General features: G+C 40.8%; 1 protein-coding gene across 2 annotated transcripts; it reads right to left on the reverse strand.

The window, feature by feature from the left end:
* Nucleotides 1-16,880: 16,880 nt before the first annotated feature.
* Nucleotides 16,881-90,472, reverse strand: OTC (ornithine transcarbamylase). 2 transcript variants are annotated; one of them, XM_068962140.1, is made up of 10 exons: nt 90,290-90,472; nt 75,421-75,559; nt 73,261-73,342; nt 61,579-61,666; nt 40,021-40,174; nt 37,906-38,028; nt 31,013-31,066; nt 30,783-30,932; nt 28,085-28,222; nt 16,882-18,918 (listed from the first exon to the last, which is right to left on the reverse strand). In XM_068962140.1, the coding sequence occupies exons 1-10, from the start codon at nt 90,364-90,366 to the stop codon at nt 18,859-18,861; spliced, it is 1,065 nt and encodes a 354-aa protein (XP_068818241.1). In that variant the 5' UTR covers nt 90,367-90,472; the 3' UTR covers nt 16,882-18,858. The 2 variants fall into 2 exon arrangements, with proteins under 2 accessions (XP_068818242.1, XP_068818241.1); XM_068962141.1 differs by lacking the exon at nt 37,906-38,028 and having other exon boundaries at nt 16,881-18,918.
* Nucleotides 90,473-109,963: the final 19,491 nt, after the last annotated feature.

Genomic DNA, 109,963 nt, shown 5'->3' on the forward strand with positions numbered 1-109,963 from the left:
GCAAGAATGTGCCCTCTTTGAGAACCATGACCACCAGCTCTGTCATGTCCAGAGTTGATGGGACTGGAAGCATGGAGACCTCCAGTGGTAAGTGGGGCCACTCATGCTTCTACCCCTTGATCTCTGGATCCATGTATTCTTTGGATGTAGAGCCAGATAGAGGTCTCTGATTTTAAATATAGACACTGTATCCTGAAGGGCACTCCCTTCTTTCAGAGTGTTGTCCCCAAACTACAATTTAGGTATTCCTTGGAGTGTTCTATGAGGCTGAGTGCCTCTAGATAGTGTCATGTGTGATACAACTAGTGGATCCCATGGTCATGGGCCCACTCCTACCCCCTCCTTTGCTGTAAAATGGGTCCCCTGGTCAGATGCCATGTTGCATGGGATTCCATATTTGTAGGTTAAGCCTTCCATAATCCCCTGGATAGTGGTACTTGCTAAGGCTCTACAGGCAGGAAAGGTAAACCCAAGTCTAGAATAAGGATCTATACCTGTGAGGACAAAAGATGGAAGGGACTCAATGCTGTTTACTTGATACCAAATGACCAAGAGATAGTGCCAGATATGGGAGCTCAGTTTAGGTCTCTAATGCCAATATGTTGGACATTTGGAGGCACCAATAAGCTAGTTGGATATTGGAGGCACCAATAAGATCATTTTTAGTCAGTGGGATTCCACGTTATTGTGGCCATCTTGGCAACCATGGCCACTACATGAATGTGCCCATCATGCCAATTCTGGGGTGAGTGGCCATAAAAGGCTAGCTGATGTCAACTGTCTGAGCCATTTTGTCTCCTCAGTTGTCAGGTGCCTTGTCTGTGGTGGATGATTTCTGGTGGACATTTATGTGTGATACAAAGACCTTCATATTTTATAACCACTCCCATCCTTGGATCTGATCTGATTCCCTGATTCCCTTCCAGGCCATTGGCCACTTCCATGAGTGCAAATATTCTCACCTCACACTGCTGTTCCTTCTACACAAACTGGATGGCTAGATGTATCACTTTGGCTCTACCCATTGGAAAATCATCCCTCCCGTTTTCATTTAGGGCTGTTGTCGAATGTGATATAATGTGGCCACCATTCATTTTTAGCTTTTCTTCACATACTGAGCAAGAGCTTTAGGCTCTTCCTTCAGCTGTGTGTATGAGAACCCTCCCCCTGGGTCTATAAGGTTCAATCCTTGCTGGGGCACTGGTATAACTCTTGTAGATGACATGCAGATCTAGGCTACCTGCTCATTCAATTAACTTAAGTCCTGTGGTCTTACTCAAGCCCTATCCGGGATGTAACATTTCCATGTTGTTATAGACTGATGCAAGGCCTGTCTTACTTTATGACTTAACAGTTCAGAAAGAACCCAACTCATAATGTGTGGTTCCAGCTGCATGTTGGTGTCCTTAGTCAAATGTTGTGTCCCTACCAGGGCCCGCTAACATACCAGGACCTGTTTCTCAAAAGGCAGATTATTTTTATGCTGTGAATGGCATACCCTTGCTCCAGACTCCAAGGACTTACATTTTTTTTCTCCCACTGGAGCCTGCCATAAATTCCACACTGGATCATTTTCCACCACTGACACTTGGAGCACCCTAAGGTCTGCTGGATTGTATGGCCCACATGGCCATGTTGCTTGCATCATAACCTGAACCTCCTGTAGAACACTTTCCTCCTCTGGTCCCTACTTAAAGCTGGAAGCCTTCTCTACCAGAGTAATATTGCTAAGAGTAGAATGTCCTGCCTCCAGGACCGAAAGAGGCTGACCAGATGCTATGCTTCTTCTCTGTGGTAGGGGATATAAGATTCAGCACTGTTTTTCACTTTAGAGTCGGTATTCCACCACACCCCTGAACCCTGGACTCCTCCACTGGGATCACCACCAGTGAAACCTTTGGCAAGTAAGTTACTATGGCTTTGAGCCAGAGACTCAGCATGTCTCACCTACCAACCAGAACAGTGTCATCTTTACCTGCAGGCAAGTGAGTGACCAAGTTCCAACTCCACATCTTAGTGCCTATATTCTGAGACCACTCCAGTACCGCTTATATAGTCCAGGTCCTACAGGAAGTAGATGCCACAACAGAACTAGGCATGCAAGAGATTTCTTAGAGACAGTGCCTAAGACCGAAAATGGGGAAGGAACCAAGGGATGCTGGATGCAGACCTCAAAGCAGACTCACCTCTGTGTGAAGGGAAGGGAGAAGGGAGGAAGAAAGGAGGAAGGTTGGGTGGAAGCATCTTAGATGGCAATGCAGCTCTGAAGGAGTTCTGCAAGGCTGTCAGAAAGTCCCAAGCCAGAGATTTTATCTGAAAAGTCTTGCATCCAACATAGATGGACCTAGAGAATACTATGCTCAGTGAAATAAGTCAGAGAAAGACAAATACTTTATGTTATCACTTATATGTGGAATCTAAAAAATAAAAGTAATGAATATAATGAAACAAGAGAAAAGTCTTGCATCATTGGCTTCGAACAGGCTGTGGAAAGCGTGACCTTGGCATCTATACGATGATACATTTCACTGCAGCAGCTGGGACCATCAGTCACTTATGGTCCTTGCACTAGAGGATCTGAGGGTTTTATTTTCATGGCTGCCACAAAAGCTTTGTTTCCCTTCACAGAAAAGAATACTAATACGCACATGTAAAAATGTGTGCAATTTCATGGGGTTCATGGACCATCTCAAGTCCATTCATTGGATTGCATGGGTGGTTAAGAACACCTGTTTTCAGAATTTACTGCTGATGTCATTTAATGAGAATAGACTGCTGTGGGTTTTTATCTGAGAAACAAGCAGCATATCTTCAAAAGACACAGATTCCTTAACAATGTATTGTATCCTCTTCATTAAAATGAATGCCTATAGCCTCTTAATACATACAGTACTCTATAATTGGATAATCTGAATATCTTGACTGGATATAAGGATCCAAGCCAAAATAGTCCCATTTTGGGGAGAGTTTTAACAGTAGGACTGGGAAGCCATGAAGGCTTTTCAATCTTGAAACCCTCTCCTGTCTCATAGTTTAGCAGAGCAGAAGTTTGGTGAATCTACCAGTACCAGTTCCAGACCTTTGCTCTAATAAACAAGATGCCCAATTTCTTTAATCAAATAAAATGTTTTCAATATGGTACTCATTCTTGGTAAGCAGTGCAGTTGAAAGAGTGTAGTGGAATACATTTACAAATCCTGGCAAAGAATGAGCCTGCACAACTCATTTGATCCCTGTGTATTAAGTTCCTCTAGAGTTGCAAAGAATAGCAAGGAGAGATAAGAAAGCCTTCCTCAGCCATCAATGCAAAGAAATAGAGGAAAACAACACAATAGGAAAGACTAGAGATCTCTTCAAGAAAATGAGAGATACCAAGGGAACATTTCATGCAAAGATGGGCTCGATATAGGACAGAAATGGTATGGACCTAACAGAAGCAGAAGATATTAACAGGTGGCAGGAATACACAGAAAAACTGTACAAAAAAGATCTTCACGACCCAGATAATCACGATGGTGTGATCACTCACCTAGAGCCAGACATCCTGGAATGTGAAGTCAAATGGGCCTTAGAAAGCATCACTATGAACAAAGCTAGTGGAGGTGATGGCATTCCAGTTGAGCTCTTTCAAATCCTGAAAGATGATGCTGTGAAAGTGCTGCACACACTATGCCAGCAAATTTGGAAAACTGAGCAGTGGCCACAGGACTGGAAAAGGTCAGTTTTCATTCCAATCCCAAAGAAAGGCAATGCCAAAGAATGCTCAAACTACCGCACAATTGCACTTATCTCACACGCTAGTAAAGTAATGCTCAACATTCTCCAAGCCAGGTTTCAGCAATACGTGAACCATGAACTTCCAGATGTTCAAGCTGGTTTTAGAAAAGGCAGAGGAACCAGAGATCAAATTGCCAACATCTGCTGGATCATCAAAAAAGCAATAGAGTTCCAGAAAAACATCTATTTCTGCTTTATTGACTATGCCAAAGCCTTTGTCTATGTGGATCACAATAAACAGTGGAAAATTCTGAAAGAGATGGGAATACCAGGCCACCTGACCTGTCTCTTGAGAAACCTGTATCCAGGTCAGGAAGCAACAGTTAGAACTGGACATGGAACAACAGACTGGTTCCAAATAGGAAAAGGAGTATGTCAAGGCTGTATATTGTCACTCTGCTTATTGAACTTATATGCAGAGTACATCATGAGAAATGCTGGGCTGGAAGAAGCACAAGCTGGAGTCAAGATTGCTGGGAGAAATATCAATAACCTCAGATATGCAGATGACACCACCCTTATGGCAGAAAGTGAAGAGGAACTAAAAAGCTTCTTGATGAAAGTGAAAGAAGAGAGTGAAAAAGTTGGCTTAAAGCTCAACATTCAGAAAACGAAGATCATGGCATCTGGTCCCACCGCTCCATGGGATATAGATGGGGTAACAGTGGAAGCAGTGTCAGACTTTATTTTTGGGGGCTCCAAAATCACTGCAGATGGTGATTGCAGCCATGAAATTAAAAGACGCTTACTCCTTGGAAGGAAAGTTATGACCAAGCTAGATAGCATATTGAAAAGCAGAGACATTACTTTGCCAACAAAGGTCCGTCTAGTCAAGGCTATGGTTTTTCCAGTGGTCATGTATGGATGTGAGAGTTGGACTGTGAAGAAAGCTGAGCGCTGAAGAATCGATGCTTTTGAACTGTGGTGTTGGAGAAGACTCTTGAGAGTCCCTTGGACTTCAAGAAGATCCAACCAGTCTATTCTGAAGGAGATCAGCCCTGGGTGTTCATTGAAAGGACTGATGCTGAGGCTGAAACTCCAATACTTTGGCCACCTGATATGAAGAGCTGACTTATTGAAGAAGACCCTGATGCTGGGAAAGATTGAGGGCAGGAGGAGAAGGGGATGACAGAGGATGAGATAGTTGGGTAGCATCACCAACCCAATGGACATGGGTTTTGGTGGACTCCAGGAGTTGGTGATGGACAGGGAGGCCTGGCGTGCTGTGATTCATGGGGTTGCAAAGAGTCAGACATGACTGAGTGACTGAACTTACTGACCTGTTTTAATGTTTACCAATACTTTTATTTATTTATCACTTTAATTGAGGTGAAATTTACATAATTCACAATGAACAGATTTTAAAAGAACAGTTCAATTAATTTTTACACACCTATGTATGTAACCACCAATCAGGTCAAGATACAGAACATTTTCTAGGGCTTCCAGAATGCTCCTTCATACTCCTTCCCATTCAGCATCCCCCACACACATAAAAGTAACCACTTTTCTGACTTCTGCAAACATAGATTAATTTTTCCTGTCCTTAAACTTCATGAACTCCTTTGTTTCTGGTTTTTTCCATTATACATTATATCTGAGATCCATCCATGCTTTTGTGGGTGACTGTACTTTATTTATTTTCATTGTTGTGTAGTATTCCACTGCAGTCATCATTTACTAGCCCATTCTACTATTGATGGATATTAGCATTGTTGCCAATTTGAAACTATTATGGAAAAAACTGCTATGGATTCTTTTTTTTGTTTGGTTTGTTTATTTGGTTTTCTTATAAAATTTTTAAAATTGAAGTTTAGTTCATTTATAATGTTGTGTTAGTACAGCAAAGTGATTCAGTTTTATATCTCTCTCTCTATATATATATATGTATATTCTTTATCAGATTCTTTTCCATTACAGGTTATTATAACATACTGAATATAGTTCCCTGTGATATACAGTATGCCCTTGTTGGTTATCTGTTTTATTTACAGTGGTGTGTGCTTGGATTCTTGAAGATGGTTTTTGATGGACACGAGTGCTCATTTCTCTTAAGTGCACATCCAGAAGTGAAATGTCTGGGTCAGTGAAATATGTGTGTTCAGCTCTGCTAAATGTTACCCAATAGCTCTATAATGTGGTTGTACTACCAGTTTTCACTCCCATCAGTAAGGTGTCAAAGTTTTAGCTGTTTGCTATCCTATCCTGGCCTAACAGATGGTAGATACTGTAATTCCTTTAAACTTGGGCCATTCTGGTGGAGACTTTCCACTTTTAAGTAAGATTAACTGAGCCATTATCAGTCAGACAAAGGCATGTCAGTGCTCTCAGAACCTCGTAAAGAGCTTGGGATGGTTTTACTCCACTGGATACACAAGGTTGTGATATATATATTTTTTTTTATTGACTATTTATTATAATATTCTTGGTTCTTTGTAAGCAGACCTATGGAAGTAACGAAAGAAACAGTTCTATAAATTCAGACACCTTTGGAAAAGCCACTGGAAATGATTCCTGAAAACTAAAAGTTGAGACTGTGCCCCAAGCTGAAGTGGTACAAGGAGGGAAATGGCCACTTCAGGGACCAGAGAAGTTGTTGGCTCCAGAGGAAGGAATGGATCATGCATTTTATTACTTAGAACAACTGTCTATTCTTGCTTAAATGTGCATAACTTCTTCTCAGTGGCATTTAAAGGATTAATAATTTAATCATCAAAGGACTTGGACTTTCTTAGGTCAGAGAAAGAGAGATGTTCACATTGATAAGGTTCTACTGTTATTGAGCTTTTACTGATGAAAGAGGAAGGACAAGGAAGCCGTGAATAGTTATAACTAAGTATTTTCCATACTTCATTCTATTCTGCTCTCAGATCCTTGAGCAGGAAATATGTCTGTTTGATCTATTAATCTGTAAACCAAGATTTGAAGACAAGAAATAGAGATCCATCATCTCCTTTAATCCTTTTCCTTAATTATTCTTACCCTCTAAAATGGCCTTGATATGTCTGTGGGGCTCTATTCCTAAATTATTTTGATTTAAAATAATTAAAAGTGAGCAAATGTTTATTAATTACTTTCTTTGTGCTAGGTAAATGGCTTGGGATTCCTGCATCTATTATCACATTTACACTTCACGCCAAGTATCTTGCTTCAGTTCTTCTCAACCCTGTGAAGCTAAGAGATTATATTTTATATTATATTTATGTTATATTTTATTAACATTGCTTTAAAGATAGAACTATTAAGACAAAGAGGCGAAATGACCTGCTTTTGTACTTTTCCTTATAATTTCAAGTTCAAAGTGTTTATTCTCTTCCTTTGACTTTTAGATTCAAGTTGTCAAGCCCTGTCGGTTTTCTCTTGGATCAAGGCTTCCATTTCCACAGCTGCTACTCTTGTTCATGGAACACAATAGCCACAAGACTTGTTTCCCAAATAAATCTACGCAGTATCACCATACCAATCTTGATGAAACATGCTTTCATTATGTCCCTCTCTCCTGCCACACTATTCATTGGCTTCCCAAAGCCTGCAGGAAAAATTCCACACTTAGTAGCTTTTGGATGAAGACACTCCTCAGTCTTGTATCAACAAACTTTTTCCAAACACTGCTATATACAAATCCTCCATTTCAAACAATATAAACTACTTACTGATCATCATATAAGAATTCTCTCTCACACATTTTCTCACAGACCTGCCAACCTGAATTCCCTTTCCTTTTCCTTTGTCTAAGCAAATGTTGCCAGGTCTTCAGTGATGAAGTCATATCCATCCACTGACCTTATCAGGTATTTTCTCCTTCTCTGAACTCCTGCGACATGTCTCAGTTGTATTAAGGAGACAGCAAATTACTTACAGAGTAACAACAGGATGAAAGTGGCATGGTAGATTTGAAAATACATTTTATGCTCCTTAAACTGAAAGATGGAGAAGGCAATGGCACCCCACTCCAGTACTCTTGCCTGGAAAATCCCATGGATGGAGGAGCCTGGCGGGCTGCAGTCCATGGGGTCGCTAAGAGTCGGACACAACTGAGCGACTTCACTTTCACTTTTCACTTTCATGCATTGGAGAAGGAAATGGCAACCCACTCACTCCAGTGTTCTTGCCTGGAGAATCCCAGGGACGGGGGAGCCTGGTGGGCTGCTGTCTATGGGGTCGCACAGAGTCGGACACGACTGAAGCGACTTAGCAGCAGAAGCAGCAGCAGTAAACTGAAAGAACTCAAAATGTGAGATGACAATAGAAGTGGAAAATTTAATTAGGAAATGAAATACATGTTAGTAACATTTTGAGCATTTTCTATACAGCAGTCCATGCATTGTTTTCCTGGACTTGCATATTTATTTCTATAAATAGGCAGTATTATTAGCCTCTGTTTCCAGGTTAGAAATCTGAGGCTTAGATGTATTATAGGATATAGCCAAGATCATCCAACCAGTAAGAGGAGAGGGGCATCTGAATAGCCCATATTCTTATCCCTTAGGGTATAGTGCACTTAAGATGTGATCCCAAGTTGCAGTTCCTCCAGGAAGAAGAGAGGGAGATTAAAGGGATATAATACAATGGAAGACTACAATGAAGGTGAATACAGAGAAACAGAGGAGGGCAAGAATTAACAAAAGAGCAATGAAAAGATGGATTGAAGCATAAGCCAATACAATGGAGCTTAGGATTTTGCTAGCTTTGTCAACATTTGTCTTCCAGGGTCCTCCTTTTATAAAAAAAAAAAAAAAAACTGTAAATTTGTAGATTCTTAACTGGCTCAAATTTAGTCACCTATTTGGTTCTCAGCTTTAAAGCTGTACAAATGCCATTTTCCAGGTTTATCAGCAGTTGTGTAGACTTTGAGGGCTAACTCATACCAAACAAATGTCTGAGATTGATGGATAAACCAGATAGCATATATTAATGTTGTTGTTGTTGTTGTTACTTAGTTGCTCAGTCATGTCTGACTCTTTTTAGTGACCCCCATGAACTGTAACCCACCAGGCTCCTCTGTCCATGAGATTCCCCAGGCAAGAATGCTGGTGCGGATTGCCATTTCCTTCAGGGGATCTTCCCAACCCAAGGATCAAACCCACATCTCCTGTGTCTCTTGCATTGGCAGGCAGATTCTTTACCACTGAGCCACCCGGGAAGCCCATCTTCATGCACAATGACACTATTTTACAATACAATCAACTCATAGCTGTCTTCATAAAACACTTCTAATGGATACATCCTATCAGTGGCTTCCCATTGCACTTAGAATAAAAACCAAAATTCTTACTTTGACCTCAAAGGCCTGTGTGAACTAATCCCTGTTGAACTTTCTGGACTTGCTCCTCTCTCCCTTGCTCACTAAACTCTAGCTCTGCTCACCTTCTTCCAGTTCCTTCAAGAAGTCAAGCCCCTTTTTACCTCAGGACCAACCTGTACACTATTCCCTCTAGCTGGAATACTCTTTTCCATTCTTCACTTAATTCTGTGAGGATCAGAAATTAAATACCTTAATTTCTTTTACTGACCTTAGTTAAAGAAATGTAATTTTTACAATCATATTTAATGAAAAGTCTTGAGGGGAGCTAATCTTATTAGCATAAGTACTTTGAGAATTAATTCAAAATGTCAAATGGTTGGTACAACTCTCAGGAAGATAATTGAGAGAACTCGGAGGACATTTAAATTCTGGTGACCATGTAAAAAGGCACTGTTGGAAAAATAGCCAATAAGAACATAAGTTTTTAAATATAAAGATACATGCTATGTTCCTTGTTAATGAGATGAGATGTTCTCTGATATGACTTGTAAATACAAGTCTGCTTATAAAACATGTTTGTTATAGGAACTTTTAGTTATTTACTTTGGTGATAAAATAATTTTGTAATAATAAATGGAAGGGGCTCACTTAAGCAGTAAATGAACTCACCAGCCTGATGGCTCAACCTATAGCTGTAGATCTGGCATCACCTCAGAAAGACTGGATCCAAATCCAGTTAAAAGCCTGGGCCCTGCCATTATTCTCAGCACTAAGGATTCCATTTTAAGGTCACCTTCTCTGAGAGGCTTTCTCTGAGTACTGTATTTAAAGCAGCACTACTCAAAATTTGGTAAAACTACAGAAGCCCAGGCCCTCCCTATTTCAATCAACCAAGGCCCTCCATATGTCAAAAAGCCAAGGTCTCTGTAATCTTTATTAGCTCTCCAAGTGATTCTGATACTCACTGTAGTTTGAGAACTACTGATCCAAATGTGTGCTTTTTTCTTCCGTCCCTTTATTCTGTATTAGAGCATTCTGTTTGTTTCTCTCCCAGCTCCTATCACACTATCTATTTCCATGTGGTTGTCTGTCTGCCCTACTAGACTATAAACACCATGAGGGCAAGGATCATGTCTTTCTTGTCAGTTGCTATATTCCCAACATATAACAAGTGCTGGGCGCAAAGCTAGGACTCTAAACAATAGGCTCAGTATGCATAGTGACAAGTTACAAGCTTGAACGACAAGCTTGCTATGAGCCTTGAACAATGCCGGGATTTGTGGCCTCCGTAGGAGAGGAGTTTGATCCAGGGCCAGTGATGAGGCTTGATCGCTCAGAGCTTTTTGTGTAATAAAGTTTTATTAAAGTATAAAAGAGATAGAAAAAGCTTCTGACATAGACATCAGAAGGGGACAGAATGAGTGCCGCCTTGCTAGTTTTTAGCAAAGAGTTAAAACCTGCTAATTAGAGAAAGGAAATGCCTCAGAACTGAGGGAGTGGCACCAGGTCCCTCACCCACAACATGCATCTTGAGATAGCATTGGCACAAGGTGAGTCATCCTGGCCATAAAACAGTTGACATGAATCTTGAAGAAAGGCAGATTTCCAAGCAAATACTTGGTTCATTAACATAGCTTAAGGAAAACATTTCCATGAGAAAAATGCATTGGTTAGCTCAAGGTTTGAAATAAAGTTAAGTTCTGGTGGAACCAGGTGTTGCCATGACAACACAGGATTAGAAGAGAAAAGAAAAAAAAAGAGAAAAGAAAAAAATGTTTGAAACTTGGAGTTTTATTTCCTCCTGGTGCTTGGGGACCTCCCTACCAAGGCTATTAACACTCTCAATAGGATGAATAAAATGGATTTTTATTCATAATGAACCCAAGACTCACTTTATAAAAGTGAGTCACAAACTTTATTTTTCACAAGAATCCTTTTGGGGAATTCTGAAGTGAAAGTGAAAGTCACTCGGTGTGTCCGACTCTTTGTGACCTCATGGACTATACAGTCCATAGAATTCTGTAGGCCAGAATACTAGAGTGGGTAGGGGAGCCTTTCCCTTCTCCAGGGGATCTTCCCACCCCAGGGATCGAACCCAGGTCTTCTGCACTGCAGGCAAATTTTTTACCAGCTGAGCCACAAGGGAAGCCCAAGAATACTCGAGTGGGTAGCCTATCCCTTCTCCAGCAGATCTTCCTGACTCAGGAATTGAACCAGGGCCTCCTACATTGCAGGCAGATTCTTTAGCAACTGAGCTATCAGGGAAGCCCTTTGGGGAATGCTGCTAAATATTAAATTAGATAAAATTAGACTTGAGTCAGCTGTTCTGGTTTAATCAGAAATGGATGTTCTAGAGCTCTTTCCACTTGGCCTTCCATGGTTCTCTGAAGGCAGTACATGACCTTGCTTCACAGTGGGTGGTCCCTGCACTAGCAGCATCAGCAGATGGTACAGAAGGAAGGGTAGGCAAGACTGCTGACACCTTAGCACAAATGAAGGCAATAGAATCAAAAGTCATTTTACTCTTTGTTATCACATCCAAGAATTTTTTTAAAAGGTTCACTTATTAATGCCCTTGATGAATCAGTAAAAATTATTAATATTAAATTTTTAATACATGTTTCTTTAATATTCTGTGTGATGACATAAGAAGTAAGCACTAAGTCTGTTGCATAACAAAATGTGATGATTGTCTTGAAGAAAATAACATGTGCAGTTCTTTGAGATGTATGTTAAACTAGCTGCCTTTTGTATGATACACAAGTTCTAATTAAAAAAAAAAAACTCACAAACGATAGTCATTTGGCAGACATCTTGAAAATGAACGAGGTGAACCTGTCAAGCAAAGTAACTGAAGGTATTTGTTGCCAAAGATAAAATTTGAGCCTTCAGGAGAAAATCAGAATTGTGTAAAATTTTTATCCCCTTTGCAATACTTAAATATTTTTCTAATGAGATAGGTCATTGTTTTAGCCTGTTCAGGCGGCTGTAGACATTTACTTCCCATGGTTCTGGAGGTTGGGAAGTCCAAGATAAATGTACCCAGTATGATTATGCTCTGGTGAGGACCCTATACCTGGTTCATAGTCAGTGCCTTCTGTGTCCTAGCCTGGCAGAAGGAGCTAGGGAACTCTGGATAGTCCCTTTTACAAGGGCATTTATCTCATTCATGAGGGCCCCATCCTCATGACCTAAGTATTTCCCAAAGGCCCCACGTACTAATACCATAATCTTTAGGGGCTAGGATTTTAACATATGAATTTTGGGGGCACACAAACATTCAGACCAAAGCAGTGGTGGTGTGAACAAATGCAATTTTTTTATTTTCCATAATGTAATACAGCATTATTTGGAAGATCTGCATGAATCAGTGACCTAATATTTTCCAAATGACTGATGTGGAATCACACATGTGCAAAAGATTTATTCAAAGTGAAGTTTCACCTAACAGTGTAGAAAAGTTCACTGATGTGGTCAGATCCCACATTGCAACTCATCTCTAAGGAGCTATCACTTGCAGAGTTTCAGTGTAACATCCAAGAATATTGATGATTATTTGAAAAGCTACTTCCTGTTTTAACTGCTTATATCTGTGAGGTTGGATCATCTCACTTTACTTCAAACCAACATAGTACCATGGGTGGAAAGCAGAAACAGATATGAGAATACAGATGTCTTCTATTAAGGCAGGCAGCAAAGATGCGAAAAACAAATCAATGTCATCCACTCTATTCATGAACTTTGTTATTTTCATAAACTATTATAGGTCTAGTATTGTTAACTGTAAATTAATCAATATATAAATATTTCTGAAATTTCTCAGCTTTAATTTCTAATGTGACATATACCACATAAAGGAATATCTTCGAGATCTTTCTAATTTATGAGAGCATAAAGAGGTCCTAAGAACAAAACATTTAAGAGCTGCTGCCTTAAGAACAGTTTGAAAATTTCTTCCTCTGAGCCCTTCTAGCCTCAAACAAAGATAAATAAACCCTGATGAGTGCTCCCTAATCCCTTTCCCCTTTTATCAGCTAGCCCCAAAGCCAAATGCCTCACATTTATTTCACATAAATGTACATTCCTGTCATGCTTCCCTAAGCAAAAGAGTTGTCAGTTGGATTAGATTTGGGGACTTATTGGCTTCTATGATTCAGCTGGGCAAAGAGCCAAGCCACTCACCTGGGTAGCATATGTATTCACAAACCAGCTTCTAGAAAGGTATAGCTCTACTGAAGCATTAACTGCTGGGTTCTGCCAACTTCAGAGGACAAACTCATTCTTTGCCCTTTTTTGGACACCAGCTGTTCAACTCAATGTTGCGGATGGTGGGATATAATTTCGTTATAAAGGTAAAAGAAAAAATATAAAAGTATTAGAAACAAGCAATCAAATGAAAGGAGGCTGGTGTTTATTTAGCACTGGCTTTAAGCCAAATACCCTTATATGTGTTACTTCATTTAAATATTTCAGCAACACTATGAGATGGGCATTATAATTCTCATTTTACAGATAAGGAAAGTGGGATTAGATGGCTGTTGTGTAGCAGAGAAGGGATAAAATCCAGGCCTCAGTGGCTCCAAAGACAGATTAATAGTCAGAGGATCTGGGTTATGTCAAATGCTTTATGATGGTGCTTTATGCATGTGGAGATAAAGATACCTCCAATAATTCTTTAGCAGTACCTCATACCAATGGTTCTCAAAGTGTGGTCCCTGGACTGGCAGCATTGAAATCCCTGGGGACATGTTAAAAATGCAGATTCTCAGGCCCTGGTCCAGACCTGCTGAATAAGTAGCTTTGAAGGGAAGTGGGGAAGGAAGGACCAAGGACAGATGAGGTGCCAGAGGCACCAACCTCTAAAAGTGTTAAACTATCACATAAATAAACCTGCAATATTGTGTCAGTTAATTCAGAGGTACTCCTCTCTGGGGAAAGAAAATAGGTCTATTCCACACAGCTAATAAATCCCTCATTATGAATTTGAACATGTGACAGGAAAATATTTGTTATTTATAATGGTCTGCTTCCTTCTTAAGGAAGACTGATCCTGGTAACCGGAAACATTTTTGCTTGCTGAAGTTTGAGCTCTTCACCATTTGTCTAATGGCCACTTAACTTCCTACTCCTCCCTTGATGCCTGAAGGATCAGCAGAGCAGTGCAAACCTCTGAAAAATCTTATTCACGTATCAGATCAGATTCCTGAGAAGCAGAGCCTGAGATGGGGACTCTTGTGCAAATGATTTATTGAAGGAGCACTCTTAGAAACGAGGGAAGAAGGTTAAGCATCAGCTTGGGCTTCCCGGGTGGCTCAATGGTAAAGAAGCCTCCTGCCAAAGCAGGAGAAACAAGTTCCATCCCTAGGTTGGGAAGATCCTCTGGAGAAGCAAACGGCAACCCACTCCAGTATTCTTGCCTGAGAAATCCCATGGACAGAATAGCCTGGCAGGTTACATACAGTCCATGGGGTTGAAAAAAAGGGTCGGACACGACTGAGCAACGAAACAGCAAAAATAACAACGACCAAGGATGTGGTCTCCAACAGATACTGACTTCAGCCTGGGGCATGAATTTCACCACTGGGTTCGTCTTGCCTGGAGGGAAGAGATCCTCTCTGTCAGTTACTCATTGGCTGTGAACTGCCAGTAGTGGGATGACGGATGTCGGCGAGAGTCTAACATCCTGGGCTAAGTGGTTCTTGGTTGGTTGAGGATAGTGTTTCAGAAAAACGAGCAGCTGTGAGCCATCAGTATCTAGCCCTGATGGCAGCTGAGGGATGGGTGAGGCCAGATAACAGACATCTGGATGGGACACCAACAGCATCGACTCCATGAATGCTTTTTGGATCTCTGTTTACACCTCTAAATGTCTGTATCTATCTCGGCTTAGGTGTGAGCTCTCCTCTCATCTGCTGGCCTCACAGAGTCACAGTCCAGGACCAGCCAGTTCCCTATTCCCCACTCAGCCTTTGAAGGATCCCAGATAGTTTGTGGAGGGGTGCTGAACACATGCATAATCCCTCCCTGTAGAATATCTTTCTCTCCTAGGAATATTTTGTTGCTGTTTCCTGTTTCCTTCTTTTGTAAACTGAAGGGATGATCTGGATTATTTCTAAGCCTCATTTCAGTTCAAAAATTTTTTTACCTAATGATTTTGTTCCAGAAGGCAGCTGTTGTGCTTGCCTTGCCTCTGGGAATGAGCTCCAGAAGAACATCAGTTAGAAACTAAGTCTAGTGTCATTGATACAAGTCAGGCATTCCTCAGTCTGTGAAAAGATTTAATTCATATAAAGGAATGCACTTCCCTTTGCTCTGACCAAGATTCTTTTCTCAATAATTGATGCTAAATTTTCGGGACAATTATTAGGGATTAATTTTTTTTTAATTAAAGAACTTCAGAGTTGACTGCAGATTCCTGCCTCCATGATGTGTCATGTATCTGCCACACAAAAATGGACAGATGCTATCATTTCCATTCTGGAATTTTGAAACTGTGACAGAAACAGGCAAAATGCCTAAATCCTCACTAAAGTGTCCCTATATGTCTCACTTTAACAAGTACAAGGTGATATTGAAAAAAATTCCTGATGTAAATAATTGAAAGTAGGGTTAACCCTACCAGATACTTCTGTGTGACTTTTGGGTGCCTTTTTTGTGACTTAAAGCACCTATTCAGGCTTATAAAATACTGAAAAGTATACCCTCTGGGTGGGCAACTTTAAAAAAGTCATTCCTTCCTCCTGGCTGTAAAGCTCTAAGGAGGCACAAGCCTTGATATTTGAAGTGTAGACCAGGTTTTAGCCCTTACCTTTGAAAAAGTAAAAGTGTTAGTTGCTCAGTCATGTCTGACTCTGCAACCCCATGAACCGTAGCCCGCCAGGCTCCTCTTTTTGTGGGATTTTCCAGGCAAGAATACTGGAGTGGGTTGCCATTCCCTCCAGGGGATCTTCCCAACCCAGGGATCAAAACCAGGTCTCTTGCATTTCAGGCAGATTCTTCAGACACACCTTTACCTGAGACGTTGGCACAGAGTACATCTTGGATGTCAGTATATGGTGCTCCCAGTTGTAGGTGTCCAATCATTGTAACCAGACTGGTTTTCCATTCTTTGGTGTGACCTTTCATGTTTGTCATCAAGCCTACAAAATTGCTGAGTGATGCCATGTCTCAAGACATCCTGCAGCTCATCTTCATTGATGAGAATGTCCAAGACAAAAAGGCCCAAAGAAAGACTGTTCTGGACACCCTGTCTGTATGTATTCTTTATACCTTTTTATTATGTGGCAAGGTTTGCCTTAGGTCTTTAGCATTGATCAAGAGGCTCTCACCATTTTAACTGAAGTTCTAGAGTCACTTATTTATGTAGGAGATCAAATGTGGCATTACCATGTTAATCTAGGCAGATCTTTCTGCTTGGGGACATTATAATAGTCAAATCGTTAGCACAATATTCATTCAAAATGTCTGTTGTAGAATTATTTTTCCAAAGTTCCTAGAAACTCATCACTGCGAAAATACAGGAGTGGGTTGCCATGGCTCCTCCAGGGGATCTTCCTGACTCAGGGATTGAACCAGCATCTCTTAAATCTCCTGCATTGGCCTGGGGGTTCTTTACCACTAGTACCACCTGGGAAGCCCCCATTGCAGTATAATCATATGATATTTTTTATTTCCAGTGTTACAGTGGAGAAAGCCTGGAAGAAAGGCACTCTTTGACTAGTTATATTAATTAAGTTGATAGGATCTACTGCACCAGTGACCCAAAGGTCATTGCTGGAGTTTTTGTTAATCTCTGTCATTGCAGTAGTTACACAGGAAAGGGAATGAAGGAGGAAAAGATAAAATGAAACAGGAGATAAAATAGCTTTGGAAAAAAAATAGTACTAAGTCTTCCTTCCCTAGTTTTCTTTATAAATTGACAATATAAATAGTGTCTTCTTAAGAGGAAAAGTTAAGAAAGCAAATAAATTCCTATAGGCTTATAGGTTTGGGTCGAGAACCATGTTAAATGGTGTGTTCAGAAAAAAGAAAGCTTTGGGACATTTTGAGGTAGTGAGTACATTTTGACAAGGGAATGATAAAAGTTCTTTCCCTTTGAGGAAAGAAGATTGTACCTCCTCTTTGGTTCTAAGAATAACCAATAAAGAGATGAGAGTTCATTGTCATAGGGCAGCAGTCCCCAACCTTTTGGGCACCAGGGATGGGTTTCGTGGGAGACAGTTTTTCCATAGACTGGCGGTGGGGGGTGGTTGTAGGATGCTTCAGGTGCATTACGTTTATTATGCACTTTATTTCTATTATTATCACATCAGCTCCACCTCAGATCACCAGGCATTAGATCTCCAAGGTTAAGGGACTCCTGCTATAGGGGACCATTTAGAAAGTGGAATATTACTCAGGATCATGTCCTTTGTATGGAGGCAGTTTGAGGGAAAGCCCCTACAACCCACACAGCACCTCTTGGTTAAATTGTCCTTATACTCTCTGCTGAAAGAAGACAGCTTACAAAACTCCACTCTTTCTTTCTCAAGTGCTCCCAATAAATCGCCATCAATGTGAAAGTCACCTTTGTTATTTACTAGAAAAATTGAATTTTTCCCCTGTAATATTATGCGCTTCCCCCTCTCCCTACTAAATATGTTTTACTGTATCTTCATTGCAGATCTAATTTGTAATTCATCTCATACTCACTTATTTAACTCAGCTATCCGCTGAAGAATATCAGTCAACTAGGCTGGAAACATTCTTCCAATAGTAGAAATGGAATGTCAAGTTAATTACTCTTCTTGTCCTCTATAAAATACATTACTTTTGAAAAGTTTCACTTATTTAACATTTGAACTAAAGATTTTAAATTATATCATAATAATTCAATACTACATGTTTCGTTCACCCACAAGAGACATCTAGCTTTAATTACATAATAATCCAGTGGTGCAAATTGTTCTTAGCTTGAAGAAAAATTAGAGGAAAATATAAACTAAAATGTGGCAAGTAGTGGACTTATGGAAATATCCAGTATGCTATGATGAGCTGCATGACAAACACAAACATGAAAAAAATTAAATTGCTCCTGCTAGAGAATTTGAACCTATGAAAACGTCACTAATGGACATTATATTCCTACTTAGGTATCCGTGGTTTTACCACTTGTTCACAAAGGCTTCTTTAGGCTTGTAGCATTAAGTATTCATTACAGAGGAGAGATGTGTGCTCTCGAAGGACCCTCCTTCCACAAATGACTAGAAAAAACTCCAGAGTTTGGACACAATTATAGCTGTTTTTCTAAGAATTTCATCATTTTGCCTCCCTAACTGAATGTGTGTCTACCCCATTTGCCTGCAAATTGGTTACATCAGCAAGATGGATCATTTGGCTTCCTTGTTGGTCCTAGGGGATATGAGCACAGCCCATAGGTCTGCCAGCAGCTACTTCCTGGTAAATGTTTACTTATAAATTAGCACGGGTGATAATTTATTAGAGCAATAAGCATAGATTACTTGTAATGGCATAGGCATTATGTGTTATGAACACAGTATTTTATGTTTAGTTGAAGCAAGTGTGTATGGTTATTAATATCGTACCCAAATGTAACTCAGAAATTGTGAATTAGAAAGTTTAAACCAAGTTAAGCCACATGTTACAGTGCATCAGCACTGAAATTAGGAGCTTCAGGAAGGTTTCATAGTGGCAAAGCAATATCATACCATTCACCTATACCATGTGTTAGAATTTGCTTATTTCTGTGATTTGTTCTCTTCTCTTCTCCTTCCCTCATAAACTGACTCATTCTGTTCCTGAAGAACATGGTTTCTCTCTTGAGAAGCGTCAGTGCATCAAAACTTTGGCTTCTGGAGCTGAGGCGAATAATCTGTCAGCAGGGATACCATGACAGCCTGGAATGACACACAGAGAAAGAGAAAGAAAGAAATGGGTAAATATTAGCAAGATCCTGCTTAGGGACCTATGGAAGAGGATCTGGGTTACAGCTTTGAAGGTCTATGGCAGACATGTGTTTTCCTAAGGAAATGATCAAGGGTCGCTTCCAAACTAATACTTATTTTTAGTAAGGGAGCTCATGAGGGATCATGATGACCCAAATATATACACAAACACCATGCTTTTTTAGGCCTCATTCCAGGATCAGTGCAGGTGAGAGCCGAATGGAGGTACCAGGGCGGTAGCCATGACTGGCTTTTCTAGTCTTAAGTGAAGCCTACTCACTGAAATTGAAGAAAGTGGAGAAAACCGCTAGACCATTCAGGTATGACCTAAATCAAATCCCTTATGACTATACAGTGGAAGTGAGAAATAGATTTAAGGGACTAGATCTGATAGACAGAGTACCTGATGAACTATGGATGGAGGTTTGTGACATTGTACAGGAGACAGGAATCAAGACCATCCCCAAGAAAAAGAAATGCAAAAAAGAAAAATGGCTGTCTGAGGAGGCCTTACAAATAGCTGTGAAAAGAAGGGAAGCGAAAAGCAAAGGAGAAAAGGAAAGATATACCCATTTGAATGCAGAGTTCCCAAGAATAGCAAGGAGAGATAAGAAAGCCTTCCTCAGTGATCAATGCAAAGAGATAGAGGAAAATAACAGAATGGGGAAGACTAGAGATCACTTCAAGAAAATCAGAGATACCAAGGGAGCATTTCATGCAAAGATGGGCTCGATAAAGGACAGAAATGGTATGGACCTAACAGAAGCAGAAGATATTAAGAAGAGGTGGCAAGAATACACAGAAGAACAAAAGAGATCTTCATGACCCAGATAATCACAATGGTATGATCACTCATCTAGAGCCAGACATTCTGGAATGTGAAGTCAAGTGGGCCTTAGAAAGCATCACTACGAACAAAGCTAGTGGAGGTGATGGAATTCCAGTTGAGCTATTTCAAATCCTGAAAGATGATGCTGTGAAAGTGCTGTACTCAATATGCCAGCAAATTTGGAAAACTGAGCAGTGGCCACAGGACTGGAAAAGGTCAGTTTTCATTCCAATCCCAAAGAAAGGCAATGCCAAAGAATGCTCAAACTACCGCACAATTGCACTCATCTCACACATTAGTAAAGTAATGCTCAAAATTCTCCAAGCCAGGTTTCAGCAATATGTGAACCATGAACTTCCAGATGTTCAAGCTGGTTTTAGAAAAGGCAGAGGAACCAGAGATCAAATTACCATCAACTGCTGGATCATCAAAAAAGCCAGAGAGTTCCAGAAAAACATCCACTTCTGCTTTATTGACTATGCCAAAGCCTTTGACTGTGTGGATCACAATAAACTGTGGAAAATTCTGAAAGAGATGGGAATACCAGACCACTTGACCTGCCTCTTGAGAAACCTATATGCAGGTTACGAAGCAACAGTTAGAACTGGACATGGAACAACAGACTGGTTCCAAATAGGAAAAGAAGTACGTCAAGGCTGTATATTGTCACCCTGCTTATTGAACTTCTATGCAGAGTACATCACAAGAAACGCTGGACTGGAGGAAGCACAAGCTGGAATCAAGATTGCCAGGAGAAATATCAATAACCTCAGATATGCAAATGACACCACCCTTATGGCAGAAAGCAAAGAAGAACTAAAGAGCCTCTTGATGAAAGTGAAAGAGGAGAGTGTAAAAGTTGGCTTAAAGCTCAACATTTAGGAAACTAAGATCATGTCATCTAGTCCCATCACTTCATGGCAAATAGATGGGGAAACAGTGGAAACAGTGGCTGACTATTTTTCTGGGCTCCAAAATCACTGTGGTTGGTGATTGCAGCCATGAAATTAAAGACACTAGCTCCTTGGAAGGAAAGTTATGACCAATCTAAACAGCATATTAAAAAGTGGCTCAGATGATATATATGTATATACACACATATATACACACACATATATACATATATGTATATATGCATATGTGTATATATATGTATATATATATATATACCCACACAAATAAGTAAGTATCTAAGATAATAAAATATGCTGTCACTTTTAAACATGTTAATTAAAAAACAACAAAATATAAACAAATTTTTAAAAGCAGAGACATTACTTTGCCAACAAAGGTCCTTCTAGTCAAGGCTATAGTTTTTCCAGTGGTCATGTATGGATGTGAGAGTTGGACTATAAAGAAAGCTGAGCGCAGAATAATTGATGCTTTTGAACTGTGGTGTTGGAGAAGACTCTTGAGAGTCCCTTGGACTGCAAGGAGATCCAACCAGTCCATCCTAAAGGAGATCAGTCCTGGGTGTTCATTGGAAGGACTGATGTTGAAGCTGAAACTCCAATCCTTTGGCCATCTGATGTGAAGAGCTGACTCACTGGAAAAGACCATGATGCTGGGAAAGATTGAGGGCAGGAGGAGAAGGGGACGATAGAGGATGAGATGGCTGGATGGCATCACCAACTTGATGGACATGAGTTTGGGTGAACTCCGGGAGTTGGTGATGGACAGGGAGGCCTGGCGTGCTGCAGTTCATGGGGTTGCAAAGAGTCGGACACAACTGAGCGACTGAACTGAACTGACTGCCTATTGGCTGATTGTGGAGAAATAGAATTCCTCCCATCCTTGTGTTTGCACTGTGGTTTGGATACTTGTAACCTAGAAAAGTTTAGAATAAATTAGATGCAAATTATTAAGGTTAATGAATAATGTCTTTCTGAATCTGGATTCTCCTAAAAGAATATTTATAAGCTAGAGTACAGCTTCCCATCAGGCCATCAGCAGCAAACAGGAATTTTCACTTTTACTCTTCCCAACTTCCAAAATCACAACAATCGTAATAATATCAGAAACAGTGATGACAACAAATGCTGACTGAGTGCTTACTATGTACCAGACTAAGTGTCTTACCATCAACATTTGTTGTCATCACTGTTGCTGATATTATCACTGTGCTAGGTACTGCAGTCAGGTAGAGAGAAGTGTTTGTAAATTAGCTCATGTAACACAACAACCTTCTAAGGGAATCTCTACTATTATCACTTCCAGATGAGAAACTCAAGCCTGGAAAGAACACAGAACTGGGTTTGGACCCAAGTTTCTCTGACTCCACTCTTAAGAGGTAGTTTTACTGCCTTTCAGGTACTTGCTCTTGCTTTTTTTTTTTTTTTTTTCCCTCTTCCTTTTATTTTATTTTCATTGAAATATAATTGCTTTACAATGTTGTATTGGCTTCTGCTGTAAAACAAAGTGAATCAGCTCTAAGCATACATATATCCCCTCCCTCTTGAGCCTCCCTCCCACACCCCTTGCCAATGCCACCCCTCTAGGTCTCGCAGAGCACCAAGCTGAGCTCGCTGTGCTCTACAGCAGCTTGCCACTGGCCATGTGTTTCACACACGGTAGTGTATGTATGTCAGTGCTACCTTCTCAGTTCATCCACCCCTCTTCCCTGCGTCCACAAGTCCGTTCTCTGCATCTGCATCTCTATTCCTGTCATGCAAACTGGTTCATCAGTACCGTGTTTCTAGATTCCATATAGATGCATTAATATATGATACTTGTTTTTCTCTTTCTAACTTACTTCACTTTGGACAACAGGCTCTGGGTTTATCCACATCAGTACAAATGACTCAGATTCATTCCTTTTTATGTCTGAGTGCTGTTGCTTTTTGACCAGACTACGTAATATCCTTTTCTACTGTGGGAGGTAGGAAGAGACAGGAAATACAGATGAGCAGACTGAAGCACAGGTATTTCCTGAGTGGTGGCAGTGAGGCGTGGATCTGTACCTGCCTGTCCTATTCCTTGACCACCATTTTCCTATGAATAAACTGGACTTAGAGGAGTTATGATCCTTTCCCAAGACCACGCAGAGAGCCAGAATTTTATCTTGATTTCCAAAGCCCATGTTCGAAAACCAAACAGTATTCAGTATTGCCTTCAGGCTACAAAAATGTATTGAGCACATAACATTATAGGGAGAGGACAGGTAACAAATGAAAAATAAAATATCAAGGAGTGATAAATGTCATTAAAAAATTACCAAAAAAAACAGGATAAAGGAGGTTGGGGAACCACTTAGAGAGGGTGGACAGGGAAAATCTTGTTAAAGAGTGACATTTAAGTTGAGATCTGAATGACAGGAAGAAGACAGAAAGGTCAAACACTAGGATAAGAACATCTTCCAGTAAAATATTTTAAGCTTTTTTATGGGCTCCTGGGATCACCTCTTAGGTTTGGTTTTGTTTTTAATGGTCATAGCATATGTCAAATTTATTTTCAAATATTAAATCTTAGAAAGTTAATTATGAGTAGAGCTGCTGCCAGATTTAGTTAGATACAGACATACATATATACATACATACATAAGTAAGCATTTCAGGTCGACAACAATTTTTCTTAAACTATAAGAATGTTCCAAATATTACATAGGACATGTCTACTGGTGGTGGTGTTTAGTCGCTAAGTCGTGTCTGACTCTTGCGACCCAATGGACTGTAGCCCGCCAGGCTCCTCTGTCCATGGGGTTCTCCAGGCAAGAATACTGGAGTGGGGTGCCATTTCTTTCTCCAGGGGATCTTCCTGACCCAGGTATTGAACCTAGGTCTCCTGCATTGCAGGCAGATTCTTTACCGACTGAGCTGTGAAGAAAGCCCTTAGGACATGTCTATACTAAACAATTATTTATTGTCTTAATAGATTGTCTAAACACCACACCACATTTGAAACTCCAATGTAGCTGGGTATCCTGCATTTTATCTGGCACCCCTCACTTGGAGAGAAGAGATGGTAAAATACTGTGAACTGCATTGCAATGGCGTTGTATATCTAAAGGTCATCCTGATAGTAGTACTTTGAAGTGGCAGATTTTTTGCAGGGTCCCTTTAGGTTTCTTTAGCTCCACAGTAAAATTTGTAGGCAGAGGAAGAAACCCACCTCACATTTCATGAGTCCTGTAGCCTTAGTAATTATTGAAAAATATAAAAGCAAGCTTTGTGGTGAGGAGAAGGGGTGTGTGTATGTGTGTGTGTGTTGTTTTCTTTTTTGGTTTAAACAAAGAGATCCAAAGGCCTGTGCACTATGGAGAGAATGATGTGATTACCAGAATGTTCTGAAAAGCACTGCTGGAAATCTCCCAGTATGAAGGCCTTAAAAAGCTAGTGTGAGTGCTGAATGAGTACACGTTTGCTTTAAAAACGTTATGTGCTTTTAGAACAAGCCCTTCACCTATTTAGTTATTACATTAGTCATTATGGGCACCTCAGAACTTGAGGCTGGATGGTGTCTCTCCTTCCTTCTTCTAGCCTGACTGTAAATGAAACTGTGTGTGTGGAAATCACCCTTCAGACAGTAGTGCTGCCCAGTCGGACTTTCTGCCATGATGGAAACATTCCCTGTCTATGCTGTCAAATAGAAATAGTGTAGAGCCACCAGCCCTCTGTGACTACTGAACACTTAAAATATGGTTAGTATGTCTGAGGATTGAATCTTATATTTTATTATCTTTTAGTTCATTTTTGTTGTTTGGTTGCTCAGTTGTGTTTGACTCTTTGCAACCCCATGGACTGTAGCCTGCCAGGCTCCTCTGTCCATGGAATTCTCCAGACAAGAATACTGGAGTGGGGTACTCTTTCCTTCTCCAGTTAGTTAGCTGAAGTCTAAATTTAAATAGCCACATGCCCCTAGTGGCTACTGTGTTGGATAGGGAGATTCTAGAGGAAAACAGGTATTGTATCTTTAGAACATTCCAGAAGAATCTAGCAGAGCAGTGCTGAGCCTAAATGCCATTCTAAATAAGCCATCTAATAATTTATTTGCCTATAAAATAGGAATTTAGACTAGATAATCTGTAAGGTCTCATCCCACTTGAAAATGCCATGCTTCTGTGAATTGTACAGACTGTGCGGAGACTGAATAATATTCTTTTTTCTTAATCTGCAGTGCCTGGCAGAGAACCTGGCACACAGTAGATGCTCAGTATATGGTTGCTGAAATGAACTTAACTCAGTGGGACGTCCACATCATCAGGTTTGGAGATATAAAGAGCACAGCATGTGTGTTACCAACCCCCTTCCAAAATCCATGTCAGGTATCACTAGTCAGTTATGTCACCCTTTCCTTCCAAGACCACAGGCAGGCTTAGAAGCTTTTGAACGTAGGACTCCATGTAGCCCATTGATGAGATTGAGGACCTAAGATTAAAAGTCATTTGCCATCTAGATAGCTCAACCTACTTATTTTATGTGGAAGGAAACTGAGACCCAGAGAAGTCACACAGCCAAAATGATATGGCTGACTAGTATCAAAGACAGTTACAGAATTCAAGTCTTTTCACTCCTAGTCAAGCATTCTTTCTATTTTAGATTCTTTACTTTCATTTTAATATGGCTGTGCATCTTATTTTTTTTTAAATATATTTAGCAGATGGTGACTGCAGCCATGAAATTAAAAGATGCTTACTCCTTGGAAGAAAAGTTATGACCAACCTAGATAGCATATTCAAAAGCAGAGACATTACTTTGCCAACAAAGGTCCATCTAGTCAAGGCTATGGTTTTTCTGGTAGTCACATATGGATGTGAGAGTTGGACTGTGAAGAAGGCTGAGTGTGGAAGATTTGATGCTTTTGAACTGTGGTGTTGGAAAAGACTCTTGAGAGTCCCTTGGACTGCAAGGAGATCCAAACAGTCCATTCTGAAGGAGATCAGCCCTGGGATTTCTTTGGAAGGAATGATGCTAAAGCTGAAACTCCAGTACTTTGGCCACCTCATGTGAAGAGTTGACTCATTGGAAAAGACTCTGATGCTGGGAGAGACTGGGGGCAGGAGGAGAAAGGGACGACAGAGGGTGAGATGGCTGGATGGCATCACTGACTCGATGGATGTGAATCTGAGTGAACTCCGGGAGTTGGTGATGGACAGGGAGGCCCGGCGTGCTGTGATTCATGCGGTTGCAAAGAGTCGGACACGACTGAGCGACTGAACTGAACTGAACCCATTAGGGAAAGTGGATACCTCAGGAAGGTGGGAGATGGAGAGAGGGTGGTAGGACTTAGATGGTGGAAAATGGGTGGGCATAAGACTTCACTGTGAATATGCGTGTATATATATGTGTGTGTGTGTATAATATATATACACACAAGTGCATAACAAGCTCCTTAAAAATTCAGAAGTACAGAGCATCTTCATAATTATATTTTAGAAAATTTACTTTTAGTTACCCCTCCAGCCCCTGACTTTCTACAGAAGAATCTATTTTAACAGATTTGGGTTATCTATCTTTGTCATTGCTGTCATCTTCTGATAAAGAGCAGAGCTTGAGGAAAATTCATTGCTATGTTTCTTCCTGAGGTATATGGTTGGAGAGCTCACTTTTTTTTTTTTTTTTCTGCATCTGGATCTTTGCTATTCAAAATGTGGTCTGCAGGACAGCAGCATCTTCATTACCTGGTTGCTTATTAGAAATGCTGAATCTTGGGCCACATCTCAGACCAAATCCAAATTTGCACTTAACAAGTCCCTAGGTGATTCAGATGGATCAAAAGCTTTAGAGGCACTGGTCTAACTGACATGATAATTGCCATTTTGGCCAAAGTTAGAGTCCTGAGGCTGTAAGCTGAAAGGTACAGTAAAAAAAGAAAAAGTCATTCCTCTTATTAGATATGACAACTCGGGCCTGATATACCACTTTTCATTGCAAAGGGAGTCATGTGTGTGTGTGAAAGCCACTCAGTCGTGTCCGACTCTTTGCAACCATGGACTGTAGCCTGCCAGGCTCCTCTGTCCATGGAATCCTCCAGGCAAGAATACTGGAGTGGGTAACCGTTCCCTTCTCCAGGGGATCTTCCCAACCCAGGGATTGAACCCAGGTCTCCCATATTGTAGGTGGATTCTTTACCAGCTGAGCCAGCAGGGAAGCCATACTGGAGCTCAAATCTCTGCATTAGATCAACAACTATAAGATGACAGTGGTGATGATAATTATAATAACAATATTTACAGTGTATTAGATAACATTCTAAATGTTTTGTTTATGTGCGTGTTCAGTCGTGTCTGAATCTTTGCAATCCCCTGTACCATGGCACGCCAGGCTCCTCTGTCTATGGGATTTCCCAGGCAAGAATACTGGAGCCACTTGCCATTTTCTCCTCCATGGAAGCTATAATGGGTTATCTGGCATTTAGTGTCCAGGACATTAGGTACCAGGCTATGGGAGGCTGTGTCAGTGGTGTTTTGGTTACAAAAGAAGCACAGTGTTGTTGGGCAGTTTTCCTGCCTGTGTTTCTGCATATGTGATATACAATAATGAATCATTCTGGGAAGTGCCTAATGTCTTTTAACAAATTTCTTTTTATTTCTCTACCCGAAGTAGATATTTTTGTTTTCCAGTAAGACCCTAGCTGATATAGTAATGGAGATCAGTTAAATCACCAAAATGGGGGTACTAAATTATGGCCCTGGAGTGTTCCATTTTCCAGAGAAAAACATGGTATTTGAGACATTGTAAAGCAGAGATGTGAGGTTAATGTTTCCAAGAATAGTGGTGGTGAAGATAAACAAGTGGCATTTTGTTAAAGGGACTAATAATTTTTAAGATTAGTCTTGCTGCAATTTTGATAATGTTCTATACCTAAGAACAATGTTTCTCTACTGTCTAAAGCCAGTAGAGAACCAAACAATTACCTAGGCAATGATAGAAGGGAAGAAAGAGAGGAGGAAGGAAATAAGATTTCTTTGAATGCCCATTTTGTGCCAGACACTGAATTAGGGACTTCTGTAAACATTAACAAGGAGATTATAAAATTATTGTATAAGAATTATACAACCTATAAGGGTTGACAGGCAGTGGTGGCTAGTGTTCAGGCTGATCAACAATGGTAAGAATTTTTATTAAAATAGGTATATTTACATGGGGGTCAGTCTTACTCCATTAAAAATACACTATACATACTTTAAGCACTAATGATATATTGCAAACTTTCTGGAAAAAAATAGATACCATATGAGCAAGTAATGTATATGGGTAATACCAGCTGCTTATTGTTTACCAAAAGGCGTGAATGACCAAGTTGGGTCCACACAGAGAATTCCCCATCCTCCAATCCCCATTTCTTGCTTACCATGATTGTCCACTTTCTGTTTTCGGCCTCTGGGAATACAAGAGATCGTGGAGAATAAAACACTTCATCATCCACTTCTTCTGGCTTTCTGGGCAAGCAGTGTAAAAATGTCCAGTCTGGGGCAGCAACTTTAGCAGTCTACAGAAGAGATGGAGATAAGACTGTGTTTTGATCTGTAGCTATCACATTTGTCTTCTTCAGAGTCAGCGTCTCTGACCTGGAATCAAGTGAAGTCACTCAGTTGTGTCCAACTCTTTGTGACCCCATGGACTGTAGCCCGCCAGGCTCCTCTGTCCATGGGATTTCCCAGGCAAGGATACTGGAGTGGGTTGCCATTTCCTTCTCCAGGGGATCTTTCTGATCCAGGGATCGAACCCAGATCTCCCACACTGCAGGCAGACTTTTTATAGTCGGAGCCACCAGGAAGCTCAAAGGTCCATGCAAAGGGAGAGAAAAAGGGGCAGACTGGGGCTTTCAGCTCAAGGCACCCAGCAGAAATGTATATACTTTCAGCTTAAGAAACTTTCTAGTCATTTTTTTAATTTGGAAGATCACCACTCCAAATAAAACCACTAATTCAGTTTTCTAGTACTCTGGCTAGTGAGATAGTGGACCTTTCAGTAAAGAATTCTATTAGGGTAAGATGCGGATGAGAGCAAAAATCATCAATTATACCCCAACGTATTGGGTTTGGCAAAAAGCTCATTTGGGTTTTTCCATAAGATGGTACAGAAAAACCAAAATGAAATTTTTGGCCAACCCAATATATTAAAGGTTGCCTTTACATGATTTTATTATATTTTTTAGCCTGTCTCCAAATTATGGTTTTTAGCACTTCAAGCAAATTTAATTACTAGTTAAAACAATGTTGAAAAAGAGCTCTGAGATAGTGCATTAAACAGGATTATGGGCACTATACACTAGGTGATTCATTCTTCATGTAAATGTTCTAACAATTTTAATTTTCTCTAACAGTTAATTCCTAAAAATTACATTTTCCCATCCATTTTCATTGTTCACTTACAGATTCAAAACTATATTCCCTCATAAATTCTTCCCTCAAAATTACTGCCTTTGTGCTAAACCTTTTTTGTTTTGTTAAAAAAAAAACTATAGAAAATGGGCAAAGAATATGATATGATATAATATTAAAGAATATGATAGCAGTTTATAGAAAAACATATGGAAATGGCCAAAAAACATTCAAAGATGTTTAACTTCATTAGCAGTAAAAGAAACACAAATTTTAAAAAGCATGAGATACAGATTTTTAAAAGTTACAAATGTAAATAGCAAATAAATGGAGACAGTGTGGAAGGAAGTTATAAATTGTCAATTCTTTTTGGATGGGCAGTTTAGCAGCATTTCTCATATTTTAAAGTGAAGTATATACTACTTCACCCAGAAATTCTTCTCCCTAAAAGAACTCTATTCTCTATAATACCTGCACAAAGAAATATATATATGAGGATCTTCACTGCAGCATTGTTTGTAATTGGGATAATTGGAAATAGCCTGATTTTTTGACAGGAAACAGATAAAATAAGGCCCACTCATACTTTGGAATTCTATGCAGTCATTAGAAAGAAGGAAGGATATCTAAATGAATAGACAAGAAAATCTAAGATTTGTTAAGTGGAAAAAGTAAGTCAGAATAATATGTCTAATCTACCATTTATGATAAATCATTAGAGGTGTAGGGGTGTGGGTGTGGGTGTGTATAGGAATATGTAAATACACAGAAAAGGTCTGCAAAGAGACACATCAAATTGTTAACAGTGGCTACCTCTGGGAATAGTCACTGTTAAGGGGCTAGGGCAAATACATTTTCACTTTATTTTTCTAACTTCGTTCTGTTGTCATGTATAAATAAGAGGCTTGTATTTATATTTTAAATATTTTATCAATAAAACATCTATTGCAATTGCTTAATCCCTTTCTCCACCAAACAAAAGAGTTGCTCTGCAGACAGAATTCCAATGTACACCTGACTTTTAGGATATTCCTGCAGAACAGTGGTTCTCAAAGCTTGACCCTGGGGCAGCAGTATTGCACCACCTGGGAACTTGGCAGAAATGCAAATTCTTGGGTCCCACCCCTGACCTACTGATTTAGAATCCCTGGAGAAGGGGGGTCCTGCCAGCTATGTATTAACAACTCCAGTCAATTCTCAGTCACGCTCAAGGTTGACAAGCCATGCTTCAGAGCTTAATGAAAATCATCAGAATAGATGGAATTCCCCTGGGAGAGCCCTGGAGGCAGTTGGCAAAACTAAACGACTTGAGTCCTTGGAAAATAGAGGCAAGGGCTAGCCTGAAGTACAGAACTATGGGGCTTTTCTTAGAGCAGAAATCAAAAGAAACTGCTTGCAACAGAAGTTGCCTAGTATATCTAAACAGATCATCAAGCATTCTGATGCCTCTGCTGTTGCGAGAGGGAAAGGCTTGCTTCTCTCTTCTGCCTGGGTTTCAATTCCTTCATCCTGGACAAAAGTGTCTTTCCAAAGGGCAGAGCTTATCTTTAGGAGGAAAGAAATCACAGGGCGGCGGGGGGGTTGGGGGGGTGGGGGGGTACAATCAGCATGTCCTTGATAAGGAAGGAAGGGACGGTCTGCTCTCCCAAAAGTGATTGAGTGATTAGCTGATTTTGGCCTTTATGAATGGGATTAATGAACCTTCAGAGAGGCATCAATTTGTACCTTCATTGTAACCTGGTAACCTTGGAAAGCCTGGAGCCGCTTTTTCTTCTCCTCTTCTTGTCCCATGCTTATCCAAGTGTCTGTAATTAATACATTGCCTCCACAAGCTGCTTCCAATGGATCATTTGTCAGCGACAGCTTGGTACCATTCTGGCATACACAAGCAAGCTGGTTAAAGAACTTCATGAGACAGGGAAAGACAATGACACCTTTACATATAAGGAGCATACCTCCTTGGCATACTGCTCCGCCAACTTGGTTATACTGGGATCCGGCTCATAACCCTGCAGGTGAAAGAATTAACTGTTATTTGGTGTGTGTGTGTGTTTTTTTTTTTTAATTATACACGCCTTCTTATATATGCGTCGCTTTCAACAATATTCCTGCTGTCTTTCCTGTTTCTGCTTTAAGTCATAGCCCAACCTACTGAACATGCCTACTCCCCATGTTCAGTAGAATATGATGTTGACATCTAGAATTTCAAAGCTTAAGAGTGCTTTTGGGAATTTAAAAAGGTAATCAGTTGCCCCATTTTGCTTCGATTATTTTTGACCTCTTTAGTCCTAAAGATAAATGGGGTGTGGTGCTTTCCAGCTCTTGGTAGCACCTTTTGTTGTTCCTCTGATAGTTTAAGAGGATTGTATACATAAGTCTACAACTTACTGCATTTTTGTCTCAGAGTCTTTCTACAAGCTGTTTTTTTTTTTTTTTAATGTTTTGTTTTCCTTTGGTCTGAAATGCTTTTCCCCACCCACTCCATGTGGATAAAGCTTTCAGGTCTCAATGCTCTCAGCTCAAATGTTTCCTCCTCAGAGAAACCTTCCCTCAGCGTCTCAGCTGAATATTAAGAGCCCACGCACACATCTTAGTCTCACCAGCCAGTGTTCTGCAGGCAGGGAGCTGGCTTTGAAATGGCCTTTGCATAGCAAATATACTGTTTTTGCTGAAAAATATGTGTTTGGGTTTGTTTGGTGAGGGCGGGGTCAGGACTTGAGTGAGGCACTCACTGACAGTCGTGCAAGCATGAATTTTGCACCCTAGGTAACTTGCTTGCTCACTCTGGTCTCAACTTTAGGTGAGGGGATGCTGTGGAGACAGCTGAAGTCCCCCCAGCTCTTCTAGAGCCCACAGGTAGCCCGTCTTCTTCCATCCTCAACCTCCAGTGTGCACCACACACAGCAGCATGAATAATCTCCAAAGCCTTCAATGTTTACCACTTGTTCCATAAGTCGAAGCTGATTAAGGGTATCAAGGCTTCCCGCCAACATCTCTTGCTTCTGTCTCTTTTAATTTTTCTCAACATCTTGCTGCAGGAAAGCCAATCTAATTGTCATACTTGTACACGTCTTGCCCTTTGCTGCCATCACAGCCTTTCACCCTTGAACACTTCCCCCTCTGTCCCTTCCTGGGCGTCTTTATTGGAACATGTCAGCTCCTCCTTTGTCAAAACCCTGGGCCAGCCCCACCTCCAGACCCTCCAAGTGGAAGCCTCGTCAGTCAAAACACCATCATTATTCTCAGCTTCCCCATCTTTCTCATTTTCCTGAATTCTTGGAATTGATTTATGCCTCTTTTTATAAACTCTCAGCAGGGCACAGCAATGGGTGTGGTAAGCCACCCAGATCCCCTTCATGAATAATGGACTTGTGCTCCAGCTGCTGCGCATCCCCTGGAAGGTGGCTTTCAGCTGTCAGCCCTAGTTGGGCACTGGCACAGCTGCAGAGAGCTGACGCACCCAAGGTCGCATACCCTTCCAAGGCCACCTGCATTCTGAGACTGATTGACAGGGGGACATGAAAACTTGACTCCCTCCTCCCAACCTGCAACAACCCTTAAATGACCATCTCAGATCTAGAATTCTCTATCAGGTCAGCTGAGGCTGCTCTCGGGCCTGCATCACAGTTTGACTTCTCCTGTTTCCTTCCCCTCCCTTCTCAAGGGCACACCGTCATCAACAACCTGCAGGCTGAACTCTGTGTCAGAGTCTGCTTCTCAGGAAACTCAGCCCACAGCAGGGATGTTCAGGTTTATTCATTGGAAATTGTGTTTATTTACACATGTTTATCTATCATAGTTCCTTCTCTCAATAAAAAAAATTCTTGAGGATAGAAGCTATCAGATGGTGATGATTCCTGCAGATCTTTTTGCAGCTTTATCACCCTCAATAGCCATAAATTCTGGAGCTTTGTTTATCTATATTTGGGGAAGGTAATTAATAAAGGCTTGCTAATTTAGCAACTCATGTTGTGACCATTCATACTGGTAAACATAAATGAAGAGGCTTGGCTCTTACCCCAGGTACCTCCTGCCCTGAAAATTCAGCCTTCCCTCTGGAAAGCAGGTTTTATACTTCCAAGTATAATCATTCTTAGAGAAGGAATCAATAAGTACTTAGAGAACCAACAGAGTGGTTTGGAAATTACAAAATCACCCAACCTTGCATGCATTGGGCCATGACTGAGAATACAAAGAGGAATTCTTTACTCACAGCTAAGCTTTCAGTACTAAATCACTCATTGGCTTTGACATAAATCTTAAAACCAGATGAAGGTGATTAACAGACCCAGTTCAGTCTAAATACTCACTTAGAACAATGTTAAAATCATTACCATCAATAGTTTATGAAATAACTTTACAATCCAGGACAAATTTATGTTTTCTCAAACATGTAAGTTATTCTTGGTTAAAGGATGGGGAAATAGATTAATTATGGCCTTGGAAATTTTTCAGTGATTCTTAAATTTATAATAAATTTAAGCTAGCTCTATCTTTAAAGGAAATGGGTCTACTTATAAATTGATGGAGCACCTTCTACACTTCAGACTTTCCAGAAGACTTTTGAAAACTCTTACTCCCACCCAGATTTAACCAGGTTTTAGTGCTTGTTATCATTTAAATGAGTTTCTGCATAAGAACGATACTGAAATTACTCTGTAACATTGGAAGTTTTCCCTTTGATGTTAATAAAACATCTCGGACATGCAATAAAATGTTTAAATCATGTATTTCCCCAACAGAATAAAACCTTTCCAAAAAAACCTTATAGCAGGGAACAATCATTGTGAATATATATTTTATCTGTAAAATTGTTTGCATTAATATAGAGCCCTTCCTCAGACTAGATTTGCAGTAAGAGTGTGCTAAGTTTTCCCATAAAATGAAGAACTACCTTATTCACATGTCAAATCTGACCTTTTATCTCAGTTTTTGCTGAATGAGAGTGAATTCTCTCTTATAAGAGTTAGCTCTCTGAGTACCCAAAGTTTACTCTATACAATAGGGTGACACCCTATGCTGCCTACCTGGCATTTCTTCTATGGCAAGTGTATTAGGTAGAAGAATGTCTTCCAAACATTTATTCCCCACCAGAACCTCAGAATGTGACCTTTTAAAAATATATTTGTTTATTTGTCTGTGTCAGGTCTTAGTTGCATGCTCAGGATCTTAGTTTCAGTATGTGAGATCTTTTATTGCAAGCCACAGTCTCTATAGTTGTGGTATGTGGGCTCCAGAGCATGTGGGCTCACTAGTAGAGGCTTATTTGCTCCAAGGCATGTGGAATCTTAGTTCCCTGACCAGGGATCGAACCCACATACCCTACACTACTAGGTGGATTCTTAACCATTGGACCACCAGTCCTAGAATGTGACCTTTTTTTAGAAGTAGGGTCTTTGCAGATGTACTTAGTTAAAAGGAGGTCATACTGGGCTCCAAAATTGCTGCAGATGGTGACTGCAGCCATGAAATTAAAAGATGCTTATTCCTTGGAAGAAAAGCTATGACCAACCTAGACAGCATATTAAAAAGCAGAGACATTACTTTGCCAACAAAGGTCCATCTAGTCAAAGCTATGGTTTTTTCCAGTGAATGTGAGAGTTGGACCAAAAAGAAAGCTGAGCACCGAAGAATTGATGCTTTTTAACTGTGGTGTTAGAGAAGATCTCTTGAGAGTCCCTTCGACTGCAAGGAGATCCAATCAGTCCATCCTAAAGGAAATCAGTCCTGAATATTCATTGGAAGGACTGATGCTGAAGCTGAAACTCCAATACTTTGGCCACCTGATGCAAAGAACTGACTCATCTGTAAAGACCTGATGCTGGGAAAGATTGAAGGCAGGAGGAGAAGGGGGCGACCGAGGATGAGATGATTGGATGGCATCACTGACTCGATGGACATGAGTTTGTGTAAGCTCTGGGAGTTGGTGATAGACAGGGAGGTCTGGCGTGCTGCGATTCATGGGGTCGCAAAGAGTCGGACACGACTGAGCGACTGAGCTTAGCTGAAGTTTAATATAACTGCTATCCTCATAAGAAGAGGAGCGTGTGGACAGAGAAAATGGGAATAAAGGAAGGATGGAGGCAGAGACTGGAGTGATGCAGCCACAAGGCAAGCAATGCCTGAAGTTACCGGAAGTGGGAAAGAGAGGGAAGGATCCTCCCCTAGAGGTATTGTGTGTGTGTGTGTACGTGTGTGTGTGTGTGTGTGTGTGTGTGTGTGGTCGTGGCGGGGTGTTGTCCTGCCAACACTTGGATTTTGGACTGCTAGCTTCCAGAGCTGTGAGAGAATACATTTCCGTTGTTTTAAGCCACCCAGTTTGTGGAAATTTGTTATGGCAGTCCTGGGAGACTAAGGCAGCAGGGTACATTGACTTGAACTGGTTCAGCAAGAACACGAGGGGAAGACATTTTCTTTTGCCTTGTTTGTTGCATTTGGTTTTGGCAGGATGCAGCAGATAATGCTGGTGCTCTACCCAGAGGCCCTCAGAGGACCCTGATCTGTATCTTTTGCCCCCTCTTCCCTTTTCAGTGTGCTTTTTAAATATACTTATTTATTTAGTTTTGGCTGTGCTGGGTCTTCACTGCTGCACCAGGTCTTTCTCTAGTTGCCATGAGTGAGGGCTACTCTCTAGTTGTGGTGTGCAGGCTTCTAGAGCATGGGCTTCAGTAGTTGCAGCTCATGGGCTTAGTTGCTCAGTGGCACGTGGATCTTCCCCGACCAGGGATCGAACCTGAGTCCCCTGTATTGGCAGGCAGATTCTTAACCACTGGCCACCAGGGAAGTTCCCATCAGTGTGCTTTTAATACCTAACACTCAGCTCTTCTTTAGAATGGCCCTCTGACTCCCCAGCTGCTCTTCCTGCTAAAGTGGGAAGCTGCTGTATGGGCACAAGGAGCTCAGCCTGATGCTCTGTGACAACCTAGAGGGGTGGGATGGGGTGGGGGGTGAGGTTCAGGAGGGAGGGGAACATATGTGTACTTGTGGCTGATTCACATTGTTGTATGGCAGAATCCAGCCCATACTGTAAAGCAATTATCTTCCAATTATTAAAAAAAAAAAAGAATTCAAAGATAAAATCTGAAGCTAGTAAAAAACAAAGAAAAAAAAGTGCCAGAGGATTCACCACCCACCTCTCCATGCTGCCCTTGACCAATGACTGGTTCCAAGGATAAAAGCCCATCCTCCCTGTCTCAGGTTGGGGCAACACTCCAGAGCTCACTTGTTGGATCAGCCTGAAGCACTGTGCCTGACATGACATTTGGGTGACCAGATCACTCTAGTTTGCCTGTGGCCTTCCTGGTTTTAGCACTGATAGTCCCATGTCCAAAGAAATCCCTTAGTCAATCTTAAACTCAAGAAGCAGAAACAGAGAGTGAGTTTTAGGCCTCACACACTCACCTCTGAATGTCTTAGGTTATCAGAGTGAACTATGGCAGTGACCACTGAGAGCAAACACATGCTCAGCCAGAAACACACTGGTGCACAATATTATAAATCATCGTCCCTTAACGGAAAGGTCAATTCTGTCCTTTGTTTCTGCAATGTCTTCTATTTAGGGGCATTTTCCTTCCAAAAGACTCCTGATCAGAAATCATAACTAATAGAAACGTAACAAAGAAAAGAACTTAGTAGAGATGGGTTATGTAAAAGGTTCTGTGGGGATAGCTCAGAACTGATTTGTGTATGGGTCACTTGTAGGATTAGTTTTTATCCTCTAAAAGGCCTACTCATTCTGTATGAAGCTAGGAGTATCTTTTTTAGAATTTTTTTGAAGTTTAGTTGACTTACAGTGTGTTAATTTCTGCTGCACAGCAAGAAGACTCCATTATATATAAAAAGAACATACATACATATATGTAAACATATAATATACATACTCTTTTCCATTCTGGTTTATCACAGGGTAGCGAATATATTTCCTTGTGCTGTACAGTAGGACCTTATTGTGTAGCCATCCTATATATACTAGTTTGCATCTATTAATCCTATACTCGAAGCTGGGAGTTTTGTAACATAGGGCTTCTCCTAGGAGGATCTGCACTTTTTAATTTTAGTGTATTTATTTATGGACTTATGTAATCATGTACATAAACCATTTACATGTTAAGAAATTTAAACCATATAAAAGGATATATTGCAGAAATAAAGTCTCCCTCCTACCTCTAACCTTGAACCTCCCAGCTTCATTTCTCACAGACAACAATTATTACTAGTTTCTTGTATATCAAAAGGGTTACTTTGGACCTATAAAAGAAGGCCTGTTCCCATTCCCATACGTCCTGTGAGAGATTAACAGCAGGATAGGAAGTAGGGTAGGTCAGCTTCACAGCCAGGATTCAGATTTAAAAGGCTGAAGGACCCTTGGATTTGAGTTTTGAAGCACTGAGCTGATGCAGACGCCATCACTGTGTCCTTCACATTTGATTGAATTTGTTTTCACCAAACTGTAATATTTGAACAATGACAGCATCTTCCCCATGCCTTGAGATTTCTAGCCTGTCTGGATTTCATTATATTCTTCAGCCTTTGTGGTAGCAATACACAAGAAAGCCAGTTATCATAATGGCTGGTTTCAGGGCATTCAAAGGGATAATTCAGACATGCTTTTAACACAGAAACTCACAAGATGAAAGGCATCAGCCAAGATTATCTCTTTTTGTAGAGATGGGAAATTGGACACTCAAGAGGCTGGATAGCTATAATAGTAGGGATAGCAACATAACCTAAATTTTGTGGCCTCAACTGTGCTCTCCTTGAATGGAAGAGAGGTCTGTTTTTCACTAGGTGATTGTATCTGGGAATGATTTCCAAGGGGGGTTAGTTTCAAGGCAGAAAGTTTCCCTACCTTTGGGGTAGCCACCTGAAGGTGCATCCCGAATTTAGCCGCACTCATCATGATGGAATGCAGGATGTTATTCCCATCCCCAATCCAGCTGAGGGTAAGGCCTTTCAGAGAGCCGTAGTGTTCCTGAAAGGCAAGGGATGGAGGAAATTACATCCAGGAGGAAATCCACTTCTGTGAAACAATTATTAGAGTTACTATAAAAGAAACAGTCCACATCTTTGTTGGAATGAAGAAACTCCTTTTTCTTTTTTTTGCGTTATACAGAGCAATTTGATAACATGAAGGTACAATCACCAAAAAGAAGTCCTAATAACAAAAAAAATATCCTAATATATAAGCCAAGACATCATATGAACATATGAAGATTCATATGTTCCTATATCGCAAATCTGAATCTTTGTGGCATTTGTTCTTTCATTCAACAAATTGAGAACCATCCATGTCCAGACACTGTCCTTGGCCCTGGAGATATAACAATGAACAAAGGAGACAAAAATCTCTGCTTTTATGAAGCTTATACTTGTTAGAATAAAAAAGGGGAAATAGAATGCACCTAGAACAATATAGCATGGGTATTGAGAATGTTCCTGTTTATATAGCTGAAAAACCATTAATATACTTGATTTCTTATGGATATTGACATGGACAGTTAAAGTATGAACACATGCTTGGAAATCATAAATACAAACACCAGGATAAAATGTCTTTGAGGGGTTGGAGGAAATGGGATCAAAGATAGTTACACAGCGGACTTCAAATCTACCCATAATATTTTTTGGCCACACTGCATGAGATTGCAGGATCTTAGTTCCCTGACCAGGGATTGAACCTGCACCCTCTGCAGTGGAACCCCAGAGTCTTAACTACCAGACGACCAGGGAAGTCCCTGTAATATTTTACTTAAAAACAAAAAATTCTAAAGTAAGATTTGCCAAAACTGCATAATGGGCACATGGGTGTTTAGTTTACTTTTCTTGAAGTGTCTGTAGGTTTCATATATTGTATACATTTATATATTAACAAATGTAAAGAGATTTAAATGTAAGTGTGAAGATTTTAAGATTTTTAAAAGAGAAAGGCTAACTAATTTGGAGATCACAAATTAGTTAAGTGGCTAAGCTAGGATGTAAATCCAGGTCCATCTGATTTAAATTCCATGCTCTTAACAAGCTGCTATTTATTCATTCAACTCCTACTTTGAGCATGTCTGTTATGAAGGCATTGCACCAGGTCCTGCAGGGGACAATATGAGGAACAGAACATTTCACTGTCCCTCATGAATATATAAACAGGAATGATGAAACCCCAGCGAGAAGCATTAAATTATCTGGCATATACGTAAAGCCATACATACAAACAGCTGCTTGGTGTCTAACATAGTATATCCTCTCTGCATTCATCTTATCTTCATCATCAAAGAGTTTCATTTTGAGTTTAACCTCACATTTACATGTGTGTGGCATATTCAAATGAGGAGCAAGGTGGACCTGTCCAGTTTGCCCTGTCTCCCAGAATAGTTCATAGATGCAGAAACCATGGTTGTTAGGATTCCCAGTGGCAAGACTATGTAGATTGGCTGTGGCCAATCCAACAGAATGAATCTTTCAAAGTTATTCAGGTTCATAATTTGAAGGGACAAGGCTAAATCTGCACGTCCATTCTATGAATTCTACATGCTCTTAACTCCAGTCTTAAGCAGTTTATTAAAATAATAGCAAATGGCCTTCTTCTCAGAAAGTGATTTAGTAATTGGCCATTTTGAATATTCAAAGCACTCTCCATCAGTCTTCACTTCCAAATCATAGAACCTGACGTATTATGCATGACATAAAGATGTTTCCATTTTCTGTGCTCCAGCACTCCCTGTTCATCCACTGTGTTAAATAAATATGGCACCCAAAAAGCAAAGGTTTGAGAACTGAAGTGTCTTCTAGTCTGTTTTCAATAATGCCCTATCTTCCTTGGATATCAAGTTGTACACATATGCTATGCTTCTCTGCCAAGATGTTATTTGAAAACAAAACACCAGTACCACAATTTAAATGCTTCCATTTAGAGCTACTTAGGAATTATTTATTGATTTTGCTCTTGTGTGAGGCAAAGAAGTAACCCAACCTGGAGCGTGAGGTAATCAGCCAGAATCTGGATAGGGTGGTACAAATCCGACAGCCCATTGACAATTGGGATGGATGCTTCTTTAGCCAGGATGTCCAGATCTGATTGTTTGTACACTCGCGCCAGCACGGCATCTGTCATGCTAGACAACACACTGTGGCAAATGAAGAAAAGATTATCCAAGTTGATTAGGCTTAATAATTCCTTCTTAATTTAGGATCTTAAAGAGTCATAAGAAATGCTAATACATGAGAATTTCTACTGTTACAACTACCTATCAACATGACAGGTTTAAAAGCTAATGATAAATATGTAGTCATTACAGAAGCCAGATGTTGTTCCCCTGATGTCTTAGCCTTGATTTTAGTATTTTTTGCAGTGCTAAGAAGCCAACTGTGGGCCTATCAATTGTAATGATGAACTATAATTGATATATGGCAATTGGTAAAGTTGAAAGGGACAAGACCAAAGACAAGATATATAGAGAAAAATTAGTAAACTGGATTGTGGCATTTGGGAGGGGGGACATCACCCCTCAAGTATGCAGTTTCACTACAAAATAGAAAGTAGCAGTGTGGCAACCATGGAGGTACACACACAGATTGTTTTTCAAGAGAGAACCTTCTGGAAGGAGTGCCATTAGCTGACAGCCCCCACCTGTTGCACCTTTGGGATCTGCCACAGCATTTCTGTCAAGGCCACAACCTCCCCAGCCTGTTCCCACCAAGGGCCAAGCACAGTGGGGTCCCCAGAGCTGGGCCATTCTGCCTGACATGGGACGTCTGTCTCTGTTGGGCAGTGAAGATGGATATAACTATTCAAATTTTATAGCTGAAGGACCTGAACTACAAAGAAGTTTAGTAACTTGCCCCAGCTCACACAACTAATTACGTTGGAAGAACTCATCTTCAAACCAAAGTCAGTTTAATTTCAAAAGTCCATGATCTTACCATTATAATACATTGCCTCATATCTGCAGATGATAAAAACCTGGAATGAGAATCTGGGATCCAGAGTTTAAGTTCTCTCCATATATTAGAGTGATGGCAGTCCCTCAGCTAAAGTTATAGCCTTACAAAAATAACAGGAATGGCTTTTTGTTTAAAATCTTGCTTTTTTCATTATTATGTCTTATTTCTTATTAAACGGAAACCCCACAGCAGAGGCTTCTAGTCATTTCAGTTTTAAGGAACTCTTTATAATGGCAAAAAAGGGAAAATCTCTCATGATACTAGTTTTATTAAATACAGAGTCATTATTATAGGGTATCCTTATACCTTATAAGTTAGTTATTATAAGTTAGTCTTATAATAAGTTATTATTATAAGTGAGACTTTGTAATTTTGACTCTCTAACTTACTAGATGTGTGACCTTGGACATGTTATTTAATTTCTCTATAACTTGGTTTCTGCATCTGTAAGACATGGAACAACAAACTGGTTCCAAATAGGAAAAGGAGTATGTCAAGGTTGTATATTGTCACCTTACTTATTTAACTTATATGCAGAGTACATCATGAGAAACGCTGGGCTGGAAGAAGTACAAGCTGGAATCAAGATTGCTTGGAGAAATATCAATAACCTCAGATATGCAGATGACACCATCCTTATGGCAGAAAGTGAAGAGGAACTAAAAAGCCTCTTGATGAAAGTGAAAGAGGAGAGTGAAAACGTTGGCTTAAAGCTCAACATTCAGAACACAAAGATCATGGCATCTGGTCCCATCACTTCATGGGAAATAGATGGGGAAACAGTGGAAATAGTGGCTGACTTTATTTTTTTGGGCTCCAAAATCACTGCAGATGGTGACTGCAGCCATGAAATTAAAAGACGCTTACTCCTTGGAAGGAATGTTATGGCTAACCTAGATAGCATATTGAAAAGCAGAGACATTACTTTGCCAACAAAGGTCCGTCTAGTCAAGGCTGTGGTTTTTCCAGTGGTCATGTATGGATGTGAAAGTTGGACTGTGAAGAAGGCTGAGCGCCGAAGAATTGATGCTTTTGAACTGTGGTGTTGGAGAAGAGTCTTGAGAGTCCATTGGCCTGCAAGGAGATCCAACCAGTCCATTCTAAAGGAGATCAGCCCTGGGATTTCTTTGGAAGGAATGATGCTAAAGCTGAAACTCCAGTACTTTGGCCACCTCATGTGAAGAGTTTACTCATTGGAAAAGACCCTGATGCTGGGAGGGACTGAGGGCAGGAGGAGAAGGGGACAACAGAGGATGAGATGGCTGGATGGCATCACCGACTCAATGGATGTAAGTCTGAGTGAACTCCGGGAGTTGGTGATGGACAGGGAGGCCTGGTGTGCTGCAATTCATGCGGTCGCAGAGTCGGACACAATTGAGTGACTGAACTGAACTGAACTGAAAGCCATTATAACGGTATCTATCTCATTGTGTTGTTGTGAGGATTATATGAGATAGCCTACATAAGATGCATAGTATGATGCCTTGTTCGTGATGAAAGATCAAAAAGTAGTTGGTGATATTACCATGTCAAAAGAAACTGTATAAAAACTAAAGCTAGTATGCATTTAGTAAGCATTTTATGGATTTGTATTTAAATCATCGTATATTTGGAAAATTAATCCTTTTTATATGTCTGAGCAACAGACTGGTTCCAAATCGGGAAAGGAGTATGTCAAGGCTGTATATTGTCACCCTGGTTATTTAACTTATATGCAGAGTAAGTTCAGTTCAGTTCAGTAGCTCAGTCGTGTCCGACTCTTTGCGACCCCATGAATCACAGCACACCAGGCCTCCCTGTCCATCACCACCTCCCGGAGTTCACTCAGACTTACGTCCATTGAGTCAGTGATGCCATCCAGCCATCTCATCCTCTGTCGTCCCCTTCTCCTCCTGCCCCCAATCCCTCCCAGCATCAGAGTCTTTTCCAATGAGTCAACTCTTTGCATGAGGTGGCCAAAGTACTGGAGTTTCAGCTTTAGCATCATTCCTTCCAAAGAAATCCCAGGACTGATCTCCTTCAGAATGGACTGGTTGGATCTCGTTGCAGTCCAAGGGACTCTCAAGAGTCTTCTCCAACACCACAGTTCAAAAGCATCAAATCTTTGGCACTCAGCTTTCTTCATAGTCCAACTCTCACATCCATACATGACTACTGGAAAAACCATAGCCTTGACTAGACGGACCTTTGTTGGCAAAGTAATGTCTCTGCTTTTCAATATGCTATCTAGGTCACAACTTTTCTTCCAAGGAGTAAGCGTCTTTTAATTTCATGGCTGCAGTCACCATCTGCAGTGATTTTGGAGCTGTTTTTGATAAAGTCTGATACTGTTTCCACTGTTTCCTCATCTATTTCCCATGAAGAGATGGGACCAGATGCCATGATCTTCATTTTCTGAATCATACAAAATGCAGGGCTGTATGAAGCACAAGCTGGAATCAAGATTGCTGGGAGAAATATCAATAACCTCACATATGCAGATGACACCACCCTTATGGCAGAAAGCGAAGAAGTAGAGTCTCTTGATGAAAGTGAAAAAGGAGCGGAAAAAGCTGGCTTAAAACTCAACATTCAAAAAACTATCATCATAGCATCCAGTCCTATCACTTCATGGCAAAAAGATGGGGAAACAATGGAAACAGTGACAGACTTTCTTTTCTTAGGCTTCAAAATCACTGCAGATGGTGATTGCAGCCATGAAATTAAAAGACACTTGATCCTTGGAAGAAAAGTTATAACTAATCTAGACAGCATATTAAAAAGCAGAGATATTACTTTGCCAACAAAGGTCTTTCTAGTCAAAGCTATGGTTTTTCTAGTAGTCATGTATGGAAGTAAGAGTTGGACTATAAAAAAAGCTGAGCACCGAAGAATTGATGCTTTTGACTGTGTTGTTGGAGAAGACTCTTGAGAGTCCCTTGGACTGCAAGGAGATCCAACCAGCCCATCCTAAAGGAAATCAGTCCTGAATATTCATTGGAAGGATTGATTTTGGAGCTGAAATTCCAATACTTTGGCCATCGGGTGTGAAGAATTGACTCATTTGAAAAGACCCTGATGCTGGAAAAGATTGAAGGTGGGAGGATAAGGGGATGACAGAGGATGAGATAGCTGGATGGCATCACCAACTCAATGGACATGAATTTGTGTAAGCTCTGGGAGTTGGTGATGGACAGGGAGGCCTGGTGTGCTGCAGTCCATGGGGTCACAAAGAGTTAGACACAACTGAACAACTGAACTGAACTGATATGGACTGAACTCAGTCCATAGAAAACTGTTGGTGCTTATAAAATTCAAGCACCTCTTAAAAAATTCCTTTCTTCAAGAGATCAGACAATCAAAGATTGAAAATCATATTCCAGCAACAATATTTTCTAGACTTGCATTTATTTTTTCAGCTGAGATGTGTGGCACGCGGAATCCTAGTTCCATGATCAGAGATGGAACCCATGACTCCTGCAGCGGAAGTGCAGAGTCCTAACCACTGTAAGTCCTTGGACTCATTTTTTTTTTCATATTTTCCTAATTTCTCATACCCATAGCTTCCAGATTTTCAGATTTCATGGAAGCAAAATTTCTAAAACCATATGGCAATGAACATAAGATTTCTAACTTTTTGTTTAGAAAATTAAGGACATGAGAAACAAACAAATAAACATATAAAATATGTTAATATCTTCATTTAGTAAAAGAAGACATTTTAACAACAAAAAATGTGTGAATGACTTAATTTCAAAAATCATCCTGGAGCTTGAATTGATTTAGCTTTATGAAATTGACTCTGTTGTCTTTATTTTCTTATTTTAAAACTTCAGATGAAAAATTCGTATGGCAGGGCATCAGGGGAGGGGGTCAAGACTTGGAAACCAGTGCTCTGAGCTGTCTAAGCACATTGTTTATTGCAGTTTGAAAGAGGTGACTAAAAGAGCCACTTCAGAGTTTCTCCTGTGAAACAGGTGATATTTGATGGTTGACTAAGGTCAGGATCTTCCATTTTTGCTGCATATGAAATTCACCCAGAGAATTTCTTATACTCTTGAGGCCCAGGCCATAATCTCTATCAATTTCATCAGAAAAATATAATCTCTAGAGGTGCAACCTATTGATCAGCACTTTTTAAGACTTTCCAGGAAATTCCAGTGTGCAGCCAAGGTTAAGAACCAAAGCTGGAACCTCACTGCTCACATCAACAGTATCAGCATCTAACCTGGGGCTTATTAGAACTGCAGAATCACAGGCCCCACCCTGAATCAAAATCTGTATTTTAACATGGTTTCCAGGTGATTCACTTGCATATTAAAGTTCGAGACTCCTTATAAAGAGGAAATTGATGCCACCATATTTTCAAAAGTACCATCCCTTCTTTTCTTTGAAACCTAACCAGCCTCACCCCACTCCACAGAAATCAAGAGATCAAGGGATGGCAGCCCACAATGACAGAGGACTATGTCCACAATCTCATTGGCAGAGAATACTTTCTAGTTCAGTTGAAAGAAAAAAGCACCTCAAATCCTGAAAAATGAATCATTTACTCTCTTCCATTAAAGCCTCCATCTTTAGAGTTACCACCTAGCTTGATCAGTCTCATGCCCTGAGGAAATGGTCCCCAAACTTGGGTGTATATTAGAACTAAGTGAATAATAAACCACAGAGGTCCAAGCTCCTGAAATAGAGTAGGCTGGGTCTTTGTACTTTTACCAAGTTCCCCAAGTAACTCAGATAACCCTCCAAAGTTTTTGAACCATAGTCCTAAGACATAGGCTATTATATTAAAAGAATTTTAGATCTTCTCCCCTTTTTTCAAGATCACAGTACAAATTTCCTTCACAGTACAGAAATACTGACATTTCATACTACATAATACAGGTTTTAAACTCTATGTTGGGAAAGTTATTTAGATGGCGGTAGATATCCCAATAAGGTATATAATTATAAACAATTATCAATTTCCTTTTTCAGAAGAATTGGTTAATTTTATGATAGTTAAAATCCTATCAGAGAGCAGTAGAGGGGTGTTTGACCCCAAAGGACATCTTTAAATATGCATCACTTCCCTCAGTGTGTAGAGATGGGATTAAAAAAAAATCTGGATTAGCAGATTGCAGTTGACTTTCTGGAATCTCCCAGTCAGAAAAACTGACCTGACTTCTGTTGTAGCCTCTCAGATAGTTTTAGGGAACTAGTACTGTAGGCTGCCAACCTCTTGGTTCATGAACTCTACAATGCCCTGTTTTGTAAATGTTATCTTAATCTCATAGTTGAGAAAACCAAGGCTTTTGAAAGCTTTGAAGTAATTACAGCAAGATTAGGAAAAATTGAAGAAAGGTGAGGCTGACCAAGGGAAACACTGGGAGAGCAACTGGAGAAGTCAACGCCCTATACACTTGAAATTTTCAAGAATATTGAAAAAGGGCAGTTATCGTTCCCTGCCTTGAACAATCCCAAGAGTTCAGGAAGCAAAGAAGCCAACAGGCAAGCAGGTATTTACTTGCCCTGTTTATAACTTGGACTTTGTATCCCTGGGACCTTTATGGTATAATCTCATAAAATAGTGACTGGTCTGCTTTTTGAGGTTGCCCAACACCTCCTAGAAGGGTTCTTGATCTTGGCTGAACACTAGTATCACCTATGAAGGTGTACAAATGCTGATGCCATAGTCAGCCCTTTGGAAGTTTAAACCAGAAGCTGTGGTGGGGGATTCATATCCATATTTGTGAAGCTCTCCAAGTTAGTCCAATCTACAGACAAGGCTGAGAACCATTGTCCTAGAAAACAGAGATAGTGAGGAGGTGGCAGCAGAGTGGGATACTCTGCTTCTGGGTGGAACAATGGATCCGTGTAGAGGAGGAAAGTCTTGGTAGTGGCTGAACTCTCAGACTTTAAGAAAAGTAAGGGATAACAACACAATATGTTATGCTGGAAAGAACAAGATCTCACACACTTAAAAGAAGTACAGCTGACCCTTGAACAACGTGGGTTTGAACTGCAGAGGTCCACTTGTAAGTGCATCTTTTCAACAGTAAATACTAGAATATAGTCCATGGTTGGTTGAATCCATGGATGCTGAGGAACCACAGATACAGAGGGTAGACTGTAAGTTATATGTGGATTAACTCCTGTGTTGTTCAAGGGTCTGCTGTATTTTCCTTTCAGTTCAGTTGAAGAAGGAATTCATAGGGCCTGGACTCCATCTTAGGCCTGTTCATGCTGATCATGCTCGGCCACCTTTCCAGTGGACTCTGAACTCTGTGTTTAGTGCCTATGAAAACAACAGAAGGATAAGACCCCCTCCAGACAGGGGAACCTTGAAGATCGTATCTAGGTTACTCATTGCCTAAGAGAAAACATACACTAATCACCCCTTCCTCCAGACAGGCCATAAATTTTTCTGTATCTCTCAGAGTGTAACCTCGGGTTTATTGATTTTTGGCTAATTGTTTGACTGTTTGAGCACATGAGCACATAGCACATGAATGATGGGGTTATTGGGATTGTATTTTCCTTGGTTTATGTAAGTCTCAAGGAATTTGGAGTGGTGGGTTCGGACACATACACATGGGTATAAAAGATTTTCACAAATGCTGGTGGGGGTCCTTGGCTAAGAGGAGACTCTGCCTTGGGCCCGCCGGTGTAATAAACTGCACTCCACTATCTGCATTGTCCTTCTGAGTGAGTTTGTTTCCCAGAACGCATGGCTACAACACAGTCACTACCAAGAGCAGTGCCATGGCAGTGGTGATAGCTGTAGTCTTTTTTCCCCTCAACATTTGTAAGCATCCCTAGTGCCCAAATTTTGGTGTTAATACTGTGCTATACCTAAAAAAGGAACCACAAACCAGAGGCTAGTTAATTCCATGTCCTTCGGCAGGGTAAAATCAGTATAGTCTGTAACACCCTGTTGTTGCTAGGAAGCCAAAGATATTTTTAAAATAGCAGGGGCAGTGCTAAAAGGAAAAAAGGACCAGCTTAACCGTTTGTCAAGTTGTGAGCATTTATAGCAAAAGTCATTAAGTAAAGCAAGCTGTGCTTATAAAAAGGCCATGAAGCTCATAAGAAAAGAGTGAATATAAAGAAAATGTACAAAAATATAATTGTAATGTGAAAGAAGGATGACTATTACCATTACATTTAAATGTATTTACTCAAGTAAGTAGGAAAATGCTTATATGTAACTGTGTAGATACAGATAGATATTTTGTGGTTTTTTGTTAAGTATATTTCTGTTCGCAAAGTATAGATATCTGCCATTTTTAGTGTGTGTAAACCACAAATAATTAAGACAACTTAGAAGTTAAATTGTCCTAGAAACAGTAGAAGCTATAACATGAATGGAAAAGCCCCATCAGCATTTGTGGTCTTACATGAAGTGATGTATAAGAAGAATCCTGCAGCTAACTAGCACCTGTTGTCATACACAATTTCCAATTAGAAAGATGATACAACCATTTATTCCAAAATAAATATTTAGTTTACTGTCCTGAAGAAGAAATCTAAATTTTCAAACTCACTCTCCTGTCACTCTGGGAGTGAAAACTCTTGGTGACCCAACTAATTATAAAACAATGCCCATCAGAAAGGCATATAGTTTAAAACATTGAAACTAGGCCAGGTTAATAAAGCATAAAAATATTACAATGAGTCATGTCCTGCCAGAGACTGAAAACAAATAAAAATTGAATGATACCCCAGCTTTTAACTTCTTTAATAAATGAGAATTCATATGAAAAACAGAAGCAAGGATCCTATGGAAGACAGGATAAGCCCCCCTACCCCCACAGGGTGTTCTTGTCCTAATACCCAGAGCCTATGAGTGTTACCTTACATGACAATGGAAATTTTCCATGTGTGATTCAATTAAGGATCTTGAGATGGGGAGGTTATCCTGGGCTGGGTCTAATCTAAGAGAGAGGTTCCTTATAAGAGAGCAGCAGGAGGGAGACACGCCTGGTGGTCCAGAGGTTGGGGTTTTGTGCTTCTACTGCAGGGGGTATGGGTTCAATCCCTAGTTGAGGAAGTAAGACACTGTAAGCTGCACAGTGAGGCAAAAAAAAAAAAAAAAGAGGAGAGAGAGAGAAAGAAAGCAAAGCAGGAGGTCAGAAGAGAAGATGCTAGCTGTGTTGCTGGCTTTGATATGGAAGAAGGGAACCATGTGCCAAAGGATGTAGGCAGCCACTGGAGGCCAGAAAGACCAAGGAATTGGATTCTCCCCTGGAGCCTCCTGATGGAGAAGGCAATGGCACCCCACTCCAGTACTCTTGCCTGGAAAATCCCATGGACGGAGGAGCCTGGTAGGCTGCGGTCCATGGGGTCACTAAGAGTCGGACATGACTGAGCGACTTCACTTTCACTTTTCACCTTCCTGCATTGAAGAAGGAAATGGCAACCCACTCCAGTGTTCTTGCCTGGAGAATCCCAGGGACGGGGGAGCCTGGTGGGCTGCCGTCTATGGGGTCACACAGAGTCAGACACGACTGAAGCGACTTAGCAGCAGCAGTAGCAGCTGGAGCCTCCTGAAGGATCACAGCCCTGGGGGGTTCATTTTAGACCTCTGACTTGCAGAAGTGTAAGATAATAAATCTTGTGTTAAGTCACTAAATGTATGGTAATTTGTTAAAGCAGCAATAGGAAACCAGTATCAGATCCCATTGTTAAAAGGGAAAACTAGATGATAAAACTATATTCAAACTAGTGGATGGCAGCTTGAATTTAATTCATCCTGAACTTAGCAAGCAGTTCCCGAACCCAACCAAAATTAAGTGATCACCAATCCGCTTAATCTGCATTCCTAGCCTCTTGAGATGATTTTTCTTCTTACCAGTCTGCTAGAATTACACACATGCATTTAAATTCCAGGATCTTGTAAGGATAAGAATAAAAGTAGGGGCAAGAATGTAAACAAAATTAAATCTATGATATTAATAGCATTGTGCTTAGTTTTATTGTTAAAAAATTAATCAGCTCTCTAATGAATACGGTGTTTTATGTATATATTTTCCTTTTTAAAATATTTAGAGCATTCAAGGAAATTTGAAATGCTAGGCTTGTGATTAAGTTAAATGTTTTAGAGCATTTGATTAAGTTGCAATCAGCGTTTAAATGGTTGATGAGACTTGTTTTGTTCATTTAATATGTATTTGATTTAGTGGCTGCATAAGTTAGTATGTGACCATTTAAAGCAATTGCTCTGAAACTTAAACACAACATCAGAATCACCAGGAGGGCTTATTAGAACACAGCCAATTGTGTTTCTGATTCAGTAGGTCTGGTTGTTGTTTTAGGGGCCCCCAAAATTTGCATTTCTAACAAGCTGCCACATACTGCTTATGTTGTTGGTTTGGGGACCACACTTTGAGAACCATTGAGGAATATGAGAAATGGAATATTCCCTGCAGTATCAGTAAACAAAGGATATCACAGTCATCAGTGATTAAAGCTACCACGGATAGTGAGCTGGTGAGCCCTGAAAAAACTCAGGATGTGAAAACACAAGGTACTGGCCCCAGACAACTGAGGAGCATATCAAAGGAATGATTTCAGTGAGCCAGACTCTTACATCTTCCCATACATGGAAAACCACTAAATTCCTTAACTTGGGATATCTGGCTTTCTACATTCAGACTATCTGCCCTTTGTTGCAAAACTTCATATAACCTGTCTCCTCCAAGCAGGTCTCTTGGGGTTACTTGAGATGCTGCCTCCTGGGCTTGAAGTCACAAAAGTTCCTGCACAATAAAACATAACTCTCAACTTTTAGGTTGTGAATATTTTTCAAGTCCATAACATTTTTCTAATGTTTGCTCTTTTATGTTTATTGGAATGCTAAATTCATAAGAGTATTATATTGGACTTCCCCGGTGGCTCAGCGGTAAAGAATCTGCCTGCAATTCAGGAGACATGCAGACACTGGTTTGACCTCTGAGTCAGGAAGATCCCCTGGAGGAGGAAATGGCAACTTACTCCAGCATTCTTGCCTAGAGAATCTCATGGACAGACGAGCCTGGCAGGCTATATAGTCCATGGGGTTGCAAAGCGTCAGACATGACTGAGTGACTAAACAAAACAAATAAAAATATTTGCTCTTTTTTCTAATGTTTACCCTTTTTATGTTTATAGAAATGCTAAATTCATAAGATTAAGATATTGAACTGTAAAACAAAGTACAAAGAATAGGGACTATTTCTATAGACAATAAGAGTCTCTTGGACATTAAAGAATCTATGAGCAAGGGGGAACATGACAAAGCTTAATAGAAAATGTCACTTCAATCCTTCAGCCACAGAAGCTGCAAGTGAAACAGATTCAGTGATATGAGGGAAGGAGCAACTCCTAAGCTGTTTTCACATTGGAATCACTTGGGAAAACAAAGATATTAGAGATCTTTAAATAGTCAATATTATTTTGTCAATAATATTGCTTTCTGCTTTATGTTTAAAGGCACTATGAATCATAGAGAAGTCACCATTCTTATTTTTCTTCCAGTCTACTAAAAATCTTTAAAAGAAAACACTTTTCACTGGAAACAATGACAAACCTGTAATTTGGGCTGGACTTACTGGCCCACTAACAGTAATCTGGGCTTTCTGTGTTGTTGTTTAGTTGCTAAATCACGTTTGACTCTTTTGTGACCCCATGGACTGTAGCCTGCCAGGTTCCTCGGGCCATGGAGTGGTTTACAATTTCCTCCTCCAGGGGACATTCCTGACCCAGGGATCAAACCTGGGTCTCCTGCTTGGCAGGAGAATTCTTTACCATGGATTCACTGGGCTTTCTATATAGCCCTCCAGAAATTTATTATCCCAGCTTTAAATATTGTAAGAGCTGTGTTATGTGTTACAAATGAAAGGTTGACAAAGCTAAAAATACTCTCTGGCTCTGTAATGACTTTTCATTTTGGTCCCTCTTCATTTCCATTGAACATATAGTTTTGTTTGCCTTCCAATGGATTCCTGCAGCTTTGCAGTCTTAGGAATCTGTCAACAATGGTAGCAAAACAGCTTTTGCAAAATCCGAAGTACCCAAATTTAAAGTTTCTGACACTGATCAATTTGCTCTGGATGTTTGATTAGCTATGAGGATTTAAAATGAATAGTCAACAAGCTCAAATATTTATTCAACTTGATTTTGCCTAAATGTTTTAAAATGGCAACTATTTTCCACCATTGTCTCTTTTCCTGTTGTTTAGAAAAAGGAGGAAGAGCATGACATAAGATTTTAAATGGGAAGATAGTTGAGGAGATAAAATGTTAACATTGATTATTTCTGGATAATGGCAGTATTGGTGGTTCTAACTATTTTAAAAATCTCTTTTAGTATTTTTTTTTTTTTACCAAAAAGAGTATGACTGTAATAACCAGAAAAAAAATACCATTCAAAGAAGGAAATTTCTCCCAAACATGATTTTGAAAGTAATTGAAAATGAAATAGGACTTCCTAGAGTAATGGCTAATTCTTGGCCTTCGTGAAGAAATGTGCAAGGGAGTTATCAAAGACTAATAGCGTTATGTCAAAATGACCCAGTAGCCAACTTGAAGACAGATCACATTGGCCAAATAGGGTACAATTTAAGCACCAATAAGAGTATTAACTGCAATGAATCGAAACCTTCAAGTATTAACATATTAAAATATATGAGTTTATGAAGATAATACAAAACAGAGGAACACTGAGAAGAGCCATAGTAAGATCTATTTTAATTCAATGTAAAAGAGAACTCTCTGTCAGTTTCTATGAATTCTGGTCAGAAAAGTCAGACCGTATAAAAATGGAACAAGATAGCTCCGTATATAAAGAATACCCTGATGCTAGGTATTTTCATGCAGGCTAAAGAATGATTTCGAAGGAATGGTGTGGAGGAGGCATGAAAAGGATGGTTGATATAAAATAGCTCATAAAGATCTTTGAAATCTCAAATTTCTATTATTCTTTAATATTTTCCCCTTTGGTATGAAATCAAAACTTGTTTAGAAATTAACTAAAACTCCCAGAAAGCCAAAATAAAGCAAAAAAAACCCAAAACAATAAATACTGTAAACAAAGTCTCCTACGGCCGGAGGAAGACCTGATGCAGAGTCCATGTGGGTGGGTAAACAGATACTAAAAACAAACAAACAAAACCCCAAACCCAAATAGTGTGCTGGGCCAGATCTTAAGAGCAAACATGGATATGGATGAGATGGGCAATCACTCAACAATCCTGATATGCTTAGAAAGAGTTGAAGTGAAGTGAAGTCACTCAGTCGTGTCCGACTCTTTGCGACCCCATGGACAGTAACCTACCACGCTCCGTGGTCCATGGGATTTTCCAGGCAAGAATACTGGAGTGGATTGCCATTTCCTTCTCCAGGGGATCTTCCCAACCCAGGGATTGAACCTGGGTCTCCTGCATTGCAGACAGACGCTTTACCGTCTGAGCCACTAGGGAAGCCCCAGAAAGAGTTGAGTAGTCCCTAAACTATCAGAACATGGTGGATGCATTGCAAAAGCTGAAGGCAGACAGCGGTTGTATTCTCATAGGGTCGTGCCATGCGTTCTTCCCTATGTCCCTATCCTGCCTTGAATTACTGTGTGTCCTAGCATTGACCTAAAAAATATTAACAACCTGAAAGTTGAGAGTTATGTTTTATTTGGTGGGAATTTTTAGGACTTCAAGGCTGGGAGATAAAATCTCAAGTAACCAGGAGAGAACTGCTCCAAGGAGGTGAGGAGCCAGATGATATAGAAGTTTTGTTAACAAAGGGCAGGTAGTCTGAACATCTGAAGATTGTTGTTATTAAAGAAAACCAGGTAACCTAACAAGGAATTCAGTTAACTTAATTCAAAAGTTAACCTAACTTAACTTTTCTTTGTATGGAAAGATGCAAGAGTCTGGGCTCACTGAAATCATTCCTTTCATACTCATCTCAGCTATCTGGGGCCAGTATCCTGTTCTCACACTCTGAGCTTCCTTCCTCAGGGCTCACCTAGGTAGAGGCCGCCATTCTGATGGCTGCTAGATCACAGGTATTCTCCTTCCTGAGTGCCCTTAGGGCTCACCAACTCACATTGGAGGGTTGCAGTCACTGATGACTGTGACTTCCTTGTTTACTGATATGGCAATAAATATTCCATTTCTCACCCCTAATTTTCAGTATGTTATCAATGATGTCTCTCTCCAACCAGTTGAATAACTGATTGGCCAACAGTGGGAGGAATTTTGGGCTGTGTATAATGACACCATTAAGAACCCTGTAATCATTTAAAAATGGGCATTTCCTGTTTTTATTTTTTATGGAAACAGGCTAAGGCCCTAGAGGAGGCATAGACTTTATCCCCAGTGTAAACTGGCCAAGGAATAAACTTGCTGACTGAGTCTCCCTCTGGGGTTGAGAATATTGCAATGCTCTGATATTCTCTACCCAGGTTATAATTTTAGTTATATCAATATAAGAATGACAAGGAAACAAAATAATGCCTTCAGCACACCTAGATTGGCTCCCCTCAAAGATGGAAGCCCAGGGATGTTGAATGAAATTGCCATATGAAATTTCTTCACGTAGGCTTCTATGATGGTCAGACTATTTTGATGTATATGTTAGTTCCTAGTTTTGAAGACCTCGGAGATAAATGGTTAGGGCATAATGGTATTCATAATGACCTCCTCAAAATGTGCTATAGGAATTTCAGTGTTGGGTCAGTGTAAACTGACTAGGAGACCACGAAGATGGCCAGAATTGAGTCAGAGCTTCTCCTGAGATTGAATTAGACTGTAACTTGATTCAATGAAAAATACAGGAATTTCTCCCGTGTGCCTGTGCTTTAAAAGCACTATGTGATTTACCCTCATACAACTCGTTGGGATACATATTTGTAAATCCATTTTACAACTGAGAAACCTAAGTCTCAGAAGCAATTGGTCCAAACCACAGGGCCAGTGTGGTATGAGCTGTGACCTAAAGTCCAACACTGCTTCAAAGCCCTTACTCTTACACTATGGCAAACTGCCCCTGAACTATATCATATTTCATGTTGTGAACAACTGGCTTTTGTTACTATTTACCCAAGGACATAAAACTGCCATGCTGCCTGGTGGCCTCTGTAAATATTCATGGAGACATCATATTTCCTATTTAGATACAAATTTATTAGTATCCAGTTAGGTACATATTTCCCATTATGTGCCAACATTTTAAAACATTTTACCAAGAAATCTAAATAAGATTACCTTTTTTGGTCCTAAAATCATTACTATAAATATCTTAGGAACAGTATTTCAGCTTTTCAAAACATTCCTTTCAATATGACAATAGTTTAACTCCTACTCTTTTGTTCACATTTCTACTCTTAAGGACTGTGTCTCATCCACAAATTCCTTTGTAACTTCCATTATTTGAACTACCAGAATGACAATGATTTGAAACCCTTCCATGTTGCTGCAGGGCCATGTGGATACGTGGTTGTGTAATGGGTTGAATGTTGTTGTTGTTCAGTTGCTAAGTCATGTCTGACTCTTTGCAGCCCCATGGACTGTAGTCTGCCAGGCTCCTCTGTCCATGGGATTTTTCCCAGGCAAGAATACTGGAGTGGGTTGCCATTTCCTTCTCCAGAGGATCTTCCCAACCCAGGGATCGAACCTGTGCCTCCTGCATTGGCAGGTGAATTCTTTACCACTGACCACCCCCACGCCCAATGGGTTGAATGGTATCCCCCAGATTCATATCTACCAGGAAACTGAGAATGGGGCCGAGTTTGGAAGTAGGGTCTTTGCGAATGTTATTAGTTAAGATGAAGTCATGCTGGGGTAGGCTGGACCCTAAATCCAGTGACAGATGTTTTCCTTAGAAGAGGAGAAGAAACACAGAGATAAACTGAGAAGATCAAGGTGGAGTCATAGACTGGAGTGACAAGCTACAAGCCGAGCTACAAGCTGAGGAGTGCCAAAGCTTGCTGAGAGCCTCCAGAAGCTAGGAAGAGGTGAGGGAAGATTCTTCCCTAGAGCCTTCAGGGAGAACATGGCCTTGCTGACATGTGGATTTGGGGCTTCTAGCCTCCAGGACTGGAGAAGGCAATGGCACCCCACTCCAGTACTCTTGCCTGGAAAACCCCATGGATAGAGGAGCCTGGTAGGCTGCAGTCCATGGGGTTGCTAAGAGTCAGACACAACTGAAGTGACTTAGCAGCAGCAGCAGCAGGAGCCTCCAGGACTGTGAGAGAATAGATCTGTGTTGTTTCTAAGCCACCAAGTTTGTGATAATTTGTATGGCAGCCCTAGGAAACTAATACAGTGGTTTATGCTGAGTTTCCTTCCTACTGGTTTTACACTGGCAGAAAACACTTCAGCAATCACTGCCATAAGTAAATTACCTCTATAGGGGACTTAATTAGAGTAGAACAATGTTATATTATTTGGTTTTATATGGTGCTTTTCATACACATGTTTCCTGAAGCTGTTTTACTAAGTACTGTGTTAAAGTGCAAATGACTGTGAAGCTATTGTATTATGAACCTTTCAATAGTGGACTCAGAGCATTAGGCATGAACAGCTGTCATTATGGAAGAAACAGAAAGGCTTGAAAGTGGAGTGATAATGTCCCACTGCTGTTGCTAAGTTTCATTCATTTTTAAACTTCCAAAGAATAAGTGATCTGGAGAAGGAAATGGCAACCCACTCCAGTAGTCTTGCCTGGAGAATCCCATGGACAAAGGAGCCTGGTGGGCTACAATCCATGGGGTCACAAAGAGTCGGACACGACTGAGCAACTAACACACACAAGGTGTCATATCTAAAAAGACAAGCCTGGAGTGAAGGGAAAAATAGAACATCCAACCCTTGACCCTGGTAGAGCATCTGAGAATTAACAAAATCTGAAAATAACACCAAATTTGAAACAAATGTAATGGAATACATATGTATATCTTTTGTAGCTTCTGATATGTTAGGGGTGGAAAAGAGTTACTTAGAGAGACTTTTCTAAAGAGGGAAGTGAGCAATGGTCAATTTTCACCAATGGGAGACTGACCCTACAGGGATCCACACTGAACTGAGGATCCACACTGAATCTTCGGGCTGTCTTTCCATGGGTGTAGGATACACGTCCTTACTAGTTTAGCAAAATTCAGAAGAGAAATCATAGCCCATTTGTGGGGGTGGGGGGGAAAGAGTTAACACAGCAGTCCTGAGATGGCTGTCTTTAAAAGGCCTGCTTCCTAGGTTGGTCCTTGGCTGGCACCTGGGAACTTGAACTTTGGTGGGAGGGTTTCCACCATTCCCAGAAACGATAAGGATGGCTCACTCCCTAAATTGTTTGTAAAAGTGCTATGGATTATGCTGAACAAAATCCTTTTGGGAGTCTAGAAGCTGGCTTCATGCTAGGCAGATGGTGCCTATGTGACCAGTCCCCAGTAAAAGTCTTATGCACTCTGTGTCTAATGGGCTTCCATGGAAAATAGCATTTCTCACATGCAGCCACAGCTAATTGCTGGGGGAATTAAGCATGAACTGTGTGACTCCACCAGGAGAAGACCCTTACAACCTTGTGCCTGGTCTCCCCTGGCCTTTGCCCATGTGCCTTTTCCCTTTGCTTTCTATCCTTTTTTGTAATGAATTTTAGCCATGATCATATCCTGAGTCACATGAATCCTCCTAATGGATCATTGAACCTGGGGTTGGTCTTGGGACCCTGACATACCAGCTCCTCCACAATATCAGTCAACAGCTCCATCTGAGTACTCCCTTTCACTCCCCAGTGGTGCCCTCAGATTATATGATACTCAACTGAGACTGAGCTAAAAAGAGAATTCACCCATGATATATATATATACATATATTGGCTATGTTGTTGTTGTTCAGTTGCCCAGTCATGTCCGACTCTTTGCAACCTCATGGACTGCAGCACGCCAGGCCTCTCTGTCCCTCACCATCTCCCGAAGTTTGCCCAAGTTCTTGTCCATTGCATCAGTGATGCCATACAGCCATCTCATCCTCTGATGCCCTCTTCTCCTGCCCTCAATCTTTCCAGGCATCAGGGACTTTTCCAATGAGTCAGCTGTATATATACTGGCTGTACCACATGGCATGCAGGGATCTTAGTTCCTTAACCAGGGATCGAACCCATGCCTCTGGAATCTTGACCACTAGACTGCAAGGGAAGTCTCCTGTCCCCCTCACCGACTATATTTTGACAAGTAAACAGGTTTAATTACTGTAATCATGTAAGAAAAGAGCAATGGGGCTTCCCTTGTGGCTCAGTGATAAAGAATCGGCCTGCAATGCAGGAGCTGCAGGAGATGCAGGTTTGACCCAGGTTGGGAAGATCCCCTGGAGCAGGGGATGGCAAGCCACTCCAGAATTCTTGCCTGCAGCATCCCATGGACAGAGGAGCCTGGCGGGCTACAGTCCAGAGGGTCACAAAGAGTCGGACACGACTGAAGCAACCTAGCATCCATGCAAGAAAAGAGCAATACATTTTATTTTGAATGTGTATGTAGGTCTTTTACTTCTTGATCTGGTTTTTCCTTCTTTTGGTGGCTGAGACAGGACCAGCTTGTAAGGGTACATTGTTTTTTAAATTTGCAAGTTTAAAATATGTTTATTTGCTGATATAAAAACGTTGCTGGCTGTCCTTCTGTTCTCCAGTGCATCAAACTTGTTCTTGCCTTAAGCTTTTGTACCAGCAGCTCTTGCTGTCTGAGATGCTTTCCCTATAGCCTTGAATACCTCGCTCTATCTTTTCAGTGAGCACTCCCCTCAACAGTCACCTCCTCAGAGAGGCCTTCCCTGACCACCCAATCTAAAGGAGCCTCCACTCTACCCACAGATCCCCCTGCTTTGACTTCATCATAGCACTTATTTCAACCTTCTATTGTATTCATGCTTTATTTTTTGTTTACTGCAAGCCTCTTCCCTCTAGAATATAATTTCCACTTGAAAAAGTATTTTGTTTGATTTGATCAGCATTTTATTCTCAGTGCTAAGACAACACCTGGATGAAAAATCAGGCATTTGGTAAATATTTTTGAATAAATGAATAATTAAATCGTTTGATTAAATAAGTGACATTTTGGAAATTGCACTTAGCAGTTTTCAGGACACTGGCCCAATTTGCTTTATTTATTTATTTTTTTCTGTTGCCACATTCAGTATTTTCCCCATCAGGTTTTTTTCACCAGTGGGCAGTCACTATTTCTTTGTTCCATCAGGCCCCCAAAGCAACCAGACAGGCAGATTAGTGAAGCAACACCGTCAATCAATGTCAGGTGTACGCTTGCCTCAATTCCAAAGGGCCAGCACTATCATTTAAACATCATGCAATCTCTTTGCATCTTACAGAGTTTAACTGCTACAAAAAGTAAGGAGGCAATTGCAGTGGGTTGTACTGTGCATATTGGCAGGGTCGATGCCATTAAGATTCACTTCATTGCTTCTCCTGTTCAATTACTTCTGTGCAAGGCGGTGGATTTCCCTTGTCTTTTTCAATTTAGATTTATTGAATTTCTGAATCTCAGCCATATCTTGTTTGTCAGGTATTTGGGCAGATGAAGCAGTGATGGGGTGCACAAAAGAGTCAGATTTCCACAGTATCTACTCTACCCCCTGCCATTTCTGACATCTCCATCACCCATTCCAGCCTCTTATGATATTGCACTGCTCTAATTTTCCTTGTACCTTAACAGTTTACTCCTGTCCCTCCCTAAGTGTACCTGTCCTTGAGGTTTAGCCTTCTGCAATTCTCCCACAATGAGACGTGTGTGCTTAGTTGCTCAGTCGTGTACAACCCTTTGCAACCCCATGAACTGTAGCCCGCCAGGCTCCTCTATCCATGGAGATTCTCCTGGCAAGAATACTGGAGTGGGTTGCCATGCCCTCTTTCAGGGATCTTCCCAACTCAGGGATCAAACCCACGTCTCTTATGTCTCTTGCATTGGCAGATGGGTTCTTTTGAACAGATTGTTTCTCCTAGGATCTGTGTAGAGCTCCTCTAACAAAGGACTTCCAGTGGCAATTGTTGTGTGGTGAGCAAGCACAGAAAAGAACATGTTTACACTCGTCCTCAGCTTTCAACCCATGCTTGGCTATTTGTCTCTTGCTTTGGGGGTCCCGCCCACTCCCCTGATTTCTGGGCCCTGACCTCTTTCTGGCTGCCAATCTGCACTTCTGCACTCCTTCACTCTCTATTGAACGCTCATCTGTTTCTCCAACTGTACCTTCTTCCAACCACTAGTTCACATGTGACACTCAGCATCATTCACTTGGTCCTATATAGAGGATCCCCACTGAAACTTCTTTCCTGGTTGTGTCCCTGGCTTCATCCCCTAACCAGCTTGTAATATTATTCTGGAACAAAGCATATTTCACTCTGGTGGAAACAGAATTATTAGGCAAATAGAATTCCAAGCAGTGACAGCATATTTAGAAGAAAAACTCTTTTATGTTTGTTTATTCTTTTTGTCCCTTGCATCCAGAAGACGAACACAACACAGCTTAATACTAACACTGTCTCATCTGAAATAATATAACTAAAAGGTTTAAAGATGAGTTATTTCAAATCTCTTCAGCAATTCAAATGAGGTGGATTCTTTAGTACATACTAGGATAGTGGCCATAAAAAGCAGGCAATGTCTGCAGGGAGTTGCTTTATGACATATCATTTTCAGAAAATAATCATTAGTCTTTGATATCAAGTGTGAGATACTTAAACAAAGACATTTGCTCTGTATTTCTCTATCAGGCATGATACAATGGTGAGAGGACTGCATGGGGAGTCGGAGGACCTATGTTTCAGTCTCTAATTATAGGATAGTGATTCAGAGCCTTTTCTCACTCTACTTTCATCCAGGTAGGGCTGAGCTGCTTAGTACTCGCTGAGAGAATGTGAGTGGAAGTGATTGTGCTGCTTCCCAGCTAAGGTGGCTTTGAAGTGAGCATCCTGTCCCCAGGCACTCTTCCCTAGCACCTGGCTGCATGTTGACACCCAGGATAACCTTGGAGGCCACATGTTGAAGACAGTAGAGCCATTTTCATCCCCAGTCCCTAAATGGTCACATAAATAATCACTCCTTCCGTCTTATCAATCAGGAACATTTGCACTATGTTAAGCTACTGACATTTTGAGATTTTTTGTCTTATAGTAGCTAGTATGTCCCTAATAAAGTTGTTTCACTTCTTTACGCCAATCTGTTTGGGTTTTTATAAGGATTAAATGAGTCAGAACAATGCCTTACACATAATAAATGTTCAATAAATGTTAGCTCACAATATTACTTCCTGCTCTGATGCTAACAGGTTATGGGTCATTGAACATGTCAATTTCCCTAGCCTTCCATTTCTTCAACTGAAAAACATAAGAGTCATGCTTGATGACTAAATTTCCTGGAGTTTGAAATTCTATAATCAGAAGCCTCTTCAAATTGCTAAGAAAAGAAAGAAAATTAACCCAAGGAAAGTGGCCAGAAGATGAGAGAAATTCATTCAGGACATCAGGTAAAAAGGTAAAGAACGAAAACAGTCCAAAGGATTCTGAGAGGGAAAACCACTAGTTAAAGAGAAGCATATTTTCTTTTTAAGATGTATTCATAAATTGTGAAATAAGCTTCCAAGAGAAGATGTACAAACCGGGCTGTATCTGTGAGACTTTCATTCACACCCAAATGAATATCGTCCGTGGTAAGAAAACAAGGGTGTCCTCCCAGAAGTGCAAAGCCTGCAGTAAAAGAGAGAAAAGAAAGGCCTTTTGAAAAAGAAGTATTAAAGTAGCAAACAAAATCATGAGGTCTCAGCACCATCTCAATTGAAAAGTCAAAATCTTTCAATCTCACCAGCCTCTCTAATAGGGAATTCCCAGGGAAAGCAAAATGAGGAACTGAGAGACGTATATGAGATTTTCTGTACTAGCACTTAACTCTCCTTCAGATTTGTGACCATCTCTCCACCATCTTTTCAGAACTGTGCGATTATGGGCCATTGTTCCTTTCTGGAGGCTATACCTCATTTTTATTCTTAAAATATATAAGTGATGTCCACCAGGAAAATGGGAACATCAACTGTAGTATGGGATGTCATGGATGGCAATGGAATACTGCTCAGTAATTAAAAGAAATGAACTATACGCACAACATGAATGAATCTCACAAACATGCTGAATGAAAGAAGCTAGACACAAAAGAGTACATAATGTATAATTCCATCATATGAAGTCCTAGAATGGGTGAAACAAACATAGAGTGGCTGAAATTAAAACACTTGTTGCTTTCGGAGAGGGTGATTGGTTGGGAAAAGAGCATTGGTGAACTTTCTGGGGTAACAGAAGTACTTTATACCTTGACAGAGATGGTAAGGTTACATACCAATACATGGGTATATGTATTCTTCAATACTTACTGAATTGCACACACTTAAGATCTGTGCATTTTCCTATATATACATTATACCTTTTTAAAAAAATTGAAAATAAAGTGAGCATTGAAATGGCAGTTTCAGTTCTCTAAAAATCAGCAAGATCGGACTTCTCTGGTGATCCAGTTGTTCAGAATCCATCTGCCAATGCAGAGGACATGATTTCAATCCCTGGTCTGGGAAGATCCCACATGCTGTGAGGCAACTAAGCGCATGCACCACAACTACTGAGCCTGTGTTTTAGAGCCCATGAGCCACAACTACTGAAGCCCAGGTGCCTAGAGCCTGTGCTTTGCAACAAGAGAAGCCACCACACTGAGAAGCCTGCGCATCACAGCTGGAGGGTAGCCCCCACTTTCTGCCACTAGAGAAGAGCCTTTATGGAGCAATGAAGACCTAGCCCAGCCAAAAATAAATAAAATTTCAAAAGTTAGTGAGATCAAAGGTCATTCAACCGTTTTATTTATCCTCCAACCAAGACAGAGCTAAGCACCACTTACATATTACCCTCACCACTTGTCAACCCTCCATGGAATGTGAGATTACTGCAGACATCTAAGCAGATGAAGCTGGCTCCTTTCCCACCCTCAGAGCACATCCCATTGGTCTGGGAGGATGACGGACAGGGGTCTGCCCCAAGCCATAGCTAAACTCTGTGGGAACAAGGAGAACCCATTTATCACACACCCTGGGGCAAAATTATGGGAAATGATGACATCCAATCAGAACTTTACTCTCTCATCTGAGACAGGTTCAATAGGCAGGCTTTCTTAGATATATATACATATACAATGTAAAGGTATAATTACAAGATAGAGACTTGTCTGAGGGAGTTTGCAAATATTACTTTTTCCCTCCTTGGAAACATTACTTTTTTACTTAACTTGTCTTTTGGAAAATATACAACAGTCGCAATTTTCTGATCCTACCTGTTTCCTGTGAGAAAGAGAGAAATCATTAATTGCATGGTGAATTGGGTGATAAGGAGTGTTAGACCTATGAACGGAAACTCAACCCAAAGTCTCATGAAACAACCCAGTGAAGCCTTAACATGTTTTTTTTTTTTTTTTTGCATTCCACAGTGAATTTTTTTTTTAATTTTAGAAAGAGCGTTCAAACTACCGCACAATTGCACTCATCTCACACACTAGCAAAGTAATGCTCAAAATTCTCCAAGCTAGGCTTCAACAGTACAGGAACTGAAAAATTCCAGATGTTCAAGCTGGATTTAGAAAAGGCAGAGGAACCAGAGATCAAATTGCCAGCATCTGTTTGATCATAGAAAAAGCAAGAGAGTTCCAGAAAAACATCTACTTCTGCTTTATTGACTACGCCAAAGCCTTTGAATGTGTTGATCACAACTAACTGTGGAATATTCTTCAAGAGATGGGACTACCAGACCACCTTACCTGCCTCCTGAGAAATCTGTATGCAGATCAAGAAGGAACAGTTAGAACCGGACATGGAACAATGGACTGGTTCCAAACTGGGAAAGGAGTATGTCACGGCTGTATATTGTCACCTAGCTTATTTAAATTACATGCAGACTACATCATGCAAAATGCCAGGCTGGATGAAGCACAAGCTGGAATCAAGATTGCCGGGAGAAATATCAATAACCTCAGATATACAGATGATCCCACCCTTATGGCAGAAAGCAAAGAGGAACTAAAGAACCTCTTGATGAGAGTGAAAGAGGAGAGTGAAAAAGCTGGCCTAAAACTCAACATTCAAAAAACAAAGATCATGGCATCTAGTCCCATCACTTCATGGCAAATAGATGGGGAAACAGTGGAAACAGTGACAGACTTTATTTTGGGGGGCTCCAAATTCACTGCAGATGGTGACTGCAGCCATGAAATTAAAAGATGCATGCTCCTTGGAAGAAAAGCTATGACCAACCTAGACAGCATATTAAAAAGCAAAAAGCAGAGACATTACTTTGCCGACAAAGGTTCGTCTAGTCAAAGCTATGGTTTTTCTAGCAGTCATGTACGGATGTGAGAGGTGGACCATAAGGAAAGCTGAGCGCCAAAAAATTGACGCTTTTGAACTGTGGTGTTGGAGAAGACTTTTGTGAGTCCCTTGGACTGCAAGGAGATCAAACCAGTCAATCCTAAAGGAACTCAGTTCTGAATATTCTCTGGAAGGACTGATGCTGATGCTGAAGCTGAAGCACCAATACTTTGGCCACCTGATGTGAAGAACTGACTCATTGGGAAAGAACCTGATTCTGGGCAAGATTGAAGGCAGGAGGAAAAGGCGACAACAGAGAATGAGATGGCTGGATGGCACCATTGACTCGATGGACATGAGTTTGAACCATCTCCAGGAGTTGGTAATAGACAGGGAAGCCTGGCGTGCTGCAGTCCATGGGGTTACAAAGAGTCGGACATGACTTGAGTGACTGAACTGACTGACTGACTTCTAGGTATCTCTGTCACATCTCACTCCCATACTCCAAACTAATACCCAGCGGCCTCTTCATCATCTTTGCTGTGTGTCTAATAGACATACCAAACTCAACACTTCTAAAACTGAACTCCTAATCTTCGTCTCCATCCTGCCTGATTGGCTCTATCCTGCTCCATCCTGCTGACAGTTGCTCAGATGGAAACCTTGAAGACATCCTTCACACCTCTCTTTAACCCGATACATCAGGAATCTTGTTGACTCTCCCTTCAAAATATTTCCTGAATCTAGCCCTCTTATCTGGCCCAAATCTGCCATAACCATGGCCCCAGCCTCTATATACTGTACCTACCTGTTGACAGCTTTCACTGCTTCTATTTTATGTCTGACTCTTTGCAACCCCATGGACTGTATAGTCCATGGAATTCTCCACCCCTAGTGCCCCGGTTTATTCTCAACAGAGCAGAGAGATCCATTTAAAATGGAAGTTAGGAGCATCCCTTGTGGTCCAGTGGTTAAGACTCCTCACTTCCAATGCAAGAAGCATGGGTCTGATCCCTGTTTGGGTAACTAAGAGCTCATATACTGAACTAAGGCCTCACATGCTGTGTGGCATGGCCAAGAAAATAAATTTTCTTTTTAATTTTTTAATTTAATAAATAAAATGCAAGTTAGACCATGTTCCTCCTCTGTTCAAAACCCTCCAAAGATTCTCCTGTTTACTCAGAGTAAAAGGCAAAGTCCAAATAATAGGATATATATCTCTCCCTCACTTGCAGGCAGTCTTGTCTTTGTTGAGAGCACTGATCACCATCCACCATGATACATCATTCACTTACAATTTATTATGTCTATTGTTTATCGTCCGTGTACCAACTAGAATCTCAGCTCCACGAAGGCAGGGATTTTCCTATCTTTTATTCACCGATATGTTATAACCAATCAGAACCATTATGGGGCCTTCAGGGACAAGCCTTCCCCTGTATCCTCTGCTTTAGCTCTTCTCTGAAGTACCTAGGTAATGGTATTTGATGCACATTTCCTGAGTTGTTTTGTAGATGTAAAAAGCCATCCTCTCTCCAACAAAGAGGAGGTGTTAAGTACTTGAAGACCTTGAATACAAAGCCCCAGGCCTCCTGGAGCCTAAAGATTGATAAAGCTTGTGACATCTCCCTGCTCCCTCACCATCTGCCAGTCAGAGAACCCTGCACAAGCTGATCACAGACCTTGTGACCCCCGCTTCCGCACCTGGCTTTTAAAAATGCTTTGCTGAAACCATTCTGGGACCTCGGGGCTTTTAGGCCATCATCCACCCTTCTCCTTGCATGGTTCTGCAATAAACCTTTCCCTGTTCCAAACTCTGACCTTTCAGTTTGTTTGGCCTCACTGTGCATTGGGCACACAAACTTGTATTAACAACATCAGTCTCAAGAACCTAGAATAAATATTGGTACATAGTAAGTGGCTTCCCTGGCGGTTCACATAAAGAATCAGTGTGCAATGAGGGAGACCTGGGTTCGATCCCTAGTTTGAGAAGATCCCCTGGAAAAGGGAACGGCAACCCACTCCAGTGTTCTTCCTGGAGATTGCCATGGACAGAGGAGCCTGGCGGGTGGCAAAGAGTTACACACTACTGAGCAGCTAACATTTTCAGTATTTCTTTCACACAGTAAGTATTCAACACAAACTTGGTGAACAAATGTAGGAAGGATTTTGACTCTGGGGAGAGAAGTCATTTTTCTTACTTGCAAACATCTCCTAATTTTGTTAATGGACTTATCTATTACCTGTTAAGTGAGCTGACAGGATTTTGTGATGATTATAATTATGAATCACTCTTGAGCACTTAATCTGTTTCTAAACAAGGGAAATCACCTAAACAAATATGAATACTGCATATTCATCAAGAAAGTATTTATTAGGCCCCTACTATGTTCCTGGCATAGGGAAATGCCACTGAGGGTTGGGGGCTGTGGAGGAAGGTTTCAAACAGTTTAAGACCTCCTGGCTGGTCTACTTGAAGTCATACTCTTACTTGGACTAGAAGTCATTTTGCTAACAATCCAGGTTTAGCTTGTTGCGTTTTCATTTTTTTCTTTGCGCTATAAAGAAGATTCATATCAAATCTGGACTTAGCTGATAGGGGTAGGAAGAAAGGTTACATAGAGAAAGTGTTAAGAAATAGCAGTGGAAGCTCTGATGGAAAAATGTAGCCTGCCATATCAGCAAACAAAGGATGCTGTGGCTGTCAAGCCATCAGCCACTACCACTGCCCCAAGAGTGAGCCCTGAGGAAACTCGGGATGAAGACAAAAGGGCTGCCCACTCCCAAGCCTTCAGCCACTGCAGCCACCCCAACAGTGCACCCTGAGGGGACTCGGGATGGGAAAGAACAGGATGCGTGCTCCATCACTTCAGTCCCGTCCGACTCTTTGTGACCTCATGGACTGTAGCCCGCCAGGCTTCTCTGTCCATGGCAAGAATACTGGAGTGGGTTGCCATGCCCTCCTCCAGGGGATCTTCCCAACCCAGGGATCCAACCTGTGTCTCTTGCATCTCCTGCATTACGGGTGGATTCTTTACCGAATGAGCCACCAGAAAAGCCTAAGAACAGGATACTGGCGCTGGATAGCTAAGATGCATATCAAAGGAATGGTTGCCATGAGCCCAGACTCTTGTATCTTCCAATACATAGAAAAGCACTAAATTCATTAACTTGAGATGTCTGGTGTCTTTCATTAATGGTAATCGTTTGATGTTCCAACGACCTGGTTTTGAGTTCAGAATTCCTATGTATCCTGGCTCCTCCCTGACCTCTTCTGAGCAGTCCCTCAGAGCTAACTGAGAGACTGCTTCCTGGGCTTCAGTCCTCAGCAAGTCCACTCAATAAAACATAATTCTCACCTTTCAGTTTGTGGAATGTTTTTCAGTCAACAAAGCCTTCAGCAGTTCTTGAAGGAGATAAAATGGGAAGCCATTGCCTCCAAAAAGGAATTACCTCTGCAATTTTTGGTCACCCATCAGAAAGAAGCCTCAGACCCAGGTCCAAAAGCACAGGTCAAGCATTTGCCAGTTTAGCTGACCTGGATGGCATTAAGTGCTTCAGTGGCGCTATTGGTAAGCAACATGCTTGCCAATGCAGGAGACACAGGAGATGCAGGTTCAATCCCTGGGTCAGGAAGATGCCCTGGAGGAGGAAATGCCAACCCAGTCCAGTATTCTTGCCTGGGAAATCCCACAGACAGAGGAGCCTGGCAGGTTACAGTCCATGGGGTCACAAATCGTGGGACACAACTGAGCATGACTTAGCATGCAGCACGCTTATGGAAGATGTCAGACATTCTGAGAAGCCACCAGGAGCTGCCATTGCTGAGGAGAGGAGGGCAGAGGGACAAATCTCTATTCTCTCTTCACTCTTCATCCGGAGGGAGTTTGTTTTTATCTCTTTCACTTCTGCATACATACCAGATATTTTTGAAAAAAGGATTTCATCTGTTAATATCTAAATTTCTGTCTGAGAAAATAAAAGTCCATCTTACTTTGCTCTTTCCTTTCTTCAGGGATCCCTGCAAGCTTTGGAAGAAGGGGTATAAACAGAATTCACATAGGAAATGTGAGGGCTCCAGGGGTTCTTGCTGGTAGAGATAAGGCAACTGTTGCCCTCTCTGAGCTTTACTTTCATACCCATGGCATAGTATCATGGTTTCTATATTACCAGCTTTGCAAAATGACGAATTTGAAAGAGCTTGGAAAGCACTAACTTCTATTTTACCTTGAAAGTCAAATACCAGTGTTAAATAAGGAAAAGAACCACCTCTTAGGATGCCCTGTGCATTTTTCCATCCAATACTGCGGTTACCGAGATTAATAAATGTATCCGTCTGTCTGCTCAATTAATTTGCAATGAAGGAGTATAATCATCAGTAGTCACACAGGAGAATTGCCTGGTTTGCCAGGCTGGCATACACAAAAAGTGAGTGAGGAATGAATGAGCTACAGCTACACACAGCGACATTGATACAGCTCCCAAACATAATGCTGAGCAAAAGAAGCCAGACACAAAAGAGCAGGTATTGAATGACTCCATTTCTATAAAGTTCGAAAACAGCTAAACTAATCTGTGAGGTTAGAAGCCAGGATAATGATTACCCTTGCGGGGTGGGGCAGAGAGTAGTAAATGGAAGGAGATACAAGGGAGGACTTCTGGGTGCTATTCACACCGTTTCTCTATCTGGGTATTAGTTACAAGGACGTATAAAAATTCATTGAACTGTGTAATTAATGATTTGTGCATTTTTCTATATGTGTCTTACATTCTAATAAAAATATTACATGAGTAATAAATATGGCTTGATTTGGGTGGAGAATTTTATTTTGTCTCCTAAGATAAAGGTGACGGCACCCCACTCCAGTACTCTTGCCTGGAAAATCCCATGGACAGAGGAGCCTGGTAGGCTGCAGTCCATGGGGTCGCTACGAGTCGGGCACGACTGAGCGACTTCACTTTCACTTTTCACTTTCATGCATTGGAGAAGGAAATGGCACCCCACTCCAGTGTTCTTGCCTGGAGAATCCCAGGGATGGGGGAGCCTGGTGGGCTGCCGTCTATGGGGTCGCACAGAGTCGTACACAACTGAAGCGACTTAGCAGCAGCAGCAGCAGCAAGATAATACTAGGGAAACCTCAGTGGCTCAGACAGTAAAGAATCTGCCCACGATGCAGGAGACCCAGGTTCGATCCCTGGGTCAGGACGATCCCCTGGAGGAGGGCATGGCAACCCACTCCAGTATTCTTGTCTGGGAAATCCATGGACAGAGGAGCCATGGCGGGCTACAGTCCGTGATGTTGCAAAGAGTCAGATAAGACTGACCAACTAACAAGCTAATACTGCTGTATCATTGCAACTCAGGTTTGAGATAGAATCCTCAAGGATTATCCAGTGAGGATCACCCCATCCCAGAGGCTGGCACAAATCTGGGGTAGAAATAGACAGTTTTAATTATGTCTTATTTTCATTCTAAACAGCAGGGTAATAGGTTTTGATGAAAAATTGTGCCAACAGACAACTATTAAGATGCACATGTACATAATAGAAATGTACTGCCATATTTTGGGTTGAGGTTTACCATTTCTATATGCATTGAAATCAGCTGCTTACTCTGACTGATTCTCCTACTATTGAGTTTGGCAGGATGCCATCTCAATGAAACCCATGGGTATTTATTGAAGATCATGATGAATACTCTGAACCATAACTTTTATGGTCATATGTTCCTTTTCTCATTTATTTGTTGTTTGTAATTTTGTGCAGATTTCTATAAAGAGCACTTCTTTATAGAAAATCATCATTTAACAAAATGCTTAATGACACCTGTAGAAACAATTTTGCTGGAATAAAACATGACTAACATGTGCTCAAATTAAATCAGACGTTTAAAAATATGTTTAATAATAGCTTCTAATCCTGGGTCTGCCATTTATTAGCTATATGTCTGTGGGACTTTTGCTGAACCTATTTTAGCCTATTTTCCTCAGTGGTCTCACCCTCATGGAGTTGTCCTGAGGATTAAGTGAGATAATCCATGTAATTAATGTAGAGCACTTAGTGTAGGGTCTGTGCCCAAAAGCTTATTAAATCTTCACTCTTGGTTTTATTAGTAGCTTATCTACCACATGACATGTGCATGGTAAAACTGATCACTTATTCAGGGATATGTGAAATTAAAAATAACATTTGAACAGAGAAACATGGTAGACAACATCAACAGCTAAGAAAAAAATAATTTGAGAAAAATGTAACATTGAGAAAACTGTATGTATTTAATCAATTCTTTGATGGCTTCAGAAAAGAATACTTCTCTTAAGTACTAATGATTTTTAAAAATGATAACCAGTGTTGAAAAGGAGAAGAATTTCAGAACTACTGACTGGTTTATGCCATATTCATTTTCCCATTGCTGGACATCAGATGTCAATGTGACCTTAAAGGACCCAGCTTTAAAGAACAAAATGTTCTCATCAGTTTTCTTCCTAGGACTATAAAGATTAGGTGACACCTTATATGTTTCCTTTCTTCCTCCTTCCTTCTCTCAAGGGGCAAGGGGAGTGCATTAACAAGAACAGTAAACTTGAGATCTGAACCCTGGTGCTATTTGTATTAATTGCATGAACTTAGCAAGTCACTTGATCCCTCTGAACTCCATTTTGTAATGTATTTGAGATACCTCATTACTGGTCCTTACAACGCAAGAACTGCATGAAGTAGTTGTTTGCTTCTGAGCCCTAGAAAGCTCTGATGCTTGTAAGTAGGATAAGATACACAAAGAATCAACAAATATGTTTTCGTCTGTGGTACCTTTTCCTCGATCCTATCCATTTGCCCTTTGGGGCAGTCATGTTATTGATTCAAGGGAGGTCTGATGGAGTAGAAATGCAAAGAGAAAAAAGAGGTGATGAATTTCAAAATAGGTTTTTTGAAACTCATTACAGCAAACATAATTTGAGAAAAAAGATATTTTGAGTGTCAACAGCTAGGATTTCAAGTACAAACAAAAGACTTGAAAGAATGCATAGGTAGTTAAAGCCAGTTTTTCCTCCTCCTTTATCACCTGGGAACTGGAGGGGAAGAAGATGAAGAGCAAGAGCGAAAAAGCAACAGAAACAGACACTGGTGGACCTTTGTACTCTGCTGTCTGTCCCCCAGGCCACGTACTGAAGGGTGGGAAGCATGGAAATTTCAGATTGTTAAGGGACCAGACCTGAGCCATGACAGGCTCAACAAGCTATACTAGGCCTAAGATTCAGACTCTTGTAAAACCTGAGTCATGATTCCGGGAAACCACACCCTGGGAAAGTCCCCGCTGGCGCCAAACCTGAGCCAATCCGGATAGGGATGCTGGATTTGAAAATCGTGCGTGCGCGCGTGTGTACGGCTCAGCCAATCACTACCCACCAGCTGTACTAAGAACCGCCTGTATAAAAGCAGCTGTGATTCAGAGCTCGGCGCTCTCGTCAAGACTCCACTGCGCTGGAAGAGACAGGAGCCCTAGCTCGAGCTAGCAATAAAACCCCTTTATGCTTTTGCATTGCTGTGGACGTCTTATTCTCTCAGTTTTGGGGACTCGGACTTCGGGCATAACAAGATGAGTTTGGGGGACACCAGAGCTGAGAACATCTGTCTCTTTTAAGACAGAGCTCAAGGAAGGAGTAAATATTCTAGAACTCCCTGGCACCCAGAAAGAGGAAGGAACAATAGAGAGAGTCTTGCAATATCTCTGTGCCCACTGTGGCGTGGAGAGCTGACAAGAGCTTGAGAGTATAACCAAGCAGGACCCTATAGGATCATCTCAGGGACAGACCTTCCCCCATATCCTCTGTTTCAGCTCCTCTCTGAGACACCTAGATAATAGTATTAGGTGTATATAGTATTTGGTGTAGTAAATTCTCAGAGTTGTTTATCTAATGTGAAAAATCCCCACCAAATGGAAGATGTTAACTACTTGATGACTCTGATGACCTAGCCCCAGGCCTCCTGGACTCTAAGGACTGATAATGTTAACCCCTGTGACACTACCCTTCTAACTCACTCACCATCATCAGCCACTCATTGTGCACAAACCGATCAAGTACCTTCAACCCCCACCCCACCCCCTCACCTGGCTTTTAAAAATGACTTATTGAAAATCTTCAGGAAGCTCAAGTTGTTTTAAGGCTTGAGCCAACTTGTCTCCTTGCATGGCTTTGCAGTAAACCTTTCTCCGCTCCAAACTCCAACATTTCAGTTTGTTTGGTCTCACTGGAAGTCAGGCACACAAACTTGCATCAACAAGCGAGCCAAACCAAGAGCTATCTCAGATCTTGTGATCAGAGTAAAACAAACTCCTCCACATCGAATGGGAGCCAGTCAAGGTCCAGTAGGGATACAGAAGTCCCAGCAGATTCCAACATAGACATTTGATGATGATGTCCTGATGATCAAAGACCAGATCCCTATAGCCCTAGATGCCTTGACATTGAGATTCTCTCTAGGACTTAACCATGACTGTGGGGAAAGTGTGAAGGGACCCTAAACTGACAAAGTAAACGATGAAATGACAGGATTTGGATTGCAGAGACTGTTTCCATCATCCAGCAGAATTGGTATAAACAAGGAAAAGCTCTTTATACATTAGAAAAATGCACATTTCTTGCTCACGTTGAATTGAAAGCCTGAGAATTTATGACCACTAATATTCTGTACTGAACATGAATTATTTGAGATGTCTACTCAAGTCCTCATGGAATTCCTATAGATGAGGCTCATCTTCCTGCTTGCAGCTGCTGTGAGAATCAGAAAGAACATTCAGAGGCTTCCATTGCTACTCTTGGTGACATTGTTTTCCCTTTGTTGTTGCCAAAGAGACAGATAAATCTCACCACTGGGCTCCTCCTCCCAGGTCCTCACCTGTTGGCCCCCTCTTCAACACAAGTCCAAGTTTGTCTGTGAACTCACCTGTTTCTGTGGACAATCTTGTTCGAGTACTTCTTTTTTCAAAAATCATGCCTAAGGACTTCCCTTGCAGTAAAGGCAAATACTGAAAGTCAAGGATAATAATAAAATTAAACTAACTAAAATGAAATATACATTTTATATCTACTAGCAAAGATTATATTTTAAGATTTATTCTTTACATTGTCAGAAACTAGAATAATTAACACTGCTCCCAAATAAGCATTCATATGTTGTTTACAAAGTGAATTCAAAGAGTTTATTTCCTGTTGTAAACAAATAGGGGAAGGAAAGAGGAATCCCACAGCTTATTGACATGTAATGAGAAAGTAATATTAGTTGCTCTGGGCTCAACCTGAACACTTGTTCCAAAATGTATTAATATTTCATATTGGAACCATCTTCTTACTTAAATCTGTGGAAATGTTACAGGGAAGAACTGACTCCATGTTGGATCTGTTTCTTTTACTTTAACATTTGCTTCCAGTTGTTTTTGTTCACTAAAAAGATACTGTCCATATATAATGGCCTGCCTTGGTGAAACCTGGTTATCTTCCTGAATGTTAAACCAAAATGCCTTTGTTCAGGACCCTGTCCACCTGTGGATGGCTACAGGAAGGAAGAAATTAACATATCCTATCCCTAAGTCTGGCCATTCCAGGACATATTTGCAAGATTAATGTCCTTTTTACTTTACCTCCTCACCTCCCCCATCTCTCTTCTAGAAAAGAGCCTGGCATCCAGACCCTGATAAGATGGCTATTTTGAGATATTAGTCTGCCGTCTTCTTGGTCAGCCAGCTTTCCGAATAAAGTTGTATTCCTGTCCTCAACCCTTGTCTCTCAAATTCATTGGCCTATCATGAGGCAAGCAGAGCAAGCTTAGACGCAGTAAAAGAAACTTCTACCAATGTTCAATGACTTCAAAGATGCTTGTTTGGGAAGTGTCTTCTCAGCTAGGAACATGTTTTTTCTGTCACAACATGGGGCACTCAGACTCCTAAAGATGACACCCCAGAGTTTCAAATACACTTTCAATATGCATCCTTGGGAGAGTGCAAAGGCTTTGTTTCTAGAAGTCATGTGAAAACAATCTGAGTTTGGGTGTGGGGTGGGGCTCTTTCTCCTTCCTCTGCTACAGATGGACTTCCTGATAGGATGAGTTCTGGAACAAATAGATTCCTGCCAGCTAACCTTCCTCACCACAAAGTGTGTAAAACAAAAGCCTGGGGTCTCGAGGAAGGGAGCTTTTCTCCTTATTTCAAGGTGTTCTATAGGAACCAATAGCATTTGGAGTCACACCTCTTTTGGGTTCATTCTTAGGAACTTGGAGAGTTTGTGAGCTAAATAAGAGAATCAAGGTTGTGTACAACTTTCTCAACCTGAAATCAGCTCTTTCAAATGCTTTTGAACAAGCTTGGAATATGAAAATGCTTTCACAGTTAAGCAGTCTAAATGAAGCTGCTGCATTAATTGTGTTTCAAACATAAATTGCTCAAAATGCAGAATAATGCTTCCAGCTAAGCACCATATCCCATTTCTTCTCCTACTTGGTTACCTTTTAATTGGTTCTTTGCTAATCTAAATTTTTAACACCATCACATCATCCTGAATTTTTTGAAATTATCCTAATGATGAAATATCTGATCTTCATCCACCACTGGAATTTGTTGCTAGGAAAAAAAAAATATCATCCTTATTTTAAATCTGCTAGAAGACAGAAAAGAAGGTAAGGGTAAAAATAAAATCATTCCAGAGAAATGATTCCTTAGGTTCTGATTCAGTTAATAATGACTTTCAACATTTCACATGAAAGAAATGCAATGACTTGTCATTGAATAACTGATTTTTATGCTTTTTGTATGCCTGTGCACTCAGTGATAATCAATTACCTTGCCTGTGTGATTTCATTACTTAGCTACTGTTTAGGAATTTTAATGTATTTTCTTTTTCCTCTTTCTTTGTAAAGGCTGTCTTTCAAAAGGCTGATTGGAACTTCCCTGGTTGTCCGGTAGGTAAGAATTCATGCTTCCATTGCAGGGGGCATGGGTTTGATCCCTGGTCAGGAAACTAAGATCCCTCATGCCATGCCATGCAGCCAAAAGAAAGAAAAAAAAAAAGACTGCTTGGTAACAGTGGAAGGTAATATGGAAATACCACATACCTCTCCTTTCTGTTTTATCCTGAATTTCAGATCTGCTGATAGCCATAGCATATATTTAATTTCTTCTCCTGTAAAGTTCTTTAGAGTGAGGAGGTCACGGCCCTTCAGCTGTACTTTATCCTGTACTGGTTGCCCACATCTATGAAAAAGAAAAAGAAAAAGATATATTTAAGAAAACAAAACCCATGTCCTATGATAATTCATTGTTTAATTTTTGAAACAAAATATAGCAAATCATGTGTAAACTCATGTGTCTCTGCAAAGTGCTAATGCTTTCAAATTGATATGGCTGTGGTTTACATTTTAGATATTCAGTTTTTTGAATGTTGAGAGGAAAGAAAAACTTGAGGAAAGAGGTTGAATTCTGTGCTGAAAATAATCATAAGTGGCTTTGTTACTTCATAGTTAGTCAAGTTACCCAAACTCTCTGCACTTAAATTTCTCACCTAGAAAATGAGTATAAGAAGCTTATAGAGTTTGTTGTGAGGATGAAATTATTCGATACATGGAAATCAGATAGTGTCTGGCATATAATAAGTATTTGATAAATTTTAGCTAGTACTATTGAAATCATTGTTTAGTCACTAAGTTGAGTCTGACTCTTTGCAACCCCATGGACTGCAGCCCGCCAGGCTCCTCTGCCCATAGGATTTCCCAGGCAAGAATACTGGAGTGGGTTCCAATTTCCTTCTCCAGGGGACAGTCCCGACCCAGGGATGGAACCCACATCTCCTGCAATGGCAGGTGGATTCTTTACCAGTGAGTCACCAGGGAAGCCCCGTAACTGAAATCATTAGATGGTACAAATAGAATTTGTATGTACATACAAGAGAAAACAATTTCATTAATTTTCCTCTGCTGCCTTTCAAATCTATCCTTGAAGAATTGTTCTTTGTAGTCCCCGGTCAGCTACAGTGGACCCTGTGGCTTTTCTAGTAACTTTCAGGGAAAGACAAAGTTCTCTGCTTACTTTACTCCCTCAAAGAGTCTTGGTTAAAGAATGTATAACAATAATGATAATTTTTTTGACTTTAAGAAATGTACTACAGGTTAATACCCTTTTCCTTCCAGCTCATGCCTAATTTAAGCTGGCCTCCTCCACAGGAGAAGGGGAACCATGAACTGTTGCCTCTGTTTCCTTACCTTCAGTTCCTCCAAGTAAAGTCAAAGGAAGGTGAGGAGTTAAGGGCCAGGCAAAGTCTGGTTCTGTTCTAGTAATCTAGCATTGGTATAGGTGTTTGAGGCTGATTCTTTTCTGGGGTACTTTCGAGGATCCATGGAAGAAGTCTCTCGTCACTGGGAATTTCTCATAGCAGTTCTTGATGGTGGACATTTACATCGTCTTTGCCGTTCAAGGAAACATATCCAAACTCTTTTTGCTGAGATCTCCCCAACCTGGGTGCTTCAGGAAGTCTTTTGGTCATAATGTGACACAGCGCCATGATAGGTCTCTTTCTTCATCCATATTGGTTCATGGGAAACCCTGCATGTTCTTTGCTCTGACTAGAGTTGAGTCTGTCCCAGCATAGACTCTTGTTCTGCCATCAAAATAGCTAGCCAGCCAGTCCCTCTCTATGTTTTCCACTTATAGGCCTGACATCACTGTGCTGTCTCCAAGCTCTCCTATTGAAGATATTAGTGCCATCATAGCCACTTGCCCTAATCTTGAGGTGAGGGAATAATTCTCATCCATGTGAGGCACATCATATACAATGGTTGTTGCTGTTGTTCAGTCACTAAGTCATCTCCGACTCTTTACAACTCCATGGACTGCAGCACTCCAGGCTCCTTTGTTCTTCACAGTCTCCCAGAATTTGCTCAGATTCATGTCCATTGAGTTGGTGATGTTATCTAAGCATCTCAGTCTCTGCTGCCCTCTTCTCCTTCTGTTTTCTATCTTTCCCAGCATCAGGGTCTTTTCCAGTGAGTTGGCTGTTCTCATCAGGTAGCCAAAGTATTGTAGCTTCAGCTTCAACATCAGTCCTTCCAGTGAACACCCAGGACTGATTTCCTTTAGGATTAACTGGTTTCATCTCCTGGCTATCCAAGGGACTCTCAAGAGTCTTCTATCCAGCACCACAGTTTGAAAGCATCAATTTTTCGGTGCTCAGCCTTCTTTATGGTCCAATTCTCACGTCCATACATTACTGGAAAAACCATAGCTTTGACTGTATGGACCCTTGTTGGCAAAGTGATGTCTCTGCTTTTTAATATGCTATCTAGGTTTGTCATAGCTTTCCTTTCAAGGAGCAAGCATCTTTTAATTTCATAGCTGCAGTCGCTGTCCACAATGATTTTGGAGCCTAAGCAAATAAAATCTGTCACAGCTTCCACTTTTCCCCTTTCTATTTGCCATGTAGTGATGGGACCAGATGCCACGATCTTAGTTTTTTATACAATGGCACATAGCTAAAATCCTCTTCAAATCTACAACTCACCTCCTGGTTTCTACAATCCATTTTAAAAGCTGGAGGCAATCACCAGTGGGTTGCAAAACTAATTCTTGTGTACCTCCTTGGCAAGCCCTGTTTTAGTGGTCTAGCATCTCACTTCGGATTGAGGAAAGAGTCAGAACCTATTGGGCCTGGGCAGAAACTGAGACCGAGTCCCATTTTAACATTCTATTACATTATGATGACAGTAATTGTTATTTGGGATAATCAGTATATAAAATGGACAGCATTTATTCTCAGTGTTCTCTCTATTTAATAATAATTAGTATTGTATACCATTAGAAATTATGAATAACCAAGGTCAAATTGTGATTTAGCACATATATTAAGCATTCATTTTACTTGGAGTAAAATGACTGTCAGAAAATAATCATGCTTGAACTCCAGCCTAAGAAAAAAAGCTTGTGCTACTTGAGATGAAGAGTAAATTATCTGGTGGAATTTATGTCTTTTTGCACTGATAACAAGATAATAAGTAAGAAAATAACAAATTCTCTCAATTTGTTGTTTTCACTGCATGATGTCAAATAACTCAGACAAATGTATATTTTACTAAGTATCCAACTTTCTAGCAGAGCTTGTTTAATGTTCAGAAGGTGAATAGATTTTTTTCAGTAGACTTTTTATGAGATAAAGCCCTTCAGAGATTCTAATTAGTAAGGAAAGGGGCTTTCTTAAAGATGGAGGGTTTGTGGGTTAGCTGGCTAATGATTGATAGATTTAATACAAGATCTAATGAAATATTCAAATCTAATAAGGATTAGCGTTTTCAGCCTATATGTGCATTAAAATTTTGCTCAACATTCCTAAGACCTACCATTGTCTTCAACTTTTAAAAATGTGTGATTCAAACACTCTTCAGATGGAAATTCTTTAAAGCAATTGTCTCAATTGTTTTATTACAGATGCAAAACATTAAAAGATTTTGAAGATAGGTCTACAATATATGTTTACTTACTTATATGTATTACTATCCTAATAGATTATGCAGATAACAAAACATAAAAAAGAAATAAAAATTTTAAAGTGTAGAATAAGATTCAGATATTTTAAAAATAAATTTGTAAGTATACAAAAAAAATTGCTAGCTAAAGAAGTTTCTAGAATAAATATTCATTTTCTTCCTTTATTGGAATCCTAGTAAAAAGCTTACAAAATTGTGTCCAAGATCTGGGTAGTAACAGAAAACAATTTGGTAACTTTAGAGATGTGGCAATTAGGCAGGAAATTTAATTTTATGTGTGTATTCTGGTTTTATGTTTGGCTCTGATAATATTTAACTAGTGACACTATCTAGTACTATTTAGTGCTTGGAATATACAGGTACTGATATTGTTGAGAAGTAAATTCTTTGGTATTCATGCATTTTTCTCTGTCAGTTGGATCCTTCTAGGGATCTGTAAACAGGTTTAACATGTCTGGCTTGGGATGGAGGCATGGCAGCTTAATCTTTCCCAATTCACACTGTCAACTACAAATAGGCACTTGCCATGGGCACTTACCATCTACCTCTACAAGGATTAAATCATGAGCTACTGTGCTGAGCTTCAACACTCCATGAAAGGAGTTCAGGGTGGAGAGCAGGAATGAGGCACTCTGCGCTCAGGGGAAAAGCTGGCAGGACAGATCTTTAGATAGTTAGATAAATTCAGGAGCTAATTTTACGAGTCCAATTCCTGTATCTCCCCATATTTAGAAAAGCACTAAAATCCTTCACAGTGATGACTGTTCTTCATGACTAGCAAAAGCTTCCCGAGACTAGTATAAACCTTCTGGAAAAATATGTGCTTGATTGCATGTACTTCCCCTTTACCAAAATCTCATACATACTGACCTTCCCCGCTGTCTCCTTGGAGCAGTCTCTTAGAGCTATCTGAGGTGCTCTCTCCCAGGCTGCAGTCCACACCTCATTTTGCATTCACACCCCAATAAAACTGAACTCAAAACTCTCATGTTGTGCGTTTTTAAGTCAACAACATTTAAGGCAGCTCTGAGAGTATAATTTCTTCTGGAATAAGGTCCAAACAACATAAAATCACAGAAGATAAGCTTTCTCGACGCTATGTCTTACAATAACACATTAACATTCCATGGGTTAAGATGTCACCTGATATTATATGTAAAGGGGAAGGAAAAAACTTTCCTGGAAAACCCCACTCCCTAGATTCAAGAAATTTGGGAAATATCACTATAGTTGTTGAATTTGCATCCATCAAAACCAGGAAAAACAAACCATGAGCTAATTTTCAGGCCTTTTTTAATTCCCTAGAGTTCAAGCTCTGACTCCTGGCTATACTGGAGCCCACGAAAGCTGAGTTGCCAAACTCCAACACTTAAGAGATTCAGTATCCTCCCTTACTTTCAGCCCCTAGAGGGTTTTGTTATATTTGTGTGCTTAGTCACTCAGTCATGTCCAACTCTTTGCAACACCATAGAGTGTAGCCCACCAGGCTCCTCTGTCCAGGGGGATTCTCCAGGCAAGAATACTGGAGTCCATGCCCTCCTCCAGGGGATCTTCCCAACCCAGGGACTGAATCCAGGTCTCCCACATTGCAGGCGGATTCTATACTGTCTGAGCCACCTGGGAAGCCCTTGTTGCATCTACTCTGATCTAAATACTCACAGGACTATATGCTTCATTGAATGCATATCATAGATTTTAGAATTGTGGTGGTGTGGTTGAATCTCAGAGAAAAATAATTGGAAATGAAAAGGAAATGGAAATTTTGCAGAGCACTGATTTCCCACCCCCCTTCCCATGAAAGGAAATAGCAAAATAATGGTGAAAGAGGAGGGGCAGCAACACCTTTAGCTGCTTCCAAAGAGCTTCAACTTCCAGCTCTTTATTGCCCAAACAGAAAACAGATTGGAAGAGGTAAAAGGTCTCTGAAGCTTTCTCAAGTTTGTCCTTACAAACTTTAAGAAATTTCTAAGTTGGAGGTAGGGTTAGAGTTAGCGCTGATATTCTGCTTTTGGGATTGTGTTGTGAGAGGCTCTTTTTATTTCTCCACTGACAGATTTGAGTTTAAAAATAGAAGTCACCAACATCCTGCTTGAATATTCCCTTCTTGTCCAGACCGTTCATTTTCAAATTTATATAGTGACAGAAGCCTTATTTCAAATTCTTTTCCTTAGACCACAAGAGATCAGAAGAATACCTCTTTGTGTCTCTAGTCTCCACAGGGTGGCAGCTGATATGTGGCCCTCCTTCCTGTTACTGTGGAATCACACCTCCAATAAACCAATAAATCTTAGCAGATAAGCTATTAAAAAAAAAACAGTTCTGGCTTTGCACAGCAGTGAGGGACTGTAAATAACTATTAAATCTGAAGCCATGTAAAACAACCTTAATAATCAATGGGAGAAATCACAATTGTTCTGTGACTTAAGTTTTTTTGGCAAAACATTACAAACTCTCTTATAGTCAGTTATAAAGGCTTAGGGAAATGAAAAAAAAGAGTAAAACTGATATATATTTAGTACATTGTCATTTAAAACATTAGAAACATCAAGAATTACAGTGTTTTATTTCTTTGTAAAAATTATCAGGTAGTTTGAACAGTGTATGCTGTCTTCTTATCACATTTGTTATGCTTTGGTGAATTGTTATACTTCTAAGTTTGAATCAACTTCCAACATTTTATTCTTTGAACTCTTAATATTGTGAAATCTCTCTGAGAATTCCTTTAATTCTTTAAATATTTATTATTTGGCTGCTCTGGGTCTTAGTCATGGCATGTGGAATCTTCTAGTTGCAGCATATGGGATCTAGTTCCCTGACTAAGGATTGAACCTGGGTCCCCTGCATTGGGAGCACAGAGTCTTAACCACCTGACCACTAGGGAAGTCCTGAGAATTCCTTTAGTGTGGAATGTTTTACTGGTATCACTTCCTCTGGAATATCTTCATACTTTTGGTCACACCACTGTACTCGTTTATGTCGATAAGTTTGTCTTCACTAAGTTTCTCTAGCTACATAGCTAGAACCTCTCAAATAGTAGCAGGGTCAACAACCCCACAGTCAGCTATTTCTTCTATAAATACATTTGCATCCACAATTAACTTGTCGATGTTATCATTTTTCTTTCTCTGCTGCATTTTCACCTCTTTCAGACAACTCTGTCTTATAATTATCCATTTTTTATTAAAATGTCACATGGGCTTATCACTGGAAGAAGAGAAGGCAGAACAACTATACTCTTTAATGTCTGTAGGTGAACTGGTTAACAGCTGCACAGTGAGCAATCAGCAACAGATTTTGAAAGAAGTGATGTGATTGGTCACTGATCATGAAGTGCATCTGTTATGTACACAGTGATTTGTGAACTGAAGAGGCAGCAATGGATGGATGTGAGGGTTGGACAATAAAGAAAGCTGAGCACCGAAAAATTGATGCTTTTGAACTGTGGTGTTAGAGAAGACTCTTGAGAGTTCCCTGGACTGCAAGGAGATCCAACCAGTCCATTCTGAAGGAGATCAGCCCTGGGATTTCTTTGGAAGTTCAGTTCAGTTCAGTTCAGTTCAGTTGCTCGGTCATGTCCGACTCTTTGCTAAAGCTGAAACTCCAGTACTTTGGCCACCTCATGCGAAGAGTTGACTCATTGGAAAAGACTCTGATGCTGGGAGGGATTGGGGACAGGAGGAGAAGGGGACGACAGAGGATGAGATGGCTGGATGGCATCACTGACTTGATGGACGCGAGTCTGAGTGAACTCTGGGAGTTGGTGATGGACAGGGAGGCCTGGCGTGCTGCGATTCATGGGGTCACAAAGAGTCGGACATGACTGAGTGACTGAACTGAACTGAACTGAGCCAACAATAAAATTTTTACTTTAGGCAACTAAACCCAATTAATGTCCCATGGCAACTGAAATTTGAACTGTGTACTTGGGAGACTGGTGTTATTTACTAAACTGTGGTAATTAAAATTCCTACGTGTGAGGACCATACAAAGGAACGACTGTTGGTACTCCAGATACATTCCACCATAGGCTTCCTTTCACATACTACTTACTCCCTCTGTCCAGGACACTCGCCCCACAGCTATCAAGCTCTCTTTCTCATCCTTAGGCTGGGGGCTTAAATACCACCTCCTATGAGACTCCTTCCCTGACTGTACCAAGTAATCTCTGCTTTGGCTTCATTTTCCTCAAAACACCTATCACAATTTTTAATACAGCAGGTTGGCCAGAAAGTTTGTTCAGGTTGGAAACCAGAAGGAACTTTCTGGCCAACCCAATATATTTGTGTCTGTCCTCCGCTTACTTTTTTTTTTAAAGATCTTTTTAAAAAATATTTATTTACTTATTTTTGCCTGCATCAAGTTTGAGTCACAGCACATGGGATCTGTTGTGGCATACAAACTTCTCCCTAGTTGTGGTACTCGGGCTCCATAGTTGTGGTGCCCTGCAGCACATGGAATCTTAGTTCCCCAACCAGCGATTGAACCCAAGTTCCCTGCGTTGGAAAGCAGATTCTCAACCACTAGGCCACCAGGGAAGTCCCTGTTCACTGCTTACTTTTAATCTTCCCATTAAATTACATGACCCACAATGTCAGAGGTCCTGCCTGTTTTATACATTAATATATCCTGGTGCTGCTTGCAATGCCTGGAATATAGTAGGCATTCAATAAATATTTCTTAAGTAAATGAATGATTGAGTGAGGTAGAAGTAAATCAATTTGTATAAGAAATTCAGCAGATTTCTGGGCATGAATTTAGAGAGATTTGCCATGATGAACTTTTAAGGCCCTGACTGAAGTCTGATGACCAAAAAAGATACTAAAAGTGCCCCACCCCAAAAAGAATTAATGTTGAGGCAAGAGCAAGTGTGGGTAGTGGTCCAGGCTGAACACAAGGCCTAAGAGTCATGGAGGAGAATTGATTGTGGCCTGGTATGTTGCTAAAGCTGAAATTCTCTAAGATTCTACAGTATTTGCACCACTGGGAAGAATAGTTGGACATATACACATGAAACAAAAAAAGCATTATAACCTTGAATCCTACAGATAGTAGCCTGAGACAAGTACAAAAACTAGAAAACTGGTGAGAGTGCCTGGTGGGTGAGTTTTTGTCCATAGCACCATGAGGGTCAAATCCAAAATACATTAATAATGAACTATACCAATATTTTGGTTACCTCTTTCCATGAACCCCTTTTGGACAGAATAAGTTCCCAGGGTTCTTGGGGACAAAAAGATTGGAGCAGTAGCTCCTGCCCATCTGTCATACCAGCCTGAGAGGGTTTGAGTGATTAACTGGAAAAATTGTTTTAAGTTATATCTCACCTGGTTAAGGGGTTCATAATGTTTATACCATTGAAAAACCATTAGAGCAGCCACCAACGTTTCTCAGTTCTGTCCAGGAGGTGGGGCAGGAAATGTTGGCTTGGGAAAAAGAACTGTTTTTCATAGATATCAAGAGCTAACCAGGACAGTTTATCACTGAAAGGAAAGCAAACACAATGGTTCCAGTTTAAATTCCTATCCTGTTTACTGTCTCCTTATAGACCTCCCCTTGGCTCCAAAATGGAGTTGCCACACCTCTTTCCTGAGCTTCTTAAAAATTAGAGGAAAATTGAAAACCTCCACAATTGTACCACGTTAAAATGCCTCCATTACAGGCACCCTCCTTTTTTTTTTTTCTTGTTTGTGTTAAGCATTTCTTGCTTTCTGGTGATAAACCCACATTCTAGTTAGCCAGATAAAACTGCTGACCTAAATGGCTTTTAAGTTCTCATAGAGACCCTGTGCTTCAGTTGGAAGCAGCCCAGTCTGGTTCATGAGGACCCAAACCAAGGCCAGAATCACTGTTTCAGTGTTTCCATAAAATGCTTGGTCTCTTTGTACTCAAGTGTGTCTCCTTGGTAAACCAGACCTAAACCACATTATCATTCTTCAGCCAACATATAACAGGGAGGATATAATATTGGAGAAAACAATGAGAAGCATGTATAGATTTTTCCATCAAAACTGTCATGGCAATCAGGTTAAAGCCAGAGCTTCTGAAAAAAGGCAAGACTCATTCATCACATTAATTTTATCCCTTCAAAAAATAATTACAGATGTTTTTAAACCCTAGATCATTGAATGCTAAGAACTTAGGCCAAGGTAATAGTAGACCCTTGTGTTAGCTTTACCCAAATATCTTCCTAGCTAAAAAATGGAAGAGAATTCTCTATTGGCAGAATGAAGCCTTTCATTGTTACAGTGCATTTTCCAACTCTAGTAAACTGTTCGGAGTATGGGGGAAGACCTGGATGTGTTCCCTCGTATAATTGTATTTTGTTGGAAGAGAAAGTGCTTAATTTGAGTAAAATGTGGTCAGTGAGAAACAGACTTTGCCAGAGTAGGAAAAAACTCAGTGTTAAATGATATTTTGATCCCCATGGAGAATTTGAGATAAAGACTTTAGCTTCTGGAGGCATAAGAGAGGGCCAATGGATGATATGGCAGAGAATTTTTGGTTTCTTTAACATTAGAGACTGATACAAAAGGCATACTTTCTTGGTGTTTTTTTCCTTCTTTACTGAGATATTTTGGCTTATCTTTAAAAGGGAGTGGAATATTGAATAAGGGTAGATTGGCCAATTTGATCAGTGTGGAAGGATCAAAGTCATCAAGCAATGGAATGAAAAGAGCAGTGGTTTTAAATGCTCAAATTCGAGTCCCAGTTTTACTATGACCTTGAGATGATCAGTTTCCATTTTTGGCCTTAAATCCTCATTTGAAAAAGTAAGAAAATGAACTACAAATCAGTGATCCCTCATGTCTTTGTCTTCCACAACACTCATGAAGTTCATACAAGATTTCCCACAGGCCACACTGGAGCCATCTGAATTCTCAGTGGCCGAACTTTCATTTCATCCCGTTGTTTCCATCTCAGAAAAAAAATATGCATTGCATATTGCAATGCATGCCAGGGAGAGTGACTCTTTTTTCACAAAACCTTTGAATATGACCCTATTGATCTGGAAAATCAAAGCACAAATTGTTTCCAAATTTCTCTATTATTAAACATAATGATAATTTATTAATAAAAATATACTTGCAGCCTTTCTCACTGTTGCCACATGCTCATATGCAGTATAAATTGCTACTGATAACTGGGTGACTAAAGGATGTCAAAGCTAACTTAGATTTGTCAGTATTCTAAAACTGCAAAACTTAGCCCTCATCTGAAAATTGAAGACTGGGATAAGGATTAGCTTCATGTAGACTTACTATTAAAGGGCTGGAAATAAGAAACTGTTGAAAATCTGTGGCCATCTCTCCTTCTTTTATCTTGGTTAAATCACTAAATTACTAAAAATAACAAACTAGAAATAAAACCCCAATTCTACTCTTGGCCAAGGGAAACATCACAACCCCATTCCTTTCTTGGTCTCTTGCCTTGCAGTTTTCTGAAGTCAAGAAATATGTTTTTTAAAAGGCATTTATTTTCAGTTATGAAGGAAAATGTGAATAATCAAAGAGGACTGTTTTCTCTCCACAACATGAGAGCATGGATGGCCTGTAATGGCTATGTCTGTGTCTGTGTGTCCACGTGTGTGTGGATGGGCATGTGTGTGGGATGAAGGGAACTTAATGAGTTCTGTAAGCCTTTAGAGAGGTCTAGAATGAAATATCTGAAAACCAGTCACCTCCAGCTCCAATCCATAACCTCCACAGAATTGGGTGGCTTAGCTCAATATTCTCTGAAGAAATGTCTATTTGTGAGATGAAATTGAACTGCACTTACAAATGGGTCTTCTCTGATAAAGAAAGATATTTTTTTAGTGGTTTCTTTAAAAGCTGTGTTTCCCATAATAGGCAACAAATCATGGAATACTGTCTATTATCCAAACACAGCCAGGCTCTCGAGCCTTGTTTGTGAGATGAAAAGCCTATGGATTTTGGTGTTTTCGACAGTCTTGGTGTCTGATCCTATTGATTTTGTTAAAAAAAAAAAAAAAGAAAGAAAGAAAATTGACTAAAAATGATTGATCTGGGAGCCGGTGTAGATGGCTTTAGCCTCACTCAAGTGGTTATTTTATCACGCCCATGGCCATATGGCTGCTCACTTCAAAACTGTGAAGCCCCTACTTGTGGCATTGCCAAACCTTAACCACATATTTCCTACTACTCTCTAGTGCTAAACTCATGTGGTATATTTCATAACAGGGACCCTCCACCGTTCCAAGAGAGATGGGTGGGGGGTGGCTGGGGGGGGGTTGAAAAAGAACCCGAATCTCTGAAGAAGGCTGAAAATCAAAGTAAAAATATCATATAAGTGGAGATGACAGGAAGATTTTCTCTGATATTAATGGGTCATCAAAGACTGTAGGTATTATTGAGTGCTTGCTAAGTCGTTTCAGTTGTGTCCAACTCTTTGTGACCCTATGGACTGTAGACCATCAGGTTCCTCTGTCCATGGAATTTCTCCAGGCAAGAACACTGGAATGGGTTGCCATGCCTGCCTCCAGGGGATCTTTCCCACCCAGGGATCGAACTTGTGTCTCTTATGTCTTCTGCATTGGCAAGCGGGTTCTTCACCATTAGTGCCTCCTGGGAAGCCCCAGTAGGTATTACTGGAGATCAGCAAGTCTGAGTTCATCTAACTGGTAGTGTGGCTCACTAAAAGAGTAGGAAAGAAAAATACTCACGCCACATGAAAATGACAGCATTTCCATGTTAAGTCATTTTTCAACAGAGACTCATTCTCTATGGTTTCTAATAACATGGGTGATCTGAGGCTTTCATATTTTCAAATAGCCAGTATGGATTTGAGCTGATTTAGTCTTACTTTAGGAGAAGGCAATGGCACCCCACTCCAGTACTCTTGCCTGGAAAATCCCATGGACGGAGGAGCCTAGTGGGCTGCAGTCCATGGGGTCGCACAGAGTCGGACACGACTGAGTGACTTCACTTTCACTTTTCACTTTCATGCATTGAAGAAGGAAATGGCAACCCACTCCAGCGTTCTTGCCTGGAGAATCCCAGGGATGGGGGAGCCTGGTGGGCTGCCGTCTATGGGGTCGCACAGAGTCGGACACGACTGAAGTGACTTAGCAGCAGCAGCAGCAGCAGCAGTCTTACTTTTGCCTCAGCCCCGACTCACTGAGAGACAGCTAGCCAGGATTTTCAGAGTCATAGTCTGGCTACTGGATATATAAAATAGAATGTTAATAAATACTCAAAAGTGCCTAAATATTTGTTTCTTATTTTTGGTTTTGGCTGCGCTGTGTGGCATGTGGGATCTTAGTTCCCCAACCAGGGATCAAACCCGTGTCCCCTGCAGTGGAAGTGTGGAGTCTTAACCACTGGACAACCAAACAATTTCCTACCTAAATACTTGGAAGAGGTTTTACTAGCAAAAATTTAACCTGTAATAATGTTAAAAGGGTGGGGGGCGGGGGTTCCTTGGTGGCTCAGATGGTAAAGAGCACAACTGCCAATGCAAGAGACATAACAGACATGGGTTCTATCCCTGGGTCAGGAAGATCTCCTGGAGAAGGGCATGGCAACCCACTCCAGTATCTTGCCTGGAGAATTCCATGGACAGAGAAGCTTGGCGGGCTACAGTCCATGAGGTCACAAAGAGTCAAACACGACTGAGTGACTAACACTTTCACTTTCAATGGTAAAAAATCATCACTGTGATTTTCAAAGAAAAGTATAAATTTAAGCTCCAACCTTTGGTTGTTCACTCAGTTGATTATTTCTAGCTCAGTGATGAGCCTTTGTTAAAAAAGTATGGAATAAAATTTCATCACACTCTTAATAAATGTAACTCAGTGGGTTAGAATGATAAAATAATGAACACTTGCATGTCACTTTACAGTTTCCACACAAATTATCTTACAGATTACTGCTAGACTGTGAATTCATGTGTCTGGAATGAAATAACTTTTTATCTTACTTACCGCTGTATCTCCAACACCTTGCTTAGGGGGTGGCACAAAGTGGGCACTCAATAACTATTTATTGAATAAATAATTGAACCACACTGTGATGTAGGCAGAACATGCATTACACTTTCTCTCATTTTGTAAGTGAAGCAACATCAAAGAAAAGTTTAGTAGCTTGCTCAGGGTCATATAGCCAATGAGTGGTGGTGACAGGCCTTAAACCCAGTTCTTTAGACTTTAAACCTGAGCTTTCCTCTGACTTCTACTGTCTAGCTCTGCCACTAACTAGTAAACCTCATTATCTCTCTGGACCTCATTTGCCTTATCTATAAAATAAGAGAAGGCATTATTCTGTAGCTCTGAGGTCCCAACTGCATCTAATTCTATGTGTGTAATTTACAATATCATTTACTATGTCGTTCTGGCTTCTGAGTGGTGCTAAAGGTAGAGGCCAGAGAGTCCAGAGCTGTCAGGTGGCCCAGAGAGGGGAGGCCCAGGGCCACTTCCTAACAGTGGGAGAAAACTTCAGACTAGAAGCTTCTGACTTTAGGAAGTCATTGAGGTCATTTTGAGGTTGGTTTAGGTTGTCAAGAGGCACTGGGAAAATTCTGATTGTTAACAGGCAACTACTCCAGAAGTCTTCTGGGAACAATGTCCAAATTTGAGAGCATTGCTTCCCTGATTAACCCATCACTCCTGTCTCCTTTGCTGGGGGACAGGCTCAACACTGCCTTCGACTGTGTGCATGAACAATTGACTAATTCTGAGCATGATGTAGCTTTTTTTTTTTTCTTAAATATTTATTTTTATTTATTTGGCTGCACCATGTCTTAGTGGAGGTATGCAGGATCTTAGTTACCTGACCAGGGATTGAACCTGGACCCCCTGCATTGCAAGCTTGGAGTCTCAGCCACTGGACCTCCAGGGAAGTCCCAGGATGTAGCTTTTTAATGAATTCATTGGAGACCGCCTCCTTTCACATGCTAACAAAAAATGCAGAAATCTATTTTAAATTTAGATTTTCTTTTAAAAATATCATTATCATCATCACATATAAGGCTTCTTTCCAGCAGCTTGCAAGTATTTATCTAGTCATTCTTTTGGGGTCTGCTTTTTTAAAGAATGAATCAATCTCCATGCTCTAGAATAATATATTGTTTTCAGGCAAACCTAAATACAAGCAGAAGACCCCATGGAAATTAGTTTCTCTCATTTCCTTCAGCCACTTGCTCCTTTAGAATGTACACAAATGGAAGGTGTCAAGAACATTTAGTCTGTTATACCTGCCACAGTCCCCCCATCCCAACCCCACCCCCTAGCACCCCGTGAAATCTGATTACAGGGGATTGAGGAATGAAAGCTCAGCTGGAATTAGAGACAGCTGTCTCCAATAAGGACAGAACTTGCCACTATAACAGAAACACTATAGTAGAAAGTGACTTTAGAAGGTGGCACGCCTCTGCAGGATAGAGCTTCATTTACCACCACGGCTCCCAAGTCAGGCTCTAGTCTCCGGCCATCACTTACCGAAAATTTCGAACCACGAAATTGTGACCATTTCTAAGAGCTGCATTGTTCAACAGGGTCCTTAGATTAAAGAGCATCTTGTTTTGATCGTGTAAAGGGTGATTCTGTGCTGTTGAAAACGCCGCACCAAGGTAGCCAGGGGGTCCACCTGAAAGCTGAGAGTGCTTTCGATCACAGTGAGAGAGCAAAGGTAATATTGCCCTTCAACTACCTTATCAAGTTCCCCAGGCTGGAGATAGTGCAGGGCAGGGTCCAGGAGCATTTGAACTTTAAGCCAAGCTCCACCATTGTGTTTTGTTTTTTTTTTTTTGGTGGAGGGTGGGAATCCTAACACTTTTGGTGCTCAGATTCCTCATTTTTCATAATATATTTATGCTGTCACATACTTGTACCAAATCAATTGACAAGTACTCACTGAGCGTATAATATATGCAAGAGACTGCAGGGCTGACTGCTGCGAAGGTACATAGAAATAACTCATTCAGAAAATGCGAATTGGCAATGCAAAACCCCAGATGTAGACATGACATTCCTGAGTATTTCCAGTGATAGCACTTTCCTCCCCCTAAGCCTCAGCCTATCCACAAAAACAAACAGAAAGACGTGCCCTGGAAGGTTTTTTTTTTTTTTTTTTTTTTGGTGGCAAAAAAGCTGGAGAGGGGCTGGAGATGGAGTAAAAAGATCTCAAGCCTGGAGCTCCCATTGTGCCTTGCACATGGTAGGTCTTCAATAAGTAAGGAGCTGCCTATTAACTCCTGCAGAAACCCATCATCTGCATAAGTGAGGAGGTGGGGTACCAAATGTTCCTCCCCTTGCAACCTATCTGGGCAACTAAGGGGCCATCCAGAGGTTCACACTCAACTCATTCATTCATCCGTAGTTGTAGATCAGATGTTTTCAAAATCTGTTCTGTGGCGGATACTGGGCGAGACTGGAATTTCAGGGAAGGAAGATGATCTCATCTTTGCACACTTTAGAATTTGGTAAAAGTCATAGATCTGTAAATAAATAACCATAATAGACGCCTATAGAGGACACCTTATTAGAGACATCCAGGTAAAGAGCAACCTCATCACAGATAAGGGATAACTCTGAGCTGGGGAGGGTGGGAGGCAGAGTAAGAGGGCAACGTAAACATTTGCTTGATGTTTGTGGCATGCAAAAAAAAAAACATAGTGTCATTTTAAAACCAACTATGACCACTTCAAGGGTAGGGAGAGTTGTGATGTGATGTCATAATTAATAGCAGGGAAATTTATTGACACGATTCCCTTCTACTCACAGAGAATGAGGTGAGATAGAGAGGAAAAGACTGAAATCTCCAAACCTCTGCCACATCTTCTGTTATGGAAAGACTATTCCAGGCAGACTGCAGAGGCGGGGCGGGGAGGGGGTAATGGTGGTGGTGGTGAGAAAGTAGATAGTGAATGCACCACGTGGGAGACGAGATGGCAGCTCTGTTTGAAAAGATCGCTTTAAAAGTGTTGTTGAAGTGACAAAACTGGCCTCTTGTTGGAGAGCTTTTAGTGAACAGATGTGATCTACCTAATACAGGGAAGGAAACTGGATGCTTGCAGGGAGACACGAAGAGAAGTGGGCAAACTGCACTCAACTGCGTGCTGATGTAAAGCCCACCTCTTCAGTCAAGGATGCTACCCACACAAACAATTCATCTGAACAAAGCTCAGGGAGAAACCATGCAGTCTGCCATGCCACATGCCAGAGAATGTGGGCCGTACTGCTGAGATGCCAAAGTGACTCACAAACCCTCATCCTTCTTTGCAGGTAGGAGTTCAGTCTCCCAGGAAGGACTAAGAAAATCTTACCCTCCACTTAACCCCCAGAGAGTCTGGAAGAGAGGTGCTGTACCACAAGTGCGATGAGCGTAAAGGTCATTTCACTGAATCCCAGAAGACAAGCTATCTCAATGAACATTTGGGTCACAGGTGGAAAGACAGCATACAGGGTTTGCCATCGGCCCTCAGAATTCATCCAGGTGCTCTTATGGACCACCCCCCCCCCCCCCGACTCCTCTAACTCCACTTCAACTGCCAGCTTTGGCTTCTGACCTGGTACCTTTGTTCACCCAGCCCTTCATCCATTCCTTCTCCTTTGCCACCACCACCAGTAGGCCGGGGCTCTGTGCTGGGCGGGCTCTGAGGGATACAGTGATAACCAGGAACCATGAGTCCTTTCCCACAGGGAGTTCACCATTTGGAATGACTCCAGAGCACAACTTCTGTCTCTGTCCCCTGACCTCGTGCATCCTCACCAAGAGGGTAGGGCTTATCCCTTGTGCCCTTGCTTCAGGCCCTTTGGGACCTCCAGCTTGGAGGGTCCCTCATCCAGCTTCCACTACTGGTGGTTGGGGATTAGGTGGGGTTCCTGGAGGAAGTAGCACTGATCCTTGGTGAACTGGAATGAATCAGGGAATTGTCAAAACTGGAGGGGGCCCACAAAAGATAGACCCAACAGAACAAATAGGGCGTGTGGGGTAACAAGAATTAGGGGAATGGATCCACTCTATCCTTGACCATTTAAATGAAGCCCCGCCACCACTAGGCCCACTATGAAAAATACAAAACCACGAGCATCCATGTCCTGTTTGTATCCCCTTGGTATTTGGTCTTCCCCTACATACCTGCCGATTCTTTTTTAAATTTCCTAACATAATATTTTATTCAAAATGAAGGAAATAGAGAATGTCTATAATTGAAATACACTATTTTTCTATTGTCTTTTTTCCCATAAATGATTATTATTGTGATTACATTTATTGATACATATTATTAATCACACCATAATAATTAGTGATTATTATTATGGTGATTTCAGGTACAAAATCCTTCCTTCCCCCAAAAGTTTTCTTCTACTTGAAATTTTCATCCATAGTATCATTGTTTGGGATTAAGCATTACTTCAGATGAAATTTATAACATAAAATGTATAAAACAGCAACTGGTTAGGATAATACTGGCATAGAAATAAGCTTAAAAAAATCATTTGTAAGAGTTTCCTAGGACAGAGATCATGGTGAGGGAGTGATGACTTTTGTTGTTGGGGAAGCATACCTGCCACTTTTTTTTTTTAAAAATTCTGGATTTATTGTTCAGCATCCAAGTATCTTAGTTTCTAAGCCAAGGATTGAACCTGGGCCTCCTTCAGGGGAAACACAGAGTCTTAACCACTGGACACCAGGGAAGTCCCCTGTCACTTCTTAATGCACAGGCCCACAGCTGTCTGACTGAGAATAAAGTCCTCATATTCCTCAGTCCTGTGTGGGCAACCATGAGGCATGTTTTACGTGCTCTTCCATAGGTCCCCAGTGGGACTAAGCCCTGGTCGCCCACAGCAGTCACCTGCCTGTCGATTCACCCTCTATTAACTGCCTTCCCTTCACTGTCTTACTTCTCTCCATCCCCTACCAGTGCTTCCTGGGATCATCTCCCAAATAAACTACTTGAACCCAAATCCCTTTCTCAATAACTGCTTCTTTGGGAACCCAGTCTTTGCCCAGGTCTACCTTCTTAACAGTTTTTCAGTGCTCTGCTTCTTACTCGTTTCTCCGGGACCCTCCTATCACTGATTTGGGCTTTCAGTGTCAACATCTTTGTATCCTATACCATTTCAAACACTTTCAGGTCTGGTCCTTGTTACCCTGTACCTGGTGATATGCTGGTAACCAGCTCTTCAAAAAAGAAAAAAGTTCTGACTTGTGGCATTGACCAATTTGTGTGGTATAAATGTTCCCACCATGGACAGCTTCAGGCTATAAAGTGACACCCATCACTGAACGCAGAGTTGGGAAGAGAGGTGTAAGATTGGCTCTTGCAAGTCATTGTGAGCTGACAACTCCCACCAGAAAGGAGGATTCTCTCAGGACTGGAAAAGAATAATGGAAGCAGATTTTTGAGGGCCTTGAAATCCAGATTATGCAATTAAGAATTTAATCTATAGTCAGAGGAAGATTATTAAAGTTTTAGAGCTGGGGCAGACAGGGGGACATATGCCATTGTCTGCATTGTGTTTTGAAAGCTTTAATCCAGCAGCACTGTGTAAGAAATACAGTGGGGAGAAAATGGAGACAAAGAGAGGTTATTATGTGGGACTAATTGAGAAAGTAGCATTGGCATATATACACTGCTGCTGCTGCTGCTGCTAAGTCGCTTTAGTCATATCCAACTCTGTGCAACCCCATAGATGGCAGCCCACCAGGCTCCCCCGCCCCTGGGATTCTCCAGGCAAGAACACTGGAGTGGGCTGCCAATTCCTTCTCCAATGCATGAAAGTGAAAAGTGAAAAGTGAAAGTGAAGTCGCTCAGTCGTGTCCGACTCTAGCGACCCCATGGACTGCAGCCTACCAGACTCCTCCGTCCATGGGATTTTCCAGGCAAGAGTACTAGAGTGGAGTGCCATTGCCTTCTCTGATATATACACTACACTACTATGTATAAATAGTTAGCTACTTGGAAGCTGCTCTATAACACAGGAAGCCCAGCCTAGTGTTCTGTGATGACTTAGAGAGATGGGATTGAGGGGGTCGGAGGGAGGCTCAATGTGTGTATATATATATATAGTTATGACTGATTTGCCTTGTTGTATAGCAGAAACCAACACAATATTGTAAAGCAAATATCCTCCAAGTAAAGGTAAATAAATAGAATAATAAAGGCCTGAGAACATACTAGAGCTGTGGAAATGGAAAACTAGAGATGGATGCAAGAGAGATTTAGGGTTTAGAATCCACCTATCAGGACAATTGGGTGGATGGTAAGGGAAGAGAGATGGAGAAGTTAAATAGACTCCAGGATTTCAAGTGTATTCTGTCACACTTGGTCTAAAATTCCAAATAGCTAAATGTCACCATTAGGGATATAAAAATCATTTCCTGGTATTTAGAGCTTGTAAGTATCATATATGAACTTGCAATATTTCTTTGAAATCACTTCTGCACTTCCCTAGTGAAATCTAAGCACTGAAGAGGGAATCAATGTTACGTAAAGGAAAGAATTATGGGAAGGACTTTTGAAGATCACATGTGATCTCTGGGTGAGTCACTAACAAATGGTGAATTTGGCCAAGTCGCTTGACTCCTCTAAGACCCTCAGACTCTTTATCTGCTCAACTAAAGGTTTTATCAAAATGGGCTATGACACTGCTTGGGAAATTTTAACATGCTAACCAAACATGGGCTTCCCTAGTAGCTCAGGTGGTAAAGGGTAAAAAATTCACCTGCAGTGCAGGAGACCTAGGTTCAATCCCTGGGTCGGGAAGATCCCCCAGAGAAGGGAATGGTTACCCATTCCAGTATTCTGGCCTGAGTAATTCCATGGACAGAGGACCCTGGCAGGCTACAGTCCATGGGGTTGCAAAGAGTCTGACATGACTGAGCAACTTTCACCTTCAGCTTCAACCAAACATGGGGTTCAGTGTCTAAGAGCATTGACATAGCTCTTTTGCCAAAGATCTATTGCAAATCTGAGCTCTGTAGAAATAAGACATATGGCTGTTAATTGCAGTGAGAGGCTCTGTTTATTTCAAAGGGTTACTATTACATAAATACTTTTTATGGCGGGTTGTCTAGAGTCTTTAAGATCCTAAGAAACCACAGCATTTGCATGCAATACACATTTCAGCTACAAGCTCTGTTGGGTTGTTGCCGGTAGTCTGCTTCCACCGGATATGAATAAAGAAGCATGTATCTGTCTGAGACCAGCAGGCATCTTGTGGCCATGAGGAGAAGCAGCCTTAAAATGAAACTGTGGTTTGGCAGAGTGAAAGAAGAAAGGAATCTTGATCATTTACGACATCATCAAGTTGTAAAATCAACCAATCTCACAACTCTCCCTACCACTGGACACCTTGTTATGCTTTGCTGTGCTGTCTGTGCTCAGTCGCTCAGTTGTGTCCAACCCTTTGCGATCCCATGGACTGTAACCCACCAGGTTCCTCTGTCCATGGGATTTCTCAGGCAAGAATATAGAGTGAGTTGCCATGTCCTCCTCCAGGGGATCTCGACTCAAGAATCGAACCCAGGTCTCCCGCATTGCAGGCGGATTCTTTACCATCTGAATATTGTGTTGGCCACAAAGTTTGCTTGGGTTTTTCCATAAGATGTTACAAAAACACCTGAATGAACTTTTTGGCCAACTCAGTAAAATAATAGGAGCTTTTTTGGTGGCTTAGTGGTAAAGAATCTGCCCACCAATGCAGGAGACGCAAGTTTGATCCCTGGTCCGGGAGCACCCCACAAACTGAGTGACAACTGAGCCAGTGTGCCACAACTGCTGAGCCGGTGCTCCAGAGTCCAGGAGCCAAGTCTACTAAAACCCGTGCACTCTAGGGTCCATTCTCTGTGACAAAAGAAGCCATTGCAATGAGAAGCCCAAGCACCACAAGGAAGTGCAGCCCCCGCTTGCAGCAACTAGAGAAAGCCTGCACCTAGCACAGCCAAAAACATTAATAAAAATAAATGATAAAATTATAAATAAAATGGTAAATGATCTTTTTCTTTAAGTCACTCCAATTGGGATTTTTGTTACCAACAACCAGGTGGTGCTAGTGGTAAAAAATCTGCCTGCCAATGCAGAAGACATAAGGGGCGTGGGTTGGGAAGCTCCCCTGGAGGAAGGCATGGCAACCCACTCCAGTGTTCTTGCCTGAAGAATCCCATGAACAGAGGAGCCTGGCAGGCTACAGTTCATAGGGTTGCAGAGAGTCAGACATGACTGAAGCAATTTAGCACACACACACACACACACACACACACACACACACACACCCAAATGCATGCTAACTAATACAAAACTTGGCTAGGTTTTTGAAATTTAATACTTGTGTAAAAACAGAAAAAGAATCATGTATTTCATAAGTCCAGGTTTTACTTCAGAACTTATCATTTATTGGTTGAATGACCTTGGACATCGTAAGTTAGTTTATCTGCCAATGAAAACAATATTCTTTTTCTCTCTCTATTCTCCTGGTTAAATGAATGTATTTGATATGCTTTGTAATTTTTAAAATTTTAGAATTAGCACAGTAAATGACTTGTGTGTGTGTGGTGCTATGAGTTGTAACATATGTATAGATTGATGTAGCCACCACCACAATCAAGATACAAAACAGTTCCCCTCAAAAACCTTCCTTTAAATCCTTTTGTAGTCACATCCTCCTCTTATCCCTAATTTCTGGCATATTGAGCTTTCTCTCTCCTTATACTTTCGCCATTTCCAGAGTGTACCATGAATGGGATCATACATTATGTAATCTTTTGAGACTGGTTTCTTTCATTCAGCATAATGCCTTTGAGATTCATCTGTATTGCTGTGTTTATCATTAGTTTCCTCCTTTTGGTTGTTGACTAGTATTCCATTGTGTGAGTATATCACAGTTTATCTATTCCCCATTAAGGGACATTTGGGTTGTTTCATGGTTTTGGAACTTATACACAGAGCTGCTACAAACATTTATGTATGGGGTTTTGCGTGAACAGAAATTTTATTTCTAGGGTAAATATTTAGGAGTAGAATGGCTGGGTTATATGGGAAGTACACGTTTCACTTTTGAAGAAACTGCAAAAATATTTTCCAGAGTTGCTGTGCCATTTTGTGGTTCCCCCAGTAAAGCATGAGAGTTCCAGTTGCTCTGTGCTCTTGGCAGCACTTGGCATTATCAGTATGTTTCATAGTTGCCGCCCAGATGGGTATGTAGTGGTTTCTAATTGTGGTTTTAGTTTGTTATTTCCCTAAAGGCTAATGATGCTGAGCATCTTTCCTCATGCTATCTATGTATCTTCTTTGGTGAAGTGAAGTGAAAGCCGCTCAGTCGTGTCCGACTGTTTGCGACCCCGTGGACTATACAGTCCATGGAATTCTCTAGGCCAGAATACCGGAGTGGGTAGCCTTTCCCTTCTCCAGGGGATCTTCCCAACCCAGGGGTTGAACCCAAGTCTCTCGCATTGCAAACAGATTCTTTACCAGCTGAGCCACAAGGGAAGCCCAAGAATACTGGAGTGGATAGCCTATCCCGTCTCCAGCAGATCTTCCTGACCCAGGGATTGAACCGGGGTCTCCTGCATTGCAGGAGGATTCTTTACCAACTGAGCCATTTGGGAAGCTTTGGTGAAGTATCTGTTAACAAGTTGGGCTACTTTATTTGTTTATTTATAACTTTTTATTGAAGTATCATTTATTTACAATGTTGTGTTAATTTCTGCTGTTCAGTAAGTAATTCAGTTGTATATATATATATTCTTTTTCATATTCTCATATTCTTTTCCATTATGGCTTTATCACATTATGTTGAATATAGTTCCCTGTGCTATGTTATAGGATCTTGTTTTTTATCCATTCTATATATAAGAACTTACATCTGCTAATCCCAAACTTTCAATCCATCCCTCCCCCACCCCCTTGGCAACCACAAGTCTGCTCTCTTTATCTGTGAGTCTGTTTCAAAGATATGTTGATTTGTGTCATATGTTAGATTCCACATATAAGTGATATCATATGGTATTTGTCTTTCTCTGTCTGACTTAACTTTTGCTTAGTATGATAATCCCTGAGTCCATCCATGTTGCTGAAAATGGCATTATTTCATTCTTTTAATGCTTGAGTAGTATTCGATTGTATATATGGACCACATCTTCTTTATCCATCCATCTGTCGATGGACATTTAGGTTGTTTCCATGTCTTGGCTATTGTAAATAGTGCTGCTGTGAATGTCGGATGCAAGTATCTTTTTGAATTATAGTTTTATCCAGATATATGCCTACGAGTAGGATTGCTAGATCATATGGCAACTCTATTTTTAGTTTTTTGAGGAACTGCCTGCCATACTGTTGTCCATAGTGGCTACACCAATTTACACTCCCACCAGCAGTGTAGAAGGATTCTCTTTTCTCCATACCCTCTCCAGCATTTATTATTTGTAGATGTTTTAAATAATGGCCTCTCAGACCAATGTGAGGTAGTTTGGATTTGCATTTCTCTAATAGTTAGTGAAACGAGCATCTTTTCATGTGCCTATTCTTTAACTGAGTTGTTTTCTGATTTTTTTTCTTTTTTTAGTTTTGAGAGTTTTTTATATATTCTGGATACAAGACCTTTATTGGATATGTGACTTGCAAATATTTTCTCTTAGACTGTAGCTTGTCTCTTCATTCTCTTGCAGAGCAGAAGTTTTAAATTTTGACCAAGTTCTTTTTGTGGATTACACTGTTGCTGCTATATTTACGAACTCTTTGCTAACCCAAAGTCACAAATGTTTTCTATGTCTTCTGAAAATTGTATAGCCTTATAAATTACATTTAGATCTATGATCCATTTTGAGATGCCTTGTCTAAGGTAAGGGGTTTAGGTTTGTGGGGGCAGTTGGGGCATAAGAATGTACAGCTTCCTTTTTATGAAGAGCTCTCTATGTCCTTGGTCATATCTAATTTGCTGAAGAATCCAAAAAATCTTTTTGTGTTAATGTCCCTGGAATGCTTCATAAACTAAGTGAAGTGAAGTCACTCAGTCATGTCCGACTCTTTGCGACCTCATGGACCGACCCCATGGACCATAGCTTACCAAGCTCCTCCGTCCATGGGATTTTTTCAGGCAAGCGTACTAGAATGGGTTGCCATTTCCTTCTCCAGGGGATCTTCCCGACCCAGGGATCAAACCTGGGTCTCCCGCACTGCAGGCAGATGCTTTACCGTCTGAGCCATTATATCATAAAATATAAACCTCTGCCCTATTGTAAAAATGTATTGTTATGAGGTCTGGATCTGCATAGGAATGGGCAAAAGAAAATAAATCAGAATTATGAAGTAAACCACCCATCAACTGGCTACTATTATATTCCCCTCCACTCATAAATATGTCAACCACAGAGCACCTGATAATCTGAAAATTACTTTTTAATTACCAGATAGTAATAGGACTTTGTCAAAATATTGATTCAGGGGTGTTTTCTGGCTACCTCACTGCTAAGTATTTGTTCAAACATGCAGGCCCTAAGGGAGATTGTGAAATCAGTGAAGATCTCTGATCCCCTCTCCACTCCCTTTCCCACCATACCCTTTCAACCAAGGCATATGAAGAAGGTAGACGGGGTCCTACATGAAGACCAAAATAGGACCAGAATTCTGAACCAGAGTGTGAAATGCTGATCATCAAGTGTAATCTCTCTTCTCTGTTGTCTTATTAAACCATATTTCCACTGAAGTCATTCTTCTGTTAATCATTTACTCTGGCAGTTGTTGATTTTAAGCAGAGCCTAGGATTTTTCAGAGCTTAGATAGGGATAAAAATCTCAAGTTTTCCAGCCTGGGGCTTTTTATTTTGTGATCTGGTAAATTTCAGCATTAGAAAACAAGATTGGGAAATTCACACGAAATTCAGGAGGTAGATAAAGGGTAAATAAATCTGATCCAACCTTTATGTCAATGGCAGATGAGATCCAAAAGGTGAGGTTCTTTCAGGAGTGCACTTTTGTTTACTCAAGCTCCCACCCAGAATCCTACAGTCTTCTCTTCCCCCATAGGCTGATTCCAATTCCTCCCCTTGGAAGCATAGAGGTCAAGCTGGGCATAAAGGAGATTTATTAGCAGACCAGAGGCTATCAGGCATTAAGCAAACAGGGAAATCACAGAGGCTCAAAGTTCACCACTATCTCAACAATCATCCATGATGCTCTCTAGGACAGCCAGATCTTTCTAGAGTTTGAGTGATGTGGGGCCCCTGTGAGGCTATGGGGATTACTTTACTGCTGCCCAGGACTTGGCTTAGAAGCACTGTCTTGGATTTCCCTGGAGATCCAGTGGTTAAGACTCTGTGCTTCCACTGCCTGGGGCATGGGTTCGATCCCTGATCAGGAAACTAAGATCCTATGTGCTGCAAGGTGTGACCAAAAACAAGCAAAGAAAACAACAACAAAACCAAAAGAAGCACTGTCCCCATAATAACTTCCACAGGGATATTCTCTCCTGAGCTTAGGACATACATACTGTATGTTCTCAAAAATCACAGCTTAGTGAATGACTTCCATGCCCATTTCTAGTTCTTGGTGAAAGCTATAATCATCTTTGTGGTCGGTGTCTCCCTCTAGATAGTACTTGGAAAATTCACTTGACCTGATTATGATTGTTGTATTTGGCCACCTCTGCTAAGGAAGGGCTTTGTCCTCACCTTAAGCCAACAGGAAATCGCAGCCTTCTCCTCTTAAGGCTGCTCCACTGGTAATAATTCTGCGGCTTCTAAAGATGGGACCTACCCAGCATCCAGAAGACTAGCTCTGGGAATCTTGCCTCCAGAACAGGAGAGAAACAAGCCCTTTTCTTGGAATTTTTCTGAGTATTTGGTGTCTAGGTTGTGGAAATTGGGCATTTACCAATACCAGTTTCATTCCTCCTGCATTTTTTTTTTTAACATTTTGTCTCCTAGCAAGTGAGAGTTCTTAGTTCTGGACCAGGGATTGACCCCACGCCCCCTATGGTGGAAATGAAGAGCCTTAACCATTGGGCCACCAGGGAAGTCCCTCATCCTCCAGCATTCATTAACTGGAGTTCATGGATTCCCAGGTCATCCTCAGTTGTTACAGTGTGTTTCTACTAGGGCTCAGTTTCTCAGTCTTGTCCCACTCTTTGTGACCCCCATGGACTGTAACCCACCAGGTTCCTCTGTCTATGGGATTTTCCAAACAAGAATACTGGAGCAGGTTGCCATTTCCTCCTGCAGGGGATCTTCCTGACCCAAGAATCGAACCCACGTCTCCTGCATTGGCAGGCAGATTCTTTACCACTGTGCCACCTCGGAAGCCCATGTTATTACTAAGGAATAAGCAAATCACCTGGGAAGCAATAGAAGGAGAATGAATCTAGGGATGTGGGAGTCATTCCATTTCTGTTGGAGAGCTCTTTGTTGTGAGCAAATGTCTCCCTAAGCCTCAATTTCCCCTTTCTTTAACTGGTGGTACCAGCAGCCCCATCCCTTGGTTTTGTTGTTTAGATGAAATGTGGTAATGGATATAGAGTCCTGTAGTACAGTACCTCGCTCAGTTTTTAATAAATCTTAGCTGTTATTAGTTACTAGCATCAGTACATGTGGTGAGAGCCCCCATGCTTGCCCTGGTTGTTGCCTTATGATTTTCGCTTTCCTAAATGGAAATGTGGAGGTGCCCTCCTTTTTTAAATTGCTATCCTCTGAACTAATCAGAAATAAGAAAGAAACAAAAACAATGTTTCTCAGTGAAGACCTGTGATGTGTTATCTTCTCTCTTTCCCCTTTCCCCTTAAATGATGGGAAAACCAGGGACTTATTCACCCTTAGTAGTTCAACTGCCTAACTATTCAGGTTTCTAATCTTTTATTGTCTGATAGTATTTTCCTTCTGAAACCCTGCCATGCTAACCAGCCTATCCCATTTCAGATGGAAGGGAGATAAAGGAATTACTGATTGCTAAGTGCTTTGAAGATGTAAAGGACTCTCTAAATGCCAAGAGTCATTATTGCCTTTCAGTATAACAAAATGGTATCATAAAAATAGATCATAAAATCTCTTTGCTACCATGGACCCTACTCTTTTTTGCCAGTTAAAATTTATAACTATAGCCTGTTTGTTCAAAGCCACGAGGGACATGAAAACAACCCTGTCATTTTCTAAAGTTGGTATCAGTGTCCCTAATCAATTGAACATAAAATGACTCTGGAGATGTGAGCAAATTCATTTTGCAGCGTCCATATGAGAATAACACATCACCATCATCTTCAGTTTCTAATGATATTAGTGACTCTTTCCTCACCTGCAAGCTCTTTGTCTGCAATGAATGTGCTGTCCGCATCTCTCCAGCAAGTATTTGTTAGTTTATGTCACTACCTGGTGTTTCCTATGCATCCTGCTTCAGAGCAGCAGGGAACTGGACAGAGAGAAGAAATCATCCAGGTAACCTTGGATTAGGTAAAGGACAAAGTAAATGCATTATTGAGTTTAGAAGACACTGTTTAATCGACTTACAGAAAAGCTATTTGCTAGTTTTCCTATTATGATACCTATGTGCGTGTGTGTGCTTGGTTGCTCAGTTGTGTACAGCTCTTTGTGACCCCATGGACTGTAGCCTGCCACGCTCCTCTGTCCATGGGATTCTCCAGGCAAGAATATTGGAGTGGGTTGCCATCTTCTCCATGGGATCTTCCCGACCCAGGGATCGAACTCGCATCTCCTCTGTCTCCTGCATTGACAAGAAGATTCTTCACCACTGAGCCACCTGGGATAGGACAGCTGAAAAAAAAATTTTTTTTAACTGAAGTATAGTTGATTTATAATGTGTTAGTTTCAGGTGTATAGAAAAGTGATTCATATATATGTATATAAAATATATATTTTCAGGTTCTTTTCCATTACAGGTTATTAAAAGATATTGAATATAGTTCTCTATGCTTTACAGTAGTTTCTTATTGGTTATCTATTTTATATAGAGTGGTTTAAACTAGCCAAGTATAATTGCCTTACCTGGAAGCCCATCTAATTCTTTGTGTTTGGGGAAGACTAGGGACTTTAGTAGGATTTGACAAATGAATAATACATGTGACATGATGCAAAGAACTGGGTTTCCATTAGAAGCTCTGAACATATTCACAACCCAGGATACAGGGTTGTTTTGGAACCAGATTCATATAAAAGTATTTAATGATTTTGAAATTGATTACAATTTTCAAATCCTTCTGTGATTTTATTTTTATCCCAACACTGCCCTTTGATTTGACAAAGTAATGTTGGCACCTGACACTATTCTTTAACTTTATTAAGTGAGTATAATTAAAAGTTATTTGCATTCAATTATTTGCTTATCTGCTTCTTTGATTGTGCTTTCTCTTTTTATCAATACCCATTTTAGCTTCACTTAATCAAAGTGGTGAAATAATTAGATAGATAAGAGATTTAAAGTAAAACTGATGATTCAACCTTGATAAAACCCTAAGGCCTCTTGGAATATTAACTTCCTTTATCACTGCTCTCCCTAAGGTTCACCTTGATTTTTATATATATTTTAACTTGGGTGGGATCATGGGGTGGGGAATGAGGGGGAGACAGATACCAAGGGAGCTATTGAAATAAAAATGAAGTGCCAAAAGGCAAGTAAGGTCAAAATGCTTCAATATCTACTATTATAAGAGGAATTGTATACAGAGTATGACTTGTTGACATATGTAGAACTTTCATATACAATAAGAAACAGTATCAAAAATGACCGTCTAAAACTACTCATTAGATAAAAGGAAAGATGTTAGATTCTGCCTTTATTAAACTTTTAATGTAAGCATAGCACCTTTCTTACTAGATTCTTGAGAGATCTGAGATCATAGAGTGTTAGACAGATGGACCATGGATATCTTAGTCCAGCTCTCTCCTCCAGGGAACCAGAGAGGTACACTGATTTTCTCAAAATCTGGTAATGGAGGGGAAAAGAGAGAAAGCAAGTGAGGGAATGAGAAACAGAAAACAGCTTGTGGACTCCTAGTGAACGCTCTTTCCATGACTGAATAGGAGGAATTTTCACTAAGTAAATCCCCTACATACGAATGAGTTCCCTTCTGAGAGCGCTTTCATAAATCCAATTTGCTTGTAAGTCCAACAATGTTAGCCTAGGTACCCAACTAACACAATCAGCTATATATTACTGTACTGTTATAGGTTTGTAATACTTTTCACACAAATAATACATAAAAGGCAAACACAAAAAATGAGTAATGTCTACCATCTTATCTCCTCACTCCACTCTCTCAATTATTTTCTTTTTTATTTCCATTGTTATCATGTGGCACTTCTTAGCAGTACCAGCTACATCACCGCTGCTTTTATACTTGCTTCCAGACTTTCTGGGCTTGAAATAAAGATACTATACTCTCTGCTGTATTGTACAGTAAAGTACATGAAAGCACAACCACTTATACAGGATGCACGCACATGACAAGGTGTATACCACGCACGAACACTAACTTACATGATTAGACATGCGAAGGCATGTCCACATCTTTGAAAGTTCTCAACCTGAAGGTTCATATGTAGGGGACTTACTGTACTCAACATCCAAATCCCCTTCCAGTTCTCACTGTGTGACTGTTGGTGTAGAGCCTTGGTGTTAAAACATTCTCTCCCTCTCTCCACTCCTTGCAAAGTCAGATCATGGGCACATGAGCCAGCAGATTCTCTCACCTGGGGCTTTGAATCTTGAAGGACTAAAGAAAAAGAGTCTGGGAGATGAGTCGACAATGCTGTAATCTACCAGCCTTTCTAGCTGTGTCTAGTGACTTGCACACTCTTGCCATAGTGACTAGACCCGTTGGTGGCCGTGGACTACAGCAGAGCCACGATACCATTCTAACCCAATCTGCTACCTTGCCTCGCTACTTTGCCTACCTTAATCAAGCATTCCTCTCGTCGGTTCTATGAGTTTCCTGATGATTTCCCACTGTCTTTTTTTTTTTTAACCCCAAGAACTCTGACTGATTCAGAAATCAGTACCACAAAGTGAACTGCAGGCAACTGACACTTGGGAAAAAGTGATAAAAAATTTGGAATGATTAAATGACATTAAAACTCCCCCTTAGAAATACAGTGGCAAAACAGCTGCTTAAACCATTGCTTATGGCCACCTGGAATGCTGATGGAGAATATGATTTAAGAATAGTATGAAGGGCATGAAGAAGTTCAATGACAGCCAATGAAATGGCTGCTTCTTATAGTGTGTGGCTTAATGGCAGGAAAAAGTCATCTGCCTGTACTGATCTGAGATGGTCAAAGATAACCACAAACCTTGGTCTGATCCTGGGTGCTGATGAATTACAGTGGTATTCACAACCCTGCCAGGTTTCTGAGGTGCAGATTTTGGCATTATTTGGGTTAGACCAAATGCTGGAAAATTGACATAGAAATATATGAGAGGATTTAGAGAATCCTAAGAATGCTGAACCCTTAAGTCTCATTGAATCTCCTTTGTCAGCACAAGAAATCTCCCTTAGCTTATCTGATGAAACTGTCCTTTTCTTGATTGAAGACATTCTATTACTTAAGGGAGTTGCCTTGCAAGCTGAAGTCAGTTCACTTCATCCTTCCCCACCAACCCCCAAGATTGTCAGATTCTAGCATGGCCCTTGGAGCAGGCTGGCAATGACAAAGTCAAAGCCAGAGAAGGCCAAAGAACGCCCAGATTTCTAGTTTATGTTGAAAAACTCTGGGAAGTGTGTGTGAGAAGAGAGCCTAAGGATGCTTGATCAAGGATGAGAAATGTGATTTTGGATTGTCTGTATACAATAATGAAAGATTACTGTAGATTGAGCAGGTATATTGAATCCAAGGGATGAAGAAGGAAAATGTTCCTAGGTATCAAGCCTTATACCTCCCTGTCACTTGACCTGGAGGGAGAGAAGCCCTGAGGCATGGGTCTGTTCTGATTCATAAGCACTAGTTAATTTGGCCAGCTGATTGGGTGCATGGAAGGAGTAAGATTCAAGACTGGAGACAAGGAAGTCTCAAGAAAATTGTGAGTAGGCTTCTCAGAGGACATATTGATGTTCCTTGTGATACACACAAAAAAGCAAAAGTCTCTTATGTCTGTCTCATTTATTACTGTATCTGTTTAAAAAAAATGCTACACTGAATTTTATGGACATAAATATAAACACTTTCTATATTAATGTTGTTTAGTTACTAAATCATGTCTGACTCTTTTGTGACCCCATGGATTGTAGCCCACCAGGCTCCTCTGTCCATGGGATTTTCCAGGCAAGAATACTGGGGTGGGTTGTCATTTCCTTCTCCAGGAGATCTTCCCAACCCAGGGATTGAACCTGAGTCTCCTACTTGGCAGGCGGATTCTTTATCATTGAGCCACCAGGGAAGCCCTTCTGTATAAATAGCAGCTACAAAAAAAAAATCCTCAACATTGTATTGAGAGAAATACATGCTCAATAAAGTTTAGATATTAACAGCACAATGGGTTTAGGTGTTCTATCAGGAAATCATTAATTAGGGCATTCTATTGGGTGGGCTGATTATATTACTTGGCTGTCCAACAGTTGAATCCCCGATTAGATTTGAGGATCTTAGTCCTGCTTTCTTGTAGAAAGATCTAGAGAGATAAAGGGAACTTCCTAAGATCACGAAATGGGGAAGGAAGGAAATGAGAGAGAAAAAACAGACAACTGGAAATAAAAACCAAATCTCTACTTTTGTCTGACAGTCTTACTGCTGCAGATTACAAAAGATATTTAGCAAGTCATTTGTTAATGGAGATTTGTCTTTTTTTGGAGGAGACAGAAAACTCCTTGTTTTTGAGCCCTTCTGAATATCTAGAAATTCCCAAGTGTATGAGTCTTAAAAGAAGGTAGCAGTCCAGTTCCCATGAAGGAAGCCAAAGTGAAAGAAAGTGAAGTCACTCAGTGATGCCCAACTCTTTGCAACCCCATGGACTGTCCGTCCGTGGAATTTCCCAGGCAAGAATACTGAAGTGAGTTGCCATTTCCTTCTCCAGCAGATCTTCACGACCCAGGGATCGAACCCTGGTCTCCTGCATTGCAAGCAGACGCTTTACTGTCTGAGCCACCTGGGAAGCCCCCGACAAAGCAAAGGAGGCGAAATTTCCTGTCTCCACCTCTTAGCAAAGAGGGTGATCTAGTAGGTGAGCTAACCTCAGTCAATTGGATGTTCCCATCCAGGACTTTGCTCTCAAGAATGTAACTGAAAGATGAAGGAAGAGATTAGAAGCATAGTGAGAGCAGGTGTCCATCCAGCAGTGGTATCCCAGTCAGATTGCTCCTGTTGGGTAGCTTTCCTTGATCTCTGCCTTTTTTTTAATGAGCCTCATTCCCCAATCTTCCCATTAATTCTCTTTACCAGCTGATAGCCTCTAGTGCGAAATACCTACCCAGGAAAGTTGGGAGGGGGCGTAGAGTCAAGTCAGACTCGCCTTGTTTCCCATGAGATTGCCTTGGGTTGGCTGTTCATTGATAGAAATGCATGTTCCTATCAAGGTGACCTACTTTACACCACTCTCCTTCCAAGTTCCAATGAACTCTCCATCCCTCCATCTCTTTGGGCCAAGGGAGAGCAACAGTTCCACGGCTTTTAGCCCTGGGTCTTGGCACTATACCTTGTGGTTGTGCCCCAACTCCCTTCCAACCCTTTGAAATTTGTTCCTTTGTCAATAAATCCATTTCAAATTATTCTAATAAGAAGGTTTCACCTGTTTGTCGGAAACCTAACTGACATGCCTTCAAGTATATTTATTTTCCGGTTAGCTTTGTGCCAAAGAAAGCCTACAGTCTTAGCAATCTGGGAGGAGAGGAAAGAAGAAACAAAAGCCCAGAGTTGGGGTCAAAGGTGAAATTTTCAGTCACTGGCAATAAATGAGGCTGAATGTAGCCAAGGGACCCTGTTAGGAAAAAGTTACCCGTGTAAAGGCATATATAAAAGTAGTTCAAAATACTCTTAGAGTCTTTAAGCCCGATTCCAATCACAAAAGTGAAGTCGCTCAGTCGTGTCCGACTCTTTGCGATCCCATGGACTGTAGTAAGGGCAATGGCAAATAGCATATGTAAAAGGGAACTCTTGTTCACAGATATACAATTACTGAACAGTTGGGCCATTCATTTTTTAAGTGTTTGGACAGTCATTAAGTCCTCCTTCCCTCCCAGTTCCTATAGTGTTCTGTGCAAATTAAAATGCACACTGGTTCTCCATGTCCCTGCCCAACAGTTTTCTTGCTGTCAGACAGCGGCACAGTGTTTGGAATTATGCAGCATGACAAAGCTATTGATCTAGCGCCACCTAGACACACCAAATCAAACTGCAGAGCGGCCTCCAACTTCATTAATGGAATACTGAATTTGAAGACACAGACCATAAAGCAAATAAGGGGAATTTTGTATTATGAGGGAAAGTAAACCATATGGAAAAGACTTGCTGAAAGCCAGGCACTACAGGTTTTGAGCACGTTAGGAGTTATTATCCTGATTTAACAGATGAAGAATCAGAGGCTAAGAATAAGTAACTTGCCCAGATGACTCAGGTAACAAGTGGTAAAGCCAGAATTCAAAAGCATGCAATAGCAAGCCTATTTCCTCAATTGAGGTGTGTGACCCTCCCCTCCTCCACCGAGGGGATGCTCAAGATAATCCATCTTGGTGGAGCAAACCAAATATTAGAGCTTTTAGTTATGTTTATTCTTTATCTCATCATTTAAGCTTTTGTGTATGTTTTACAATATACACAGTATATTAGTACATGCATACACACACGTATTGCTTCTCCTGTGTAGCTTTTCTTGATCTCTGCCTTTGTTTTTTCTGAGCCTCATTCCTCCAACTTTTCACTGATTCTGTTACCAGCTGAGAGCTTCAAATGCTAGATATCTACCTAGGAAAGTTGAGGTGCATGGGTACATTGACGAGCTCTTTTTTTTTTTCCTGCCTTCTGGTTGGTTATGAATGAGATGTGTGATCTACAAGTTTGAAGACCACTACTCTGTGCTCTTTCAAAAGGCAGTATAGTGGACATGAATTTGAGCAGTCTCCAACAGATGGCAAAGGACGGAGGAGCCTGGTGGGCTGTGGTTCATGAGGTCACAAAGAATCAAACACAACTTAGCAACTGAACAACAACAACAACATAGTGTAGTTATTTGGAGCTTAGATT

This window comes from Capricornis sumatraensis, chromosome X, assembly GCF_032405125.1.
Source record: "Capricornis sumatraensis isolate serow.1 chromosome X, serow.2, whole genome shotgun sequence".
In the NCBI taxonomy this organism is placed as follows: Eukaryota; Metazoa; Chordata; class Mammalia; order Artiodactyla; family Bovidae; genus Capricornis; species Capricornis sumatraensis.

Bases quoted from the DNA above. Each gene is read 5' to 3' on its own strand.
- OTC (XM_068962140.1), bottom strand. From the start codon at position 90,366: ATGCTCTTTAATCTAAGGACCCTGTTGAACAATGCAGCTCTTAGAAAT. The intron at 28,223-30,782 runs GTACAAATTGAT...TCTCTTCTGTAG, and splicing joins GTTACCAGGTTACAATGAAG to ACTGCTAAAGTTGCTGCCCC. The intron at 18,919-28,084 runs GTAAGCAAGAAA...GTGTCATTCCAG, and splicing joins ACAGAAAGTGGACAATCATG to GCTGTCATGGTATCCCTGCT.